The 144,179-nt window shown below is 35.6% G+C and overlaps 2 protein-coding genes across 14 annotated transcripts; one reads left to right on the top strand and one right to left on the bottom strand.

The window, feature by feature from the left end:
* Positions 1–5,359: 5,359 nt before the first annotated feature.
* ZNF711 (zinc finger protein 711) lies at positions 5,360–30,621 on the top strand. 10 transcript variants are annotated; one of them, XM_072817938.1, is made up of 12 exons: positions 5,360–5,574; positions 7,296–7,423; positions 8,315–8,571; positions 8,935–9,039; positions 15,403–15,960; positions 21,676–21,831; positions 22,530–22,667; positions 24,725–24,862; positions 25,618–25,695; positions 25,781–25,828; positions 27,288–27,431; positions 27,931–30,621. In XM_072817938.1, the coding sequence occupies exons 4-12, from the start codon at positions 8,961–8,963 to the stop codon at positions 29,106–29,108; spliced, it is 2,517 nt and encodes an 838-aa protein (XP_072674039.1). In that variant the 5' UTR covers positions 5,360–5,574; positions 7,296–7,423; positions 8,315–8,571; positions 8,935–8,960; the 3' UTR covers positions 29,109–30,621. The 10 variants fall into 10 exon arrangements, with proteins under 10 accessions (XP_072674039.1, XP_072674040.1, XP_072674043.1 ...); XM_072817939.1 differs by having other exon boundaries at positions 8,315–8,576; XM_072817942.1 differs by lacking the exon at positions 7,296–7,423.
* A 4,239-nt stretch (positions 30,622–34,860) lies between these two features.
* On the bottom strand, positions 34,861–143,758 carry POF1B (POF1B actin binding protein). Of its 4 annotated transcripts, XM_072817950.1 has the most exons (17): positions 143,687–143,758; positions 143,209–143,532; positions 128,308–128,382; positions 125,109–125,189; positions 108,016–108,117; positions 101,886–102,068; positions 71,580–71,710; positions 61,244–61,271; positions 58,549–58,623; positions 54,424–54,516; positions 53,480–53,593; positions 52,534–52,686; positions 51,915–52,034; positions 50,246–50,374; positions 49,365–49,447; positions 39,517–39,631; positions 34,861–36,643 (listed from the first exon to the last, which is right to left on the bottom strand). In XM_072817950.1, exons 2-17 carry the CDS (start codon positions 143,488–143,490, stop codon positions 36,638–36,640), a joined length of 1,770 nt encoding a protein of 589 aa, XP_072674051.1. In that variant the 5' UTR covers positions 143,491–143,532; positions 143,687–143,758; the 3' UTR covers positions 34,861–36,637. The 4 variants fall into 4 exon arrangements, with proteins under 4 accessions (XP_072674051.1, XP_072674053.1, XP_072674052.1 ...); XM_072817952.1 differs by lacking the exon at positions 51,915–52,034; XM_072817951.1 differs by lacking the exon at positions 108,016–108,117.
* Positions 143,759–144,179: the final 421 nt, after the last annotated feature.

Here is a 144,179-nt window from a genome sequence, read left to right as displayed (position 1 = left end):
AACAAGTGGTTACCAGAGGGAAGGTGGGGAATGGGTGAAATAAGTGATGGGGATTAAGGAGTGCACTTGTGGTGAACACTTGGTGATGTCTGGGATTGTTAAATCACTATGTTGTACACCTAAAACTAATATAAAAATGTATGTTAACTATATTGGGAATTAAAATAAAAAATTAGCAATCATGGACACTATTGAATCAAATATTAAAATAAAGTATGAGCAAAGAAACAGAATATATAAAGCAGAACCAAATGGAAATTTTAGAATCTAAAAATACGATAACCAAATAATCTAAAACCCATAAGATCTCACTTTTTGAATTCAACAAGAAAATAGAGATGGTAGAAGAAGTTGGTGAAATTTATGTTAGACCAGTAGAAATCATCCAATCTGAATAGCAAAAAGAAAGAAGATTGAAAAAATGAACAAAGACTCAGGAGACTAGGGCACAACAAAATGTCTCAACTTTATATAATCAAAGTCTCAGAAGGACTGGAAAAAGATTATGATGCTGAAAGAGTATTCAAAGAAATAATGGTTGAAAATGTCCTAGATTTGGCAAATTATCTGATATAAATATACAAATAAAAAAGAAACTCCAAAATGAATCCAAAGAAACCCAAGCCCAGATACATTAATAATCAAACTGCTTAATACTAAGGACAACAATGATAAACCAAAATTAAACAAAAATATATTTCAGTATTTTCAAGAAATGAAATACTTAGGTATGAATATAACAAAACCTGTACAGAATCTGAATGCTAAGAACTATAAAATGCTCATGAAATTACCCACGAAGACCCAAATAAATGGACATACTGTGTTATAGATCAGTGGGTTCCGACAATGTCAATCAAAATGCCAGCAGAATTTTGTATAGATATAGACAAGGTGATACTAAAAGGAACAAGAATAGCTAGTACAATTTTGAAAAAAAAAAAACTAGAAGAAGTACACTACCCAATTTTAGGACCTATTAAAAAGCTAAAGTTATCAAGTCAGTGTGCTATATAGGTCAAGGGATAGGTACAGATAGATCTATGGAACAGATCTAGACCTATAAATAGGACATATATAGACCTACACAAATATGGCCATTTGATTTTTTTTTACAAAGGTTCAAACTCTCATTGAAGAAAGGATAGTCTTTTTAACCAATGTTGTTAGAACCCCTAGTCATTGATATGCATAAAATTAAACCATAACCTAATCTCATACTTTATACAAAGCCTGACTCAAAATTGATAATAAATGTAAATGTAAAGCCTAAGAACAATAAAACTTTTAGCAAAAAATAGAACGTTTGTGAGCTGAAAGTAGGCAAAGAATTTTCAAAATCTATACCAAATCACAATCTATTTAAGAAAAAAATAAATAAATTAGACTTTATCAGAATTAAAAGCTTTTGCTCTGCTGTATATATAGTATACTATATAGTATATATACTATAAAGAAAAAGAAAATACCAGGTGACAACGTGTAGAAAATACCTACAAATAACATGCCTGATAAATAACTTACTCCACAACACATATTTTTAAAGCTCTGAAACTCAACAATAAGGAAACAACCAAATTAAAAGATGGGCAAAGAACCTGGACACTTTACCAAATAGATTGTAGCAAATAAGCATGCAAAAGGATGTTCAATATCATTAGCTATCAGACAAATGCAAATTAACACCACACTGTGATATCAGTACACATTTATTAGATCAGCTGAAGTAGAAAATAATTATAATACTAAGTGTTGGTGAGGAGACAGTGAAACTGATTAGAGGGTTCGGATGATGACAGCTCAAATTCCTTTACATTTTTTCTAAGAGTCTTTCATTTTATGTTTCACCCACCTATGATCATTGTCTGGATCTGTTACTTCATTAGAGGTCATAAAATGGTGATTTTCTACATTTATTCTACAGTTATTAGTTATATTTCTTATGAAAAGAAGAACTTTCTTTCTTCAAGCTAGGCTATTTGGTTGTCCTGAAATAGTTTGTACAAGAAAAGCAGAATTAAAATACTGAGTTCTTTTTCCTTTAATTGTTCATTGTCAGAGTAAGAAGTTGATATTTACTTCATATGGTATCCAGGGAGGTTTTCTTTGGGAGTGAGAGGGATCTCTCTATTTCTCTTTCTGCATTCCTAATAATTCCATGTGTTTCAATTACTTCTAGTTAGTATTTTTAATGCTTTTTTGTACTTTTAACATGCTTCCATTAGTCTCTGCTGGTTTTTGCTCACTGACACAATTTAACACAATTTATCTTATTTCCTATCTTAAAAATGGAGTTAGCTATTCTCCCTTCTCCCCAAAGAAGTCCTGATACTTTTTATGTAGAATAGCATTTAGAGACCTTTTGTGCATCACTTTGTATTTTTTTTATTATGGAAGAAAATTTGTACTTTCAATATTGATTTACATTAGTTTTAATATAATGTTACTTAACAATAGTGGAACAATGTATAAATAATGCCTTGGGCTTATGGTATTTATATAATGATAAAACCTAAACAATAAACAATAAAACTAATAAATTAACAGCATTAAAATCAACCATTATATTGTTTTGCTGAAACTAAATTGCAGTTCACAACATGAATATGACTCCACAATGGCATATTGAGTGCGGCTTGTCTGGTATGCTATGGGATGACTCACTTCTCATCACTTTATTCTAACTACAAAAAAATTGTATTATGTACAGCATACCTGGTATAAAAGCATATAATTTACAAAGCCTGGCTCCTTCATTTCAAATCAACCCATCAACCCCAAACAAATAAAGTGGTACTATCTGGTATCAATGTGCTTATAAATACAAATACAAATGGGAGCACTGATGTTGTATGACAGGGTTCAGTTATAAGGTGGTCTTCTAGATGACCCAGAATATGTTCATGTTAATTTATTTTAGGTTATTTCCTTGGGAGATAGTCAAGTTACAGTTAGAGAAAGAAGGCTGAGTTTTCATAGAAGACATTGAAATTAAAGGGAATATAGCGGATAAGAAATTGTTATTCCAGAGATATATGAGCAAGAAGAGACAGTAATATGTGGTATCTAAGTGTACCACAGTAAAACACTATTAAGTTGGCCAAGACTACTGTGTCAAGTAGAAGGAATGAAATGAGCAAGCTACAAATCAAAAAGAGTTTATAGCACCTAATTAATATTATTGGTCTTGGTGCTAATATGAAACTAAAAATACTGAAGCATGGATATAAAAACACTATTTAAAATGATAGCACAGACATCCTTAACATAGAAGTTTACTCCTCTAAATAAATACTGACCAAATATCTAAAAGACATATGCTGGATGGTCTTTCACATTGTTGCCCAGCTAGGATTCCTTTTCTGTTCTTGTTTGGGTGCCATCCTTGACTTCTAGTGGGAGTTGACAGCAATGTTTAAACAAGAGAGTAGAAATAATCAATTTTATTTGTTTTGTTATACAAGTGACTGTGTGGTGGTGTACACTATACTGTAAAAGTTATCAAGTGGAGTAAAGAGATACTTGCAGCAGAGCAATGAGTCAGGAGGCTGTTGTACAGTCCTATTTGTTGGGAACCTCAACTAAAGTGAAAATGGAGTGTGGAGGCTTGATTTGAGATATTTTTCACATTTGGTGATTTCTGAATTCATGATTTGATGAGAAAATGTATACACAGTAGCTAGTTAGGTAGGTATTGCAGTAATCCAGGTAAGAAGGGATGTGAACCTGAGCAAGGTAATGATATTAAGAATGAAAAAAAAAGAATGAATTCCATAGATATTAAGAAAGTAGAAGACTTAAGACGTTTTGGTGGTTCAGATGATTCAAGAAAGAGAGGAGCAAGAACGATCCTCAGGTTTTAAAAATTACCACAATTTTTCACAACGGTGATTGACATTAAAAACCCTATATCTTTCTTAGCTTTTTTTCCATAAGCATCCCATTGGAGTTGTCACTGGGTGAAGACATTTCAAGTAGTATTTGCCAGAGTAGACAACATAGAAACACATCACATATGGGGCTACACTCATAAAAATACTTTCTTCATTTAGGAGGGAAAATAATAGTATAACCCCCACAGGGGTTGGCAAACTATGTATGGCCCATAGGCCAAATCTGGAGCACTGCCTATATTTTTAATGGCCTATAACTAAGAATGGTGTTGGCATTTTTAATAGTGAAAAATAATTTAAAGAAAAATAATTTGAATGATACATTAAAATGATATAAAATTCAAATATCAATGACTACAAATAAAAGTTCTACTGGAACACATCCATGCTCATTTGTGTACATACAGTGTATACAGACATTTTATGGCTGCTTTGAGGCTATGAGTTCAGACTTGAATATTTGTATCAGAGGCCTTATAGCCCTCAGAGCCTAAAATATCTACTACCTGTCCTGTGTAGAGAAAGTCGCTGACTCCTGGTCTACTATGAGCCAGGTACTGTGTTAGGGCTTTCACAGCATGTCTCCTTTAATTTTGTCAAATCATTTAGTGGTGTATTAGGTTATAAAGAACTGTAGAAATTAGCTAATTGAGAACAATAACAGGTTTTATTTGTAAAATATTCCAATTTTTAGGCAAAGGTGATGTATCACCTTCATTTATTCTTTAGGATCGTATCCTTTCCCTGCTTAAACACTGCTATTCAATTCACATGCTTACAGTACTAAAGATAATTTTCAGAATATAAAACCCTTTGCAAATATAACCTTTTAGTCACATCTCTTTCCCCCACCCATCACCACTGAATTTCTCACTGTTCTCCCATTTTGTGCAGACACAAGCTGAAAGTGACACACTCAAGAGATATTTCATGTTCATTTAGGTCTCTAGCCTACCTTTCCCTTCTATGCCTTTCTTCATTCTTCTTTACTTTCTTCATCGGATTGTCTACCATTATGAAATATAAAAGGAATTTAAGGGAAGGAGGAAGGGAAACTGCAAAACATAACCAGGTTTTTTTTTGGTGGGGAGACATGCCTCTTACCACTGTGGACGGCCTAGTTGGTCAAATCCTAGAGAGTAGGGCCGAATTTGTTTGTTTGGTCGTTCAACATGTCTTAGAGGTTCAGTGAATTGCCTTTAAGTTATTGATTTTTCCCCTTCCCCCTCTTCCTCTCCCTTGCGACCTGGAAAACAGAAAATCTTCCCACGGAAACTCCTCAAAGGCGCCCCAAGATCCAAGCTTCCTTACACGGACTCGCCCGCGCTGCATCCCTCCCCGCCACCCACCATCCACTGCAAGTCCGTGGCGTCTCCAAGCACAAACCCAGCGCGGGCTTCTTGATCTCCGGAGCGCGCGCCCGCGCGCGCGCTCTCTCCATTTGGCCCCCTACCCTGCAGCAAGGGCAGCGTGACGTAATGCAACCTCAGCATGTCGGCCGCGATATAAAGGACAAGGCGGCGCGCCTCCCAGACGCAGAGTAGCTTGTGATTGGCTCGGGCTGCGGAACCTCGGAAACCCGAATGTGAGGACCTTACAGATCCACAGCTGCCGACCCCCGCAGAAATCTGGAGCGCGGTCAGAATCCAACTGGCGGCGGCAGTGGCAGCAGTGGCTGCAGGTAAGGAGACTCCTGGAGAGAAAGTGGAGGGATTTGGGTGCGCTGCGCTTAGTGTCGCCCGTGTGAGGAGAGGCTCACACCCAGCCTGTAGTATAGGGCGTAGGGAACAATGGAAGTGGCGTCTAGTCCCTAAGCTTTGCCTCCTCCTTGGTCTGACAGTTTTTCTCCCTAGCCGCAGCTGGTGACTGGAGGAATTGAGGGAAGTGGAGTGTTTTCCCCCTCAGGCAACCTCTCCTTCCCCTAGGCCAGAACCCCTAGGGGCAAGAGCCGTCGTTGAGACCGTCGGTGGTTTAGGGTGACGGGAAAATGGCGGAAAACAAAACGGTGAATTGAAGAATGCGGCGTCCCCCTGGCATTTTCTCTCCGCGACACCCCCCTAATATTCCTTTCATTCGCCCCTACTTCTCTATCCCCCGCCTGCTGCTTATGGTAACCTTGGAATGCGTGAGGGATGGCGGCGTTTGGGAGGAGGTGGCATCTAATCGGCGTTTTAGGGGGTAGGGAGCAGTCAGAGGCCGGGGGGGGGGGGCGGGTGTGTGCGGCAGTTGTCGCCTCCACTAAAACACCACCATTTTGGTTCCCAGCTGTCTCCCATGTAGCGGGGCTGGGAGAGCGGGAGGAGGATGAGGGGTTGGGCAGCACAGCGTGGGTAGCAGCGGTGGCGACCGCTGCACCAAGTGAGAGGAGAGGAGGGAGGAGGGGAAAGGGTATTCTTGTTGCTTCGCTTTCTGCCTTTCCACGGAGAAGGTTCTCTTGTTTGGTTTAAGATCCAGTCATATGGGTAATATATGAAGGCACGTGTGTGCGTTCTGCTCGAGATGATTGAAACTTGGCATGGTCGTGGGAAAGGGAGACTTATGCGGGAAGCGGGCTGCGTCCAAAGCTGCAATACTGCTACTTGTCAGGGCTCCTTTGTCTCCTATCTCTGCAAATACTACTTTCGCATTCTCTTGCTCCGTTGCCTTAAGATTTCTCGTCTACCTCCCACCCTATTTACATCATGAAGAAGCTAGGTCCTGAATGAGCTGTTTGGAGAAGACAGATGAAAGTAAAATGTTTTTTGTTGTTGTTTGCTTTGTGATTTCTGTACCCCGTACGTTGATAGAAAGATGTTTACTTGAAGCGTACTTAGTGGTTATCTCCATTCAGTAAGGATGTGAGATATACTCTTGAGAATACTGAGAAGCCCAGCTATCTATTGGCTATTCAATACTTAACACACTGCTGTTCTCATACCTCATTTATTATTGATCTTATTTAAACTTCATATAAGGGGAAAGGTGCGCCAATATATTTATTTATTTATTCATACAGTGTGATACTCCCTTATAGTAGTTGCACTATGTGTTAAAATTTTTACACTTCATTGAGCGCTAGTGCAGATTTTTCTCTATTGATTTGGCAAGGATAAAGCTTGCCCTTGGTTGGTTCTCTTTCACTTTCCAAAATGAGATTTAGCTAGTGATTTTTAAATGTGCTTTAGAGAAGATTTGGTTTAATGGAGTGGTGGAATTCTAAGTGTAATAATGTCGCTTATATCGTAGTAGGTAGTTGTTTCTGTTGGAATCCCTTCGGATGCTTTTTAGATGAATGGATTTGAGCACTTAAGCTCTTCTCAACCTCATCCTGCACGTTAAAGTGTAAAGAAAATCCTTAGGTGTGTAAGAGATTTTGTTTAAAATGTTTTAAAATGTCTAATTTTGAATGTATTTTTACAATAGGTAAAGAGAACTTTTTTCCAAAGAAAATAACATAGGTCAGAAGGAAAAATAACAAAAACAAATTGCTGCAGATTTTACTTTACAATATGTAAGAAAATCTACAATTTCTTCAAGACAGTCATATTAAGGTGATTAACAAATTAATGTTTTATTTAATAATTAAACAGAATTAAGTGTTTAAAACATTTTAAGGCATTTGTAATTTGATTACTTATGTAAAGCAAGCAATTATTCTAATTAAAGTTGAAATAGTACACTGTTTTAAATGTTGAAAATAAGTCCTTATGGCATTTTGATTTATCTCTGTGAACATAGGGGTAGTCTATTTTGAACTCTCTTGACCTCTGATGGTTTCATTTTGGAGGCAGGGAACAATGTGGTATTTGAAAAAAAAAATACAGCCCATAATTTCTAAAAAAATTGTAATTTTGCTCATACATAAAGTAATTTTATTGAATCATTGTATACACAGAAATGACACCTATTGCTGTAGGATTTTTATATACATGATTCAAATGTTATACTCTCCTGCCTCTTGTACACCTGTAGAACTTTAAGGCAAGGAAAAAAATCCTAGTGATCTCCTTACTTAAGGATAAATTAAGGTGTTTTACATGGCAGCTTTCTAAAACTTTAACGATATAACCTCATCTTTTGTGCAATATAACCCAATTTATTAAACACTCCGAAATAAAAATGAGACAAATTTTTTATAGAATTGATACTTTTTGGTGATACTTAGAATTTTATGTTTGAAAGGGAAATACACATATGTAATTATAAGAAATATGCTTAGGGATAGTATTTGACATTAGGTTCCAAGTCTGGTTATCTTAAATATAGGATACATCACTTGAAATGAAATGGAATCCTTGCTTTCAGAACTAGCTTAAAGCTAGCATGACTTTATTAATCTTTAAGGAAGAAAATCAGTTGTACATTTATAAGTAAATGATATTCTGAAAGGAACAATTTGCTAAATGTTTGTATGTGATTGATCTTATCTCTACCATATTTAGGAAGCAGTCATGTTTCTTGAGTCCTCAAAACTATGAGACAAGAGACTGTAGTAGAGTGAGGCCAGAAGTCCTTACTGGCTCAAAGAACTCCAGGGAAACTGGGATAAAACATTTTACATTATAAGTAGAACCCCGGGAGCCAGAGGTGAAACACAAGTTTATCTGCAGAGCTCCGCTGCAGGGCTGAGCTGGGTCTGGAAGAAATGGATGAGAGCCACTGGATGAAATTCACTAATACTAGACACCTGAGTCTTCTAGTAATGTATAAATATCCCAACTATTGTCTGTTGTCATCTTGTTCTTTTTTTTTATTTTTCTTCTTTTATAACCTACATTTTAATTGGAACGTTAGTGCTACAGTTTTGTTCTTTTGCTCGCTTCTATCACTTCCCCTGTGGCTTGTCACCCTTACTGTGTCTTATTCTCCATTATCTTTGCTTTATTTCCTTTCACGTAGCCCTTCCTTTACTTATTCTTGTCTAATAAAGGTTTTTATTTTCCTTTGTGATGAGATTTGCACACCTGGTTCTAAGGCCTATTTTCCATTGCATTTTTTTTCTCACAACAACTGACTTTTGCTTAAACATATTTAAACTCTTTTAAAACCATTTTTTTTACAGATATCTGTGAATGAACTTTGCTAAGTATGGAATCAGGTGGTGGAAGTCTTGGATTGCACACATCAGACTGTAGAATGGCCCATACCATGATTATGCAGGATTTTGGTAAAGCATTTTCTTTGTTGTATTTTTTTCTTTCTTTTTTAAAAGTCAGAACATACTAAATATCAAAACTATATTGAAGAAGGGGAGAATTTATGAAATTTGTTCTTTTGCTAGGAAATTATTTGTAGAGCTCATTTTCTTAAAGATTAAAGCTATGTGACAGTAGTCTACTTAAAATCATTCTTAAAATTTTGTGCAGGGCACCTGGGTAGCTCAGCCAGTGTCTACCTTCAGCTCAAATCATGATCCCAGAACTTTGGAATCTATCCCTGCATCAGGCTCCCTGTTCAGAGGGGAGCCTGCTTCTCCCTCTCCCTCTGCCATTTCCCCTGCTTGTGTACTCTTGCTCTTTCTGTCAAATAAATAAATCAAATCTTTAAAAAAATTTGTGGGAATGTTGAAGAAAGGAAACTTGGAATATAGTGGTAATGTGGCATTGAAAATGAAAAAACTCAGCTTAGATAAATAACAACATCAATTCTTGAATGTAAGAAATATTAAATTGTCTTTCTCAAATACATTTTAAATTGTATGTTTGATAAAACTGGAAAAGGACCTACTTCAGTCATTACAAAGAAGTTAGATGCTTATGTAGTGAGATATTGGAAAACCATGCATTAGGTGATTAATTATATTCTGATGAAATATCTTTAGAAAGTTGTTTCTAATAACATTACATCTTTCTTTTTTTTTTTTAAAGAAAAGATTCCCTACTTTTGTGGCCAAGTTTTTCAGTAGCCTCTTAACAGTAGTTGTTTTGCTGAAGATGTTAAGACTCTATCACAGCCATCAAAGAAACTGAATTTGGTCAGGGTCAATCTGAATTATAGAAGAGATTGAGGTATCTGAAGTATAAGAGGCAGGAATAAGGTGGTAAGAATTGAAGAAAAGTGGAGTAAGAGTAGAAAAAAACAAATAGTAAATTGGAATAAAAAGTAAACAGAAAATAAGGTATTATGGAATTGTCAAAGATGATATTAGGAATGGATGATCAAAGCTAATAATTAAGAAAATTATTAGAATTAAGAAAATGGTATTACTGTTTTCATATTAATGTTAATATATTATTTTGTCCCTTGTAAAGGCTACAGTATTGAGAGTCAGAAGAACTGGATTCTAGTCTTGGCAGTCCTGTTAAACTTGGGCAAATTACTTTATTCACTTCTGTGAGGGGATTGGACTAGATAACCCTAGATACCCTAGATAACTGTCCTCTCCAGTTCTATGGTTCCTTGACACTTCTATCTGATGAATAAAGATGTGGTGCATAAATCAAGATTAAATGTGGTGGAGGTTGAGATGACTATGTAGTTAATTGATTAAACTGAAAGGAATCATTGATTCATTCTGTTAAATGAGTCAGAAGTCAATTGTGTTGATTATGGATAACTTAGAAGTGATTTTGAGTGAAAAAAGTACATGAATAAATTCTAGAAGAAGGACAAAGAACTGAAGAGTAAAGATTTCACAAAGAATTTTGTGAATTCTTTGCTAGAGATAGTTTTTAAAATACTGGAACACTTGAACTTCCATATAGTAAAATAAGTTTTGGTTGAAATGTCACCTTTAAATTTTTGCTTTTTAAAAAGGTTTTAAAAATGGAAGAAATACAGCATTTTCTCCATATGATACAAAATTTAATCTACCCTGTAGCATTTGGTGAAGTGACAGACTTCCTTCACTCCTGAAGAAGTTGCCTATTAGCAAGTAAAACCTGATTCCTTTCTAAGATTAAAAAAAATGTCCCTTTAGTGCTGGTGAATGTTTACTTGGTATTCCTCTTACCTTCCTTTTCATTGTTCCTCCTTGATGTCTTAAGATTTAATCAATCCCTTATTACATCTAATGCTTTACTTCCTTTTAGTTCCTAGGGAAGTAGAACATGCATATTGAAATATATTATGCACATTCTTTTTTCTAATTTTTTATTGAGATAATAATTTTTTAAAATTCTTTTATTACTCTTTTTTAACAAACAGCCCCAGGGATAGAGGACCAGGGGAGGGGGGTAGAGGGGAAGTGAGGCCCCAGAGATAATAATTCATATCATACAATTTACCCATTTTAAAGAATACAATTCAGTAGTTTTAGTATACTCACAGAGTTGTGCAAACATCACTGCTACCTAATTTTAGAACATCTTGTCATTGGAAAAATAAAACCTAATACTCATTAGCAGTCACCCCCACCCCTACTCCAGACCTAGGCAACCTCTAATATTTCTATCTATGGATATACCTATCCCAGACATTTCATATAAATAGAACTATACCATATGTGACCTTTTGTGTCTAGCTTCTTTCACTTAGCATCGTTTTCAAGTTTCATCAATATTGTAGCCTGTATCAGTTTCTCTTTAAATTTCTGCCAACATCAAAAGTTAGATATTTGCAATCCCATAAACTAATGATATTTGTGAAACAGAGTCTGGCATACACAGGTAGAGCTAGCCAAGTAAGTATACTATGCATTACAGGAACTCTAAATTCTATAATGTTCTTGGTGGAGATAGGATGGCTACTATGTTAAGAATTTGAAATGTTAATTTAAAAACTCATTAGACCAGTTTCTTTTGAAAGATAATTGAGATTTTAAAAAAATTAAAGATTTTATTCATTTGAGTGATAGTGCAAGAGAGTGAGCATGAGCAGGGGGAGAGGGAGAAGCAGATTCCCCCTGCTGAGCAGGGAGCCAGGCCACCTGACTGGATCTCAGGGTTGAGCAGAAGGCAGACACTTAAGTGACTGAGCCACTCAAGCACCCCTGAGATTTAAAAATTTACATGATTTATGTACTAACTTTGCTTGTGTCTCAGTAAAATGGTTATCCTTGGAATTTGTGCTATTGAATTTAATAGTTAAGACTTAATTGATGCAAAAAGTCTATGTTGCTCTGTGACTTAAATAGCAAAACAGCCTTAGATAGTGGCCCAAAATAGACCCAACAAATACCAAATTTTATCCTATACCTCCTGTGAAATTCCAGGTATTTACATTTAAATGAAATAACTCTAGTAAAATGAGAAATGCTTGAAATGATGACTTATTTCTTACTGTTATTTGGTTATGTAATTGCTTTCACACTTTTTAAAGATGATTTCTCACCATTTATAATTTGTTACCTAGTCAGATAAATTGTTAATGCCATTTAATGCTGCTTATTAAATGCTTTAAAATTTAATTGAGTGATTATGTGATAGATCTTCTTACTCATTTTTTTTTAAGAGAGAGAGAAAGTACACACAAGTTAGGGTAGGGAGAGGGAGAAGGAGAGAGAATCTTAAGGAGGCTCCATGCCCAGTGTGGAACCCAATGTGGGGCTCCCTCTCAAAACCCTGAGATCATGACCTGAGCCAAAATCAAGTCAGTTGCTTAGCCAACTGAGCCTCCCAGACACTCCAGATTTTTTACCCTTTGTTTCTCAAACTGTTCCTTTAATGGTGATTCACTTGGTTAACCTTATAAATTTCTTTAAAAAATAGTCTCTATTGTAAGTAAATTCTATTCTCCTCCTTTATACTGGTAGAAAAAAAGCCAGCCTAGAGTTAAGCAGTAAGTTCAGCCCTCAGCTTGAACCTTGGGCAAGCTTATTTAACTTCCTTAAACCACAGTTCCTACATATTTTTTATAGTTCCTTCATATTTATAAAAGGAGATAATAACACATTATACAGCTGTTCTGAGGCTTAAATGAGATGATATATGTAAAAATATTAGTAGGTTGCTTGGTGCATAGATAGTGCTCAATAAATAGAGCTAGTGTGACGGGCACTGGGGGTTATTCTGTATGTTAGTAAATTGAACACCAATAAAAAATAAATTAAAAAAAATAGAGCTAGTGTGTTGTTAAATAAGTGACTGGAAATTCAATGGATCTAGTAGATGAGCTGATAAGAGGAAAAAGCAAAATTTAATGAGATGTCTTAGATCTTGGTCTTAGTGAACTGCCAGCACCCTATGGAGAACCTGTCAATCCTTGGTCTAGGATACTTGATATTATTATTTAATTCAGCATAAACAAGCATATTTGGATTTATTTTAGTTTAGATTTGTTTTATTTTGACCTGTAAGTTTCTACTAGAGTAGAGGCAGAATCCTCCTAGCCAGGTTAATCTGAATTTAGGCCAGCACCAAGTGTTATTCTATCCTTCCATCATTCCCTAATGTCTATTCTCAAGAACTACACTAACCTCCAGAATTTTCCATATTTTAAGTCTGACTTGTAGAAGGATTTTATAAAATATTAATTTTATTGTTTATATACATAGAATTCCAATACTGTGAGTTTTATAGATTTAATCTTTAATTTGTCCTTGCTAAAATTTGCATTTCTTGTCTGGCTGAATGCTTAATTTGAATCTTCACCAACTCCCCATCTCCAAAATGGTCAGTGGAGAAACAAGTGAATAGGAAGGACTTATTCTATATATATTCCCTTTATCTACCAGATTTTCAAGATTGAGGCTATGTCTTTTTGGGGTAATATGATGGGTTAGGTAAGAGTTTGAGAATACTGAGAACAATACGAAAGGATTGAAAAGAAGATAATTCTGAAAGGTAGCTTTCCCTTCTTGCCTTATCTTTTAATGGATAAGAATATTAATAGTGTCAAAAAAAATAAAATAAAAAAAAAAAGAATATTAATAGTGTCCACTGGTCTCCACTCTAACTTGTTAACTAACTTCTGTAATGAATTGGTTAATAACAATGAACACTGTGTAACAAATGGCACTCTTTCGGGTATGATTTTATAGAAAGTGATCCTTATGTGGAGAAGGCTTTGTATTAGATTATTTAATATAGATAATAGATAATTTTGTTATAATCTGTTCCATAAACTCTATCACTTGTTTCTTGTACACTTCAGTGAGGCAGAATTTGAATTCTTCATGAAAGGATTTTTGCACTTTTACATTTATAAAGGGAATAGGAGTTAGTGTTTACCATGCTACTCAAAAAAAAAGAAAAAAAAAACCAAAACATTGTTTAAAGCTTTGTTCCTGCAGATTTACTAGTTTAGAATTTAGTGCAATTTAGAGATATGAATTTTATCAAACCAAATCTTTGTCTAAAATTAGGTGTTTTTTTTTTCCCCCAAAAAATCAGGTGTTAAAAGATACCTTCCACTTTTATAAGAATATAATAATTCTTATAAGCTAAAGAAGTTTAGGGACTTTCATGTTTATAAATGCATATTTTATAATGTGTCCACCTGTCATATTTTACTAACTTAATTAAACATATTAGTACCCATTTATATTTGTGTGTTTTTTTAATTTTAATTTTTTGAAATACAAGACTCATAGGAAGTAGAAAAAAATAGTACATAGTCCCATGTTGCCTGTACTGCTCTTCTTCCAATGGTGACATCTTCTATAACTGTAGTACAATATAAAAACTAGGAAGTTAACATTGTTATATTACTGTTAACTAGACTAAAGACCTCCTTAAGTTTTCACCATTGTTTTTACATATATTCTGTGAGTATATATAGTTCTGTGCAGTTTTATCCTGATACAGATTTTTGTAAACACCCATCACAATAAAAATCTAGAATTATTCTATTACCCTATGTATGCTATGCCAACATCTTTACACACACACACAGACACCTACATTTTTTGTGTGTAAACATGTTTTAATATCTCTGGGAAAATATCTCAGAGTGTTATGGTTGGGTTGTATGGTAAATACATGTTTAGTTTTGTAAGAAAGTGCCATATATTTTCCCTTGGCACTGGGGTGGCTGATACCATTTTACATTCCTGCTAGCAATGTATGAGAGATTGTCTTTGTATCTTCACCAACCTATGGTGTTCTTTTTTTTTATTTTAGTTCTTCTGATATAGTGATATCTCATTGTGGCATTTATGTTTTACTTGAAAATAAAGTGCATTATTTTTAAGGTATTAATTTAGATTTTACTAACACTGTTTTCACCCACCTCCACCCCAGTGCCCGGTTGGTGCTATTTTGTTTGTTTATTTTATTTTTTTTTAATTTTTATTTTTTTATTTATTTATGATAGTCACAGAGAGAGAGAGAGAGAGAGAGAGAGAGAGGCAGAGACACAGGCAGAGGGAGAAGCAGGCTCCATGCAGGGAGCCCGATGTGGGGCTGGATCCCAGAATGCCTGGATCACACCCTGAACCTAAGGCAGATACTCAATGACCACTGAGACACCCAGGCGTCCCCCTGGTGGTGGTTTGTATTGCAGTAAGTTGTCAGTGGTTTTTTAAAAATGATAGTGTGGCAAGAACTATTTCATATTTTTAAAATATTTTATGTCATCTGGTACATTAAATATATTACTGTTAATTTAATAAAATAACTTTACTTTTTTTGGATAATTGTTTGTATTATAGTGGCTGGAATGGCTGGTACTGCACATATCGATGGAGACCATATTGTTGTTTCAGTTCCTGAGGCTGTATTAGTTTCCGATGTTGTCACAGATGATGGGATAACCCTTGATCATGGCCTTGCAGCTGAAGTTGTTCATGGGCCCGATATCATCACTGAGACTGATGTAGTAACAGAAGGTGTAATTGTTCCTGAAGCTGTACTTGAAGCTGATGTTGCTATTGAAGAAGATTTAGAGGAAGATGATAGTGATCATATATTGACTTCCGAGCTAATTACAGAAACTGTTAGAGTACCGGAGCAGGTGTTTGTGGCTGACCTTGTTACTGGTCCTGATGGACACTTAGAACATGTGGTCCAAGATTGTGTTTCAGGAGTTGACTCTCCCACAATGGTATCAGAGGAGGTTCTTGTAACTAATTCAGATACAGAAACTGTGATTCAAGCAGCTGGTGGTGTTCCTGGTTCTTCAGTTACTATTAAAACCGAAGATGATGATGATGATGATGATGATGATGATGATGTCAAGAGCACTTCTGAAGACTACTTAATGATATCTTGTAAGTGAAACAAAAGTACAAAATTACTTGGGAGATTGATTTATATGTAACCTTAAAAGGTTTTCTGGGATAGGGGAACAATTCAATAAAAATCATGGGGATAATCTTTTGAAAAATAATTTTTTTCAAAGCTGTGTTGTTGAGATGCTTTTTTGACATTGCTCATATTTTTAATTTACTCAATGAAAATTCATACCCAAAATTAAACAAAATAATGTAATGTAATTAATACCTTAGAGCAGAAAGGAAGGTTCAACAAGAACATTAACTGATAATATTTTTAATGATAAATATATATATTTCAGAGTGGGAAGTTTATGTAGCCACTGCTTTCTTTTTAATATAGCAGGTACTGGAGTTGTCAGTTCAGTTTTGCTTAGGAATTTAAGCATAATATATTAAGAAATGTGTAATTAATTTTTTTATTAAATACTTGAAAAGGAAATCTTAAACTCAGATTGTGCTCTGCAGTTCTCCCTGTGTTTATTTTGTTTGTCTAAACAGCGTGTGTATATTCTGAGCAAAAACACTTTAATGTGTTTATTTCAGATTGCTTTATGATGTCTATAAGACATTCTATCTGAAGGAGGAAGATAGAAGTATCTTGTTCTCATTTTAAGTGGTGGGTTTGCCTGAACAGCAACGATAATAAAATTCTCATGATGAGTTATTGATGGAGCTTGAGGAAGAAGTGGGTCTATTCTTTATAAAATTTGAAGGGATCATGCTGGAAGTAATAAAGATCAGATAAAAACTCCACTTTTTCATGGTGCATTTTTGTTCTTTTCTTTTTAAAATAAAAAAGGATTGATTGGGAAGTACATCAACAGGTAGAGTATACGTATATGTATATAAAGTGATTGTTATATATGTTATCAGTGAATTTAAAACTAAAAAATAAGATTAATTTGTAAATATGATTCTGAAGTCTAGCATGTTAACTTTTTTCCCTCTGTAACCACTTTTGAATATTTACATTTTTTCTAAGGGAATGAGTTAAGCCACTAAAATACTGGCTGTAAATGTTATTACCTTTTTTTTAAAATTGATGTCCATTACTAAAGCAATTCCATATTTAGATCTTAACCTGATGTTAAAAAAACTGTGGTTATTATTATATAAAATAATATGACAATAGTTGGTAGCCTTTCTGTGTATCAAAATAACATTGTGCCTTTAAAAAAGTACCTGTTGAATCAAACTGTTTGATATTAGTTTAAAATTTGACATTATGTGTTTTGAGAATTGTCAAACCTTAACATATCTTCTATGATTTGATTCTGCAAAAGATTAAAAAAAAAGAATTTCTAGAATATTTTAATTTACGATATTTATATTGCCATATGTGTCAAATGCAAAGACTTCTGTCCTACTGTAATAGGAGTAAACTGAAGATTATAAAGAACATGTATTGCTTGAATAATACTGGGACTGCTGTGGGATCATTTTAGGATAAATTTAGACTGGGAATTAACTCCTTAATCATTAGTAAAGAAACAGCAATATATTTTTTTAAACATCTATTTAAAACTTAAGCAGTTTTTTATTGTGGAAAATGGAATATACAAAAACTAAATATTTTTTTATATCACCCATTTTCCCACCACCCATATCCTTCCTTGATCATTTTTGTAATATTTATTATACCCAAATTGGAATTACTCTTTTTTTAAAAAAAGTTATTTATTCATTCATGAGAGATACAGAGAGAGAGGCAGAGACATAGGCAGAGGGAGAAGCAGGCTCTCTGCGGTGAGCCCTATACTGGACTCGATCCCCAGACCCTGGGATCATGCCCTGAGCCAAAGGCAGATGTTCAACCATTGGGCCACCCAGGCATCCCTGAATTAGTTACTTTTTACCAGTGCAATTAGTTACTTTTTACCATTTTCATTTATTTTATTTTATTCTCTTTTGATTTAGTTTTCCCCTTTTTTTCCTTCATAATTTGCACTTCATTTTCTTTACCTCTTGGTTTATCTTGGCCATTGAATCTTACAGGAGTTAAGAGAATAAATTGCCTTCAAGGCCTCAATGTTAATTTAAAAAAGCCTCTTTTCTGTTTATTTTTCTCAGGATAGAGATTTTCAGAGTATCTAAGAAATAAAGTTGAGAACTTAAAACAGGCCATTGTCTTGTTCCTGAGTCCCTAAGTATTCCTATAAGGAAATCTTATCGGTAGCTGAGTTTTAGAAGTAGGGAGTTTTGTCTTCTCTCATATCTAAGGGGTGTCTGAGGTTTCTCTCCTTTCAGTCTAAATGTCACAAATTATTTATCTTAGCAGTTGGTTAAACTTTCCCACTTGTGCTTAAGTAACTTGGAAATTAATATAGAATAACTGTATCTGTCTAAAATTATCGTAGGTGTGCTCTTCTTTAAAAATATCTAACATCTCTAAGACATTTATGGGTGATGATTTCCTTTATAAAAGCTGCACTGGAAGAGGGAAGTTCCATTAAATAATGAACCAATATAATGCATTCAAATTGTTTTTTACCTATAAAATCAGTTTAGATTTCTTTTGGGAACATAATCTTATAGAAAACAAAATGTCTTGGTAGGGTCATTATGGGAGATCTCATCAAACCTTACCAATTTCAAGGGTAAAAAAAGAAAAGTTAATATCTTTGTATTTTTTTAATATAATGGCTTTATTGAAGTATGATTCACATGCCATCAAATACACTGTTTAAAGCATGCAGTGATTTTTAATATATTCACAGCATTGTATAACGATCACCACAATCCATTTTAGAATGTTTTCTTCACTCCAAAAAGAAACCCCATGCCCTTTAGCAGTCACTTCCCCACATACCACTTCCCCTTCCTGACAACCACTGTCTGTCTCTATAGATTTGCCTATTCTTAACATTTCATATAAATGGAATCGTGTAATTCGTGGCCCTTTGTGTTTGGCTTGTTTCACTTAGCATAATGCTTTCAAGGATTATCCATATTGTAGCATGTGTCATGTGTCAGTACTTCATTCCTTTTCATTACTAATATTTCATTATAAGGATATACATTTTATTTATCCATTCATCAGTTGATGGGCATTTGGGTTGTTTCTACTTTTTGGCTATTATGAATAATGCTATGAAGGCTCATGTACAAGATTTTGTGCAAATATTTTCAGATCTCTTGGGTATACACCTGGGAGTAGAGCATCTTTGCAATCTAAATATTACTAACTTCTGTTTGTTTCAGTGCTGTGAAATACAGATCCTTTACATATTGCCTGACCCCATCTCTGTGATTCATCAATATACTCTATACTGATAATAACATACCTACCATATAATTTTGGTAGATGTAACATAAAAGTGGTACAGTAAAAAGCCTACTCAGCTTTTAAAAGGAATATTGAATTTGTAATCAGATTGTGCTATTGAGCTATATAAAAGAATATTGAACATTGGCAAACTTGCCAACAATATATCTTACTGTTTTATGTTACATTTAGCACCAGTAAACTCTGTGATGTGTATACCATTGCCGGCTATTACTGTCTGGAATGTCATGTGAGTTTAGAAACCACACTGTGGGACTTGGATATTGCAAACCTTACAACAAGCTAAAAAGTTAAGCCTTAATTTAGAGTATTTTGAGTATTATATGCATTAAGAAGATCTTTGAGGATCTATTTCTAAAATTACTTAGTTGCCTATTAAGTCTTTGTTAACTTTATACTTTCTATAACAAGGAATATAGAAAAAAATCTTGGTTAAGTTGATGATTTATCTCTTAAAACTGCACACTAACATCCTTAATAACATTATCATCTTCCATGAATTAAAATGCAAAACCAGTTTGGTTACTTTTAATACATTTCAAAAATGTTCATCTGAAGAATCTAAGTAGAAAATAATGGATACCTTAAACTATGGGCGTTAAGGCATGGTATAAATGGAATCGGGATAGCAACAGTTATTTCAGTACTTAAAGTAAAAGCTATGATACCAAATTATTGAGAAGTGACCAAAAATGTGTATTTCATTTCATGAGCTTTAATTTTATGAATTATAGCTTTAATTCAGTTTGCTACAGAAGGAACTATGGTCACTTTAAACCTTTCAATTATAATAAAGCAGTATTTATCCAATGGGAGTATTTTCAGTATTTTATTAATTTACTGTAAGTTATTCCAACTTAAATTCGTGTTTTGGACACTTTTTGAGGTTTTTGTATATCCTATGTCTTTATTTTCAAGAATGGGAAAACACTTTCTGAAAGCCTAGCTTTCATCTTTTAATGTTTTTTGTGATGTCATTAATTCAACATATTTTAAAAGAGAAGCTATTAAATCAACACTATCCGATACTTCATCTTTTTTTCTTTCATTTTAATCTGTCCCATTGTCGAAAAGAATTTTACCAAAAATCATAGTAATAGAATTAGGGGCTATGATGGAATTAAAGTATTTAATCTATTTATTTTGATCATTTAGGTTCTTTCATAGTCTATTTGAACTATTAAATAGTATAGAATCACTTATATTTTATCAAAAAGTTAAAGTAGCTTTGCATTGTAAAAAGAATTGCTGAAACTTTCTTTCACCATTTTGAAAGGCTAAAAGAATGTTTTTGAATTTGTATATATCAGATTTGAAACTGAGGTAAGGAAGAAAAACAAAAAAAAAAAGAAACTGAGGTAAGGGAAATCTAGACTTTGACTTATTTAGATCTCATTTTCTAAGAGTACTGAATTAATACCTTTTTAATGTCACTTTATTCATTTTTCAGAGGATCTAGAATTGTTTAGATATAGTCAGAAGCTTTAAGATTTTATGTTTCATGTATGATACCATGATATACATAATAGGAAGGAGCAGATTTTCAATTAGATTACATTTCAGTTTTCATATGTACAAGCATTGAAATAAAAAATGGTAGGCATATAATATTTGGGGGAATATATTGTTTAACATTTATGGTCAAAGAACAAAGTTTATTAATATATATTTATTCCATAGATTGTGCATTGTATTCATGTGAAGATAAATGTTATTCTTAAAGACTGTAGAGCAGAGAATAAAAATTTTAAGTATATACTTAAAATGTAAGCAATATTTTCAAATATTGTTGCTTTACCTTTATGATTTTGGAGTCTAGCATATGTAAGTAAATATAGAAGTATGCAAAATTACTGGTTTCAAGTTGTCTTCCATTGACTCAACAGAAATTAAAAGCATTATGATTTTATCTTTATAATTTCTGAAAAGCCTTTTTTATAAAATAATTCAGCTGTTTTCTGTTTCCTCTTTTCCAATTCTAGATTTCATATGCTAATTGGTTTTAGAAATACTGATATTTGGGAATTATTGTTTATATGAACTTATTTTATGAGTACTATGTGTTTTATGTTCTGATTTTTCTGATATTAATTTTGATGTTAGAATTTAACTTAAAATGTTTAATGTAATGGAAGATAATTTAATCATTTCCCAAACCATTTTAATAAAGCTCTATGATTATTAAGTATTTCATATATAAATTAAAATCTCTGAATAAGTTTTTATATAGTTATGATCATGTAATATATCTGATCTCATATAGTGTTTTCGTGAAATGTTCCACTTTTGGTGGTTGCATAATAAGTCATTAAGTCAATATGGTGGATAGGTGATTAACACATTCATGTTGCACTTATGCTTAACATCCATTAAATGTCAAATGTACTTTTTGACTAAAATATTTTCTTCTTTATATTTTACAGTGGATGATGTTGGGGAAAAATTAGAACATATGGGGAACACACCATTAAAAATCGGCAGTGATGGTTCACAGGAAGATGTTAAAGAAGATGCATTCGGTTCAGAAGTAATAAAAGTGTATATATTTAAAGCTGAGGCTGAAGATGATGTTGAAATAGGTACAAAGACTAATCTTAATTTATTGCTATAATAGGAATTAAAACTACTTCTTATCTTTTCTGGCAACTATTCTGAAATTGTCTTTAAAATGCAGATTTTTTTATAGGTTTCTTTGGAGATGGAATATTAAAAAATTGTATCTGAATAAAAAGCAGGAATGCAGCATGTGTCATTCTTAGATTCTTCCAACATAAGTAGAATATTACATTTGGAACTATCAAAACAAATGAGGGGAGAGAATTTGATTTAGAATAGGAAGTTATATTGAGTATTTAAGGGCAAGCTAAAGGCTAGAACCAGGCTGCTTAGATTTTAATCCTAGTTCTGCCATTTAACTGAGCGGCTATTGGTGAGTTACTTAACCGCCTCTGTCTCAGTTTCCTTATCCGTGAAATGGCCATAATGATAGTAAGTACCTCATAGGGCTATTGTGAGGATTAAACAGGCAAAATACATGTTAAAGACCTATATAGTGCTTGGCAAGTGTGTAATGTAAATGTTAACATTTGCTGTTAGTTCTCAGTGGTTATTGCAAATTTCTAGTGTAATTTATAAGAAAATTGTCTTGACACTTAGAAATTTATATTGGAATATTTTGAGGACATTTTTCTAAAGGAAAATATTTCTTATATCCTTCTTAATTCAGGGAATTATTCCATGATACTTTTCTATTTTGATATGTGATTTAATTTTTAAGGTGGAACAGAAATTGTCACAGAGAGTGAGTACACCAATGGACATTCTGTAGCTGGAGTGCTTGACCAGAGCCGAATGCAGCGGGAGAAGATGGTTTACATGGCAGTTAAAGATTCTTCTCAAGAAGAAGATGATATTAGTAAGATATCAGTACAAGGGCACTGTGGTGACTTGTCAGTAGCCATCATGCATTCTTTAAAAAAATTAAGCAGTCTCAAAGCTACAAACACTATATAGGAACAAAGTTCAATAAAATTAAGTCTGAATTTTGCTGTCATTAATTTAAAAGGAAAGTGTCCTTTTGACCATTCATGCATACGTGTATTGTTCAAATCAGCAAACATGAAATGCTATGTGTCTCAGATACTAAGGATATAGAGATAAACAACAAATGGCTCCTGACTTTATTAGAGCCCACAAATATATATGGAATTAGTGGGAATCTATTTTGTATGTTATTGGATATGTTGTATATACCTCCTCTCTGAGGTAGGTGGTATTATCTTTGTTTTATGAAAGGAAAAAATGCTCAGGGATGTTAAAAAATTGCCCAAGATCATTTTAATATTAAGTGAGGAATGTGCGGTTTCAAATTATATCTGTCTAACTCTACTGCCAGTGTTCTTTCCACATGGCAGTGAACACTGTTGGCCTCTCTCTGGATTTAGCAGTGAATGGGCCAACTGGTTGTTTTCCTTCTGTCACCTAAGGATTAGATAAGTAAGTATTCTTCCTAATAAGTTAAGCTGCCAGGATCTTTACTTATTATGCCTTTGATGGTCTTCAAGTAGTTGCTGCTTAAGGTTTCTTGGGGGCTGAGTACCATAGGGTAAAAATAACCACTCAGATTTCCTATCCGGCCATGCTGCCCTTTTCCTTATGAAGACATGTTCCTTTCTGCCTACTTTCTTCTCATCTCAGTGTAACAATGCAACCCTTCCCTAAGGCTTCTTCTATCTTTGTGACATGCTGAGATAAAAACTATCTATTTTGTTTTGCTCTAGAAGGGCAAGAACCTCCACTTCAGTACATTGCATTGATGATACTCAGCTTTTCCTATACTGCACTCTGATCTCCACTCCTCAGATTTCCTTCCCTAGAAGCCATGGGAAGCTGAATTCCAATCCCAAACATGAATAATACACCACAGTTGAAAACATAAAAACAAGTAAATCTAGAGGATTTCATTGAAGAGGAAAATAATTTCTAGTTGGTCTCTAAATTATTATTATTTTTTACTCATTGATCAGTAGAGGGGCACAATAGAAGGTGGGAGACTGAAGCTTAGGTTAGATGATGCCAGAATTCCTTGGGGATGTGGAAAACTTAGATCAGTGACTCTTTCTTGTCAGTTGAAAGAAGGGAAACTTGGGAGAAGAGGGACACTTTCTCCCCACATTTTTTCCACATTTCTTCTGTGGTGGCTAGACGATCCCGGTATGTGAATCAAAGGAAAAGCATAAATTCAAGCCAATTTTTTACTTAACAGCTTAAATCTAAATGGGTTCAATCATATAAAATATGTTAAATGACCCTCTAGGTTTAAATTTTTTACACCAATATTATATATATATTTTTTAAATAAGCCTCATTTAATGCTTTTTTTTTTCTGAAAATCCTGCCTCTTAAAGGGTGTCCACCTATTTGTGAGCACCAGCTTATGTGTGATTTTAATTAATTCAATCTAATTATTTTATTTAATATTTTCTTCAATTACTAGTGTTTTTGACTACTTTCTTTGCATGTACAGTACTGAATTTACATTACAGTATGTGGGATAGCAAGGACCACTTTCTAGTATTGATTCTGTGGGAAACGCTTTCTGAGTTCCAAAGAACAATCAGGCAGAATTATGGACTGAAACCTATTTTACAAATTTGTAATGCCCAATGGACTGTAAAATCAGTCAGTATATTTCAGGCGCACATGTTTATATATTATATATATATTATGTTATTACATATATATTATTATATATAATCTAAAAGTCATTTTCATAGGATAGGTTCTAAGAGGAGAATAAGAGTTTTGATAAATGATTGTCTCCTAGTGGCACTAGTCTCCAAAGTGCCTAACATAATTTTTAAATTAACCAAATTGAAATCTTGACATTTGAAAGATATAAACTGTTTGGAATTTTTTACCCATTTATTAAATATTTGGGGTTATAAACAAGCAATTATTTCTAAAATTTAGGTTGCGCTGAAATAGCAGATGAAGTTTACATGGAAGTCATTGTAGGGGAAGAGGAAGGAACTTCTCTCCCTGAGACTCAGCTTGAGGACTCTGATGTTAATAAAACAATTGTCCCTGTTGTCTGGGCTGCGGCATATGGTAGGACACTGGCATTTTTTCACCTGATAAGTACATATCTATTTGATCAGCCTTTAGATCATTAAATATGCTGTGCTAGTGCCCCCCATGAGTTGACTAATATAAAGTGTTTTGCTGTGGACTGATTAATCTCTAGGTACTTACATGATTTTCCTACCATATATCTTATGTTACTTAAAATGAGCCTTGCTTAATGCATTGTTGTTTTTCAGTAGGATTTATTTAAAATCCTACCTGTATAAATGAGTACCAAAAAGTTTTATTTTTCTAAAATAGGAATATCCTTTGAAAATTGATCCTTCCCTTTTTTCAAAAACTTATTTCATGTATTAACACCACAAAAAACATTTTGGGGGTTTGAAAAGAAACAGAAATCCAGGTATGCTCTTCTACAAAATACCTAATGGAAGGTAAATTTATCAAGTTTTTTTTTTCTTTCACATTTTACCTCATTCCTACTTAATTTACAAGATGGTCCAGGTATATTCTTTACTTTGAAAATTTTTGGTGTTCAGATGCATTATCTTATCTTGGTTTATGGTCCAGGTATACTCTTTACTTTGAAAAATTTTCGTGTTCAAATGCATTATCTTATCTTGGTTTCTCCAAAGGTTCATTCATTCAACAGTCATTTATTGAGCATCTTCAGTTTTGAGTGTATTCTGCAGAAATATCTATTCGGTTTTTATTTAAAATGTAAGATTGTTCTGGATGTTAACAATTCCAAGGATGCTAACAGTAGCCCTTATTTTCAGTGCGTGAAATAATATCTAATCTATGGGAGTGGAAGAACTCAACAAAAAAAAATAATAATCCAAGGAACAGTGGTCAAAGTAAGATTTTTGTAGATTAAGATGTGATCCACTAGTAATCATTATACTTAACAATTCAGTTTTTAATTAGTCTTTTTTTTTCTAGGAGATGAAAGAAGAGTTTCCCGGAGGTATGAAGATTGTCAAGCATCAGGTGAGAGAGCATTATATGTGAGATGTAAGTTAAATAGCCAGTTTCATATACTGCATGGAAAAGAAACAGTTATTTGTGTGTACAGACACATATGTTAGACTTCTACCTGGTCATATCTTATCTAGTTACATAGGAGTTTGCCTCTTTTGGAATCAATTAATTTATATACAGATATAACGTGTATTATTCTGCGAATGTAATTCATTTTAGATTTATCTCAAGATAAAAATGTTGGGCAACTTACAACATGAATCTTAAAGGATGCTGTGGAGAAAATTATAAAATAGAAGTTGTTTAGACAAAAAAGTAAAAATTTACAACTACTTGTAATGTATTCATTGGGCAGAACTGTTTTCTTAATTTCTGTGGCAACCAATAGACATATATAACTTAAATAAAACCCATGTGTCAGCTTCATTTTTCTTTTGAGCTATAATACATACTCCATATAGCGTTATTCCATGGTTGATAGTTTTTTTTTATTTTCTTAATAAAGAGACTTTGTCTCATGGTAAAATGTCTGACTCTTCTGTTCCTACCTTTAGGAGATACTTGACTCTAAATTTAAACGTAGATATCAGAGGAATTGATTAGAGGCATACATCAGCACAGCATATAGGCTAAATGGCTTCACTGGTATTTATTTATTTATTTATTTATTTATTTATTTATTTATTTGGAGAGAGGGAGAGAGTGCAGAGGGAGGAGGTACAGAGGGAGAGGGACAAGCTGACTCTGCACTGGATGTGGAGCCCAACATGAGGCTTGGTGCAGGGCTCAATCTCACAACCCTGAGATCATGACCTGGGCTGAAATCAAGAGTCAGATGCTTAACAGACTGTGTTGCCCAGGACAGGTCTACATTTTTAAGCTAAATTGCATAACAAAACAGATTTGTGAGAACTGAAATGTTATTAAGTACTTTATTCTGTATATGCTAATGCCACTGAATGTGGTAAATTGCCTGCCACATCTATCTTAGTCTTTACAATCATTCTTAACTTTTTACATTAATTGAATTATTCTAAAGCATCTATATAAGAGACATATTGTTTGTTCCATATTACACATAGTCACCATAACCATATTGGTTCACTGACACATGTATATTTCTTTGCTGAGTTTCTTTAACTTCATCAGCTTTCATTGGTGAGAAATTTAATGATGCCAGTATTTTGTTTGGGCCATAAAAGTCTCTCATGTCACATTCACCTTATTAATTTATTGCTTTAGGGTAAATAAATTGAGATATTTTAAAGCTAATTTCACATGATATCCTAATTAAAGTGTTTACAATTATGTGTGTGTGTATAAGGGCATAAAAGAGAGAATACGATATACTTTGTGAAATTTAGCACCATGATGGCAACTTAATGCCATGTCATCTCTAGTAATTCATCTAACCAAAACCAAAAAGTATAAATGTTATGTAATTTAATAGTGTATCAATTTTTTCCAGGAAATACCTTGGACTCAACATTAGAAAGCAGAAGTAGTACAGCAGCACAGTACCTTCAAATTTGTGATACCATTAATACAAATAAAGTACTTAAACAAAAAGCTAAGAAGAGGAGAAGGGGAGAAACCAGGCAGTGGCAAACAGGTAAAATACTAATACTTTGCTTTATGATTATGATCATGATTTGAAATGTGGAAGTCATTTTTTTTTGTAAGCAAAGGAAAAAATCAGTTGTTAGAGTGTATTCCCACTTCCATATACTTGTCTGTGTTTGATTTAAATAGTTGAGTTTTTAAAAAGTATTTTACTGGTCCTTAATAAAACTATGCTTGTTTTCTCTTTCCCCAAATGATGTTTACAAAGAGAATTTTCAGGTTGGTTTCACAATAAAAGGTGCCTGTTTCTGGTTTACAAAATGTATATAGCATTTTAGCAGGTGAGTATTCTATAGCACAGTGATGCTTATTACTTTTTAATGAGCTATTTTATAATAAGTTACTTTTAATGTGCATTTTATCCTACAGGATTTTATTCTACTAGTATAGTTCTCACACTGTGAATGTCAGCTAATTTTGGTACCTTTGTTGTAAAAACCTTTAAAACATCTGGCCAAATGTCACAACTTCCTTTTTTTTTTATCTAGCTGTTATAATAGGCCCTGATGGACAGCCCCTGACAGTATACCCTTGCCATATTTGCACAAAAAAGTTTAAATCCAGGGGATTCTTGAAAAGACACATGAAGAATCATCCTGATCATTTGATGAGAAAAAAATACCAGTGTACAGATTGTGACTTTACAACTAACAAGAAAGTGAGTTTCCATAACCACTTGGAAAGCCATAAGCTTATAAACAAAGTTGACAAAACCCATGAATTTACAGAATACACACGAAGATACAGAGAGGCTAGTCCACTGAGTTCAAATAAACTTATATTAAGAGACAAGGAGCCGAAGATGCACAAGTGCAAATACTGTGACTATGAAACAGCAGAACAAGGACTGTTAAACAGACATTTACTGGCTGTTCACAGCAAGAATTTTCCTCATGTTTGTGTTGAGTGTGGGAAGGGCTTTCGACATCCTTCTGAACTCAAGAAACATATGAGAACCCATACTGGTGAGAAGCCATATCAGTGTCAGTATTGTGTCTTCAGGTGTGCAGATCAGTCAAATCTGAAAACTCACATTAAGTCTAAGCATGGTAACAATTTACCATATAAATGTGAGCATTGTCCTCAAGCATTTGGTGATGAGAGGGAGCTTCAACGCCATCTGGATTTGTTTCAAGGACATAAGACACACCAGTGTCCTCATTGTGACCATAAGAGTACCAACTCAAGTGACCTTAAGCGGCACATCATATCTGTCCATACTAAGGATTTTCCTCACAAATGTGAGGTGTGTGAAAAAGGTTTCCATCGTCCTTCTGAGCTCAAAAAGCATAGTGATATACATAAGGGTAGGAAGATTCATCAGTGTAGGCACTGTGACTTTAAAACATCAGATCCATTTATCCTTAGTGGTCATATTCTTTCAGTTCATACTAAGGATCAGTCATTGAAGTGTAAAAGGTGCAAGAGAGGGTTCAGACAACAAAATGAGCTCAAAAAACATATGAAGACCCACACTGGAAGAAAGATCTACCAATGCGAGTATTGTGAATATAGCACTACAGATGCATCTGGCTTTAAACGACATGTGATATCAATACATACAAAAGACTACCCACACAGGTGTGAATTCTGCAAGAAGGGATTCCGAAGACCATCAGAAAAAAATCAGCATATTATGAGGCACCACAAGGAGGCTCTTATGTAATAAGATCAATATAAAGCTATTTCAAAAATAGGATATGCTACATGGGAGGAAAATTTCATGAACTGTTTCATCTAGTTCCAAAGCTTGATAGTAAATCATAACTTTACATTCTTTGTGTTAGAGATCTTGAAATATTTGAATTGACAGGGGATTTCATTGCCCTTTGAAAATTACTTAAAGAATTTAAGAAGCACCATAGAATGGTTGCAGAAAAACTCTTAAGTGTCTATTTAATAGTATTATATGCATAATTAAACTACAGAAGGGCAAAGCAAAGACAATAACTTTATTTGGCTGATCATACTAGAGATAAATGTTTCTGAAAAGATCATATTTAGTTGAGTTTAGCAATGTTTTGCTGTGGCAAGCAAGTCTCACTTTTATGTGATTTTAGAAATAAGGTGGGGCAAGAAAATACAGTCATCCATCAGTCACTTAGTCATTGAGCCTTTTTTATGGCACCTGAAAATTGATTTCCAGAAATGCAAAAGTTTTATGTATTCATTAAAAGAAATTTCGCTGGAAAACAGATTATACTAATTCAATACTATTAAAGAGATTTTCTGAGCTGCTAAGATTTTATTACAGGATGGGATGTTTAAAATACAGCATTCTTTGGAAGTCTAAAATGGAATCTAAGATTAAAGTTCCCTTTTTTCTGATGTTCAAGTTGATTTTTCAGTATGGCATATATGACAAAAGTATATTTGAGTCAGATGTGGCTTTCTAAAACAGATGCAACAGTAGTGTTGCAAATAAAGTTAGCACTATATTTCTTTACGATCTAAAGATTAAATTGAGAGAACACAGTTTTCTTAAATATGTTGTTTAGAAGTTTATTTTTAGGGCAGTCTCAGCAAGTATGATTGTTCTAGTCTTACTTGCTTTAATGGTTATAGGTGCAATTTTATGCCATTATTGAAAATTTTTATTTTTAAAATCTATATGCCATATTATTAACATGCATTTTCAATGTGAGGCAGCATAAATGCAGTATTTAACAAAACTCTGTGTTGCCAATAGAGTTTGGAGGTGGATATTCAGTTTACAGTGTATAAATTTAAAGTATGCATCCTTTTAACAAAGCTTTGTGTTAGCATGCTGCAAATCAAAATGGCGCTTAATATAAAAAGCTGGTTTAGGGAAATTTAATTAAAATCCTGTTCATAAATGTAATGCATATGATGTGTACTTTTAAGTTATAGTTGCTTCATGTTTACAATCAGCTGTTCAACATAATTAAAATGTAATTTTACTTTATACTATATTGTGGTTTTGTGTTTGAAGTAATGTTCACCTTTCTGTTTTTGCACCAGATAAGAATCTGTTCCTTGAGAATAAATTTTTTATCTTTCTTAACTTCAGAATATTAAATTTGGAAAATTTTAAATAGTGTGTTATGTGGCTGTAAATGATGTACACGCTGTAAAATAAGATTGTCATTGTTATGTGGGATTATTATTTCTAAATGTTACTCATTGAAATGAGCATATAATAAAAAGCATTTATTGCACTTCAAGGTTTTATGAATTTATTTAAAGTTTGTTGTAATGTTCACTCTTTGTTAAAAGACTTTTTACTTAAAATTGCTTGTGAGTAATTTGGTCCACAATTTAATGTCTTGTAGATTTTGTGCATTAACAACAACATGAGCTAGGAACTTAAACAATTATGATGACTATGGCATGATTATTCCTCAAAAATGTATATTTCTGCTAAAACCATGATGAAATACTGTAAAGGTGCTCATCTTAAGATTTGGGATTTAGTATTATAGAGAAAACTAAAAAATCCTAACCTAAGTAACACAGTCCCGAGAAAAGGAATCTAATTATGTTCCAAATAGACCAATATACATTCAAAAGGAGAAGCATTAAATCAAGTATTTGGGAAAGATTTCTGTAAGTGAGTGTAAAAAATAACCTGCTATATTCATACCAGTCAACATTCAATAGAATTAATGTACCTAGATATATAGCCTTGTTGCTTAAAATTGTCAATTGGGTTAATTATTCTTTAATGATCACTAACAGTAAAAGAAGAAGTCTTTTAGCCATTGTATGTTAGACCAGTGCTTTTTAAGCTTTAAGGTCTGTGGAGTTCACCTAGGGATCTTGTTAAAATACATTTTCTGATTTAGTATGTGTGAGATGGGGCCTACAATTCTGCATTTCTAGTAAGCTCCCACGTGTTACTACCATAGGATTAACGTGTTAGACAAAAATATCCCAGTGTAATTCTGGTATGCTTTGGCAACTTCGCTTAAACAGATAGTTATACCTAAGTGGATGGGGCAATCTGTACTGAAGACATGGGTGACATTAGTGACAAGAAGGAACCAGTCATATGTGGAAGAGCAGAAAAGCATGCAAATACAAATACAAATAACCTCAGATGGAACAAGCTTTGGCAGGACCATGGTGAAAGAGACTGACTGATAAGAGATGAGAATTTGAAATGGGAAATCAGAGGAGTTTAAGGAAGGGAATAATATGATACGATTTACATTTTGAAGATCATTCTGGAGGTTACATAAGGAATGCATTGTAGAGAAGCTGAGAGAAGCAGAGAGCCATGTGAAGAGATTATTCCAGTTATTCATAGTTATAGTGCACCTGGAGAAAAACAGATGGATTTTCTTTTATTTATATATTGGATCTAGAGGGGCACGTGGATTGCTCAGTCAGCTGAGCATCTGATTCTTAGGTTTTGGCTCAGGTCATGATCTCATGGGTTTTGAGATTAGCCTGCCCATAGGGCTCTGTGCTCAGTGCAGAGTCTGCTTAAAGATTCTCCCCTCTGCCCCTCCCCCAACTTGGACATGCACATGGTATTTCTTTCTCTCTCTCTCTCTCTCAAATAAATCTTTAAAAAAATAAATTGGGTCTAGAAAACCTCAGCTAAGATAAAACAGGTAAGAATTCAGCCCATGTTACAAACAATAGATTGTCTTAAAAAATACAGATTTTACCAGCAGGTCAAAGTGCCTTCACAAGAAGGAGAAACAATTTGGGAATTGCTAAAAAATCATTTTTCCTAAACAGTTCACAATCATTATGTGGAGATGTATTTGTCTGATTGTCACTTCTAAATGGCCTATGCCATGATATAGAGGAAAGTACTGGAATTGTTACTCAGATAAGGCTCTCCAATTCATGTTTCATAGAGGACAACTACCAGTTTGAACCTTGAATTGCCCTTAAAGATATGTATGGCATATATATGATATGATAGGTAACTTTTATTGCAGAAAAATTTCAACCATATACAAAAATAAAATATAGTGAAGCCCTATATAGCTATCACCCAGCTTCAATAACCAAGGCAAATTTTGACTCATTTATATTCTTCCTCACTCTTCCCTTCACCCACCTACCTCTGATTGGATTAATCCGAAGATTCCCCTTCTCCCAGTGGTTTAATTTGAAGTAAATCCCTGAAACTTTTTTAAAAAGTTTTTAAGGAAGATACAGCACAATTCTTAAATATGCCTACTTCCAGGGAAAAAATTACCTTCCATGAAGGTAGAGGAACACAAGAATCCTCTTATTCAGATCTTCCTATTTCCCCTTGTGAAAATCAAGAAAAAACTGACTAGACTTGGAATTACATTCAATAAGTTTCTTAGGACTAATACAGCTTTGCTTAGAGAAAATGCAGAACTAAACTAGAACCCTAGGATATTATTGGATTAGAGAATCTTCCCAACTTTGTTCGGCTCCATCCTGTCCTTCCAAAAGAATTAGCTTTGTAAATTTGATACTGTTTAAGAAAGGCCTCTTAAATCCTTGGATCTAGAATAAGAAGTGGGTATTGTTAATTCAAACTTGGATGCCTCACAAAAGAAATTATATAATTACTAGGGTCAAGGCTCTAGTACTAGATATCCCAAATTAAACATGTTTTCGTATGTCTTGCTCCAGTTGCTATGCCTTTCTCTTGAGCATTGTCCAAGTAACTATTCCAAAGGAAACTCTGCTCCATTTTAAAATCTGGACCAATTGGCAATATTGAAACTATCCCACTTAGCTCATAATGTTATGTCCCAGTAACCTCCCATCTGAGCTGCAAACCCTGTCATCCTAGATCTCAGTACCATCTACCCATCATAACATGACTGGCTCACGAAAACACTTTAGGGAACCATCTCCAAAAGCTTATATATTCTTCCATTTTAAGAAATTGATCTCTTTTGTTATATCTCGGCACACGTGAGCTAGGTAGGAGTGTTTAAAACTGATTGTGTTAGCATACCAGTTACTGAATCAAAGCATATTGCAAAGTATCTTTAACATAAAGGATGTATGGAACATAAACTTTAATAATGAAATTATTTTAATGTAATAAGATGGGAAACCAAATATAAAAACCCTGGACTTAACAAAATCTCATCTACAGGAGACCAATTAAAGAAGATTATCAAGACTGCCTGTTTATCACATAATTATGTTATATAACAATTCTTTGTCGACTCAAAGGAAGTATGTGTTATTTTGCCACTAAATGTTAAAGGTTTTATTAAGACATGTAATTATTTATTGCATTCTTTATTTAAAAAAATAGTATTGGGGCACCTGGGTGGCTCAGTGGTTGAGCGCCTGCCTTTGGTTCATATGATCACAGGGTCCTGGGATTGAGTCCCACATCAGGCTCCCCCAGGGAGTCTGCTTCTCCCTCTGCCTATATCTCTACCTCTCATGAATAAATAAAATATTTAAGAATAAAAAGATTAGTATTTACTATCCTAGGATGAGCATGAAATACTTTATTATATTTTTTATTGAACAAAAGGTACTATGGGAATTCAATAAATTTAATAATGGTGTGTGGTGGGGTAGAGGTAACTTGTTGAGAAGTCTTTTCACAGCTTATTTACTTTCAAAAGAATTATGTCTACAGGTCATCTCTGTAGATTACAGTAATGGAAGAAGCGAAAATGGCTTTTTGTTAGGGTGATCTAAATTAAGTTGTGAGATGAATGCTTATTTTTTTCCTTTTGTACTGTTTGTGTTAAGAAACCATATTACAGTTAAAGCATCATTCATTATAAGGATGGGAAGAATGATTTACGGAATCCTATTTGAAACAATGAGTTACAGAACTTGGAAGATTAGGTTTGTAAGCAAAGAAATTCTCATTTAAAGCAGACCTGGGGTGCCTGGGTGGCTCAGTGGGTTAAGCATCTGCTTTCAGCTCAGATCATGATCCCAGGGCTTTGGGATCGAGCCCCACATCGAGCTCCCTGCATAGCAGGTAGCCTGCTTCTCCCTCTCCTGCCTACCGTTCCCCCTGTTTGTGTTTGCTCTGTCAAATATATTAATGAATGAATGAATGAATTAATTAATTAATTAATTAATTTTGTGAAAATAAATAAATAAAGCAGAAACCTGCATCAGCCAGATGTCCATCTATGTTACATACAGTGTTAGCTCTAGTAGTCCTCATCAGGCATTTTTAAAAAATATTGGAGTGGTGCTTCTTAGTTCTAACATAAACATTAACATGATAATAACTTCCTGATGAAAATATACAGCAAAGCTAAAAATATGTTTCTTACTAGGACTTCCATAAAGACCATACAGATACTTCATATATTTTATTTAGAAACTTAAACAAATTACCTTGCATGTAATTGCACAGTCTCCATTTCATTTGATATCTAAAGCAAAACATACTGGAATAGAAATTAGATAAACAGATATTTCTCACTTGACAATATCTTTGCAATTTTCAAAGATAAGCTGTGTGAAACTTGTGAGAGGAAAAAACCACCGCTATTTTTATTGAGCTTAACCACAAATTGGAAAAGGAATACATACATTTAAGTTTGTTAAGTATAATGAGCACCTTGTTACAATACCCATTCAATTATGCATGGATCAAGTGAATCACTGAGCTGTTAATTTCTTAATTGCCCCAAATTTTAGACATTGTTATTTTTATTTAAGAACATTTTGGAAAATCACACTTGTTTTAATTTTCAAACAGTTATGACAACAGTTTTCTATCAGGCTACTAAAAACTTCCATTTATATCATATGTAATGAGTAGATAATTTGGCATAATTTTGTTACAGTTACATGCATGTGTAGTTAGCAGAAGAGAAACTGCCATGTTGTTCCTACACCAAAGGGGAAAATGTAAGGACTATATAGCTCAGGAAGAATACTAACATTTTCTATCACAAAATATTAATAAAATTGGAATTGTTTTAATCCAATTATGGAGCTTAACATTTTAGTCAAAATGTTAAGATAATAAAGCTCTTAGCTTCATATCAAGACCTATTTGAATATTTGTATAAAAGTATTAAAAGCATGTATCTCCTCATTTATAGCTTGATTTAGTGTAATGCCTCATCCATTCCTATCTTAATAGTTTCTTAGTATAATGAATAATTATTAAAATATAATTGTAAGGCATGACAATACTATATAGATATCTAGAGATATTTCATGCAAAGCCTCAATCACATGTAAACCAAATATATTTATTGCTTTAATCTGTACTTTGTCAAATGGAAACATTTTAATTTTCACCAATTCTTAACTTTAACCATAGGATTTGAAATTAAGAAATTTCATTCTTATCTACTCATGTATTTGGAAAATAGTTTTGTTCACTTTGCAAAGTCATTAGAACCCAGTTAATCAACCAACTTCTAAGTGCATTGCATACTATAAAATCTTTTTCTCCCAAACAGGATACAAGTGTCAAGTATTTGTTCTTGTTCTTATTCTCTAAACCTTATGCAAAAATTCAATGTAACATGTTGTATACTTCTATAAAAAAGTCCACCTTCCTTCAATCCATTCCTACAATATAGTATTACATATTTTTAAGGAAGTGAGTGGGCTCATTTGAAGATGATCTACTTCAAAAGAACAGATTTGCCAAGCCAAGCCACTGATATGTTCTTAGAACCATAATAGTATAATATGTAATTTAGCGGACTTAGTTATTTTAAAAGATATTATCCTACTTCCCCGATAAATGAAATTAACCATCACCTGTGATTTAGTTATATCTCTGAAAGGTTTAAATAGCATGTAATAGAGCATCTCTTTTAGTCATGAAGTTTAATGTAAGAAAAGCAAATATATGCTATATATACAATGTAGTGAACTTTTTAAAAACTCAATTCTTGCCTCTTTTTGGGGGGTTAAAAAACAGTATTTAAGTTTGTAGCTGAATTGCACATCTAATATCAGAGAAAATCTTCTAATGGAATAAATTGTAAAATCTCTACTCCAACAAATTAGTTCAGTGTCTAGGAAGCACCCTATTGAAAAACAGTGGATTATGTTCTACAGTGTCTGGAATTGGAGTTTAAACAATGTGTTGCTATATTGAATACAAAAATGTGATAGAAAGGCCTGGTAGTGGCTGGAGAAACTGTCATCTGCAGAACTAATTCATTTCATTAGATTCACTGAGTAGTAGCATGGTTCAAATTATTGATTGGCCCTTAGTAATGGAAAATAAAGTACTAATGTAGACACAAAAGCTCCTTTGATTTGGAAGTCCATTCATGGCTAGAAAAGAAAAAGAAAGTTAGTTTACAACTGGCTCATAATTCATTTAAGATATTCTTATTGTATGTATACAATTATAGAAAATGATTTAAATATATATGTATATAAAACCAAAGGAAATGTACTGTATTTTGTGGTAACTTTTACATGTATATTCAGTGAAACAATGGTTTATCTGACTTTAGTCAAAGTATATGTTTCAATTACTGAAGGGAAGATTGGGTAGACCTCTTACTTGGTGTCTTATTTTGAGGCTAAATATGTCCAAACATATCTGTTAACAAATATAGATTTATCATCTGTGAACTTACTAAAATATATTTTGAACTTCCTTTCAGTATCTAGTCCCCTTCAGATATCAAGTTTGATGTTTATTGCTGCACATTTTTAACAGAGAGAGAAATAATGACTACTATTCTGTAGACCCTTCATTTGGCAAGTTCTCACATTGATGCACATGTGGTTAGTAGCAGTAGTTGCTTCCCAGTCTTAAATTTCAGTATCAAATCTCTGAGTGACAAATTTTAAATCCTATGCTGACTTTCCCTTGCTGTCATCTGCCTCTTAGGCCATCAAGTACCCTTTATCATTTGATTGACATAATTATCTGTTAATGTCCTAAGAAACGCAACATATGTCAAAGCTCAAATTATTTGGGGGGGAAGTTTCCAAATGTTGGTTGCTTTCATTGAAAACAGGTAACCATATAATCAAGATTGATGGCTTGATTGTAATTAGAGAAGGTCTTCAGAGATAAAAACTTTTTAAATTTTTTGTTTATGCAAATATTTCAGCTTATTCAACTAAAATATCATTTTTATTTATTTTTTTCAATTTTTATTTTTTTTATTTTTTTAATTTACTTTTTATTGGTGTTCAATTTACCAACATACAGAATAACCCCCAGTGCCCGTCACCCATTCACTCCCACCCCCCGCCCTCCTCCCCTTCTACCACCCCTAGTTCGTTTCCCAGAGTTAGCAGTCTTTACGTTCTGTCTCCCTTTCTGATATTTCCCACACATTTCTTCTCCCTTCCCTTATATTCCCTTTCACTATTATTTATATTCCCCAAATGAATGAGAACATATAATGTTTGTCCTTCTCCGACTGACTTCATTTTTAGAGTGAGTTATTTAACAGACTTAATTTTATTAACTATACATCTGCAGTAATTTATTAACAATGTCTGCAGTGTTTTATTAACTATAAATCTGCAATTTTAAAATTTCTTCAAAAGCTTTTGCAGAGGGCAGGCCGGGTGGTTCAGCGGTTTAGCGCCACCTTCAGCCCAGGGCCTGATCCTGGAGACCCGGGATGGAGTCCCACGTCAGGCTCCCTGCATGGAGCCTGCTTCTCCCTCTGCCTGTATCTCTGCCTCTCTCTCTCTCTCTCTCTCTCTCTCCTCTCTGTGTCTCTCATGAATAAATAAATTTTTTTTAAAAAAAAGGTTTTGCAGAATAATTGACATCTGCATATTTATCTATTGCTCCTCAGAGTATAGACATCTTAAAACTTATTCACACGTAATAAACCTATAGAAAAAGTATACATGTAAGTATACAACAATATGAATTTTTCCAAACTGAACATATATATGCAACCATTACCCAGATCAAGTAACAACACATTAGCACCTTAGTAGCCCTCCTAGCACTTCCTTCCAATCAGTACCTGCCCTCAAAGATAACCACCTTTTGATTTTAATAACCATAAATTAATTAGTTTTACCTGCTTTTAGTATTTAAGCAGTTTTTAACATAATGAAGTCTGTCATTTTCAATGTTAAAGTCAGATTCTGTGTTGTTTTAGACCTGTGATTCTCAAAGTTTTTTATGTCCATTACACTTGAGGGATATCATATATTCCCATCATTATCAATGGTTTACTGTTAAAAATCCTTTGGCAGTAGTGTAGGAGTATACAATTAAGAAGAAAAGACCCCAAGGTGATTCTGTCATGTTAAGATTTCCCAACCCTCAGCAGTATTAATATTTTGGCCTAGATAATTCTTTGTTGTGAGAGACTGTCCTATTTGTTGTATGATCTTTAGCAGCATCCCTGGTTTTTATCCACCAGATGCCAATAGTACCCATTCCCCAGTTGTGAAAACCAAAAATAGCTCCAAACATTGCTAAATGTCCCCTCGGGGGCAAATTTGCCCCAATAGAGAGCCACTGCACTAAGATGAATATATCCTATTTGATGATTAAAGGTTAGCAGGACCATAATTAGACAATAAGTAGAAGTTTTAGTAGCATTGATTCCTTTTTAGGAAGAGGGTTTTAATAACCAGCATCACTTAGCAATGTATTGGCCTACTTAAAAAGATGCTAAGGTCCATGTCACTTGGTCATTTTGGAGGATGTTATAGAAGGGAGATATTAGAGTACATGACAAAGTATTCTTCACCAGCCTCACTATAACTGTGGGATTTAAAGCTGGAGGATCTTACAGTCAATTGAGAAAGACACACTTCCTTGTTTTCAAAATACTGAAAATTTTCTAACTATAGTAATAAGTACCACATTCAAGACTGAAAGACAAATTCTATTAAAACATGCCTATTCTCCATACACTATCCTTCATAATTGTCTATAATATTTTCTACCTGCTTTAGAAAAAAATGAAGGTTTTTTTAATTGAGTAGAATCAGTTTAAAAAATATTATATTACCTGTGTATGAATCATTCTAAAGTTTCTTAATTCATACTAATATCAGTAAGGAAAACCTGGGGAAATCTTTAAGAGAAAAAATGAACTGGAAGATTTGAGTTTACTTTGATAGTTTACTACATCTTTGAAGGTTGTTATATATAGAATATATGCAAATTTCTATTCTTAATAGAACTAGAAATACACAAAAGAACTTACACAAATCCATTTGTCTTCTGTTTTCTCAATCACAATAGTCTGTGTGTCTCTACCTGGTGGTATATATTCATAGTCATCATAAAGGAGGCCTAGGATTGGATATTGTGTCCTATACCTATACAGAAAAAAAGTTAGTTTACCAGCTGCACAAAAAAATGACTCTCATTCCTTTTTAGTGACTCCTAGTTTGATTCTCCATATTAAGTTAAATTGGCTTTGAATGACTTTTAGCTCTAAAAAGAAAATACCTCTTAATGTATGAAGCTTTACTACTATTATTTTCAAAAGCATGAGCAAAAAGTATGTCTGCTTTTGCAATTATGGACCACTGGGAGCATAAGACAATGATCCTAGAGAAGAGAACCAAATGACATGAGCCCTACTAGTGCCTAGCTCAATACTTAGGAATTTTTTTGGTCACAGGATAGGGAAAGAGCCAAATAAATCCCTTCAGTCTCACAAAGTTGAAGTGACCGGATTTCAAGTAAAGGTATGCCAAAACAGCCAGTGTGGGGCAGAACACCAGACAGGAGAAAGCTACACAGATAACAGAAAAGAGACTTGTAGAGTGTTCTCCACAAGTCTTTAGATGAGTACTGATTAGTGTAGGCATGTGGGAAAGCTACTAAAGCTGGGGAAAGAACCATTGGAAAGAGCAGCCTGGAAATCCCTGGAGTTCACATAGTGAAGGTAATAGGTTGTGTTCCACTAACCAGAATGGAAAGATCTCCTAATGCAGGGAGCGTCAGGAAGAAACTACAAAAGAATATTGTGTTAGTATTGGAATGACATTAGTCCTAGACTGCAGGTTTTAACAGTTTAAGTGCAAGATCTGAAAGTATTAAACTGTATCCAAGTAATTTCACCTCAGAATAAAACCACAGAATATTTGCAGTGAAGCAAAAATATTCAGAACTCAAGTTGTAAAATTATAATATATGGCATTCAATAAAAAAATTGGTAGAAAAGCAATGAAGCAGGAAGATATGGTTAATAATGAGGAGAAAAAATTAGTAGAAACAGAACAAGGAATGACAGATACAAGAAATAAGTAGTCATGGTTGCATCTATTAAAAATATTTTTAATGTATATTCAAGAAGTTAGAGGAAAGCATGAATGTGATGAGGAGAACAATGGAGGATATAAAGATCTACATTGGACTTCAAGTAAACAAAATCAGGAAAGAAAGAAGTAACAACTGACACCACACAATTAGAAAGCATTATATAGAATACTGTAAAAAATCTAGGCCAAAGTATTGGATAACCTGGAAGAAAAGGATAAATAAATACCAAGAAACATACAATATTCCAAAACTGAATGAAGAAGAAATAGAAAATCTGAACAGATTGATTACTAGTAACAAAATTGAATTAATTGTCAAAAAAATGTCTAGGGGGTGCCTGGTGGCTCAGTTAAGCATCTGACTTTTGATTTCATCTCAGGGTTGTGAGATCAAGACCCACATTGGGTTCTACATTGGGTATGGAGCCTGCTTAAAGATTCTCTCTCCCTCTGCTACTCCCTGCCTCACTCTCCCTCTCTCTATCCCTAACTCTCTGTCTCCTTCTCTAAAAAAAAAAAATCAAAGAAAATAAATAAAAAATTAAAAGGTGAATTCTTCCAGTTAAAGAATTATGGAAAGGAGTTACAATGGCAGAGGAGTAGTAGGACTCTAAGTTTGCCTCATCCCTTGAATACAACTAGATAGGTATCAAATAATTCTAAATATAGGAGAAATCAATTGGAGGCCCAAGAAAACAAATATTGCAAGTCTATAAGTAGAAAAGCAACCACTATTTGGAAGGTAGGAGGTGCAGAGACTTGAATCCTGTGGATATAGCTGAGGATAAGGCAGAAGGGAGGAAGGTTGATTAAGGAGGCTACCACAAATTATTATAAGCAATGGACTACAGAATTGGAACTTTCAGAAGTCTGATACAGTGGGGTACATGCCTGGCTTAATGGTGGGGAAGCAGAGTAGAATCCCAGATGTGACATCATGGTTTGAAGATCTGGGTCACGAGAAGAATTGGTGGCACCTAAGTGTGGCACTTTTGCCAGGCAAAGGAGCATGGAACCTGGCTGAGAACAGCAAATCTAGGTGCCTGCTTTCTGCTCTGTGTTGCCATAAACTTTGAACCATATAGTTGTGCCACAACTTTCCTGGGAGAGCTCCAATAAAAGGCAGAAATATGGCCAGACACTCCCTGGGAAGAGTAGTTCTGGTCTGCACCATGGTAGTCCCTAAAATTTGGAGTTTTGTAACAGGTAGGATGAACACAGAGCTCTGATGGAGACTGGGGAGACAAACAAGAGTGATTGCTCTTCTGTGAGGGCTCACTGAAGAGTAGGGGGCGAGAATTTTCAGCTAATGCTGGAAAGCAAGGTGCATCAATATTCATCCTGTTGATCATAGCATAGACCGCTGTGCTATGAAACTTGAGGTCAACCACAAGAAAAATTTTGGAAGGACCATGAAGGTTAAAGAACATCCTACTGAATACATGAAGGTTAAAGAACAAATACATGACAATTAAAGAACAAAAGAACATCCTACTAAAGAATGAATAGGACATCCAGGAAATGAAAGTAGAATTAAACCCTTCTTCTGGTTTCTCCTTGATGCTAGAGGGAAGATGCAATTTCATAGCAATTTGTTCAAGACTCAACGACTGTTTGGAGAGCTGTGGCAAGCTCTGGAGTCCTATCAAGTAGTGAGCCTGCTGTAGCAAACACAGAATGAACTCTCCTTTTACTTGGGCTTAGTAATAGTTCTACTCTTAGGTTTTTGGTAAGTTGTCTACTAACTCTGTACCTCAGTACCTTGCTCTGAGAGATGGGTAGATTAAACATCACAGACAGAATATTTGTACAAAGAATAATTTTTAATTAGATTGTAAAAGCAACCAACTATGAAAAAAGCAAACTATTAAAAGCGTTCACCTCATGCCTTAAAGGAGATTTATATTATGAAGAGAATTGGTTTCATTCATGTTATTCCCCTCTGCCTTTTGACAATTAAAAAAACCTCTTAAACGTTTGAAAAAAAAAACATATGGAAGCAAATGAAAATGAAAACATGACAGTTCAAAGCATTTGGGATGCAACAAAAAGCAGTTCTAAGAGAGAAGTATATAGCAGTACAGGCCTGCCTCAAGAAGCCAGAAAAGTCTCAAATACACAACCTAACATTTCACTTAAAGGAGCTTGGAAAAGAACAGCAAATAATGTGAAAATTCAGCAGGAGAAGAGAAATAATAAAGATTAGAGCAGAAATCAGTGACATAGACATCAAAAAACCAGTAGAATAGATCAACGAAACTAGGAGGTGATTCTTTGAAAGAATCAACAAGGTCAATAAACCTCTAGCCAGTCTTATCAAAAAGAAAAGACCCAAATAAATAAAATCATGAAAGAAAGAGGAAAGACCACAAACAACACAGAAGAAATTCAATTATAAGAGAATATTATGAAAAATTATATGCCAAAAATTTAGGCAGTCTGGAAGAAATGGATAAATTCCTAGAAACATATAAACTGCCCAAACTGTAAGAAATGGAAAACCTGAACAGACTCATAACCAGCAAAGAAATTGAAGCAGTAATCAGAAATCTCCCAACAAGCAAGAGTCCAGGGCCAGATGGCTTCCCAGAGGAATTCTACCAAACATTGAAAGAACAATTAATACCCATTCTTCTGAAGCTGTTCCAAAAAAGAAAGTGGAAGGAAAACTTCCAAACTCATTCTGTGAGAGTAGCATTAATTTCATCCCCATACCAAAGTCCCCACTGAAAAGGACAATTATAGACCAATATCCCTGATGAACATGGATGCAAAATTCTCACCAAGATACTAGCTAATAGGTACCAACAGTACATTAAAAGGATTATTTACCATGAACAAGCAGGATTTATTCCTGGGCTGCAGGGGTGATTGCACATCTGCAAATCAATCAGTGTGATAAACCACATTAATAAAAGAAAAGGCAAGAACCATATGACCATTTCAATAGATGTACAAAAAGTATATGACAAAATACTGCATCCATTCTTAATAATGAACCTTCTCAAATGTAGTGATAAAGGGAACATACCAGAACATCATAAAGAGTATAAATAAATGACCCACGGTGAATATCATTCTCAATAGGAAAAAACAGAGCTTTCCCCCGAAGGTCAAGAACATGGCAGGGATGTCCACTCTCACCACTGTTGTTTAACATAATACTGGAAATCCTAGCCTCAGCAATCAGACAAAAAAAAAAAGAAGAAGAAAGAAAAGAAAAGCCATCCAAATCAGTAAAGAAGAAGTCAAACTCAATTTTTGCAGATGACATGATACTCTATGTAGAAAACCCAAAAGATTCCACCATAAAATTGCTAGAACTGATACAGGAATTCAGCAAAGTCACAGGATATAAAATTAAGACACAGAAGTCTGTTGCATTTCTATATACTAACAATGAAGCAGAAGAAAGAGAAATCAAGGAATTTATCCCATTTACAATTGCACCAAAAACAATGATACCTAGGAATAACCTAACCAAAGAGGTAAAAGATCTGTACTCTGAAAACTATAGAGCACTTATGAAAGAAATTGAAGAAGACACAAAGAAATGGAAAAACATTCCATGTTCATTGATTGGAAGAACAAATATTGTTAAAATGTCTATGGTACTCAAACCCATCTAAACATTCAAAGCAATCCATATCAAAATACCACCAGAATTTTTTGCAGAGTTGTAACAAACAATTTTAAAATTGTGTGAAACCAGGAAAAAACCGAATAGCTTAAGAAATGTAGAAAAAGAAAATCAAAGCTGGAAGCATCACAATCCAGACCTTAAGCTGTATCACAAAGCTGTAATCATGAAAACAGTATGGTACTGGCACAAAAACAGACATATCAATAGAACAGAATAAAGATCACAAAAATGGACCCTTAACTGTATGGTCAACTAATCTTCAAAAAAGAAGAAAAGAATATCCAATGGACAAAGAGTCTCTTCAATAATTATGTTGGGAAAATTGAATAGCCACATGCAGAAGAATAAAACTCAACCACTTTCTTACACTATACACAAAAATAAACTCAAAATGGTTGAGAGACATAAATGTGAGACAGGAATCTTTCAAAATCCTAAAGAAGAATACAAGCAGCAACCTTTTTGACCTCAGCAACAGCCACTTCTTGCTAAACACATCTCCAGAATCAAGCAAAAGAAAAGCAAAAATGAGTTATTGAGACTTCGTCAGGATAAAAATCTTTTGCAGAGTAAAGAAAACAATCAACAAAACTAAAAGGCAACCTACTGAATGGGAGAAGATATTCACAAATAACATATCAGATAAAGAGCTAGTACCAAAAAATCTGAGAGAACATTTCAAACTCAACACCCAAAAATGAAATAATCCAGTCAAGAAATGGGCAGAAGACATGAACATTCATTTATCCAATGAAGACATGCAAATGACTAACAAATACATGAAAAAATGCTCAACATCACTCAGTATCAGAGAAACACAAATCAAAATCACGGTGAGATACCATATCACACCAGTCAGAATGGCTAAAATTAACAAATCAGGAAACAATAGATGTTGGCAAGGATGTAGAGAACAGGGAACACTCTCATACTGTTGGTGGGAATGATAAGTGGTGCAGCCACTTTGGAAAACAGTTTGGAGGTTCCTCAAAAAGTTAAAATAGAGCTATCCTATGACTCAGAAATTGTAGTACTAGGTATTTACCCAAAGGATACAAACATAGTGATTTGAAGTGGCACATGCACCCCAATGTTTATTTATAACAGCAATATCCACAATAGCCAAAATATGGAATGAGCCCATACATCCATTGACAGATGAATGGACCAAAAGATGTTATATACACAGATATAGGTATAAGTATAGGTATAGATATAGATAATGGAATATTACTCAGCCATCAAAAAGAATGAAATCTTGCCATTTGCAACCATGTGGATAGAACCATAGTGTATTATGTAAATTGAAAAAAGGCAGAAAAAGACAAATACCATGATTTCACTTATTGTGGAATTTAAGACACAAACAGGTGAACACAGGGGAAAGGAAGGAAAAATAAGATGAAAACAGAGACGGAAAAAAAACAGACCGAGGGAACACATAAGAGACTTTTAACTATAGGGTACAAACTGAGGGTTGCTGAAGGAGAGGAGGGTGGTGGGATGTGGTAATTGGGTGATGATCATTAAGGAGGGCACTTGATGTAATAAGTCCTGAGTGTTATATGCAACTGATGAATCAGTAAATTCTACTGTTAAAACTAATAATGCACATTGTTAACTAAATTGAATTTTAATTATAAAAAATTATTAATACCTATTCACCTCTAATTATTCTCAGAAAAGAGGAATAAAAGCTTCCAAATACATTTTATGGGGCAAGTATCACCCTGACACCAAAACCAGATATGGCACCACAGGAAAAGAAAACTACAGGTTAATGTCTGTGATGAACATAAATACAAATGTTGTCAACAAAATGTTAGGAAGCTCAATAATATATCAATAATATATTTAAAGGATCGTTTACTATGTATGATCAGTTGGGATTTATTCTGGGGATGGAAGGATGGTTCAATATTCCCAAATCAATCAACATGATACACCACATCAACAAAGGAAGGATAAAAATTATATAATCATCTCAATAGATGCATAAAATGCATTTGACAAAATTCAACATCTGTTCATGATTTTAAAAAAACTCAACAAAATGAGTTTCAGAAGAATCAAATCTTAACATAATAAAGGCCACATAAGAAAAACTTGCAGCCAACATCATACTCAATGGTGAAAAACAGAGCTTTTCCTTTAAAATCAGGAATTAGACAGGGATGTCCACTGTTACCATTTTTATTTAACCTAGTACTGAAAGTCTTAGCCACAGCTGACAAGAAAAAGAAATAAAAAACATCCATATTGGTAAGAAAAAGTAAAGCTTTCCGTATTTGTAGATTACATGATACTATACATAGAAAACTCTATAGACTCCATAAAAAACAATTGGAAGTAATAAATGAATTCAATAAAGCCGCAGGATACAAAATCAAAGTACAGAAATCTGCTGGATTCCTATAAACTAGTAATGAAGTAGCAGAAAGTGAAATTAAGAAAACAATTCCATTTTCATTGTGCCAAAAAGAACAAAATTCCTACAAATAAACTTAAGCAAGGAGGTAAAAGACTGTACTCTGAAAGCTGTAAAGCATTGAAGAAAGAAATTGAAGACAACACAAATGGAAGCATATACCATGCTTATGGATTGAGAGCCTTAATATTTTTAAAATACTTATACTACCCAAAGCAATCTACAGATATAATGCAATCCCTTTTAAAAACACAACAGCATTTTTCACAGAACTAGAACAAATAATCCTAAAATATTTATGGAACCATAGAAGACCCTCAAATAGCCGAAGCAATCTTGAGAAAGAAAAACAAAGTTGCAGATGTCATAATTCCAAATTTCAAGATATATTAGAAAGTACATAATCAATACATGATGGTACTAGCACAAAACAGATACATATGCCAAGGAAGAAAATAGAAAGGCCAGAAAGATACCCACACTTATATGGTCAATTAGTCTATGACAAAGGAAGCAAAAGGGGAAAAGACAGTCTTCCACAAATAGTATTGGGAAAACTGGACAGCAACACACAGAATGTAACCACATTCTTACACCATACACAATAATAAACTCAAGATGCATCAAAGACCTAAATGTGAGACCTAAAACCATAGAAATCCTAGAAGAAAATACAAGCATAAGGAAGATGTGGTATATGCATACAATGGAATATTACTCAGCCATTAGAAACGACGAATATCCACCATTTGCTTCAACGTGGATGGACCTGGAGGGTATTATGCTGAGTGAAGTAAGTCAATTGGAGAAGGACAATCATATGGTTTCATTCTTCCAGGAAAATAAAAAATAGTAAAAGAGATTAAAGGGCGAAGGAGAGAAAATGAGTGGGAAATATCAGTTATGGTGACAGAACATGAGAGACTCCTAACTCTGGGAAATGAACAAGGTGTAGTGGTATGGAGGTGGGCGGGGTGTCGGGGTGCCTGGGTGACGGGCATTGAGGAGGGCACTTGACGGGATGAGCACTGGGTGTTATACTATATGTTGGCAAATCCAACTCCCATAAAAAATATACAAAAAATATTGCCATTTCTAGGTATTTTTACCATTACATACAGATATGAATCTCTTTAAAAAAAGAGAAAGAAAACACAGCACTAATTTCTCTGACATTGGTCATAGCAAACTTTCTCTAGATATGTATCCTAAAGCAAGGGAAAGAAAAGAAAAAATAAGCTATAAAAAGATGTTGCACAGGAAAGGAAACCATCAACAAAAACAAAAAGGCAACCTACTGAATGGGAAAATATATTTGCAAATGATATATCTGATAAGGTGTTAATATCCAGGGGCACCTGTGTGGCTCAGTGGTTGAGCGCCTGCCTTTGGATCAGGTCATGATCCCAGGGTCCTGGGAATGAGTCCCACATCAGGCTCCCCACAGGGAGTCTGCTTCTCCCTCTGCCTATGTCTCTGCCTCTCTCTGTGTGTCTTTCATGAATAAATAAAATCTTTTTTAAAAGGGGTTAATATCCAAAATATATAAAGAACTTATACAAATCTATACCCAAAAACCAACAATTTGTTTAAAACACGGTCAGAGGAACTTCTTTTTCCAAAGAAGAAAGATAGATGACCAACAGGCACATGAAAAATGCTCAACATAAATGATCATCAGATAAATGCAAATCAAAGCCACAGTAAGATATCACTTTACACCTATCAGAATGGCTAAAATAAAAAAGTCAAGATATAACAAGTGTTGGCAAGGATGTGGAGAAAAAGGAACCCTCATGCAGTGTTGATGAGGATATAAACTAGTACAGCCACCACGGAAATCAGCTTAGTTTCCATAAAAAATTAAAAATAGAAATACCATATGATCCAATAATTCCACTACTGAGTACTTACCCAACAAAACAAAAATACTAATTTGAAATGATATATGCACCCCTATGCTTATTGCAGCATTATTTAAGCAAGATATGGAAGCAATATGTGTCCATTGATAAGGGAACTAGATAAGGAAGCAGTGATATATAATAGAATATTACTCAGCCACAAAAAAGGATTAGATCTTGCCATTTGCAACAACTGGATGGAACTAAAGGGTATTATGTAAAGTGGAATAAGTCAGATAAAGAAAGAAAAATATCATTTCATTCATATATGGAAGCTAAAAACAGCAACTAAACAAAATGCAGAATCAAACCTATAAATACAGAGAACAAACTGATGATTGCCAGAAAGCAGGTGGCTGGGGCATGGGCAAAATGGGTGAAGGGGTATGAGAGATACAGGCCTCTAGTTATGGAATGAATAAGTCACAGGAATAAAAGGCACAGCATAGTGATTATAGTCAATGATATTGTAATGTTTCATGGTGACTGATGGTAGCTATACTTGTGGTGAGCAAAGCATAACATAGACAGAAATCGAATCACTGCCTTGTACACCTGAAATTAATGTACCTTTGTGTGTCAACTGTACTTAAATAAAAGCACTGGGAGTTATATGTAAGTGATGAATCACTAAATTCTACCTCTGAAACTAATATTATACTATTGTTAACTAACTAGAAATATATATATATATAATATATATAAATATATATATAAATATATATAATATATATAAATTAAACATGCTATAACTGGGATTAAATAATAGCCAAAGTCATATTCAAATTTCATTTAAAAATACATTACTTTTTAGTGGTGATAGTAGTCCTTCCACCACTGGAGATTTGGTTATGAGATGAATAAATTTCTTGTCTCAACTTTGAAAGTTCCTTACAAATAAAAGAAAATATAATTATTTCAAAACTGTAGAAACATGAGGTAAGGCGTATGTTTCATCATTTTACAAGGTTACTAAGAATAATTGCTTTTTTCCTTCCCTTTTAGCTTGGACATAGAATGTTCCAATTCCACCTGTTGAATACCATATATTATTGCTTCATGGTACCTAATAAGTTACATAATATGCCTGTGCAGGAATTCACTAACTGGCATAGAATTTCTATATTTAAGGGATAACATGATATTGAATGGGCATGGTTCTCAAGACAAAGGTGAGAACATTTTTTTCATAAGAATCTTGAAAATGTATGTTTTACAAGTACTGAAACTTCAGTGTGGAAGTAGGTATTGTTTCCTAGCAGAAGGTCTATCACTGATCATTACTGCAAGCAACATTAGTTCAATAACAGCAATGTAACATTAGCCACCATTTTATAACAGATCCTGGGCCACATGCTACAGATACAAAGAATATAAAACAGTCCTTTGCTAAAGCAGCTAATAAAGAGTAAAGAGCTCACAGTCATACTGGGAGTTTCATTGCTAATAAGATATAATATTAAAAATATTAAATGCACAATAACACTCTTTTTTGGTTTCATTTCTTGCTTTCATTTGAATTATATCTCCTAAAATATGAATCTTCTATTTCTTCACAGTCAGTTACATTCTACTTCATGAATAAAGTGTGTTTTGGAAATGTGCCCTTCTCTAGTTCATGGGAAATATTTATCATACTTAACTGAGTTCCTCTGTACCTCTGTATGGTACCTCTGACTGATGCTTACCTCTGACTGATGCTTTATAAGGGAATCCTTCTCTTCCAGCAAGCTTGTCAGTTCATGAAGCTTGAATTGAAATTCACTGTAACTTCCTTCTCTTCTTGAAACATCTTTTTGGTACTGATTTAACTGAGTCTAGTGATTTGAAATAAAGAAGAATTCTAAATCTGATTTGTGAAATAGGTAATTGAGTTCTAAGAGGTTCAGTTACAAAGTCATACAGAAAGTTATGAAATGAAGATCAAAGTACCAATAGTTGTAAACATTTGTAGAGCTTGAGGAATGGAAAATACAAATTAAAATGCTAATTAGGAATTTCTCAATTTTTTAAAGATGGCTTTTACTATTTAGGGCTAAGCAGTACTTAAGTAACAGTCTTAAGCAACAAGAATTAAAATAAAGCTAAGAAAATAGGTACTTTAGATTCCTTCAAATACAAATTAAGGAAAACTCACTAATAATAACCAATTTTATATTGTGTTTTGCAGTTCACAAAATATTCCTCTTGCATGATTTATCTCAATTCTTACAGAAGCCCTGTGAAATAAGTATTATTAAAATCCTTATTTACAAAACAGGTAAATGAGATTAAGGGAGAGGTTACATGACATACAGTCCCACAACTAGTAAGCAACATAGCTGCAACTCCAAGATAGTTATTCTGACTCCAAATCCTGTCCATTTTCCTCTTTGCTACATTATGGGTGCATAAATGGCTGTTCAGTTAAAGTGTTATTAGTAATGTTGGGATGAAAAAGAAACAAGTGAAGGAAATCTGCTAGAAAAATTGGCAGTCTTGCACAAATTATATTTTGTTTTATTTTGTTTTTTGGAAGAAATTCTACCATGATATTTGGAGAGAAAAAACTATGATTGTTTTTTCCCATTTAATACTTAAGTATATTTAACTGTATGTAGGAATCAGTAAATTAAGAGTTAGTCAATTTGATCTAGAATTACAAGATAAGGCAATGTATACTTATTCTCACAAATATCACACTAATTTTGATGTGAATTACACTTACATAATTCAACATTGTTCTTATCCTTGTGCATGACAAAGTTCTTACTATTTATATCATCCTTCAAGATCAAGTGAGGATTTTTTTTTAATTTTTTTTAAATTTTTATTTATTTATGATAGTCACACAGAGAGAGAGAGAGGCATAGACACAGGCAGAGGGAGAAGCAGGCTCCATGCACCGGGAGCCCGACGTGGGATTCGATCCCGGGTCTCCAGGATCGCGCCCTGGGCCAAAGGCAGGCGCCAAACCGCTGCGCCACCCAGGGTTCCCTCAAGTGAGGATTTTTAATAAATCAAACAGTAGCTTTGTTAGATAATCTCAAATGTTGCTCTTGACTGCACAAGCACACTTTAAGTAAAATCATGAAGGGTTCCTCTCAACCACTAATAAATAATTAAATAAATAAAAATAAATAAACCAAAACACCGAACTTTATGTCTTTTGCTTTTTTAGAAAAGATTAACCTAAATTAGAAAACAACTTGCAATATTCTACACAAAGTAATATGTATTTAAACAAAAGGTTCTATGTCATATTCCTGACTCTACCTTCAGTTGCTTTTTCCTTGTAGCTTTACACTTGAAACCATCATTATTTTATTAGAAAGTTTGTGCTGACCTGTGTATTTATGCATTATAGGATCAACATACCCTTAGCTTGCAGATCTCTCTATCTTTCTCCATTCTTAAGTTTTTTACCATCTCCATGTAATGGTTGCCAATCTCATCCATTTTCATCTGCAGCATTGAGCCTGTGCAAGTCTCAGAAACCTACACAAGGCAAAATAATGTTCTGTAATTAGATAGTTATGAAGAAAATACATATTATAAGACTTATTATTAGATAAAAATTACATGATTAAGTAAGGGCATTGAAATAATAAGAGCTATTTTTAGGAATTGTGCTATACAGCTCAAATGGTAGAGAGATGAGACATAACTACATGAAATCATCAGAAAGCAGTCCATGTATTTTCTCAAGAGAAATAGGATATATAAAGGTGCCTGGGTGGCTCAGTTGTTTAAGCGTCTGCCTTTGGCTCAGGTCATGATCCTAAGATGCTGGGATCAAGCCCCCTGTTGGGGTCCCTGCTCAGTGGAGAGCCTGCTTCTCTCTCTGCTTCTCCCCCTGCTTCTTCCCCTCCGTTCATGCTCTGTCTCTGGCTTTCTCTCTCTCAAATAAAGTCTTTTTTTTAAAAAAGGAAAAGGATATATACTATACAATGGTATAAATAAGGCAATAACATATATTTAAAATAAAATTTAATACCTGTATTCTAAGATTTTTATTCTCTTGTTCTAAATTACACTTAGAGTATTCCAGTTCTTTTAGTCTATATTCCATGTCTGATAGTGTATGTCGAAGAGAGAGATTGTTTTCTTCCAAAGCTTGACATTTTGAGGTTGAGTCTTGAAATCCTTGCTATAAAGAAGACAAAGTAAATAAGACAAAAGGATTCCACATTTTTTTGCAGGAGAGTGCTCTCTTAATTGGTTAATTCAATGGAATAAAGCAAATATTTTTCTATGCCCAGTTCTCTTAGTTATCCTCAAATGGTAAGTTAAATCAGTCATGAAAAAAGATTCTTGCCCCTAGTCTGATACGCTTATTTTGAGAAGGAATCAAGACTGGATGAATTTTCAGTGTTTCAATTTTGTAATCTGACTCTTGATGCTCTTTGACAATACTTTATTTTGCCTTTTAGTAGGTGCCAAAATGACTGATTATTTGTGTAGAAACAGAAAAAAAAATTGGGATTGTCATGAACATGAAGATTAGGAAAGGATAAGCCTTAGAGACTCATTACAATTTCTTAGAAATTATCTCTGCTCAGACATCTGGAAAGTATTTCTAGAGTTAATTCACTTATTCGCTGCACAAATGTGTGTTAAGACCTACAAAATCTTTTTTTTATCAACACATTAGTAGATTAAATGAGTGGACTTAGCTTTTAAATATTTATACAATTCTTGTTACCCAACAGCACAGATAATTGTGGATTGTACATACTTTATATCTAAAGTATACAAGGTTATCTGTTTTTATGAGAAGGCTTTCAGTCATTGGAAATAAAGCCACTCAATTCTCATATGAATAAATTTTTCCATAATACTTTAATTCCTTTTGGATTGTATGTCATAACTATAAGGTGTCAGTTATTCTGGATATGAAAAGCTATCAATTTAGTTTATCATCAATGAAGATATCAACTTACCTGTTGTTGGCGATTATTTGCTCTCACCGATGCCAAGAGTTCTTCATACTCTTTTATTTGAGTTTCTTTGAATGCCAAGTCTTTCTCAAGTCTTACCTTGTCATTTTCCAGTGACTAAAAGCAAAATTACTTCTTAAGATACAGAATTACAGAAACTTGTCAACACATAATACAAAGACTCGTTTACATTGGAAGGCTTAAATAAGCACTTGTTTCATTTGCAGTTGCCTGATAAAACAGAATTCTAAACAGTCAGGCAAAATATAGGATACAAATGGATGAAACTTAAAAAACCTGCATTCTAAGAGACCTTTTGATGAACTAATTCTAAGTTCAATGAAGCAGAATCTTCAAATTATTTTAATGTTTTGTCTCAATCTACAAAGATTCCTTGTTAACCCTAGCAGGTGGTTAATTTTTTGGAGTCTAAATATGTTCATCAGAACCCAGAAATGAAATAACACACTGCAGTTTTCAGGGAGTTATTCATTATATGGAAGGTATTCTGAATGTATATAGCTGATGGCACCAAGAACACCAACTAAAATGGAAAATAGAAAAGGTTAACTTCCTTGAGAAAGAAGTTTTCAAGTATTCAGAGAAATTCAGAGTATGCTTTATTATTACAGAAAAAAAGGGGGAATTCCCATTCAATGAGTTATATTATTCTAATTTTTCAAGATACTTCCTGGCTATAGGTATTAAATTACCTTAGTGGTAAACTAAATAATAAGTGCATACCCAACTTTCATGTTGACATTGGAGAGCTCTTATCTCCTCTTTGAACCTCAATTAATCTTTTCAAGACAATAACTATGTCTGGGTGAGCATAATATTGCTGCATTGTATTAAATTTTGAAAGGTTAGACTAAATGACTTCATTTCTATGTTAGGAAATTAGGAACTAGGAAGGCTTTGTAAAGAAAAATCAAAATAAGTGTTACTGTCAAGTCATTTTGAAGATGTCCAAGCTCCTCCCGTAAGTTGCTGAATGTGGACAGCACTAGCCGGAGTGATTTATCAGACATACCCCTCATCTGGAGGAAGAAAAGGATTGATGGTTTGTATTTACTAGCAGTTACAGACAATATAAGTGATAGTAGTCTTATTTTTCTTTTCCCATAGGCAAACTTATTAACAGATTTATTTTTTATATAACAATATCAGAATAGTGATACAAGGCATTTTAACATGCACAAATATGTTATTACAAGTATGTTACAATCAGTATTCCTGAAGATATCATAGCTATGATAAATAATAAAATGCATATCCTAAGTATGCTGCCAAATGCCGGGATTTTTCCTGAGGTGAGAAGATAATACTAATTAAGTTTAACCTTGAAGTATAGAAACATCTCAAATTTAAAGAGGTGGAAGAAAATCCCTTTCAATAGATTAAACTCACTTCTTTTAAAAATGGGTTTAAAAACAAGCAACTTCATTTCTGGCAAGATGGAGTAGAAATATTTTCCTTATTCCTTCTAAGTATAACTAAAAGCCCTGGACATTACTATGTATAAAACAAACATAAAAAGACACAGTAAGGTGGAAAGAAGGAAGTCTGGTTAGGAACATTGTGACCCCCAAAATAACACAGAAGTGAGTTCCTGGGCTTTCTTTTTAATTCATGTATCACAGAAGCCAGTATTGGAGAAGTCAGTAACTCAGAAACCCCACTGGATACAGACAGCAGAAGTCTTTAGAAAAGTTTGCTTTCTCTAGCCAAGGGACCAATGAAAGAGCAACCTAGCAAGGCAGAGAACTTTTAGATAATAACCACTCTATTCCAGCCAAACACCACATAGAATAACCTTCAACTTTATTTCGACCCAAACCATCAAAGGCCAAGAAGGACTTTCTCCCTCACCAGGCTCTAAAAAGGTCCACCAACACTACTTGCCAGGTTGGTGTTAGAGAAGGCAGGGTGGAGATAGGGAACCTTCACCCCACTGGGGAAAAAATGAGAACCCCAAGCACTGTTGTTCAGTTGAGAGTATGAAAGGAGCCTAGATTTTCATGCTATCCAGTAGTAATATTATATGGCTTCATCTTCCTGCTGGGGTGATGTCAGAGGTTTCTCAATGATGAATCCAGACTTTCATCACTGCTCAACAGAAATGAGGCCACCAACCTTGCAGTGTCAGTGGAGGCCAACTTGAAAACAGTAATGAGGCACCTTTCTACATCCAAACCATGGTGAAATCAGTGGGGCCCTCATAGGAAATCAAAATTTCTATCCTTGCCCAAGAGAAACAAGAAGGTCCGCCCTTGATCAATGTCAACAAAGGCTAAGTGGGGTGGACTTCCACACCCAGCTGGCAGTAACAAACAGTGCCCCCATATCCTCTGTTATTTCAGTACCAAAAGAGGCCTACTAAAACAGAAGATTTGAATATATTCAGAACTATAACACTCAAAATGTCCAGGTTTCATTTAAAAAATCGCTAATCAGGACGCCTGAGTGGCTCAGTGGTTGAGCATCTGCCTTCAGCTCAGGGCGTGATCCTGGAGTCCCACATCGCACTCCCTGCATGGAGCCTGCTTCTCCTTCTGCCTATGTCTCTGCCTCTCTCTGTGTCTCTTATGAATAAATAAATAAAATCTTTAAAAAATCACTAGTCATTCTAAGAACCAGGAAAATCTTACCTTGATAAGAAAAAGAATTAACAAATGCCAACATCAAGGTAACAAATATTAGAATTGTCTGATAAGGATTTTAAAGCACCCGTCATAAACATAATCCAATAAAAAATTACAAACAGATTTAAAAATAGAAAGTCTAAGCCACAAAACAGAAAATCTCAGAAAAGAAATAGAAGATGTAAAGAATAACTAAATAGAAATTCTAGAATTGTAAAACTCACTAGCTAAAAAACCAAAAACCTCAACGGATGGACTAGAAAGTACTTTATCAGAACATCAGAGAGAAAATCGACTGGAAAATAATTGAACAGAGCCTCATAGACCTGTAAGAGTATAAGACATAGCTAACATACATGTCACACAAATCCTAGAAAAAAATAAGCAAGAGGGTGGAGCTGAAAAAGTATTTTAGGAAATGATGGCTGTAAATTCCCCAAGCTAGCAAAAAGCATAAGTATAGATTCAAGAAGTTGAGCAAATCTGGAACAGAATAAACCCAAAGAAATCAACCCCCAGACAAATCAGTCAAACTTCTTAAAACTAAAGATAATTTTAAAATTTTAAACCTTGAAAACAGCAAGAGAAATCTTAACTATTGGTAATAACAATTTAAATGACAGCATAATTTTCATCAGAAATCTTAATGGCCAGAGGGACATAGCAAACCATTTTTAAGTGCTGAAAGAAAAGAACTGTCAGCTACAAATTCTGTATCTAATGAAAATAACATTTAGGAATGAAGGGGAAATCACAACATTATCAGATGGTGAAAACTGAAAAAAACATTGTCACTAACAGACCCACCCTAAAAAAAAAGAGTGAAGGGAGGTTTCTGAAGAGAAATAAAATGATAAAGAAAGGAATTTAGAACATCAAAAAGAAATAGCATCAGAAGTAATAATATCAGTAAACAAAGTTGGCTTTCCTTCTCTTGCATTTTCTAAATTATATTTGATGGTTGAAGCATAAATTCTAACAGTGGAACTCAATTCACAAAGAGGAAATATTTAAGATAATTATGTTATAAATGTGGAGAGTAAAGAGTGATAAAGGAAGCAAAATTCTCTACAGTTACTGAAACTGACAACATGTTGACACCAATACACTGGGATAAATTATGGATATATAATGTAATTCTTAGAGCAACCAATTAAAAGGTTATAGCAGCAATGTCCACAATAGCCAAACTGTAGAAGGAGCCTCGGTGTGCATCGAAAGATGAATGGATAAAGAAGATGTGGTTTATGTATACAATGGAATATTACTCAGCCATTAGAAACGACAAATACCCACCATTTGCTTCAACGTGGATGGAACTGGAGGGTATTATGCTGAGTGAAATAAGTCAATCGGAGAAGGACAAACATTATATGTTCTCATTCATTTGGAGAATATAAATAATAGTGAAAGGGAATAGAAGGGAAGGGAGAAGAAATGGGTAGGAAATATCATAAAGGAAGACAGAATATAAAGACTCCTAACTCTGGGAAACGCACTAGGGGTGGTGGAAGGGGAGGAAGGCGGAGGGTGGGGGTGAATGGGTGATGGGCACTGAGTGGGGCACTTGACAGGATGAGCACTGGGTGTTATTCTGTATGTTGGCAAATTGAACACCAAGAAAAAATAAATTTATTATTTAAAAAAAGGCTATAGTGAGATCACTCAAAAGTACCAGAGATAAATAAAAATGGAACTCTAAAACATTTTCAATTAATCCGTAAGAAAGCAAGACAAGAAAACAGGAAATAAACAAAAAACACAACCAAAAAACACAACCCCCCCCAAAAAAACCCCCAAAACAAAGAAACCTCAAACAGAAAACAAAAAATAAAAATAGCAGAGCTAGTCTTAACATCAATAATTACAACTTGGTCTAAATATACCAATTAAAAACAGAGATCTACAGAGTGAGAAAAAAACTTGATCCATTTATCTTTGCAATCTTTTCTTGCAAAAAGATGTACTCTTGAGCCATATTCCTTTAGCACCTATATTCTGTTTCTTCCTTTATTGTAGGGAAATTCACTGCTCCAGTAGTCTCTGTCATTCCACAAATCAGAAAAAGCAAGGCACTGGTCTTTCCCAACTCTCACCAACAAGGGCTGGGATGGGGAGGGGTATAATGGAAAATGGAGAAGATAAGGGCAAAGCTATAAATTAGAGTCAAGTTGTGCTATAGCAGTGAGGAGAGAATAGGGCCATTCCATGGCAGAGAACAGTACTTCTAGAAAGCTTAACTAAATGCTAAGGTATTTGATATGAGTAACAGTCTGAACAAACTATAATGCAACACTTGTTTAATCAAAGTATAATCAACTCTTGTGAAACAGGATTTTTATTTAGAACTTTCTGTTCTTAATTAATGGAAGCATCCTTGGCTAGTTGTCATTGTTGATCTCATACCCACTCTTGACCCCATCTCACCTGCAAAATATAGCGAATTTGCTGTTTTGTAAACTCTGACAATCCTTTAGGAATCAAGGATTCAATGTCTTCTGACTGTAAGAAAAGAGAAGCTTATCCATTTAACAGATGCATATTAGTGTTTTAATCTTAGAGTCAGTAGTTCACAGACTTCTGTGCAGCAGAGCATATTCTTGGGAACATCAAAAAATTATTCACTTTCTTGGCAATAGTTGCTACCAACTTAATTTCTAGCTTTATCAGTTCTTACTTTTAAAAAATTGATTATACCATATACACTATGGAAAGAACCTTGATTCTAGGAATTTGAGGGAAAAGCTTTTAGCTGCCAACTGGATGTTCCATTTCTAAAAAAAAGTAATTTAAAAAACAAGAAGATGGTTATCATATCCCATTAAACACTTTATTTCAGTGTATCTTTCAACAACTGAAAGCTTGTTGGGTGGTAGATATGACATTCTAAATGCTGATTTTTTTTCAAATAACAAAAATTTGGGGAAATAAAATAAAATTAGGGCTTGTGGAGAATTTACATTGAGTTATGATAACTTCTGAAAAAGTAAGATATTGCCACACCAACATTGAGAAGTTAATTAAGGTTTTTGTTTGTTTGTTTTTGTTTTTTGTTTTTTTTTTGGCTTGAAGAAACACAAATTTATTAACTCCTAGTTCTAGAGGTTGGAAGTTAGTGAGCTAAAATTGACGTGTCAGCAAGACTGTATTCTTTTGGTGGGCTCTAGGAGAGAACCTATTTTATTGCCTTTTTGTTTTTACCAGCTTCCTGAATTCCTTGGCTGGTGGCCTCATCACTCCAAACTCTGCTTCTATTGGCAGATATGACTCTGATCTCCTCCTTCCCTCTTTTACGGGCCCTTAGTGATTGCATTGGGTCCACCCACATAATCCAGGGTAATCTCCTTACTTTAAGATCCTTAACTTAGTTACATCTGCAAAGTCTGTTTTGCCATGCTAAGGTAACATATTCAAAGGTTTCAGGGATTAGGATATGGACATCTTTGGGGGTGCCATTATTCTGTCTTCCACATTATCTTATTGTCCCCATTCTGAATCTCATATCCATACAGTTCCCTTTTAAAGGTCTAGATCCAAGAGAGGGCGATTCTAATAGAGGTAGAGTCTCCCCCTCCACATGCCCAAGACCCTCCTCCTTGGATGACTGACCAAGAATCCACTTCCTCAGAGCATATCTTGTCCTCTTCCTCAAGGGGTGACCTATCTCTATGGCTGCTACAAGATAAGTTATTAGAATACAATCCAGTACTCCTGACTTCAGTACCCCTCCTCCAAACCCATAGAAGAATGATGTCCTTACAAAAACACAGAAAGCTGAGTGCCTGGGTGGCTCTGTCAGTTTGATGTCTGACTCTTGATTTTGGCTTAAGTCATGATCTCAGGGTCCTGGGTTCAAGCTCCACCTTGGTCTTGGTGCCAAGTGTGGAGCCTGCTTAAGATTCTCTCTCTCCCTCTCCCTCTGCCTCTACCCAAGCTCACACACATTCTCTCTCTCTCTCTCTCAAATAAATTAATACATCTTTAAAAAAACACAGAGAGCCAAGGACTGAAGCTAAGGTATCACAGGCAGACACTTATCTCCCCAAATCCCATGCCCAGCTCACCAAGCATCATTGTTTTCTTTTTTCTAATTCAAGTATAATTAACATGTGGTGTTATATTAGTTTCAAGTGTACAATATAATTATTCGACAACTGTATACATTTCTCAGTGCTTACCAAATTAAGTGTATTCTTAAGCCATTTATATCTGTTTTATACATCCCTCCATTGACCTCCCCTCTGGTAAGAAGCTTCAACTAATTTTAAGTGAGAAGCTGAATTGAAGTCAGTACTTAATGCAATCTAGGGCTTACTGAATTACTGTAATGAATGCAGTATATGAATACATTGGAAATAAAGAAAAAACACAAAAGAAGCCAGTGTGCTTTTTTAGTACATTGAAATCAGTTCATTTGATGACTCATTCGATTAAAAGTAATTATTAACAAAATATGCATATATAATAGAATTAATACTTGGAAAAAATTTACTTTAGGTTGCTATCTATTTGGCATAAGTCACATAAGGTTTCAAAATACATTAAAACTAAATTTGCTATTTATTTAATTAATGTAGATTTCAATTTTCTAAAGCAGGGAATATGTGGTCAATGAAATTTTATATGTTTTGATAAGCAAAGATAAATTAAATCATAAATGACAGCTGATAAAATATACTTTTTGACAGCTGATAAAATATTTTTGCATGAATAATTACTTTTATTATTATTACTTTAAAGATTTTATCTATTTATTTTAAAGAGAGAGAGAAAGACAGTGGGGGAAGGGACAGAGGGAGAGGGAGTGGGAGAGAAAGAAGCTTAAGTAGATGCCACACTGAGCACAGAGCCCAATGTGGCACTCAACTACACAACCCTAAGGTTATGATCCGAGCTGAAATCAAGAGTTTGAAGCTCAACCAACTGAGCCATTTTGGCACCCCAATTATTGTTACTTTTTATAGCCATTACAAATATATAAATAGTTCTATCATTTTAAAGGCACACTAATCTGTGTTTCCAGTCTAATAAAGGTACCAAACTAAAACAATATCATGAGCAAAAATATCATAATCTGCTTTGTTATCAACTATATTTAATTTTCAACTATTTTTGCACTTACCTCATATGAAGACTCAAAATCCTCTTTGCTGTAAGAATGAAAAAAATATAGAAAACCTTAAGAAAATGTATATAATAAATCATATATAAATGCTAGTGTTCAAATTATTTTATCTTACTTTTTGATATATCATAATAGCAACATTTCAATTTATAATTCAAATAAGAAATTATAAACTAACTAAAATGACACTCGAGAAAAATAATTTTCCTGGAACTAGATAATCTCTTAAAAATGAACAATATCAAAATAACAAACCAAAAGAATATATAGAATCAGTTACTGCCATCCATTAGCACTTGTCCATATGTGACTAGATGCACAAGTCCTTGGCACTGACAATAAATGCTACCTGAGTGAATGAACAATAATAATTGTTCTCTATTTCTACCTCCCCTTTCTCCTGTATTGTTCACTTTCAGTGTTGAGCCCAGCTTCTCTCTATAGAGTCTTAAAGTTATTCATAGCCTTTTAATCAAATCAAAACTTGCAAGACAAGCCCACTCATTCAATCTACACTATAGTATATATGGCAATGACAAAACTTAAAAAATATTTGAATGTTGTAATGTTGTAGGGACAGAGCCTTAAGCAATGTGACCAAAATTCTAGTGGGATAATAGAACTTCCAGCATCAAAATGAATGTTTAGGTCCCAGGATTGGAAGACTCTTTGTGAAGTCATGTTAGGTAGGTAAATGCTGCAAAAGAATTGTTAGTGATTATACCAGTCTGGTACTTGCTCCTTTGGGGAATAATGAGTGGAAAAGGATACAGTTCTGGTGTCAGTGGCAAGATACAGGCCTTTATTTCTGCCTACTTGCTCCATCTGTGCTTAATTAAAGAACTAGGAGCAAAATATATGGTGAACATACTTCTCAAACAAAAACACAGTACATGTGTTCTGACAGCAAGGGAGAATATTTTAAAGATGGTTGTATAAAATCAAAGGTATATGAGTGCCATATCTTCAGTATAAGAGGAAAGTATATTAAGAGATATGTTAGGACCTCACCTCCTATCTTCACCTTCTAAGTAAGTGCTTATGAGCAATATATTGCTTACAGAGATAAGAGGGTCACTCACTGTACAAAGCACCTTGCATAAATTTTTTTATAAAGACAAACTAATGTGGAGGAAGATAACTGAAGATTCAATTTCCTGATATATGACTACACATTTATAGTCATTTGTATGTATGTCTGTGCTAGGTATTTCCTGTGTTGACCAAAACAGAAATTGTGGGGAGGCCCTAGAAAAATAAATAAATAAAAAATATCATGTACTTTTTGAATGCTTTACTACAATAACAGCATGCATAAATTGGGAGTTACAACAAGTTAAAAATATGAATCAATACAATTTTAGTCATCTTCCATTACTAAAACTGGAATTATCATGGTATTAAGAGATCTTTATGTTAAAAATTTCACTTCAGAATCCAACCTAATACCCATGTTCCTAGTCATTTCTTTCTACATATAAGAAAACCAAACAAAGAAATAAAATAAGTAACAATCAACATCACTTAATACTGCAATGCTTTAAAGTATCAGAATGGTTTCTTGAGACAATCTTCCTTAATTTTGACCCTGCACCCACTCATTGCTAAATTGTATCATGGAAAAAGATGAGAAGTGGAAATGAAAGGAGAGAGGAATAGAGTGAGTGAACACAATGATAACAGAGCAAAGAGGGGGAGAGGTCAATGCGGATTACATCTCCATCCTCACCAGGGGATGGTGGATAGAAATACAATGGGCAGAAATAAAAAACAGTGGCAGTAGAGAAGAGGAATATGGCAGCAGAGTGGGAGGACTCCAGGTTCCTCTATTCTAGTGAACACAACTAGATTACTATCAAATCATCCTTCATATCCCAGAAATCAACCTGAAGACTGAAAGAACAAATTCCACAACTAAAGGGAGACAAGTGGCCACATTAAAGGCAGGAAATGTGGAGATGTGATTTAGGGGAGAAACAGATTATGGGTGCTATGGAGGGGAGAGCCATGGTCACTGAGAAGGGTTAGAGAGAGAGGAGCACACAGGGAAACCCACATGGAGAATATTTTCCCAAAGCCATTGGCTTGGAAAATGAGAAGGACTGAATTTAGTCAGACCTTGCAACCAACAGGGCTTAAAGCTTAGTTTTATTTTTTTAAAGATTTTTATTTATTTATTCTTGAGAGAAAAAGAGAGAGAGTCAGAGACACAGGCAGAGGGAGAAGCAGGCTCTATCCTGGGAGCCTGACATGGGACTCGATCCCGGGGTTCCAGGATCACACCCCAGGCTGAAGGTAGGTGCTAAACTACTGAGCCACCCGGGCTGCCCTAAAGCTTAATTTTATAGGACATCTGGTTTGGCCAAGATAGAGCCCTGAGAGCACTGCTCCACTTCTAGAGAGAAGGCAGGCAAAGAACCTGGGGACAGAAGGCATGGCAACAAAGATCTGAAGTATGCCCAGGGGCACACAGTGGGGAGTTTATACATTCTTCTCAGAGCACATCCCTGAGAGGCAGCTTTTACAGAAAGGCTTCTGGGAAGAAGGGACCTGGCTGGCACAATTTCCTACCCCTACCACTCAACATAAACAGAGAGCCACCTGTAGTAAGCAGCTCAGCAGGGACATTGAGTGCCTAACTTACTTATACCAAGCCTACCTGCTTGCACTTTGATGGGGTTGTCCTTCTAAGACAAGCTTACCTCAGTACCAGCAAATTGGGCCCTTCCTCCAGAAGAACAGCATAAATCCCTACTCACACCACATCTCCTGATGAGAGTTCTGTAGGGCCTCGGTCCTGATGGAGTTGGTGTCAGATCTCATTTCACAAGCAGACCAGAGCACAGTGAGTAAAAACTCACCACATTCATGCCGGGTACCAAACACTGCCCAGAGCAGACAAGGAGAACCTATGCAGATGATTGGCCTGAAGTATCTGCAGCCAAAATATTACAGCAGAGTGTACAAAGCACATACCAGAAACACTCCCTGAAGTGCCAGGCCCTGCACTATATGACCTCTTCTTCATAAGACCATTACTTTCAGAGCAGGAGACATAACTGGCCATTCCAACACAAAGAAGAAGACAGACACTAAGACAAAATGTCAAGACAGGGGAATTTATCCCAAATGAAAGAACAAGATAAGGCCACAGCCATAGATCTAAGAGAAACATAAATAACATGCCTGATGGAGAATTTAAAGGAATAATCATAAGAATACTCACTAGGCCTCAGAAAATAATACAGGACATTAGTGAGACTCTTACCACAGAGATAAAAGAGTTTAAAAGAGTCAGTCAGAGATGAATAATACAATAAATGAGATTGGAAACAAGCTTGATGCAATCAACAGCAGGCTTGAAGAAGCAGAGGAATGATTTAGTGACCCAGAAGATAAAATAATGGAAAATAATGAAGCTGGTAAAAAAGAGAGAAAGAAGAATTAATGGAATATAAGAATAGATTTAGGAAACTCAATGACTGCATCATTTCGTCATTTTCAAACAAAAAAGAGAGAAAAGGGGGCAGAAAATTTAGTTGAAGAAATAATAGCTGAAAACTTTCTTAATCTGGGAAAGGAGACAGATGTCCAGATCCAGGAGGCAGAGAACTCTTATCGAAATCATGAAAAGCAGGCCAACAAAAATACATATTATAATTAAATTTGCAAAGTATAGTGAAAAAGAAAAAATCTTAAAAGTAGCAAAACAGAAGTCCTTAATTTATAAGGGAAGACTAGTAAGTCCAACTGCAGATTTCTCAACAGAACCTCGGCAGGCCAGAAAGGAGTGGCATGATATATTCAAAGTGCTGAATGAGAAAAATCTATAGTCAAGAATACTCTATCCAGCAAGACTAACATGCAGAATAGGAGAGATACTTTCTCAAACAAAAACTAAAGGAGTTCATAACCACTAAACCAGGTCTGCAGGAAATATTCAAGGAGACTCTTTGAATGCAAAAGAGAGACCAGCAGTGACAAAGACAAGAAAGAATCAGAGAAAATCTGAGAAACAATGACCAAAAAAGTAATAAATGCACACAAACCAATAATTATTCTGAATGTAAATGGACTAAATGTGTCAACCAGAAGATATAGGGTGTCAGAAGAGATTAAAAAATAAGACCTATCTATATGCTGCTTGCAAAAGATGCATTTTAGACCTAAAGACACCTGCAGATTGAAAGTGAAGAGATGGAAAAACATTTATCAGGCAAAGGGATGTCTAAAGAAACCCCGAGGAGCAATACTTCTATCACACAAACCAGAATTTAAAACAAAGACTGTAACAAGAGACAAAGAAGGGCATTATATAATCATAATGGGAAAAATCCAACAAGTAGATATAATAACTTAAATATTTATGCACCCAACATGGGAGCACCTAAGTATGTAAAACAGATATGACAAACATAAAGGAGCTAATGGATAATAATACAATAATAGTAGGGAACTTTAACAACCCACTTACATCAATGGACAGATAATCTAAACAAAAAATCAACAAAGAAACAATGGCTTTGAATGACACACTGGACCCAGCGGACTTAACAGATATATTTAGAACATTCCATCCTAAAACAGGAGAATACATATTCTTTTCAAGTGCACATAGGACATTCTCCAGAATAGATCACATATTAGGTCACAGGACAGGCCTCAGCAAACACATAAAGACTGAAATTATACCATGCAACTTTTCTGACCACAACACTATGAAAAAGATATCAACCACAAGAAAAAAACTTGGAAAAACCACAAATACATGGAGCTTAAGCAACATTCTACTAAACAATGAATCATACAAACAAGAAATCAAAGAAGAAATAAAAAAATACATAAAAACAAATGAAAATGAAAACAAAATTATCCAAAACCTTTGGGATGTAGCAAAAGTGAACTTAAGAGGGAAATATATATCAACACAGGCCTACTTCAAGAAGCAAGAACAATCTCAAATAAGAAACCTAACCTTACACCTAAAGGAGCTATATAAAAAGGAAGGAGATAATAAAGATTAGAGCAGAAATAAATAATATAGAAACAAAAAATAGAAAAGATCAATGAAACCAGGAGATGGTTCTTCAAAAAAATTAATAAAATTGATAAATTTCTAGTCAGAATTATCAAAAAGAAAAAAGAAAGCATCCTAATAAATAAAATCTTAAGTAAGATAGGAGAAATAAAAACTGACAACACAGTAACACAAGCAATTATAAGAGAATATTAAAAGCTATATGCCAACAAATTGGACAACCTGGAAGAAATGAATAAATTCCTAGAAAGATAAATTCCCAAAACTGAAACAGGAAGCAATAGAAATATAAATAGAAAACTTGAGTATACCAATAACCAGCAAAGAAATTTAATCAAAAAGCAAAAAACTCCCAAAAAACAAAAGTACAGGGCCAGATGGCTTCACAGGAAAATTCTACCAACCATTTAAAGAAGAGCTATTACTTATTCCTCTCAAAATATTACATGAAATATAAAAGAAAATAAAATGTGTAAATTCACTCTGTGAGGCCAGCAGTACCCTGATATCAAAACCAGACAAAGACTCCACAAAAAAGAGAAACACAGGCCAGTATCACTGATAAGCATGGATACAAGAATTCTCAATAAAATACTAGGAAACCAAATCCAACAATACATTTAAAAACTCATTCACCATAATCAAGTGTGATTTATTCCTGGATTGCAAGGGTAGTTCAATATTCACAAATCAATCAACATGATAGGCTATGTTAATAAAAGAAAGGATAAGAATCATATGATTATTCCAATATATGCAAAGAAAGCATCTGACAAAGTAAAACATGCATTCATGATAAAAACCTTCAACAAAGTTTAGAGGGAACATAACCTCCAATGTAATAAAGGTCATATATGAAAAATCCACACAGCTAAAATCCTCAATGGGGAAAAACAGCATTTTCCCTAAGGTCAGGAACAAGAAAGCGATGTCCACTCTCACTGCTCTTATTTAACATAGTACTGGACATCCTAGCCTCCACAATCACACGAGAAAAAATAAATAAAACCTTCCAAATCAGCATGGAAGAAGTCAAACTTACTATTTGCAGATGACATAATACAATATGTAGAAAACCCAAAAGATCGCACCAAAATCTCCTAGAACTGATACAGGAATTCAGTAAACTTGCAGGACACAAAGTCATCATTCAGAAATCTGTTGCATTTCTATACACCAATAACAAAGCAACCCAAAGACAAATCAAGCAAATCGAACTCCAATAAAAAATATACAAAATAAATAAATAGTAAAAATTGAAAAAAAAGGACAAATGAAGGAATCAATCCCACGTATAATTGCACTGAAAACAGTAAGTATCTAACCAAGGATGGATGTTAAAGACCTAGATTCTGAAAACTGTAAAACACTGATGAAAGAAATTGAAGACGGCACAAAGAAATGGAAAGACATTCCATTGTCATGGATTGGAAGACTGAATATTATTAAGCTGTCTAAGCAATCTACATATTCAATGCAATACCTATCAAAACTCCATCAACACTTTTTACAGAGCTGGAACAAACAATACCAAAATTTGTATGGAAACAGAAAGATCCTGAATAGCCAAAGCCATCTTCAAAAAGAAAAGAAAAGCTGGAGACATCACTGTTCTGGACTTCAGGTTATATTACAAAGCTGTGGTGATGAAAACAGTATGGTACTGGCCCAAAAATATACAAATAGATCAATATAACTGAATAGAGAATCCAGATATGAACCCATAACTATATGGTTAACTAATCTTTGACAAGGCAGGAAAGAATATCCAATGATAAAAAATGACTGTCTCTTCAAAAAATTGTGTTGGGCAAACTGGACAGCAACATACAAAAGAATGAAATTGGACTACTTTCTTACAACAAACACAAAAAGAAATCCAAAATGGATTAAAGCTGGAATATATTATACTAAGGGAAATAAGTCAGATAAAGAAAAATACCATATGATTTCACTCATCTGTGGAATTTAGGATACAATACAGATGAAAATATGGGAGAGGGGCAAAAAGAGAGAGGGAAACAAACCACAAAAGGCTCCTAAAGATGTAACTAACTGAGGGTTGATTGAGGGAGGTGGGTTTGGGATGGGCTAGATAAGGTGAAGGGTATTAAGGAGGGCGCTTTTAGTGATGAGTACTGTGTGTTGTATGTAAGTGATGAATCACTGAATTCTACTCCTGAAACCAATATTGCATTGTTTGTTAACTAAGATTTAATAAAATGAAAAAAGAAATAAAAATGGGTGGAAGACATGACTAGACATTTTCCCAAAACAGAGACAGCCAACAACACATGAAAAGATGCTTAGCATCACTGGTCATTGGGGAAATACAAATCAAAACAACAATGAGATATTACCTCACTCCTGTCAGAATGGCTAAAATCAACAACACAAGAAACAACACTTGTTGATAAGAGTGTGGAGAAAGGGGAACACTCTTTTAGTATTGTTGGGAATGCAAACTGGTGCAGCCACTCTGGAAAGCAGTACTGATGTTCCTTAAAAAGTTAAAAATTGAGCTCCTCTAGGATCCAGCAATTGCATAACTAGGTATTTACCCAAAGAATACAAACATACTGATTCAAAGGCATACATGCACCCTTTGTTTGCAGAAGCATTATTTACAATAGCCAAACTATGGAAACAGCCCAAGTGTCCATCAAGTGATGAATGGATAAAGAAGCATGGGTATATATATATATATATATATATATATATATATATATATATATATATAATGGAATATTACTCAGACCCAAAGAGAATGAAGTCTTGCCCTTTGCAATTGCATTGGTGGAGCTAGAGGTTATTATGCTAAGAGAATAAGTCAGTCAGAGAAAGACAAATACCATATGATTTCATTCATACATGGAATTTAAGAAACAACAAATGAGCATAGAGGAAAAAAGAGAGAGAGAGAGAGAGAAAGAAACCAAGAAACAGACTCTTAATTATAGAGAACAAACTGATGGTTACCAGAGGGGAGGTTGTGGGGCAATGGGTTAAATAGGTGATAGGGATTAATGAGTCTAATTGTTATGATGAACACCAGTGTTGTATGGAAGTGTATGGAAGTGTTGAATCATTATATTGTACACCTGAAACTAATATTACTTTGTATGTAAAATAAAATAAAATAAAACAAAATAAAAACTTTAAAATATTATTTAAAACACTGGGATGTCATCTCAACCCCTAGGAAGAAAGGAATATAATAAGGAAAAACAAAAACAAAATAAAGAATGAAAAGTAGAAAAGAGGGAAGAAATAAAGAGAAGGAAATTGATGACCTTCTAACAGAAAGTCTTAATCGCCAAAATTTTATAAGACCCTTTCCACTGTGGAGTGTTTACTAATGTGGAGATACAACTTTTCTATTTCTTTTGTGTATGTGGTATTTTAGGTACTCTAGGAATTAAATTCAAGGCTTTGTATTGCTTAAACACACATTTAAATCATTCATGTAAATTTATCAAAACCCTTCAATGAAAAAGTTGTTCCAAAACCACTGATTACACCTTTCCTAGGATAATCATCATGAAATAACATAACTTCCTTTGCTCAGTTACTTTGTCTACATCTAATTAGTATGAAACTAATACATTTGGAATATATTTAGCTCTCATTCTATAACCCTTTTTTGAGTAGCAACTTTGTCAAATCCATGTGTTCTGAACCATTTGGGGGCAATACAAAACACAAATACCATCTTGCTTCATATAAACAATAATTGTTCCAAGACAAAATTTGAACAATGTCAAACCAGTCTAAATACTGTGAACTTTTCAAATTTGATGATTTAAAAAATTGATGATTTCTTCAATTTGCCTGCAATATCTTAAATAATTTGGAGATATATGTCTAATACTAAAAGGTCAAGTGATCTGCCTAAGGAGAAAAGGTTTTCAGAACTTGGGTACTAATCCCAGATTTTTTGACTTTGTGGCCTAGGTAAGTTATTCTCAAACTTGAGCATATACCAGAATCCTCTGGAGGGTTTGTTGCTGGCCCCTACTCCCTGAGTTTCTGATTCTGTGGTGCTATTTCTAAATTCTCACATGATGTTGATGCTGTTTGTAAATGTATGTCTTAAATCATTTTGGCTTATAACAAACCTAAGAGATAAGTATTGTTATTATAATTCCTATTTAACAGATGAAGAAACTTAGGTACAGAGAAATCAAACAAATTGCCTGATATTAAACATCAAGTATGTTACAAAAGCCAAAACATAAGCCCAGGATATGAACTCTGGATCTGAATCAGAGTACTTAATCCTAAGTCTCTATATGTTCTTGATTTTACAATGTGATACTTTGATAGAAATATTCACAGGCCATGATGAATGCACAGAAGAGGAATACTTGACCAAACTAAATATCTAAGGGAGGCTTTGTCAAAAAGCTGAGTCACAGTTTATAGGTAAAAGTGTACTCAAAAATGTTTAATCCATTTCTAGTACTTAGTAGCTGTTATGACCATAACTTTTGGGATGTAGCTTATGGAATTCATTTCATGACATAATATGCTCTCATCTATGCATGAATAGTTGATAAATTATTTCTGTATATATATTTAAATACATATTATTTAGTACATAATTATAAAATATACATATTTGCATTTGCACTAATTTACAGATGCTTATATAATTTATGTTTAATATGTTATATGTAATATATATTAAAATAATATGTAACATTTATTATAACACTAAATGTATATTAAATTCTGGCCTTTGTACATTGAGCACAAATCAATAGAAGATGAATAGCAGTGTATTGACAGTGGAATTGTATCTTGTATTATCACTATAATATTTTACAACAAGTCATAGTATACCATGCATTTTTTGAACTCCTTATCCAAGAGGTTGCATTTGCCATCAAAGTATGTTAGAAAAGAAGGTTCACAGAATTCTTTACTAATCTTAATTCTTTACTAATCTTAAAGAGATCACTTGTGTGATCTCTTTTGATGATTTTCATGAAGTATATTAACTCTTAAAATGAAACATTTGCTCATATAGTTACCCTGTTTATCCACTAAAAGTGCTAGAGTTTTGGAGTACCTGGCAGGCTCAATTTGATGGAGCATGCAACTCTTGATCTTGGGTTATGAGTCTGAGCCCCCTTTTGGGTGTAAAAACTACTTAAAACCCTAAAAAAAAGTACTAGAGTTTTGCTGTGAACCTAAAACTGCTCTAAAAAATAAACTATATTTAAAAAATACCAAAGTATCATCAAATGTTTGGTAGCTACAACATTGAGGTAAAAATGATATTTACAGTACCTTCCTCCAATTCTCTGCAAATGTTCTAATAAGCAGTAATATAGATCTGTATTTTTACGGCTTAGATCAGCAAGCAACTCTCCAAAATATTTGGGGTCCAACTTTTCAGGGCCATCATCTTGAATTATCACCTGAAGAAAGCATCAAGCACAATTATAAACAACATTAAGTATTTCTAAGTTAATAAATATTTTGAGAAAGTTATGTAACTTATTAATACAATTAACTCATTACAAAGTCATCACATGAATCAGCCCACTAAATTTTCTTTACATCTGAGGTACACATTTTACAATATGAGATGAATTTAAAGGAAAATCAACATTGCAATGACATTTTCAATTTTATTTCACTAATCTAAGTGACCCAATGAATGCAAAACTTGAATGATTTATATAAAAATTCTTGACATACATGCTTAAATAAAACAGTAAAACAAATCTCTAAATTGCCTATTATCACCACATGGCTTACTCTTCTGTTCCCTGTTGGAAAAGAACATGTGAATTATTTGAATTATAAAATAATTAATTTAAAAAATTAATTTTATTTGGACTTGCATCTTCTCGGTGAAAGGTAGCTTAATTTATTGGCATATCTTAAAGTTAGATTAAATTTGCTTTCTCAATTCAATACGTTTTTATGTATTTCTTCTTATATTCCCTCCAGTTATTATTCGGACTGAATATCTAGTCAATCTGACATGGAAAAGAGTAGCTAAGGGCGAAATGTAGAAAATTCATAGACTTCAAAGACATTTGAAATCCTAAACACAAATTACTATGAACAGTGTCCTAAATAAGACCTATTCTATTGCCTTCATATAATTTGGTACCTGTCATTTCAAAAATGTTGACACCTTGCCTTCCATCTCCAAAACAACACTACCTAGAGGCTAATAACTTAGATTGCATTCCATGCTACCTTTGTTATTGCATGTGGGACCAAAGGTGTCCTATAAATGCATTTATTATGATAAATGGACTTCAAATTTGAGCACTCATACTTCCTTTTCAACCTGTCCTCTGAATGCAGATGCTAAAAAATCATGGATGCTGAGGCAAATGGAAGATTTACAAAGATTGCAAAGTAAGCAAAGATGAGATTTCATAACCATGTCTGTGCTAAGTCATTTATAAAACAGATATACTGGGGTGCTTGTGTGTCACAGTATGTTAAACACCCAAATCTTAGTTTCAGCTCACGTCATGATCTCAGGGTCATTAGACTGAACCCCACATTGGGCTCTACACTCAGCACAGAATCTGCTTGAGATTCTCTCTCCTCCCTCTGCCCCTCCCACTTGTGCTCTCTCTTTCCCTAAAATAAATAAATCTTAAAAAAATAAAATACAGATAAATATAAAAGGCCATATTCAAAGTGCAGTATAGTATTATCATGTTTTCATTAAGATATATATTTTTTTCACATTTTTGAAAGTCTTGATGAATCTACCACAATGTTATCTTGTTCATATACCCTCTGAAGTTGGTTTCTTAGAGAAGTAATGATTGCCTCCTAAAAAGAGTAAAGTCTCCTGTGTAAAGGCATGAGCAGATAAACTGGCAAAGTCAATATCATCATACAATATGTTAAAATGTCATAGAATTATTAAGTTGTGTATATTCAATATAAAACCTTCAAATGCTAGCATCAATATAATACCAGTTTTTATTTCCCAACATTTTCTCTGTTCAATCATAGTAGATTTCACTGCCCTGGGCACACATCATGTTATTCCTGTATCTAGTCTTTACTCATATTTTTCACTGCTTGGAATACTGTCTGCTTCTTGCTATGTATCCAAATCTTACCCAAACTTTGAACACCATCTCAAGATTGAATATCACCATGAAAATTGAAAGTACACCAGCCAACAAGCTAATTCAACTTACCTCTCTGTGCTCAATTTTCTTAAATTGTTTTCATATTATTTTACATATGTAAATCTTGTCCTCTCAGGACTCCCTATCCTGAAGAAATAAACTTAAGAGTAAAGAATGAGGGGAATTTGGGTGGCTCAGACAATTAAGGATCAACTCTTAGTTTTGGCTCAGGTCATGATCTCAGAGTCATGAGATTGAGTTCCATATTAGGCTGTATGCTCAGGGCAGAGTCTGCTTGAGATTCTCTCCCTCTCCCTCTGCTCCTCCTCCCATTCTCACTCTCTAAAATAAATAATTAATTTAAAAAAATCTTTTAAAAAAATGAGTCATACTATTTTTTGTCTCCAAAACATTTATTTAGTGAATTAAAATGCATGATATAAAATAACTATTAGGAATAATATTTAATTCCATTTAAGCCATGATATTTTTAAGAAAAAGTTATTTGGAAATTTGTCACATCACTTGAAGATGAATTAATAGCAGAATGTCAATTTTGCTAAACCAAAATTTTAAGGGAAGGAAAAACTTCAAAATATACGACATTCATAATAAACATATTCAGCCTAAACGTAATGAGGTATATAAAGGATATGAAGAAAATGAAGGGTTAGAGTGACTGCCCAAACTTCAAAACAACATTTTACAATAATTCTTTAGGAAGACAATCCCTCATAGACTTGTGTTAATGACACCAAAAATTTAGACAAAAATGTGGTTGAAATAATTGTTAGATTACGTTTTAATAGTTGAACTCAAAAGGTATATTAAATTTGCAAAAACTGTGAATCCCAAGCAAAAATTCTTTTCAGAAAGTATGTTTCTAAAAAACTTTTTCATGAATTATAATCTGCAGGGCATGAAAGAGTAAGTGATATTATTAACTATGTTACTTCTGCATCCTGTACATCAGAGATTTATTTAGACAGAAATTTTTTTAAGTATGACAGCAGAGTAAACTGATTATTTTAACTTTTTCTGCTTTACTCGCCTACTTGTCTCGGTCTCACAGAAAACAATAAAGTGTATCTGATTGGAAAAATACTTCTAGAACAAAAAATCCATCTTTAACAACTGCTATGCAACTCTTATTGACAAAGGAAGAAACATAATGAAGGCGATAAGTAATTTAGAAATTTCAGGTATGTTCTATTAGTTCTATGCATAGAAAGTAAACATAGCTAAACATAATTCAGAGAATAACTGTCTTTAAGTGGGAATATAATAGTCTGGTCATCCTTCAGCCAAAGACAGATTTTATGACATGTAAGAGATTTCGGAACTACTTTATCAAGATATTCCAACAAAATATGATAGCACTCATACATACACTCATACATGCTAAAACAGGCTGGGGATGCTTGGGTAGCTCAGCGATTGAGCCTCTGCCTTCTGCTCAGGGTATGATCCCAGGGTCGGGGATTGAGTACCACATTCGGCTCCCTGTGAGGAGCATGCTTCTCCCTCTATATGTCTGCCTCTCTCTGTGCCTTCATGAATAAATAAATAAAATCTTTAAAAATGGCTGACTGAATGCATGAAAATTGTTTATTTGCAGAAAACTGCTAAACAAATCACCAACTATGTATGCCAAAAGTGCAAGTATTATTTAGTTGATGCCTGATGCAAAGATCCTATTGTTCTACTCAGGAAAAGATGCTAAATTATTGTGCATGTGATATAGCTTAGATGCAGTTGAAATTCAGAGGTAATTTTGTTATCTGGAAAACCAAACACATTGTTCCACTGTTACATTTTATTTTATTACTTTTTAAAAATAAATTTATTTTTATTGGTGATCAATTTGCCAACATACAGAATAACACCCAGTGCTCATCCTGTCAAGTGCCCCCCTGAGTGCCCATCACCCATTCACCCCCACCACCGCCCTCCTCCCCTTTCACCACCCCTAGTGTGTTTCCCAGAGTTAAGAGTCTTCGTGTTCTGTCTCCCTTTCTGATATTTCCCACACATTTCTTCTCGCTTCCCTTATATTCCCTTTCACTATTATTTATATCCCCCAAATGAATGAGAACATATAATGTTTGTCCTTCTCCGATTGACTTATTTCACTCAGCATAATACCCTCCAGTTCCATCCATCTTGAAGCAAATGGTGGGTATTTGTCATTTCTAATGGCTGAGTAATATACCATTGTATACATAAACCACATCTTCTTTATCCATTCATCTTTCGATGGACACCGAGGCTCCTTCCACAGTTAGGCTATTGTGGACATTGCTGCTATAAACATTGGGGTGCAGGTGTCCCGGTGTTTCATTGCATCTGAATCTTTGGGGTAAATCCCCAGCAGAGCAATTGCTGGGTCATAGGGCAGGTCTATTTTTAACTCTTTGAGGAACCTCCACACAGTTTCCAGAGTGACTGCACAGGTGCACATTCCCACCAACAGTGTAAGAAGGTTCCCTTTTCTCCGCATCCACTCCAACATTTGTGGTTTCCTGCCTTGTTAATTTTCCCCATTCTCACTGGTGTCAGGTGGTATCTCATTGTGGTTTTGATTTGTATTTCCCTGATGGCAAGTGATGCGGAGCATTTTCTCATGTGCATGTTGGCCATGTCTATGTCTTCCTCTGTGAGATTTCTGTTCATGTCTTTTGCCCATTTCATGATTGGATTGTTTGTTTCTTTGCTGTTGAGTTTAAGAAGTTCTTTATAGATCTTGGAAACTAGCCCTTTATCTGATACTTCATTTGCAAATATCTTCTCCCATTCTGTAGGTTGTCTTTTAGTTTTGTTGACTGTATCCTTTGCTGTGCAAAAGCTTCTTATCTTGATGAAGTCCCAATAGTTCATTTTTACTTTTGTTTCTTTTGCCTTCGTGGATGTATCTTGCAAGAAGTTACTGTGGCCGAGTTCAAAAAGGGTGTTGCCTGTGTTCTCCTCTAGGATTTTGATGGAATCTTGTCTCACATTTAGATCTTTCATCCATTTTGAGTTTATTTTTGTGTATGGTGAAAGACAGTGATCTAGTTTCATTCTTCTGCATGTGGATGTCCAATTTTCCTAGCACCATTTATTGAAGAGACTGTCTATCTTCCAGTGGATAGTCTTTGCTCCTTTATCGAATATTAGTTGACTATAAAGTTGAGGGTCCAATTCTGGATTCTCTATTGTGTTCCATTGATCTATGTGTCTGTTTTTGTGCCAGTACCACACTGTCTTGATGACCACAGCTTTGTAGTAGAACCTGAAATCTGGCATTGTGATGCCCCGAGTGTGTTTTTCTTTTTTAAAATTCCCCTGGCTATTCGGGGTCTTTTCTGATTCCACACAAATCTTAAAATAATTTGTTCTAACTCTCCGAAGAAAGTCCATGGTATTTTGATAGGGATTGCATTAAACGTATAAATTTCCCTGGGTAACATTGACATTTTCACAATATTAATTCTTCTAAACCATGAGCATGGTATATTTTTCCATCTCTTTGTGTCTTCCTCAGTTTCTTTCAGAAGTGTTCTATAGATTTTAGGGTATAGATCATTTACCTCTTTGGTTAGGTTTATTCCTAGGTATCTTATGCTTTTGGGTACAATCATCAATTGGATTGACTCCTTAATTTCTCTTGTCTCATTGTTAGTGTATAGAAATGCCACTGACTTCTGGGCATTGATTTTGTATCCTGCCATGCTGCCAAATTGCTGTATGAGTTCTAGCAATCTTGGGGTAAAGGCTTTTGGGTTTTCTAGGTAGAGTATCATGTCATTGGCGAAGGGGGAGAGTTTGACTTCTTCTTTGCCAATTTGAATGCGTTTAATGTCTTTGTCTGATTGCTGAGGCTAGGACTTCCAGTACTATGTTGAATACCAGTGGTGAGAGTGGACATCCCTGTCTTGTTCCTGATCTTAGGGGAAAGGCTCCCAGTGCTTCCCCATTGAGAATAATATTTGCTGTGGGCTTTTCGTAGATGGCTTTTAAGATGTCGAGGAATGTTCCCTCTATCCCTACACTCTGAAGAGTTTTGATCAGGAATGGATGCTGTATTTTGTCAAATGCTTTCTCTGCATCTAATGAGAGCATCCTATGGTTCTTGGTTTTTCTCTTGCTGATATGATAAATCACATTGATTGTTTTACGAGTGTTGAACCAGCCTTGTGTCCCGGGAATAAATCCTACTTGGTCATGGAGAATATTTTTCTTAATGTACTCTTGGGTCCTATTGGCTAGTATCTTGTTGAGAATTTTTGCATCCATGTTCATCAGGGATATTGGTCTATAATTCTTCTTGGTGGGGTCTTTGTCTGGTTTTATAATTAAGGTGATGCTGGCCTCATAGGACAAGTTTGGTTGGACTCCATCTCTTTCTATATTTCCAAACAGCTTTAGTAGAATAGGTATGGTATCTTCTTTAAACGTTTGATAGAATTCCCCTGGGAAGCCATCTGGCCCTGGACTCTTGTCTCTTGGGAGGTTTTTGATGACTGCTTCAATTTCCTCCCTGGTTATTGGCCTGTTCAGGTTTTCTATTTCTTCCTGTTCCAGGTTTGGTAGTTTGTGGCTTTCCAGAAATACGTCCATTTCTTCTAGATTGCCTAATTGATTGGCATATAGCTGTTCATAATATGTTTTTCATTTGTATTTCCTTGGTGTTGGTAGAGATCTCTCCTTTCTCATTCATGATTTTATTAATTTGAGTCTTCTCTCTCTTTTTTTTAATACGGCTGCCTAATGGGGATCCCTGGGTGGCACAGCGGTTTGGCGCCTGCCTTTGGCCCAGGGGGCGATCCTGGAGACCCGGGATCAAATCCCACGTCGGGCTCCCGGTGCCTGGAGCCTGCTTCTCCCTCTGCCTATGTCTCTTCCTCTCTCTCTCTTTCTCTCTGTGACTATCATAAATAAATAAAAATTTTTAAAAAGGCTGCCTAATGGTTTATCTATCTTATTAATTCTTTCAAAGAACCAACTCCTGGTTTGTTGATCTGTTCCACAGTTCTTCTGGTCTCGATTGCGTTGAGTTCTGCTCAAATCTTTACTAACTCACTTCTTCTCCTAGGTGTAGGATCTATTTGCTGTTTTTCTCTAGCTCCTTTAGGTGTAAGGTTAGCTTTTGTATTTGAGTTCTTTCCAGTTTTTGGATGGATGCCTGTGTTGCGATGTATTTCCCCCTCAGGACTGCTTTTGCTGCATCCCAAAGATTTTGAACAGTTATATGTTCATTCTCATTAGTTTCCATGAATCTTTTTAATTCTTCCTTAATTTCCTGGTTGACCCTTTCATCTTTTAGCAGGATGGTCCTTAACCTCCTCGTGTTTGAAGTCCTTCCAAACTTTTTGTTGTGATTTAGTTCTAATTTCAAGGCATTATGGTCTGAGAATATGCAGGGGACGATCCCAATCTTTTGGTATCGGTTCAGACCCGATTTGTAACCCAGTGTGTGGTCTATTCTGGAGAAAGTTCCATGTGCACTTGAGAAGAATGTGTATTCAGTTGAGTTTGGATGTAAAGTTCTGTAGATATCTGTGAAATCCATCTGGTCCAGTGTATCATTTAAAGCTCTCGTTTCATTGGAGATGTTGTGCTTAGAAGATCTATCGAGTGTAGAAAGCGCTAGATTCAAGTCAGCAAGTATAAGTGTATTATTATCTAAGTATCTCTTAACTTTGGTTATTAATTGGTATATTTGGCAGCTCCCACATTCGGGGCATATACATTGAGGATTGTTAAGTCCTCTTGTTGGATAGATCCTTGAAGTATGATATAGTGTCCCTCTTCATCTCTCACTACAGTCTTCAGGGTAAATTTTAGTTTATCTGATATAAGGATGGCTACCCCTGCTTTCTTTTGAGGACCATTTGAATGGTAAATGGTTCTCCAACCTCCTACTTTCAGGCTGTAGGTGTCCTTCTGTCTAAAATGAGTCTCTTGTAGACAGCAAATAGATGGGTCCTGCTTTTTTTATCCAGTCTGACACCCTGCGCCTTTTGATGGGGTCATTAAGCCCGTTCACGTTCAGTGTTACTATTGAAAGATATGAGTTTATTGTCATCATGTTATCTATTCAGTCCTTGATTTTGTGGATTGTTCCACTGTACTCTCTATTTCCTGGTCTGAATGCCTGTTTCCCTTCCCAGATTAGGAAAGTTTTCAGCTATGATTTGTTCAAATACATATTCTGGACCTCTGGCCCTTTCGGCGCCCTCAGGAACCCCAATTAAACGTAGGTTTTTCTTCCTCAGGCTGTCGTTTATTTCCCTTAATCTATCTTCATGGTCTTTTAATTGTTTGTTTCTTTTTTCCTCAGTTTCCCTCTTTGCCATCAACTTGTCTTCTATGTCACTCACTCGTTCTTCCACCTCGTTAACCGTCGTCTTTAGAACTTCTAGTTTGGATTGCATCTCATTCAATTGATTTTTAATTTCTGCCTGATTAGATCTAAATTCTGCAGTCATGAAATCTCTTGAGTCCTTTATGCTTTTTTCTAGAGCCACCAGTAGCTTCATAACAGGGCTTCTGAATTGGCTTTCTGTCATTGAAGTGTAATCCAAATTTTGTAACTCTCTGGAAGAGAGGACTGTTTCTGATTCTTTCTTTTGAGGTTCGGTTTTCCTTCTAGTCATTTTGCTCAGTGCAGAGTGGCCAAAAACAAGTTGTATTGGGAAAAGGAGAAAAAGAGAGGAGAGAAAGAAGGAAAGAAAAGAGAAAAAGAAAAAAGAAAAAAGGAAGAAAAAAGAAAAAAAAGTGAAGAAAAAGATAAAGAAGAAAGGGTGGGGGAAGCAAACAAATCAAAAAGCAAAAAAAAAAAAAAAAAAAAAAAAAACATGGGGAAGTAAGTATCTTCTGTTTCTGTATACTTTAAGTCCCTTGACTTCCCCTGGAACTTGTCCGTCTAGCTGGTCTTCTGGGGGAGGGGCCTGTTGTGCTGATTTTCACGTGTTAGCACTTGGAGGAGCTGCTCTGCCCCTTGCCTGGTGCAGGGCTCAGTGGGGGTTGTTTACCCCATGAGCCCCAGGAGGAACAACCACAGTGACCTCGGCCAGCTCTGGAGCCCTGTATTCAGCTCCCACAGTAACTATGGAGCTCTCAGCCTGCAGGGCCTGGAGGCTCCGGGGCGGGCCGCTGATCTGCTCAGCTCTGGGCAGGAGCGTCCTTGCTGTCCTGGGCCCTCCCAGCCTCTGCCTGTCCCGGGGGGAGGACGGATTCTGGGCTGTGTCCCCAGCACCCTGTGCTCCCGGGCCTGCGCTGTTGGATTCGCGCTCCCAGCCGGGCAGCCCCCTCTCCTCAGAGCCACCGCCCGAGCCCCTCCGAGCTGCTCCCGGGTCCAGCCGTGCACGCGTTGCAGCCCTTTAGAGAGCTCAGCGCACTCTCCTGGGCACGCAGGTGTCTGTTAGTGTCCCAGGTAGCCCGAGGGCATCCCTGCCCTCCTGGGGTCCTGCTCTAACTCCCTGCCAGCCCCTTTCCGCCGGGAAGATTGGTGAAGCTCCTGCTTCTCCAGGACGGGGCTTTTCTGTCCTGGGGACACTTGCCCCGGCCTCAGCCCGGCTCCTCGCGGGGCCCCTCCCCCTTGGATGCCTTTTGTTTCTTTATTTCTTTTTCCCCGTCTTCCTACCTTGATAGAAGCGCGAACTCTTCTCACTGTAGCATTCCAGCTGTTCTATCTTTAAATCTCAGGCCGATTTCGTAGATTTTCAGGATGATTTGAAGGTTATCTAGGTAATTTTGTGGGGACACGTGACTTGGGCACCCTACTCTTCAGCTATCTTGCCCCTCCCTCCACTGTTACATTTTAAATGCAATGTTTAAGTGACAGGTTTTTTAAGCGATGGCATAAAGTAGCAAACAAAATATCAGAATGTTTTAGTTTGTGGGACTATTTTTATAAAACTACATTATAAATACTGATCCAATCTTCAATTCAAAAACTGGAGAGAGGTCTTTCAATCACAATTAAAGAGAAAAGTTTAATAACTTACCATAAAACCATCAGTGGTACCCTATACTACAGCTAGATAAAAACATGTTTTTCTTCATCAATCTTACTTGAGAGAGAACATCTATTTAGTACTGTAAAATGTAGTGTGGTAACCACAAAAACAAGCTAGCCACAGACTGAAGTTATTGTTTCTATGTTATAATAATATTGAAATTGTAATAATAATTTTTTATTTTAAACAAATCAAGATTTATTATTTCTTGGAAGTCAATTCTATATTGAGAATACTCATCTTAGGTCTTGACTAAAGAGTGATTTTAACAACTGCCATAAGCAGCTAGCCATAATGTGTATTTGCTGCATTCTAAACTCCACAGGAAAGCTATATTAAGAAATTTTGTTTTCCTAGTAGCCAAATACACCCAACATGAAAAGAAATTAAAATCCAATTACAAAGAAATAGCAACTTTAATAACACGGATTGTCATTTATCACTCTTGACACTGAAAATAATTTCTAAATCAAAATAATCCATACAAGGGAATGGATAGGGGTATAAGATGGCCATTCTCATATGTTGCTGATACTTTTTAAAGGCAACTTAATGATCCATGTCAAGTATCTGTATCAAATACCATATAGTTTGGAACCAGTAATTTCTATTCTAGGAGTCTAAACATACCTCAGATTTGTAGACAAAAAAATGTACAAGATTATTATGTTTGCATTATTTACAGAGGCAAAAAGAAATGAACATAAGAACAATTGTTAAATCTATGATTACATATTAAGTGCTTATAAAAGTTATGTTTTGAAAAGTGGTGTATATGTTTATATATAAAGGCTATAATTAATTTATTAATGGATTAATCATATTACTTTTTGGTGAAAGAACTGTAGTTGTTTTTCCTATAAGTTTATGCATATGTGTATAGTTCCAAATTTTTCACAAAGAACATGTGCAGGTATAATTCACTTCAATGAACAGAGAAATAAAGTGAGGATTGGGAAGAACAATAAGTCAATCATCTGCTTTGTGTCCATCTCTCTATTCACAAAAGTGCAAAGATGATGATAGGTATAACTACTGGTTTTCACATTAGAAGTTCTCTATGTCAAAAAGAGTTGGAGGTGGTGGTGTTAGACTTGTAATTTTGGCAGATCTCTTTTTTTTTTACAAGAAGCTTGTCCTTTCAAGCTGTTATATGCCATTTTTTTCACTATTTTTTTTATTTTTCTGTAATTTCAGAGCCTCTCTATGCTTCATTTCTGCTTTTCTTCTTTCTGCCAGAGCATTAAAATCAGGTTCATATTCTTTCACCTGTTAGTGTCTTTCCCCCATACTTCTTAAACTTGCAAAATATTTTTTCCAAATCTTTATTTTCTGAATTTGTGATTCTTTCCATTCTGTCCCTTAGTTTCTCTGCTGAATGAGTTAATTGTTGATTTCTCCTGCTTTATATTTTCTTTTATCTGTAAAGCAATATTCCTTTCCTGTTCTCGAACTGCAGTAATCTTAGTTTTTGTCAACTTTCATAATCTTCCTTTAAAATGCAAGCTTCCTCATTAGGATGCAGTCTCAGCTTGCCAGCATTCACTGTCTTTCTTTTCATTTCTGGGTATTTCAAATATAAAGGTTCTGAGAACTAGGAACCTGGAGTCAGGAACCACAGCTCAGACAGAGAAGGACTCAGCACCTGTGCCCCACCAGCTTCACAACAGTCTTTTGTGTACCTGCAAGGCAGCAATCCCCAAGTTCCCATCACTCTGAGTCATACTTCTTGATATATCCTATAGTAACTAGCACAATTCTGGTTGAACACCGTGTGGTTAGTTGCTCAGTAAATACTTACTGAATTGAAAGAAATCACCTATATACCTGGTCAGAAGTGATCCCAAATGCTAGTTGACTCTGGAAATAGTTTTTTTTTTTACAGGTTTCTCTCTTAAAAAGCTGTCCAAGAATGGTTAAAGCCAAAAAAGAGTATAGATAGCACTTCCTCAAGAATGTCATGATGATCCTTTACATTCTCTTCATAAGTTTAGGTTAAGTCTAATTACAGCAACTAAACTGAATTCCTTGCAAAGTAAGAGATGACATTTGAGTTTTACCTAGATATCTATATCTTGGCAGTAAGCTCCTTAGTGGTAGGCCCCTATCAGGAAATGAAGATCAAAACTGGGCAAGTCTTTATTCAAAATAATCAAATGAGCACTTTTGATTTCAAGTTTTACACATGCATTTCTCCCGAATGAAGCATCTATATATTTAACAAACTGAGAGTGGCTTAAAAACATAGTTTCCAATATGATTTTAAAATTAAAGATTAATTGGATATGGGGAAAATATAGCTGCCATATCAGTGTCATTCTATGATCTTCAGATTATTTCATTGCTGTAGCTGGCCAGATAGATAACCCCTCTCTGCTTCACCTCTCTATGTGTGCCCCTTCCAAACTGTACCTTTCTGAAGTAGAAGAGGATATTTCTTTAGGCAAAAAATATTCAAGTGCTGAGCTTCCATTAGAATTTCCAAAGAACTGAAGATGGCGGAAGAGTAGGGTCCCCAAGTCACCTGTCCCCACCAACTTACCTAGATAACTTTCAAATCATCCTGAAAACCTACGAATTTGGTCTGAGATCTAAAGAGGGAACAGCTGGAATGCTACAGTGAGAAGAGATTGTGCTTCTGTCATGGTAGGATGACAGAAAAAAAAAGAAATAAAAAAGCATCCAAGGCGGAGGGGCCCCCATGAGGAGCCAAGCCAAGGACAGTCGGCGAGTACCCCCAGGACAAGAAAGCCCAGGCCCAGAGAAGCAGGAGCTTCACCAATTTTCCAGGACAGAAAAGCGCTGGCAGGGAGCTCGGGCAGGATCCCAGGAGGGGTGGGGGGGGGGATGCCCTCAGGCTCCCAGGGGCACTGAGGACCTGCAACCTGGGGGAGAGCGTGCCACACTCCCTGGCTAAGATCCTTAAAGGGCTGCAGGGCCCGCCTGTTGGGGGCCCCGGGAGCAGCTCCAGGGACAACTCAGGCAGTGGCTCTGCGTGGAGGGGAACACGTGCCCCACGAGTGAGATTCCAGCGGGGCAGGCCACGAAGCCTAGGGCACTGGGGGACACAGCCCAAGATCTGACCCTCCCCCCAGGACAGGCAGAGGCGGGGAGGACATAGGACAGTGAGGACGCTCCTGCCACCCAGGTGACCCCAATTTGTGCAGATCGGGACCCCCGCCTGGGAGCATCCAGACCCCTGCGGACTGGGAACTATAGTAGTTACTGTGGGAGCTGACTCTAGAGCTGGGGAGCTGGCCACCGCCACTGTTGTTGTTCCTCCTGGTGTCACCTTGTATCTGGGACAGAGCAGGGGCCTCACAAGATAAACAGCACCCACTGAGCCCTGCACCTGGCAGGGGGCTGGGCAACACCCCCAGGTGCACACACCTAAGAGTCAGCACAGCAGGCCCCTGTCCCAGATGATCAGCTAGAAGGACAGGGGAAAAGCATGATATTGACCAAGCAGCACTGGAAAGTGCCAGGGGAAGTCGAGGGATTTACAGTATATAGAATCAGAGGATACTCCCTCTTGTTTTTTGTTTTCTGTTTGATTCCCCCCCCTTTTTCTCTCTTTTTCTCCCTTTTCCAGTACAACTTATTTTTGACCACACTGCACTGAGAAAAATGACTAGAAGGAAAAACTCACCACAAAAGGAAGCGAAACAGTCCTCTCTCCCACAGAGTTACAAAATTTGGATTACAACTGAACGTCAGAAAGCCAATTCAGAAGCACAATTATAAAGCTACTGGTGGCTCTAGAAAAAAAGCATAAAGGACTCAAGAGACTTCATGAATGCAGAATTTAGATCTAATCAGGCAGAAATTAAAAATCAATTGAATGAGATGCAATCCAAACAGGAGGTCTTAACGATGAGGGTTAATGAGGTAGAAGAACGGGTGAGTGACATAGAAGACAAGTTGATGCCAAGGAAGGAAACTGAGGAAAAAAAAGAGACAAACTATTAAAACATCATGAAGATAGATTAAGGGAAATAAATGACAGGCTCAGAAGGAAAAACCTACATTTAATTGGAGTTCCCAAGGGCGCAGAAAGGGACAGACGTCCAGAAAGTGTATTTGAACAAATATATCTGAGAACTTCCCTAACATGGGGAGGGAAACAGGCTTTCAGATCCAGGAAATAGAGAGATCCCCCCCTAAAATCAATAAAAACTGTTCAACACCTTGACATTTAATAGTGAAACTTGCAAATTCCAAAGATAAAGAGAAGATCCTTAAAGCAGCGAGAAACAAGAAATCCCTAAACTTCATGGGGAGAAGTACTAGGGTAACAGCAGAAGTCTCCACAGAGACCGGGAAGGCCAGAAAGGGCTGGCAGGATATATTCAGGGTCCTAAATGAGAGGAACCTGCAACCAAGAATACTTTATCCAGCAAGGCTCTCATACAGAATAGAAGGAGAGGTAAAGAGCTTCCAAGAGAGGCAGAAACTGAAAGAATATGTGACACCAACCAGCTCTGCACGAAATATTAAGGGGGACTCTGTAAAAAAAGAGGAAGTCCAAGGAAATAAATCCACAAAAACAGAGACTGAATAAGTATCATGATGACACTAAATTCATATCTTTCGACAGTAACTCTGAACGTGAATGGGCTAATGACTCCATCAAAAGGCACAGGGTTTCAGACTGGATAAAAAGCAAGACCCATCTATTTGCTGTCTACAAGAGACTCATTTTAGACATAAGGACACCTACAGCCTAAAAAAAAAAAAGGTTGGAGAACCATGTACCATTCAAATGGTCCCCAAAAGAAAGCAGGGGTAGCCATCATATATAAATTAAAGTATATCCTAACGACTGTAGTAAGAGAAGAAGAGGGACACTATATCATACTTCAAGGCTCTATCCAACAAGAGGACCTAACAATCATGAATATCTATGCCCCAAATGTGGGAGCTGCCAAGTATATCAATCAATTAATAACCGAAGTTAAGACATACTTAGATAATAATACACTTATACTTGGTGACTTGAACACATCGTTTTCTATAATCGACAGATATTCTAAGCACAACATCTGCAAAGAAACAAGAACTTTAAATGATACACTGGACCTGATGGATTTCACAGATATTTATAGAACTTCATATCCCAATGCAACTGAATATACATTCTTCTCAAGTGCACATGGCACTTTCTCCAGAATAGAACAAATACTGGATCACAAAGCAGGTCTTAACTGATACCAAAAGATTGAGATAAGCCCCTGCATATTTTCAGACCATAATGCTTTGAAATTAGAACTAAATCACAAGAAGAAGTTTGGAAGGAATTCAAACACGTGGAGGTTAAGGACCATCTTACTAAAGATGAAAGGGTCAACCATGAAATTAAGGAAGAATTAAAAAGATTCATGGAAACTAATGAGAATGAAGATACAACCATTCAAAATCTTTGGGATGCAGCAAAAGCAGTCCTGAGGGGGAAATACATCGCAATACAAGCATCCATCCAAAAACTGGAAAGAACTCAAATACAAAAGCTAACCTTACACCTAAAGGAGCTAGAGGAAAAACAGCAAATAGATCCTACACCCAGCAGAAGAAGAGAGTTAATAAAGATTCAAGCAGCTCTCAACGAAATCAAGACCAGAAGAACTGTGGAACAGATCAACAAAACCAGGAGTTGGTTCTTTGAAAGAATTAATAAGATAGATAAACCATTAGCCAGCCTTATTCAAAAGAAGAGAGAGAAGACTCAAATTAATAAAATTATGAATGAGAAAGGAGAGATCACTACCAACACCAAGGAAATACAAACGATTGTAAAAACATATTATGAACAGGTATACGCCAATAAATTAGGCACTCTAGAAGAAATGGACGCATTCTTGGAAATCCACAAACTACCGAAACTGGAACAGGAAGAAATAGAAAACCTGAACAGGCCAATAACCAGGGAGGAAATTGAAGCAGTCATCAAAAACCTCCCAAGACACAAGACTACAGGGCCAGATGGCTTCCCAGGGGAATTCTATCAAACGTTAAAGAACAAACCATACCTATTGTACTAAAGCTGTTTGGAAAGATAGAAAGAGATAGAGTATTTCCAAACTCGTTCTATGAGGCCAGCATCACCTTAATTCCAAAACCAGATAAAGACCCCACCAAAAAGAAGAATTATAGACCAAAATCCCTGATAAGCATGGATGCAAACATTCTCAACAAAATACTAGCCAATAGGATCCAACAATACATTAAGAAGATTATTCACCATGACCAAGTGGGATTTATCCCCGGGATGCAAGGCTGGTTCAACACTCGTAAAACAATCAATGTGATTCATCATATCAGCAAGAGAAAAAACAAGAACCATATGATCCTCTCCATAGATGCAGAGAAAGCATTTGACAAAATACAGCATCCATTCCTGATCAAAACTCTTCAGAGTGTAGGGGTCGAGGAACATTGATCTGCATCTTAAAAGCCATCTACAAAAAGCCCACAGCAAATATCATTCTCAATGGGGAAGCACTAGGAGCCTTTCCCCTAAGATCAGGAACAAGACAGGGATGTCCACTCTCACCATTGCTGTTCAACATAGTACTAGAAGTCCTACCCTCAGGAATCAGGCAACAAATAGAAATAAAAGGCATTGAAATTGGCAAAGAAGAAGTCAAACTCTCGCTTTTCACAGATGACATGATATTGTACGTAGAAAACCCAAAGGACTCCACCCCAAGATTGATAGAACTCATTCAGCAATTCAGCAGTGTGGCAGGATACGAAATCAATACCCAGAAATCAGTGGCATTTCTATACACTAACAATGAGACTAAAGAAAGGGAAATTAAGGAGTCAATCCCATTTATAATTCCTCCGAAAAGCATAAGATTCCTAGGAATAAACCTAAACAAAGAGGTAAAGGATCTATACCCTAAAAACTACAGAACACTTCTGAAAGAACTTGAGGAAGACAGAAAGAGATGGAAAAATATTCCATGCTCATGGATTGGAAGAATTAATATTGTGAAAATGTCAATGTTACCCAGGGCAATTTACACGTTTAATGCAATCCCTATCAAAATACCATGGACTTTCTTCAGGGAGTTGGAACAAATAATCTTAAGATTTGTGTGCAATCAGAAAAGACCCCGAATAGCCAGGGGAATATTGAAAAAGAAAACCATAGGTGGGGGCATCACAATGCCAGATTTTAGGTTGTACTGCAAAGCTGTGGTCATCAGGACAGTGTGGTACTGGCACTAAAACAGACACATAGGTCAATGGAACAGAATAGAGAATCCAGAAGTGGACCCTCAACTTTATGGTCAACTAATATTCGATAAAGGAGGAAAGACTATCCATTGGAAGAAAGACAGTCTCTTCAATAAATGGTGCTGGGAAAGTTGGACATCCACATGCAGAAGAATGAAACTAGACCACTCTCTTTCACCATACACAAAGATAAACTCAAAATGGGTAAAAGATCTAAATGTGAGACAAGATTCCATCAAAATCCTAGAGGAGAACACAGGCAACACCCTTCTTGAACTTGCCCACAGCAACTTCTTGCAAGATACATCCATGAAGGCAACAGAAACAATCAACAAAACTAAAAGACAGCCTACAGAGTGGGAGAAGATATTTGCAAATGACCTATCAGATAAAGGTCTAGTATCCAAGATCTATAAAGAACTTATGGAACTCAAGAGCAAAAATACTATCCAATCATGAAATAGGCAAAAGACATGAACAGAAATGTCACCAAATATATAGACATAGGCATCAAGCACATGAGAAAATGCTCCGCATCCCTTGCCATTAGGGAAATACAAATCAAAACCACAATGAGACACCACTTCACACCAGTGAGAATGGTGAAATTTAACAAGACAGAAAACAACAAATGTTGGCAGGGTGAATGTTGCAGTGAAACTCCGGGACACCTACACCCTGATGTTTCTAGCATCAGTGTCCACAATAGCCAAATTGTGGAAGGAGCTTCGGTGTCCATTAAAAGATGAATGGATAAAGAAGATGTGGTTTATGTATACAATGGAGTATTACTCAACCATTAGAAACGACAAATACCCACTATTTGCTTCGACGTGGAGGGACCTGGAGGGTATTATGATGAGTGAAATAAGTCAATCAGAAAAGGACAAATATTATATGGTCTCATTCATTTGGGGAGTATAAAAATTACTGAAAGGGATTAAAGGTAAAGGAAAGAAATGGGTGAAAATATCAGTGAGTTTGAGAAAGCATGAGAGACACCTAACTCTAGGAAACAAACAAGGGGTAGTGAAAAGGGAGGTGGGCGGGGGGTTGGGTGCCTGGGTGATGGGCACTGAGGGGGACACTTGGCGGGATGCACACTGCGTGTTATGCTATATGTTGGCAAATTGAACTCCAATAAAAAAAGTTAAAAAAAATACCATCTACCATAGTACCTGAATATAGTAAATGCTAAGTAAACATTTGTTGCAAGGTAAGTAGTAAGTTGTTTGTTATAAAGGATGAAATTGATGCTAAATGTTAAGTATGATAGATGGAAAAGCACTAGCTGGTAGAGGTGTTTTAATAAAGCATACTGAACATGGACTTCAGTGAAACTCTGATCAAGGTTTTGTTTGCTACTTTTTGGGGTGTACGTGTGTGTGTGTGTATGTGTGTGTGTGTGTGTACACTTTTACATGCTATAAAATGAGATGATTTTTTCACTCCCAACCACGTGAAAAAACGTAGGTGGTTTGGATTGCCATTTTACAATGAATACAGGTGATTGAATCTGTAAAATTTTGTGAAAGCTTACATTATTCTTTCTGACTAGAAAATAAAATGTATGATATTTTCCTATAGTACAAGTAACTGTCAAGACTTCACGAAGCTTTTTCTCATGGGCAATGGAAACTTTGTCACTAATCAGGTTTTCCCTTTTTTCTTTTCTATGGTTTTGAGAAAGCTCAGAGTGATGATTTTAGCCTGGTTTTCCTAATGACGTGGAACGGTATGGTCTGCATGTCTGTGTACTCTTTTCCTTCTGGTGTTATTACTCCATTATATTAACACAGTCCCTGACAGCTTTTTCTATCTTATTACCTCTTATTTGTTCTCTTAAGCTACTCAAAATTCTTTTTTTTCTCCTTTTTTGTATTGAAGTGGGATATATATCAAAGAAATCAATATTAAATGAATATGCATTTTTTAAAAAATAATTTCTTGGTAACGCCTTTGTTGCTAGCTTTTTCTCCTTTCCACTTCTCTGTCACTTCTATATCCTGCCATTCTTTAGTATATAATTTATTCAAGAAATGGAACCACATCTTTATGTAAGGTAAGCCATTGGAGGAGGAACTTACTATGTATATGCAGTAGCTCTTTTAATGTAATTTATCTTCTATTCTAATTTTTCTTTCTTAAACCAAAGGCTCTAATCTATGCCCACAAACCACATGCAGGTTTTAAAAGATCTCAGTGGCATGATTCTTTTCATTCATTCAGCATACATTTATTGAGAACTTACTAAGCATTATCCTAAAGTACACTTCTAAGTGCTACTGAAAAATATACATAAAATACTATCTTCTCTCTTAAGGGTTTATGGTAAAAGACCATAAACATATGTATCTAAATAACTTTAATGTAAGAGATTGACCAATTAGTAAGGGCTATAAAGAGAGTCACAGATCACATACTAAGGGAGTTATAAGAAGGAAACCTAACTTTCAGTTATATGAAGGAGGTTATACATAGGAAGAATCTTCAGACTATGACCACTGATTAGGTTTAGAGTGACAATAAGGAAAGTAAAAGTAACGTTAAATTCCAACTCTTTTGATTAGGGCAGTGGAAATATTAATGAAAATAGGGGACATAGAATGAAAACCTTAGGGAGTCAGTTGGAGGTGACTGTGGAACAGCCAAGTAGAAATGTCAACTAGTCCATTAAAAATGATGAATTAGAGCTGAGAAAGAAAGTTTTGGGAGATGTTCATGTAAAGATAATCATATGAAGGTGTCCATATAAATGTTGCATAATTCGAGATTTTATATCTTATAGTCAATAGAGGGAGTAGAGAAAGGAGAAGGAAATCATGGATATGCCCTTTGGGGAAGACCACCTGATGAAAGAACAAAGAGAAGCCTGAGAAAAAGACTTAGAAGCAGCAGGACAGTATAATGGGAAGAAAAAATATCAAGAACAGAATGGATCAACAATGTTGCAACAATATTTGCTGCAGAACTGGAACAAGAGAAGAACAAAGAAAAGGAAATGGAATTTGTGACTTGGAGGTCAATAAAGACAAGTTTAGGAGCAAGTCAAAACTAGAATCTGCTTTTTAAAGTGTTAAGGAATGTGTGGGTACTGAGAAAATGGCCACAGTAAGCATGCTTTCCTCCTTTAGGAATTTTTCAGGTTGAAGGGAATGAAAACATAAGCCAACAGAATGAATGGTAGAGTTGCTAAGGGAGTCACTTTAAAGACAAGGTTAAATTCTTAATTCTTGAAAATCAAAAGAATCAGAAGTTTGCAGCAAATAGGGAGAAAATTTTCAGTGAAGTGGGGCATTGAAGGAGTTTTCATAATGAACTCAAATTGTGGTCTTGAACCAGTAGTATTAAGACAATCAGGGTACTCTGAGATATAAATTATCCAGTCCTCGTATTTAAACAAGCCCTCAACTGATTCTGATACATTATAAAATTTGAGTTTCACTGGCCATTCTCAGGAAAAGGTAAAACCACCTGCACAGAGGGAGAGAACTGCAGTAGAATCCAGAGAATGAAGATGGCAATTAAGATAAGTATTAGATATTGAAGACTGTGGTAGCAAGTCAATTAGAATTAATTAAAAGGAATGTCTAGCAACAGAGAGAGTTCAGCAAGATAGAGACAATCTGTTCTAGACTAAATTGGCCTAGTTTGTGGACTTTCTTTAGCTCACAGAGAAATCAAAATCTAGAGGCAGAGAAAGTAGATGGTAGCTACCCAAAGTAAGGGGTCAGCAAAATGACAATAGCAATCAGAGAAGGCAATACAAATTTTAAGGGTTTCTAGTAAAAAACATTGTTAAATTGGATGACAGTGGAGTTTAGCCTGGCTTAGAACTGAGGGCTGGAGAGCTTGGTGAGGGTGAAGTTCAGTAGGAATGAGGAAGGAGATGAAGTAAGGAAGTGATGATAACAGAAACAGACATTAAACAGTTTCAAGTGATGAAGTTCAAGGAGCAGCCAAAGTCTGTGAGGGCTGTAGTGGAAATTAAGAAATTGAAGGTGATAAAGAGCCATGAGGACAGAGTGTGGGGGAATATCACTGATACGAATGATGAAGTTCCCTTAGTTGATTCCAGGGCAAGAATCAGCAGGAAGTGGAGGGAAGATTGTAACCTACCAATGAAACTGTCAAAATATGGGGAGAGTAACTAGGTTAGTAGATAGTGACAATTCAAGCTGAAAATTATGCTGTGTATTTTTTGCAGGGTTTTATAGAGAGGAGACAGTTGATCAAAAAACCCAGACCGAGTGTGTAAAATTGTTTTGAGAAAATAATTAGCAATAGATATACAAAAAACAAAACAAATAAAAATTAGGGAATTATTAACACCAGCAAAGAAAACCAAAAACAAGACAGTTGTATTAATAAAAGAAGCAAAATAGTATACAAATTGGTTCAGCAGTAAATAATATTTTCATAGCATTAATAATATAAACACTGAATACTGGTTTAGCAAAAAAATGGGGATTTAACTATATAGGGATGATGGAAGGGATGGAAAGGGATGGAGCATTAATAGAACTAAATCCTTATGTACCTGAAATTATCAACAGATAATATACAACATTGATACATCAAGAAGTAGCATAAGAAATTGCATATTATATAGCTGTATGGAGGTAAATACCAGAAGAAAAAGCTAAGAGTTGAAAATTGTTGTCTCTGGGGAATGAGTGTGCATGAAAAAAGTTGGATGAGGATGCTAAAATATACCTTTTAGTACCATTTTAATTTTTAAGCTATATACATGCATTACTTTGATTTAAAAGAATAAAAACTGTTCTTTTTTAAGTAACAATTCTTGTTTGCCACAAAACAGTTTAAAAGGGCACCAGTGTAGGAAGTGGCAGGAGACAGATAAAGGTAGAGTTTGAAAAAGATGGACCCAAAACAGATATGGATTAAATTTTTGGAAAGGATAAGCATGGGATAGAGGTTTGGGCAAAATAACCCATTTGCAAAAATGGGGATGGAAAAGGCGAAAAATATGAAAAGGGATTTAACCACACACATTTTAATGAGAGAGGAAACAGGCAGGTCTGCTCAGTTTATTGAGTGAACCAGCCCAGAGAGTCCATCATTAGTGAATGACTTATCTTAAATAAACATTGTAACAAGATTCCTGTATACTTGCCAGAAAAAAACACCTGACATTAAGATCTGTGCTGTTTTGATGTTGAGAAAAATTGAATCTTCAAATGATGGGAGAAAAGCACCACAAAAAAAAAAAAAAAAAAAAAAAAAAAAAAAAAAAAAAAAAAAAAAAAAAAAAAAAAAAAAAAAAGATTCCCCACAAGTTGGAGTATTTTCATTGGCAATAGCCCTATACAAGTGGGCAGAACTATTCCTTTTACATCTGCCCATGACTCCAAAAGTTTTCTCAGCATCAAGCCATGTGGAAAAGAGTTGCACATATAATATATGTAGTTTAGTTTTTCTTATAAATTCCACCTGTATGATAACTTGTAAAATGTGTTTAGCTGATCTTTTCCTTGTCGTTAACATATGTAAAATTATCTATTTCTTGCTAATGTCAGGAAATGACCACAGCACATTATTCTTAAGGTCTCAAGGAAGGAAATGTGATTGCAAAAAAAAATGTAATTGCCAATGTTTTGAATTTGAAACCAAAATGATGATGTTTCATGGAAAACAACAGAAATTAGTTTTATAAAAAATATTTTGAAGCCAGGTTTTTGGACACTTGATTTTTAAAAATATTTTAATGACTTTTGCTTCGTGGAAAGAATTTTAAAGGTGATTTAGTTTCATTTAAAAATATTATTACATGAGCACTGAGTATTATATATAAGTGATGAATCACTTAATTCTACTCCTGAAACTAATATAATATTACATTATATGTTAACTATTTGGAATTTAAATAAAAACTTGAAAATAACAAAAATCATCTTAAAAATGTAAAAAAAAATAAAAAATAAAATTATCATTATAGTGGGAACCAATTTCTTTTATTGATGTTTTGAAGGATTTGGATCCTGGGGTTGGAAAACAAAGAAGGCCAGAATCGAGCATTTATTTGAGCATCTACTATGTATTTGGCTCTAAGCTGAATACTTCACATATTTTTTTATATTTAATAGAATAGATGGGGAAACTGAGGTTCAGTTAAGTCAATTAACTCAGTCTAGTTAGATCAATTACCTAAGATCTTGCAATTTGGCAGAATAATCTTTTATAAACCCAAATAATTGAATGGAAAGTCTATGTTCTTTTCACCTTACTTTTTTAAAAGATTTATTTATTTATTTTAGAGACAGAAAGAGAGAGTGCAGCAGGGTGGGGCAGAGGGAGACGGAGAGAGAAACTCAAGCCGACTCCATGCATGGGGTTGATCCCACAACACTGAGATCATGATCTGAGCTGAAACCAAAGGTCAGGTGCTTAACTGATTGCACCACCCAGGTGTCCCCCACCTTATATATATATATATTTACATATTCATCTCCATGTTTATTGCACTATTACTCCTTTTTTTGCATATTCACCTACATGTTTATTGCAGATAAGCTAAGTGTCCACTTATGGATGAATCAATAAGATGTGGTACATACACACAATGACACATTATTTAGCCATAAAAAGAATGATATCTTGGCATTTGTGACAACATAGATTGACCTTAAGAGCAAGATGCCAGTTGAAGTAAGTCAGAAAGAGAAAGGCAAATACCATATGATCCCATTCATGTGTGGAATATGAAATAACAACAAAACCCAAAAAGCTACTTTCAGAGAGTGAAGAAATTGGTGGAGGTGTAGGGGCAAGGTTGGGTGAAATGGATAAAGGGGTCAAAATGTACAGACTTTCAATTATAAAATAAATAAATCACAGGGATGGAATATAAAGCATGGTGAACTACAATTAACAATACTATATTACATATGTGAAAGTTGCTAAGAGAATAGATGTTAAAAATTCTCATCATTAGAAAAATGTAAGTGAATGATGGAAAGTGACAGATGTTAATGAGACTGATTATAATGATAATTTCACAACATATGTGAACATAAATCTATTATGTTACACACCTGAAAAACAATATCATATGTCAATTATACCTTAATTTAAAAAACTATAATGGCCACTGTGCTCTTTTTCCTTTAATTAATTTTAATTATTTACTTAATCACATTTATGTTTTTATTCTAGCTACTTAACATATAGTGTAGTATTGGTTTCAGGGGTAGAACTTAGTATATAACTTAGTATATATAAAACTTACATATAATACCCAGTGTTCATCACAACATGTGCTCTAATAACCATCACTCACTTAGCCTATTCCCCACACATATCCCCTCCAGCAACCCTCAGTTTGTTCTCTATAGTTAAAAGTCTCTTATGGTTTGCCTCCCTCTCTCTTTTTTCCCTTCCCTTATGTTCATCTGTTTTGTTTCTTAAATTCCACATATGAGTGAAGTCATATATTTGCCTTTCTCTGACTGACTTACCTTGCTTAACATAATACAGTCTGGTTCTATCCATGTCACCACAAATGGTAAGATCTCATTCTATTTGATTTGATCCTCCTATCCACCCATCAGACAATGGATGTTTGGGTTCTTTCCATAATTTGGCTATTGTTGATAACGCTGCCATAAACATCAGGGGGCATATGCCCCTTCAAATCAACATTTTTCTATCCTTTGGGTAAATACTTAGTAATGCAATTGCTGGGTTATAGGATAGTTCTATTTTTAACTTTTTGAGGAATCTCCATATTGTTTTCCAGAGTGGCTGTACCACTTTGCATTCCCACCAACAATGTAAGAGTCTTCTCCTTTTCTCTGCATCTCATTAACATCTGTTATTTCCTGAGTTGTTTGTTTTAGCCATTCTGATACGAGTGAGGTGGTATCCCATTGTGGTTTTGATTTGTATTTCCCTGATGATGAGTGATGTTGAATATCTTTTCACGTGTCTCTTAATCAACTGTATGTCTTCTTTGGAAAAGTGTCTATTCATGGCTTCTGCCAATTTTTTAAAATTGGATTATTTGTTTTTTGGGTGTGGAGTTTGATAGGTTCTTTATAGATTTTGGATACTAACCTTTATCAGATATGTCACTTGCAAATATTTTCTCCCATTCTGTAAGTTGCCTTTTTGTTTGTTGATTGTTTCCTTTGTTGTGCAGAATATTTTTATCTTGATGAAGCCCCAATAGTTAATTTTTGCTTTTGGTTCCCTTACCTCAGAAGATGTATCTACTAAGGAGTTGCTTTGCTCCATGTCAAAAAGGTTGCTGTTTATGTTCTCTTCCAGGATTTTGATGGTCTCTTGACTCATATTTAGGTCTTTCATCCATTTTGAATTTATTCCTGTGTAAGGAAGTGGTGTAAGAAAGTGGTCCAGTTTCATTTCTCTGCATATTGCTGTCCAGGTTTCCCAACACCATTTGTTTGTTTTTTTTTTATTATTATTATTATTTTTTTATTGGTGTTCAATTTACTAACATACAGAATAACACCCAGTGCCCGTCACCCATTCACTCCCACCCCCCGCCCTCCTCCCCTTCTACCACCCCTAGTTCGTTTCCCAGAGTTAGCAGTCTTTACGTTCTGTCTCCCTTTCTGATATTTCCCACACATTTCTTCTCCCTTCCCTTATTTTCCCTTTCACTATTATTTATATTCCCCAAATGAATGAGAACATATAATGTTTGTCCTTCTCCGACTGACTTACTTCACTCAGCATAATACCCTCCAGTTCCATCCACGTTGAAGCAAATGGTGGGTATTTGTCATTTCTAATAGCTGAGTAATATTCCATTGTATACATAAACCACATCTTCTTTATCCATTCATCTTTCGTTGGACACCGAGGCTCCTTCCACAGTTTGGCTATAGTGGCCATTGCTGCTATAAACATCGGGGTGCAGGTGTCCCGGCGTTTCATTGCATTTGTATCTTTGGGGTAAATCCCCAACAGTGCAATTGCTGGGTCTTAGGGCAGGTATATTTTTAACTGTTTGAGGAACCTCCACACAGTTTTCCAGAGTGGCTGCACCAGTTCACATTCCCACCAACAGTGTAGGAGGGTTCCCTTTTCTCCGCATCCTCTCCAACATTTGTTGTTTCCTGCCTTGTTAATTTTCCCCATTCTCACTGGTGTGAGGTGGTATCTCATTGTGGTTTTGATTTGTATTTCCCTGATGGCAAGTGATGCAGAGCATTTTCTCATATGCATGTTGGCCATGTCTATGTCTTCCTCTGTGAGATTTCTGTTCATGTCTTTTGCCCATTTCATGATTGGATTGTTTGTTTCTTTGGTGTTGAGTTTAATAAGTTCTTTATAGATCTTGGAAACTAGCCCTTTATCTGATATGTCATTTGCAAATATCTTCTCCCATTCTGTAGGTTGTCTTTGAGTTTTGTTGACTGTATCCTTTGCTGTGCAAAAGCTTCTTATCTTGATGAAGTCCCAATAGTTCATTTTTGCTTTTGTTTCTTTTGCCTTTGTGGATGTATCTTGCAAGAAGTTACTATGGCCGAGTTCAAAAAGGGTGTTGCCTGTGTTCTTCTCTAGGATTTTGATGGAATCTTGTCTCACATTTAGATCTTTCATCCATTTTGAGTTTATCTTTGTGTATGGTGAAAGAGAGTGGTCTAGTTTCATTGTTCTGCATGTGGATGTCCAATTTTCCCAGCACCATTTATTGAAGAGACTGTCTTTCTTCCAATGGATAGTCTTTCCTCCTTTATCGAATATTAGTTGCCCATAAAGTTCAGGGTCCAACACCATTTGTTGAAGAGACTTTTTTCCATTGGATAGTCTTTCCAGCTTTGTCAAAGATTAGTTGACCATATAGCTGTGCGTCCATTTCTAGGTTTTCTATTCTGTTCCATTGATCTATGTGTCTGTTTTTGTGCCAGTACCATACTGTCTTGATGACTACAGTTTGTAATATAGCTTGAGGTTCAGAATTGTGATGCTTCTAGCATCGCTTTTCTTTTTCAAGATGGCTTTGGCTATTCAGAGTCTTTTGTGGTTCCACTCAAAATTTAGGATTGGTTGTTCTAGCTGTGTGAAAAATGCTGTTGGTCTTTTTTTTGCTATTGGTATTTTGATAGGGAATGTATTAAATGTGTACATTGCTTTGGGCGAAGTATAGACATTTTAACAATATTTGTTCTTCCAATCCATGAGCATGGAATGTTTTTCAATTTCTTTGTATCATCTTCAGTTTCTGTCATAAGTGCTCTATAGTTTTCAGAGTACAGATCTTATATCTCTTTTGTTAGGCTTATTTGTTTTCACCTCATTATGCTATGTTAGTTAAAATTTAACTCTAAACACAAGCTAAAAATGGGCCAACCTGTAGTTTTAAAAGAGCATGATTTATTATCTGCTCTATAACTCTTTAAAGAGACTCTCCACTCATGTGGAAGAGACATTTAAATATCAAGGAGCCTAGTTGAGAGAACTCATTTTCTTCCTTCCCTTATCTATGGATCTACACAACCAGATTACCCTATCCTCTGACCGGGAATGAATCCTATGTAATCCATGTAAGTGGAATTACTAGCTTTACACTTCCCAGGTAACTATCTTGTTTTCAGCAGGAAAACCAGAAGTATTTAATCTATACGAAAAAAACTCCAATATTTAACAAAGCTACATCAGAATCTCAAACTGAGGCATAAATAATAAAATAAAAAGTAATACATTAGTTATTCAACTCTTCCCATTTTCTAAATAGACAATATCTAGTCTGCTCAAATATACTATTAGTGTAGTAAGCTAGTGAAAGGATATCATAGCATCATTATTGCCACTACACAAGATTCTTAATCCTGTGATATTGTTTCCATCTCTGGTAATTGTTCCTCAGTTCATTCCTACTGTTATTCTAATTTAAGTTGTACAATTGAGAAAGCTTCTAATAATCTCTACAAATCTTTCTCTGTGGAATTTTTATGTTGTAGACTTTATAGTTTATAAAGCACTTTCAACATGGGTTTATATTTAGACATTACATCAACCCTGTGAGGTAGATATTACTACCTAAATTTTTTGGGGGGAAGTAGTAGAAGATTTCCTTTTTTTTAGTTAAGAATGAGAACAGTTTAATATTTCTTAATATTAAGGTAGTCCTTTATCAATAGTGTAAACATAAATAGAGCACTGGGCTAAGAGCCTGTCAATAGAGAGGTATTGGTGACATAGCAGAAAGTAGACTAGCTTCAGAGAAGGAAGAACATAAGAAAGTTTTTGAGAGATAAAAAATTTTAACCAAGTTTCAAATAAATTTCAATCTCCATACTAATAATAAAAAGTTTAGAACAAGATATTGCTACAACCATATGTTGCTGTCTAAGATATGGTCATCTTCTCACTAAAGAATCAGTTTGAGTGGCATAGTGTACTTTACATTATGAATTAAAATTAACAAATGTCTTCAAAACATATGTATATACCCAAATGTAAATACTTAGAATTTTTTATTTAAATTCAAACAATTAACATATAATGTATTATTGCTTTCAGAAGTAGAGGTCAGTGATTCCTCAGTCTTTATAATACCCAGTGCCATTACATCACATGCCCTCCTTAATGTCCATCATCCAGTTGCCCCATCTCTCCACCTCCCTCCCCTCCAGTGATCCTCAGTTTGTTTCTTAGGATTAAGAGTCTCTTGTGGTCTGTCTCTCTCATTACTATCTAACTTCTGAGAGAGCCAGTATTTATTAAAAAGACACACTTGAAAGGCACAGAGCCTGGGACTGGAACCCAGTTCTTCCTTCTCTGAAGCTGGTCTACTTTCTGCTATGTCACCATACGTCTCCATTGACAGGCTCTTAGTCCAGTGCTTTATTTATGTTTACACTATTGATAAAGGACTCCTCACATCTCTCTTTATGAATCCTGGCTCCACTATATGCTAGCTGAGCAAATATTTGCAAGAACTTATGAGCGATAAGTATTTTGTGATAAGGAAACTGAAACAAAGCAAATAATTAGACTAAACTGTATAAAATTGTTGCCATTTGACAAACATTAACCTACTAAAAATGACCATTTTAAATTATTTAACTTAATAAATGTTTCTAATCATTATTATCAATCCATTTATTTTTTTCTTAGTGTAATGTTAGTGTTTATTTTTTTGTATATTTTTTATTGGAGTTCGATTTGCCAACATATAGTATAACATCCAGTGCTCATCCCGTCAAGTGCCCTTCTCAGTGCCCGTCACCCAGTCACCCCTTCCCTCCACCCATAATCAATCCATTTAATGTAAGAAGTTCAACACCATCTGAACTATATTTTAGAGTATCTTAGTTAACAATATTTCCATTCAAGATATTCAAAGAAAATATAATTTTAGGTTCTTTAGGGTGTAAAAATATGGACTTTAAATATTTTATGTATTTTTAGTGATATGGCCAAAGTACATATTTCAAAATTTCAGTCCTTAGAAATAATCTCATATATAATTAATATAAAACAATCAAATTCTTATGTGGGCTGTCTCCTTCCTATTTTTTATTCTTTTCCTTCTATCTTTTAATAAGATCTGCCTATGAAAGAGATCAATTTAAGCAAGTTATTCCTTACTGGGAAAAAAGTCCTGAAAAAATACAAATGATGACTGATTTCTCACTGTTTAGTTATTGTTGTTAGTTTTACTGAGATACAAGAAAATATTTTTTCCTTTTGCACTTGTGTAATAGATGTTTCCAAAATTCCAAAGTCTTCAGAATATAAATTAGTCACTGATGATTGTATCCCAAGAGATTTCTCCTTAGCAACCAAGTTTTAGTTTCTATTTTGTTGATGTAATACACAATAAAATGTATGCATTTGCTGACTTAATACAGCATATTTCATAGAATGCACATAGGAATTAATTGACAGCTTGTGAAATGTAATCCTTAGCTAATATAATTTCCAATTCATTGTCCATTTAAATACCATGCCTCATGAAAATATTTAATGTGGCACAACCAGCGAATCCATTTTAAAACTGAGGATCAGCTAGAAATTAAGTATTCATTAATCTGTTTATAACTTTTCTCATAGATTTAATGCATTAATAGACCTGAATTATTTTGTTTTCTGAGAGGAAATAGAAAATTTTGTTTTAAAAATGCCATAAATAGCTCAATATTTTGAAGAAAATTCAATGTGGGTGCCTATATAGTGGTATGAGAAGAATTTAAGAGTGTTATTTCAGTTTTATAAAAAAATCAGCTGATTGATATTACCTGATCATGTAAATAGCTTGATCCACTATGGCACAGTTCATTTCCAGTGTTTGTAGAAATTGAGTCACTTCCTGTGACGGTTTGGATTTGTTGGCTAGAATGAGATTGCTGACAGTGCGCAGAGTGGACGATCTGGGGCTGTCGGACAATGTGATGATGGCATTGGACCCGTGGATAGCATTCCTAAAACACACATACATGCCAAAATAGCCACTGAGAATAAAAATTACTAATCAAGAAAAACCAACTGAATCCATTTTTTAAAAAATTTAATGTGTTCTTTCACAAGACAATTCAAGCTCTAAGATTTATAGTTTTAATACGTGAGATGTTATTTTTTCAAATTATTTCATTGGGGAAATTGTATTGCATTCTATTTTCGTTTGATCAGGTGGCTGTTACCATCCAAATATTTACCTGAATCGTCTAGAGAATTGCATGTTCTTATTAAATTAACATTCCAGTTATACTTAACACTAAAACTATAATTAATATTAATGCTAATTACTCTGATGATCCAACAGGCACTTCAGCATCTAATTTTATAATACTATCATACTGAAGATGCAAATAGACATAAAATTAGAAAATAACATAATGCAGTGATTTTCGATATCAGGAAGCATATTAGAATCACAGTGGGGACAGACAAAACTCATGCTTGTGAAAATCAAGCGAAAATATTGGAAAACTGTAACTGAAGCTTCAGATACAGAAAGCAAGGATTCTAACTGATTCTACCCCTTACTCTGTGATCTTGGGAAATTACTTTATCTTTATGAGTCTCAGTTTCTTCATTTGCAAAAGTGGAGATAATATGTGTCTCATTGGGTTGCTGTGAGGAATAAATGAACTAATGTTTATAAAGTGCCTAGTATAAAGTGGGTAATAAAGACTTATTATCATATTATTTCATTATTATTGTCATCATCAACTTAATCATCATCCACCCCACTAATTTTGCAAGTGGAAAAAAACCCCTGAAGTCCAGAGAAGTAAGATGCTTTACTCATAATGACATGACTAATTCTTGGAAAAATTTGGATTGGAATTCCTGATTTCTAGGTCAGAGTTCTTTCAGAACATAACAATGAATTTTTACTGTCCTCAAAATAGTCTGGAACTTGTTGTTCTTAAACTAAGTCTTTACTATCTGCTTATTTATTTGTCATGGCTTTTTTATGATAAAGTATAGAGGACAGAATAAGAAAAGCTATCAGGTTGTTTCAGTTTTGAGAATTTCAGGTATACTTGAATTTCCTATATTAGTTTGTTATTATTCTAGTTTGATAGCAGGCATCTAAAAGCCAGTTTTCAAAGAAAAACATACTCTATTTTGAATCAGAATGCTACATTCAAGCACGTGCATTTAGCTTTGGAAGTATAAATTCAATGCTCTACTTCCTTTGGGTAGTGGAAAGCTGACCTGCATTAATAAAGCACATCAAATTTTATATTTTTTATGTAGAACAATTTTCAACTATATTAAGTGAATAAAGCAAGATGCATAAGTATGAATATACTATGCTCCCTTTTGTATAACATTTAAAAATATATAAATATGTATATATTTACAAATATACACAGCTGTTTTTAAATGCATAGAGAAAAAATATCTTAAGAGTGACAGACCCTAAGAAGAGGAACTGAGAGATATGGGGGTTATTCTGTATGTTAGTAAATTGAACACCAATAAAAAATAAATTAAAAAAAATAACAATAAAAAAAAAGAAGAGGAACTGAGAGATAAGGGGGCTAGGATAGAGAGGCTTTTTTAAAACCACTGTATATATTTTATTTTCTTTTTGTATTCTTTTTGTACTTTCTATGCTTTGAAATTTTTAACATGTATACAAATTATCTTTTTATGTCTACAAAAATTATTTTGAAAGAAAGAAAAACATAAAAGAAACATTTTGCAAATAGAAATTGCCTTGGTAGTCACTGATGATAAAGGTCATAGAATCTGTTCATAGACTCATTTTTTCCAGATTCTTTTCAAATATGACTCACTTTAGAAATATGATAGCAATCCAATCATGAAATGGGCAAAAGACATGAACAGAAATCTCACAGAGGAAGACATAGACATGGCCAACATGCACATGAGAAAATGCTCTGCATCACTTGCCATCAGGGAAATACAAATCAAAACCACAATGAGATACCACCTCACACCAGTGAGAATGGGGAAAATTAACAAGGCAGGAAACCACAAATGTTGCAGAAGATGCGGAGAAAAGGGAACCTTCTTACACTGTTGGTGGGAATGTGAACTGGTGCAGCCCTTCTGGAAAACTGTGTGGAGGTTCCTCAAAGAGTTAAAAATAGACCTGCCCTAAGACCCAGCAATTGCACTGTTGGGGATTTACCCCAAAGATTCAGATGCAATGAAACGCCGGGACACCTGCACCCCGATGTTTATAGCAGCAATGTCCACAATAGCCAAACTGTGGAAGGAGCCTCAGTGTCCATCGAAAGATGAATGGATAAAGAAGATGTGGTTTATGTATACAATGGAATATTACTCAGCCATTAGAAACGACAAATACCCATTTGCTTCAACGTGGATGGAACTGGAAGGTATTATGCTGAGTGAAGTAAGTCAATCGGAGAAGGACAAACATTGTATGTTCTCATTCATTTGGGGAATATAAATAATAGTGAAAGGGAATATAAGGGAAGGGAGAAAAAATGAGTGGGAAATTTCAGAAAGGGAGACAGAATATAAAGACTCCTAACTCTGGGAAACGAACTAGGGGTGATGGAAGGGGAGGAGGGCGGGGGGTGGGGGTGAATGGTTGACGGGCACTGAGGGGGGCACTTGATGGGATGAGCACTGAGTGTTATTCTGTATGTTGGTAAATTGAACACCAATAAAAAATAAATTTATTATTAAAAAAAGAAATATGATAGCACTAAGGTCACTACAGTTTAGAAGTCAGGCTGTGTACTATCAGCAACTTTTGTACAAATTGTAGAGCTGAATGTATTATCTGTTTTTTAATGTTACAGAATACCTCCATACACTGGATTAGAATAAAAAGTCAGTGACAGGCTGAGAAAACTTTCACCCAGTGGGGAACTTTTAAACTACTGAAATAGAAGTCCTCTTGAATGCTCTTTAAAAAGCAAGTTATGAAACACTCTGAAGTACATACCAATATAGGACAATAAACAAAACAAAGCTCATTTCTCAATCATCTTCCTTTATTAATATATCAGTTGACGCTTGAATAGAATTGTTGACAGTCTCTTTATCTGGGATATCTTGTGGTTCTGGCCTCTAACCTCTCAGTATCACTGAAGTCTTAATAGATTTTCAGTTTCAATTCTCACACCTAATAACTACTAAAATTACTGTTCTAAATCATGATATTCATATATTACTCATACTTTTGAAGTGTACCACAAGCTGAATTTCTAATGTACAAAAGATAAAAAAATTCTGATTTATCAAATATTTTGTCTTCTTTGATAGAGAGTACAGTTCATATGAACTGCATAATTATCTTGCAAATGGCATCCATTTACCACCTTTCCATGACAAAGACTTCTTTTGGGGGGCAGGTCTTATATCCTAAGAGCTAGTCTTATTTGAATTAATCTCATGTAACATTAAGTGTTTCATCCAGATTCTAGCTTTATCCAGCTTATCCTATTGCATTTCTATCACTGAGGAAACTCAACTAGGTCAAGGCAGTTGTAGTTTGTTTAATGTGCATCGTTCCTTTTACCTTGGGCAGTCTCCCATGGTAGTCTTAAAATTCCCAAATCATTTAAGTCACTAATAAAAAAAAAGTGGATGTAAAAAGATAAATATTCAAATTAATAGTAAGTAACTGTAGTGTTCTTTTAAAAGAGTTTTTCTGTAATTATTCCATATGTGTAGTAATTGTAATGTACAGGATATTCAATCTTTTCCTCTAGGAACCAAGATTTAGAAAAGTATTTCTCCCTTTGAAACATTAAATTAGAAGGAGAATAAAATGAGGTGTATCAAACATTTCTTAATATTTAAAAGGTGTCAAACTTACTGTTTTGTCAGTTCAGTTGAATAAAGGGCAGTTGTTATAATTTGATAGCTTGAGGAAAGTCCCCCTTAAAGAACTGACATATTTTATAAAACGTTTCTATTTGGTGCCATAATGTCCAGAAATATTTTGCTGTTATTCTGAAAGATATATGTTCAATACATACCATACCAAACCCTCAAACATATCCAACTTTCTAAGCAGACCAGAGACTTAAAGGTTTGAATGTTTGTGATTCTAAGAGTTTACACTATTTTAGTTTTAGTGAGCATCAAATAAGTAATAATGTATTAATTCCTATGAATCTGGTAACAACTGCCCATAAATGCACGTAAAAATGTGTTCTCATGACAAGAAAAAAGAATTTAGTATATTTTAATGTTTCATTTTATATGAGAAAAAAAGATTTTTGTGATAAAAATTCATTTTGTTAAAGATTTATTTATTTATTCATGATAGACATGGAGAGAGAGAGAGAGAGAGGCAGAGACACAGGCAGCTCGAGAAGCAGGGTCCATGCAGGGAGCCCGACGTGGGACTCGATCCCGTGTCTCCAGGGTCATGCCCTGGGCCGAAAGCGGGCGCTAAACCATTGAGCCACCCAGGAATCCACTAATTCATTTGACATTATTTAACTACCTGTTATAGGTTAAACTGTGCTCCCCCAACAAAAATCATATGTTAAAGTCCTAATTATTAGTACCTCAAAATGTGACCTTGTTTTTTTTTTTTAATTTTTTTTGAAACAAGGTCTTTATAGAAGTAAGAAGTTAAAATAAAGCCATTAAGATGGGTCTTAATCAAATGTCTGGTGTCCTCATATAAAAGGAAACTTTGGACATAGAGACAGACATACTCAGAGGGAAGATGATAGAAAGACATACAAAAAAGATGCCATGTAAAGAGAGAGGATTAAATATGGATCTAAAAAACCAAGGAATTAAAAAAAATAAAAACCAAGGAATAACTGAGACCACAAGAAACTAAGAGATGGGCATTGAAGAGCTCTTTCCCTAAAGGCTTCAAAGGGAGCAGGGCCTGACAACATGAAGATTTCATACTTCTGGCCTCCAGAACTGTGAGACCATAAACTTGTGTTGTTTAAGCCACCCAGATTGTGGTACTTTACAGTCCTAAGAAACTAATACACTGTCCTACTTCAAGAATGTCCAAAAGACAAGTTTCAGGCTTTGTCTGGGCTGGACATACTTGTATCCACTGAGCAGATCAATATGAATCTACAGTTGTCTACAGTAATAACTCGGTTTGAAGTTCTGGTAGCTCTACATGCCTTGGAATTACCATTACCCTACTACAGTTTTGAATGTTGTACTTGGTCTCTCAGCTGAATTTAATGAAATTTTTAAAATGTGACTTGAACTATAGTTTTCTAGACTTTTGCATTGTATAGTATTTTACGTATCTGCTCATATATACTGTTCATTTGAAAATTCATTTTATATTTTTAATATTTTTCAACTTTTTATTCAATTTCTAGTTTATATTCTATAATATAATATTGGTTTCAGGAGTAGAATTTAGTAGTTAATCACTTACATATAACATCCAATGCTCATCACAAGTGCCTCTTTAATATCCATCACCCATTTAGCCCATCTCCAGCCACCTCCTCTCCATTAACCTTCAGTTTGTTCTCTATAGTTAAGAGTCTCTTATGGTTCGCCCCCCTCTCTTTTTTTCCTCCTTCCCCTATATTCATCTATTTTATTTCCTCAAATTCCACAATTAGGACAAAGTTATAATGTTTTTAAATTATAATTTTTGTGAGACCAGTTTAAAAGAAACATGCAAAGCATCTGGATTAAATTCAGGTTCTACCATTAATTTCCTATGTGACTCGACATATCTTTACTTCAGTTTCCCTTCCAGTAAAACAGGAACAATAATATTTCACATGAGAGAATGAATATGAAAGTGTTAAGGATGATTTGAAGGGCTGTACACATAATGAGGTATTATTATGACTCATAGTGGCCTTGCTTGGCATTTAACAATTGAAAGTCATTTTAACTCTATTAAAATACTAATAATTAAAAAGTATACACTTCATAAGCTTTAAAACAAAATTTACATACCTCATCCGAATTTAGCTTCTCTACTTTTCTTATTGTTTTCTCATAAATAACATTATTTCCTGGGAAGAAATGGCCTCCTCGTAGGAATGGAGAAAGTGGTTCCTATAAAGACAATAATGACTATGTTTTGTTTTGAAAAATACTTTTTCAGAGGAACTTTAACTTAAGCAAATATCTAGTCTCTAATCAACTCTGAGATAGTAGCATACTAGGAGAATGGTATGCTATCCCAATAAGGTTTGGAGAGATATAAGGAAATAGTAATAAAGATGGTCTGTTTTCTCAAACAGAGCAATCTGAATCGCCCCTACTACATTCTACTAGGTCTAACAAAATGTTTTAGGGGAATTGGAAGGGAGTGAGAAAGAAAACTTTTTCCCTTTAAAGGCATGGTATTGTGAGTTTCCGCTGAAATAGACAGGCATGAGGTCAACTTCATTTAAATTGAGTTCACTGGCAGGTTTCTTTCTATGCAAAAGTATTATTGGAGAAATGCAAAATTAACAATTCATTACTGAGCTGTAAAGTAGATAAAAAGATTTTACCCCCCCTGGAACTCAGCTTTGGTGCCATTGAAGCATACAATTCTTACTTGTGATTATAATCAAAGCTAAATCTCTCTGTACAATGTATGTTTTGAATACTAAAAGCATAATAAAGTCTTTAAGTGCCACTGTATCCCCATATAATTAACTAAGTTGATATAAGATTATCCAAGTGCTTTAAAGATATCAGCCAATGAAATAAAGGCTGGTGACATGTCCAAGATTAGAAAAAAAAAAACAGGGAAGGACTAATAAGAATCATATCAAGTATAAAATATATACTATATTACTATATTTCTTTCCCTTACTTTGGTTTTCATATGACTCTACTTGTATGGAGGGGGTTGAGGTTGTTTTGTTACAAAGAAAAATTGCATTCATTTTTTTTGTAATATAGAGGAACAGTATAGAAGGGGATTTACCAAGCCTGCTACCAGTTAATATGTATAAGACCATTTCAAAATTTAAAAAATGAAAAAAAAAACAAAAACAAAATAAAAAAATGTCAGCATTTTCTCATCTACTACTGTAAAAATTCTTAAAACAACTGAATAAAACATGGGTTGTTGAGAATGCAAGAGACCCTTGAATCCAAAGCTATATATGTCTTATATTCAATTTTGAATAAAGGGTGTTCCTGGAATACTTTGGTGAAACAAACGTGCAAGTGATTAAATTTGGCTAGTTGACTATTAAATCTAAAGGTAGATATATTTAGAAAGATTCCCCTAGAAGCCCTTTTGTGTTTGCTTGTCTTTGTAAAAAAGCTTTTTTGGTAGTTATTTGCAATCATGAAACATATGTTTAAGAGCTTGCTATGGACAGTACACTTTGCTAAATTTTATAATGCATGAATCAAACTTAGATTATTACCAGGAACACTGAATATTGATCAGTATTCATGAAACAATATCCAACAGCTTACGTTTATAATGTCCTCAAGCTAAGAATGATATTTAGATTTTTTTAAAGATTTTATTTACTTATTCATGAGAGACACAGAGAGAAAGATAGAGAGGCAGAGACACAGGCAGAGGGAGAAGCAGGCTCCATGCAGGGAGTTGGATGCAGAACTCGATCCCAGGACCCCAGGATCACGCCCTGGGCTGAAGGCAGGCACTAAACCACTGAGCCACCCAGGAATCCCCGATATTTAGACTTTTAAAGGACTATAAATACAAAGAAGGCCAAAATCCTATGGGGACAGCAAAGCCTAAAATATTTACTATAATGACCTTTAGAGGAAAAGTTTGCTGATCTTTAGTATAGACGATATATGAAGATAAACATCTATAATACTGATTTTCAATAGGAAAAAACTGAAAGCCTTTCCCCTAAGATTAGGAACATGACAGGGATATACACTCTCACCACTGTTATTCAATATAGTACTAGAAGTCCTAGCCTCAGCAATCAGACAACAAAAAGAAAAAAAAAGGCATTCAAATTGGCAAAGAAGAAGTGAAACTCTCCCTCTTCTCAGATGATATGATATTGTATATAGAAAACTGAAAAGACTCCACCCCAAGGTTGTTAGAACTCATACAGCAATTCAGCAATGTGGCAGGATACAAAATGAATGCCCAGAAATAAGTGGCATTTCTATACACTAAGAATGAGACTGAAGAAAGAGAAATTAAGGAATCAACACCATTTACAATTGCACCCAAAACCATAAGATACTTAGGAATAAACCTAACCAAAGAGGTAAAGGATCTATACCCTAAAAACTATAGAACACTTATGAAAGAAATCAAATATGTAAAGAGCTGGAAAAACATTCCATACTCATGGATTATAAAAATAAATATTGTGAAAATGTCTATGCTACCCAGGGCAATTTACACATTCAATGCGAATCCCTATCAAAATATGGATATTTTTGCAATCAGAAGAGACCTATAATAGCCAGAGGAATATTGAAAAAGAAAACCAATGCTGGGGGCATCACAATGCCAGATTTCAAGCTGTATAACAAAGCTGTGATAATCAAGACAGTATAGTCTGGCACAAAAACAGACACATAGATCAATGGAACAGAATAGAGAATCCAGAAATGGGCACTCAACTCTATGGTCAACTAATATTCAACAAAGCAGGAAAGACTATCCACTGGAAAAAGGATGGTATCTTCAACAAGTGGTGTTGGGAAAATTGGACAGCCACATACAGAAGAATGAAACTAGACCATTCTCTTACACCATACACAAAAATAAACTCAAAACTGATGAAAGATCTAAATGTGAGACAAGATTCCATCAAAATCCTAAAGGAGAACATAGCCAACAACCATTATGAACTTTGCCACAGCAACTTCATGCAAGATACATCTATGAAGGCAAGGGAAACAAAAGCAAAAATGAACTACTGGGACTTCATCAAGATAAGAAGCTTTTGCACAGCAAAAGAAACAGTCAACAAAACTAAAAGACAACCTACAGAATGGGAGAAGATATTTGCAAATGACTTATCAGTTAAAGGGCTACTATCCAAGATCTATAGATCTTCTTTATAAAGAAGTTATGAAACTCAACACCCAAGAAACAGAAAATCCAGTCATGAAATGGGCAGAAGACATGAACAGAAATTTCCCCAAAGAAGACATACACATTGGCCAACAAGCACATGAAAAAACGCTCCAATCACTTTTCATCAGGGAAATAGAAATCAAAACCACAATGAGATACCATCTCACACCAGTGAGAATGGGGAAAATTAACAAGACAGGAAACAGAAATGTTGGAGAGGATGTGGAGAAAGGGGAACCCTCTTGCACTGTTGGTGGGAATGCAAACTGTTACAGCCACTCTGGAAAAGTATAGAGGTTCCTCAAGAAGTTAAAAATAGAGCTACCCTACTACCCAGCAATTGCACTTCTGCATATTGACCCCAAAGATACTGATGTAGTGAAATGCTGGGACATTTAAACCCCAATGTTTATAGCAGCAGTGTCCACAATAGCCAAACTGTGAAAGGATCCATGATGTCCCTTGAAAGAATGGATAAAGAAGATGTGGTGTGTGTATATACACACACACACAATGGAATATTACTTAGCCATCAGAAGAGATGAATACTCACCATTTGCTTTGATATGGATGGAACTGGAGAGTATTATTGCTGAGTGAAATAAGTCGATCAGAGAAGGACAATTATCATATGGTTTCACTCATATGTGGAATACAAGAATAGTGAAAGGGCTTATAAAGGAAAGGAGGGGGATTGAGTAGGAAAAATTAGAGAGGGAGACAAACCATTAAAGACTCCTAACTCTGGGAAACAAACAAAGAGTTGCAGAAGGGGAGGTGGGTGGGGAATGGGGTAACTGGGTGATGGGCACTGAGGAGGGCACTTGATGGAATGAGCACTGGGTGTTATAATATATGTTGGCAAATTGAATTTAAATATAAATATAATAAAAATATTTTTATATACCCCAAATTAATGAGACCATATAATGTTTGTCTTTCTCTGACTGACTTATTTCACTCAGCATAATACCCTCCAGTTCCATCCACGTCAAAGCAAATGGTGGGTATTTGTCACTGGGTGTTATTCTATATGCTGGCAAATTGAACACCAATAAAACAATAAATTAAAAAATATAAAAAATAATAAAAAATAAAAAAGCTAAAGTTCTAAAAAAAAAAGCCTATAATACCAGGTAGAAAACAGCAAGTTCCTAGAAGAGGTACAGAGAATAACTTATTGGATGGAATTAAGAAGAGAAAAAATTAAAATTCATGTGGCAGTACTCAAGTATGTTACTTGGATCAGGTGGCATTTGAGAGAAGGTTAAGATAGGCTTTGCATATGAGGACATGAAAGAAAATGGTATTCCAAATGTAGTAAACAAAATGAGGCATGAAACCAAGGCTGTGAAAGTGTAAATTACATATAAGGGAACAGATGGCAGGTGAAGATTGGTATTGAAAGCAATGAGAAGTTCTTGAATGCTTTAAACAGGGATGGGAGGTGAACATGCATCTACTTCAGCAAGATTCATTGGAGAAAAGAAAGAGTACAGGTGAGGAGATCAGTTAAGAGATTACCCAAAATTATCAAGAACAGTACTTTCCAAAGATGACTGTAAGATCTTATATCTGAGAAATCTATTATATAACCAATGGTGCCAAAAACAAAAGCGAGAAAAGTTGAGACACATTGAATTTTATGTGCTCCTGGTAAAAACCGAGGTCTGATTCATGGTTTTACTCCTCATAACATTTAGTAAATATATAGTGCATAGTAATCCCTTAAATATGTACTAAATTATTACAAAAAATTATCAGAGATTTTTACCAAAACGTGTAAGAAGGCATTCAGGTTATAAATGTCCAACACACAGGTGAGGGGGGATTTCATGGCTATATTTCTAGAATCATATGCTTAGATGATCTTATTAAATTCTTGTAATTGGTGAAAAGGCAAGTGAATATCAAAGACATAACTACATAAGTCTTAAGAGATATGAAAATCAGAAGAGAAAAATGAAAAAGTCAAGTGAAGAAAAATTTTCATAAATCAGTGGAAAGGAGAATGACAGTATATATGCTTCAGAGAGGTCAACAGCTGAGAATTCCAAAGCAGATTGGATTTGGACTACTACAGATCCATTGGATCGGGCTATTAAAATTAGTGGAAGAAGAAATAATGGGAAAAAGTTCTAGAGTCATAAAACCTGTATTTAGTACTGCCTCTATCATCTACTTGCTGTGGAAAGTCATTTACCTTCTTTGAGGCTGTTTTCTTATCATAGTGATAGTAATGCGGAATAATTTATATCAAGCAAAATAACGTATTTTAAAGTAACTTTAACTGTGATTTTAATGTATAAATGATATTGGCTTTTAATAATATAGTAATATAACATTTTAAGTCCATACTGCATTTAAAAGTTTATGAGAACCTTGTTAGAACTATTCTAAGATATCAAGGTAAAGTATATATAAAAAATAGGCTTATTGAGGGCAGGGACTATATCCATCTTGAAAATCCCGTAGTGATAACTGGATGAAAAGAGATGATATGAATGTTTATCTTAAGGATATAAGCACCTTCTAGAAGGATAAACAAAGTTAGCAAAAGAAAATTTCTCTTTGTTTACTATAAATGCTGAACTGCTATTGTTTTTAAGAAGAAAAATGGGTTAGGTCCTAACAGTGTTGATTCTCTCGCTTTTTTAAATGACTTACTGAAAAAAAAAGACTTCCAAGTTTAGGGGACTATTATTTTCCCAAAATATGTAAGAAAGTAAAATAAAATTTTATTATATTTGAATAAATCATTCTGAGTAAAACAGATCAGCAAAATAAGTTTAATTAGAAGTCAGATTTTTCACAAATGAGCTGGTAGACAGATTTACTATTTTGGCAGCTTATATTTTATCTGTACATTTGAATTGGTGCCAGATCCACCCTAAAAATTAATAGGTGTCTTCAAAGATGGCTGATCTTATCATCTTAATTGTTACTTTTAGAACCTCTGGCAGTAGTTCTCACATCTAACCAAGTACATAATCCCCAGCATCTACTTTGCTGTTCCCAGGCCATGAAAATTTGCTGAAGAAAGTTACAAAATATTTGCTGATTTGGCTCTGTACAAATTCAAGTTTTTTAACTTTAAGAGCCCTTCTAACCTTCATGGTCATAGTCATATTTCTCAAATTTTCTACAACTCTGCTTACAATTTTTTCCCAAATTCTTCAATCCCCTGTGCTCACATTCTCTCATTCTCTTTCTTCTTCTTGAGAGAACCAAGATCTATCCAATGAGATTCCTTCATTTTCCACCCTACCTCAAAAATCTCTTCAACTTCTGCTACTTCCATCTCATTACCAAGAAAGACATACTCCTCCTTTTATCCTGAAGTCACTTCTGTAGAAAATCCTATCCCCTCTTGTCTATTCCAGAATTGTGTCCCATTTGTCCCCTTTCTATGTGGCATCTTTAGTCTTATTACTGGTTCTCCCTCTGCCCCTCCCTCTATTCTCTCTCTCTCTCTCTCATAAATAAATAAACAAATAAATCTTTTAAAAATGATCTGGAGAGAGGTGACTGGTTGGCTTAGTTGGCTGAATGTCTGACTTTTGATCTCAGCTCAGGTCTTAATCTCAGGGTCATGGGTTCAGCTCCACAATGGGCTCCACTCTGGGTGTGGTGCCTACTTAATAAAAAAATGACCTGGAGAAAAGTCACATTTGAGATAGAGTCTTGGGAGTTATTCCTCTGAAAATTGTCATTGTAGCTATGAGAATGACTGAGAAAACTGATGGGTAATGGAGAGGTACAGAACCTTGTGAAATGCCTAATTTAAGAAAACAGAAATAAATCTCTCAGATCTCCAAGATTCTGTTTTATCCTCTTGCTACAATCCCATCTTTACTTCTTTTGCCAATATCCTTCTTAGAAGAGTAATCCTCATTTATTTCCTCCACTTCTTGATCTATTCACTCATTAACTTTTCAATGTTAACTGTAATAATACCTTATATACCACAATAAATCCTTCTCTGATTCCCCAAAAAGTGTTATCTCCAATCAAGGAACATCAATAAGACTTCATCTGTAGGGGAGGGGCAAAATGGCGGAAGAGTAGGGTCCCCAAATCACCTGTCCCCACCAAATTACCTAAATAACCGTCAAATCATCCTGAGAATCTACGAATTTGGCCTGAGATTTAAAGAGAGAACACCTGGAATGCTACAGTGACAAGAGTTCACGCTTCTATCAAGGTAGGAAGACGGGGAAAAAGAAATAAAAAAACAAAAGGCATCCCAGGGGGAGGGGCCCCACGAGGAGCCGGGCTAAGGCCGGGGTGAGTGTCCCCAGGAAAGGAGAGCCCCGTCCCGGAGAAGCAGGAGCTGCACCAATCTTCCCGGGTGGAAAGGCGCCCGCAGGGAGTTAGAGCAGGACCCAGGAGGGCGGGGATGCCCTCAGGCTCCCGGGGACACTAACAGACACCTGCGCCCCTGAGAGAGTGTGCGGAGCTCCCTAAAGGGCTGCAGCGCGCACACGCATTGACCCGGGAGCAGCTCAGAGGGGCTCTGGCGGCGGATCAGCGGAGGGGGCTGCGGGGCCCCGGGAGCAGCTCAGAAGCGGCTCCAGCAGAGGAAGAGGCTCCCTGCAGAGGGGGCTGCGCGGCTGGGGGAGCAGCTCGGAGGGGCTCGGGTGGCGGCTCCGCGGAGGGTGCTGCGTCAGCGGGAGAGTGAATCCAACAGCGCAGGCCCGAGAGCACTGGGCGCCGGGGACACAGCCCAGGATCCTGCCTCCCCCCAGGACAGGCAGAGGCCGGGAGGGCCCAGGACAGCAAGGACGCTCCTGCCAGAGCTGAGCAGATCAGCGGCCCCGCCCCGGAGCCTCCAGGCCCTGCAGACTGAGAGCTTCCTAGTTACTGTGGGAGCTGAATCCAGGTTTCCAGAGCTGGCCCCGCCACTAGGGCTGTTGCTCCTGGGGCCTCACGGGGTAAACAACCCCCACTGAGCCCTGCACCAGGCAGGGGGCAGAGCAACTCCCCCAAGTGCTAACACCTGAAAATCAGCACAACAGGCCCCTCCCCCAGAAGACCAGCTAGACGGACAAGTTCCAGGGGAAGTCAAGGGACTTAAAGTATACAGAATCAGAAGATACTCTCCCGTGGTTTTTTTTATTTTCTTTTTGATTTCTGTTTGCTTCCCCCACCCCTTTTTTTCCTTTCTTTCTTTTTCTTTCTCTTTTTCTTCTTTTTTCTTTTTTTTCTTTTTTCTTTTTCTTTTTTATTTCCTTCTTTCTCTCCTCTCTTTTGTCATTTTCCTCTCCTTTCCCCAATACAACTTGTTTTTGGCCACTCTGCACTGAGCAAAATGACTAAAAGGAAAACCTCACCTCAAAAGAAAGAACCAAGGATCCCTGGGTGGCGCAGCGGTTTGGCGCCTGCCTTTGGCCCAGGGCGCGATCCTGGAGACCCGGGATCCAATCCCATATCAGGCTCCCGGTGCATGGAGCCTGCTTCTCCCTCTGCCCGTGTCTCTGCCTCTCTCTCTCTCTGTGACTATCATAAGTAAATAAATAAAAATTAAAAAAAAAAGAAAGAATCAGAAACAATCCTCTCTCCCACAAGTTACAAAATCTGGATTACAATTCAATGTCAGAAAGCCAATTCAGAAGCACTATTATACAGCTACTGGTGGCTCTAGAAAAAAGCATAAAGGACTCAAGAGACTTCATGACTGCAGAATTTATATCCAATCAGGCAGAAATTAAAAATCAATTGAATGAGATGCAATCCAAACTATAAATCCTGACGATGAGGGATAACGAGGTAGAAGAACGAGTGAGTCACATAGAAGACAAGTTGATGGAAAAGAAGGAAACTGAGGAAAAAAGACAAACAATTAAAAGATCATGAAGATAGATTAAGGGAAATAAACGACAGCCTGAGGAAGAAAAACCTACGTTTAATTGCGGTTTCCGAGGGCACCAAAAGGGCCAGAGGGCCAGAATATGTATTTGAACAAATCATAGCTGAAAACATTCCTAATCTGGGAAGGGAAACATGCATTCAGATCCAGGAAATAGAAGATCCCCCCCTAAAATCAATAAAAACCGTTCAACACCTCGACATTTAATAGTGAAGCTTGCAAATTCCAAAGATAAAGAGAAGATCCTTAAAGCAGCAAGAGACAAGATATCCCTGACTTTTATGGGGAGGAGGTAAAAGTAGACCACTCCACAGAGACCTGGCAGGCCAGAAAGGGCTGGCAGGATATATTCAGGGTCCTAAATGAGAAAAATATAGAAACAAAAATACTTTATCCAGCAAGGCTCTCATTCAGAATGGTAGGAGAGATAAAGAGCTTCCAAGACAGGCCAGAACTGAAAGAATATGTGACCTCCAAACCAGCTCTGCAAGAAATTTTAAGGGGGACTCTTCAAATTCACCTTTAAGAAGAAATTCAGTGGAACAATCCAGAAAAACCGGGACTGAATAGATATCATGATGACACTAAACTCAAATCTTTCAATAGTAACTCTGAACGTGAACGGGCTTAATGACCCCATCAAAAGGCGCAGGGTGTCAGACTGGATAAAAAAGCAGGACCCATCTATTTGCTGTCTACAAGAGACTCATTTTAGACAGAAGGACACCTACAACCTGAAAATAAGGTTGGAGAACCTTTTGCCACTCAAATGGTCCTCAAAAGAAAGCAGAGGTAGCCATCCTTATATTTGATACACTAAAATATACCCTGAAGACTGTAGTGAGAGATGAAGAGGGACACTATATCATACTTCAAGGATCTATCCAACAAGAGGACTTAACAATCCTCAATGTATATGCCCCCAATGTGGGAGCTGCCAAATATATCAATCAATTAATAACCAAAGTGAAGACATACTTAGATAATAATACACTTATACTTGGTGACTTCATCTAGCTCTTTCGATACTCTATAGGTCTTCTAAGCACAACATCTCCAGAGGAACGAGAGCTTTAAATGATACACTGGACCAGATGGATTTCACAGATATCTACAGAACTTTACATCCAAACTCAACTGAAAACACATTCTTCTCAAGTACACATGGAAATTTCTCCAGAATAGACCACATATTGGATCACAAATCGGGTCTGAACCAATACCAAAAGATTGGGATCGTCCCCTGCATATTCACAGACCATAATGCCTTGAAATTAGAACTAAATCACAACAAGAAGTTTGGAAGGACCTCAAACCCGTGGTGGTTAAAGACCATCCTGCTAAAAGATGAAAGGGTCAACCATGAAATTAAGGAAGAATTAAAAAGATTCATGGAAACTAATGAAAATGAAGATACAACCATTCAAAATCTTTGGGATGCAGCAAAAGCAGTCCTGAGGGGGAAATACATCGCAATACAAGCATCCATCCAAAAACTGGAAAGAACTCAAATACAAAACCTAACCTTACACCTAAGGGAGCTAGAGAAAAAACAGCAAACAGATCCTACACCCAGCAGAAAAAAAGAGTTAATAATGATTCAAACAGAAATCAACGAAATCGAGACCAGAAGAACTGTGGAACAGATCAACAAAACCAGGAGTTGGTTCTTTGAAAGAATTAATAAGATAGATAAGCCATTAGCCAGCCTTATTAAAAATAATAGAGAGAAGACTCATTAATAAAATTATGAAGGAGAAAGGAGAGATCACTACCAACACCAAGAAAATACAAACGATTGAAAAAACATATTATGAACAGGTATACGCCAATAAATTAGGCACTCTAGAAGAAATGGACGCATTCTTGGAAATCCACAAACTACCGAAACTGGAACAGGAAGAAATAGAACACCTGAACAGGCCAATAACCAGGGAGGAAATTGAAGCAGTCATCAAAAACCTCCCAAGACACAAGACTACAGGGCCAGATGGCTTCCCAGGGGAATTCTATCAAACGTTAAAGAACAAACCATACCTATTGTACTAAAGCTGTTTGGAAAGATAGAAAGAGATAGAGTATTTCCAAACTCGTTCTATGGGGCCAGCATCACCTTAATTCCAAAACCAGAAAAAGACCCCACCAAAAAGGAGAATTACAGACCAATATCCCTGATGAACATGGATGCAAAAATTCTCAGCAAGATACTAGCCAATAGGATCCAACAATACATTAAGAAAATTTATTGACCATGACCAACTAGGATTTATCCCCGGAACACAAGGCTGGTTCAACACCCATAAAACAATCAATGTGATTCATCATATCAGCAAGAGAAAAACCAAGAACCATATGATCCTCTCATTAGATGCAGAGAAAGCATTTGACAAAATACAGCATCCATTTCTGATCAAAACTCTTCAGAGTGTAGGGATAGAGGGAACATTCCTCAACATCTTAAAAGCCATCTACGAAAAGCCCACAGCAAATATCATTCTCAATGGGGAAGCACTCGGAGCCTTTCCCCTAAGATCAGGAACAAGACAAGGATGTCCACTCTCACCACTGCTATTCAACATAGTACTGGATGTACCAGCCTCAGCAATCAGACAACAAAAAGACATTAAAGGCATTCAAATTGGCAAAGAAGAAGTCAAACTCTCCCTCTTCGCCGATGACATGATACTCTACATAGAAAACCCAAAAGCCTCCACCCCAAGATTGCTAGAACTCATACAGCAATTCGGTAGCGTGGCAGGACACAAAATCAATGCCCAGAAATCAGTGGCATTTTTATACACTAACAATGAGACTGAAGAAAGAGAAATTAAGGAGTCAATCCCATTTACAATTGCACCCAAAAGCATAAGATATCTAGGAATAAACCTAACCAAAGAGTAAAGGATCTATACCCTCAAAACTATAGAACGCTTCTGAAAGAACTTGAGGAAGACAAAAAGAGATGGAAAAATATTCCATGCTCATGGATTGGCAAAATTAATATTGTGAAATTGTCAATGTTACCCAGGGCAATATACACGTTTAATGCAATCCCTATCAAAATACCATGGACTTTCTTCAGAGAGTTAGAACAAATTGTTTTAAGATTTGTGTGGAATCAGAAGAGACCCCGAATAGCCAGGGGAATTTTAAAAAAGAAAACCATATCTGGGGGCATCACAACGCCAGATTTCAGGTTGTACTACAAAGCTGTGGTCATCATGACAGTGTGGTACTGGAACAAAAACAGACACATAGATCAATGGAACAGAATAGAGAACCCAGAAGTGGACCCTGAACTTTATGGCCAACTAATATTCGACAAAGGAGGAAATACTATCCATTGGAATAAAGTCTCTTCAATAAATGGTGCTGGGAAAATTGGACATCCACATTCAGAAGAATGAAACTAGACCACTCTCTTTCACCATACACAAAGATCAACTCAAAATGGATGAAAGATCTAAATGTGAGACAAGATTCCATCAAAATCCTAGAGGAGAACACAGGCAACATCCTTTTTGAACTCGGCCACAGTAACTTCTTGCAAGATACATCCACGAAGGCAAAAGAAACAAAAGTAAAAATGAACTATTGGGACTTCATTAAGATAAGAAGCTTTTGCACAGCAAAGGATACAGTCAACAAAACCCAAAGACAACCTACAGAATGGGAGCAGGTATTTGCAAATGACGTATCAGATAAAGGGCTAGTATCCAAGATCTATAAAGAACTTCTTAAACTCAACACCAAAGAAAGAAACAATCCAATCATGAAATGGGCAAAAGACATGAACAGAAATCTCTCAGAGGAAGACATAGACATGGCCAACATGCACATGAGAAAATGCTCTGCATCACTTGCCATCAGGGAAATACAAATCAAAACCACAATGAGATCCCACCTCACACCAGTGAGAATGGGGAACATTAACAAGGCAGGAAACCACAAATGTTGCAGAGGATGCGGAGAAAAGGGAACCTTCTTACACTGTTGGTGGGAGTGTGAACTGGTGCAGCCACTCTGGAAAACTGTGTGGAGGTTCCTCAAAGAGTTAAAAATAGACCTGCCCTAGGACCCAGCAATTGCACTGTTGGAGATTTACCCCAAAGATACAGATGCAATGAAACTCCGGGACACCTGCACCCTGATGTTTATAGCAGCAATGTCCACAATAGCCAAACTGTGGAAGGAGCCTAGGTGTCCATCGAAAGATGAATCGATAAAGAAGATGTGGTTTATGTTTAGAATGGAATATTACTCAGCCATTAGAAATGACAAATACCCACCATTTGCTTCAACGTGGATTGAACTGGAGGGTATTGTGCTGAGTGAAGTAAGTCAATCGGAGGACAAACATTATATGTTCTCATTCATTTGAGGAATATAAACTATAGTGAAAGGGAATATAAGGGATTGGAGAAGAAATGTGTGGGAAATATCAGAAAGGGAGACATAACATGAAAGACTCCTAACTCTGGGAAACGAACTAGGGGTGGTGGAAGGGGAGGAGTGGGGGTGAATGGGTGTCGGGTACTGAGGGGGGCACTTGATGGGATGAGCACTGGGTGTTATTCTGTATGTTGGTAAATTGAACACCAATAAAAATAAATTTATTATAAAAAAAGACTTTATCTGTAATTTTTTCCTGGAAGCTATCATACACCCCACCATATATTTTATATTGCTATTTGTGGACATACCCTATTTCCCTTGCAAGAGGAACTATAAGCTCTTTTGCTATGGCAACCATGTCTTGTTTCCTATCCTCCTATTTGAAGGCTATACAGTGCCCTCCCCATAGCAGGAGCTCTACAACTAGAAAATTAATAAAACTGATTAATATCAATTGGATCCTATCTACTGATAGAACAAAAACATTTTCTTCATTTCTAGGTCAAGTTATATACCAGAATACGTGAATGCTTTGGCTAAAATGACAATAAATGCAGAATGAAGATCATGAACAACCAAAAATAAAAAAGAAGGTTGAACAGAGGTAGAAGGAAATCATCATAAGAGAAGTAGATTGAGATCAATTTAATTACAAGGAGTAGAAGTGAAGATTAGACAAGCTGGGAGGTGAAAGAGGATAAATTTGCCATTTAGGAGGCTCAGCTTATTATAAATATTGTAATTAAGTCAGAATCTTCTCCTAGGGGGATTTAAAAGAGCAAACAAAAAGGCATATTCATAGATAAATAAAATGGGAGATATATCAAAATAAGATTTTCAAGCTGCTCTGCAAAACCAGTTAGATTATTTCTGTTTACAAAGCATAGGGGTTGAAATTTGTTTTATTTCTCAATAGAGAGTTACAAGCTTTAAAATAATCATTACCATCTTTTGGAGGTTTTCCTTGAGAAACAATTTGCTTTTTGGTAGTTGTACACAGTCAATATAATAAGCCTTTACATGGGCAGGCTCAGTGGTACAAATATGTTATGTATTTCCATACATACCTCTAATTTCTCTGCCTTGAAAGGGAAACAGGACATAAAGACTCCTAACTCTGGGAAACGAACTAGGGGTGGTGGAAGGGGAGGAGGGCATGGGGTGGGGGTGAATGGGTGACGGGCACTGAGGGGGATGCTTGGCGGGATGAGCACTGGGTGTTATTCTGTATGTTGGCAAATTGAACACCAATAAAAAATAAATTTATTATTAAAAAAATTATTTCTCTCCCTTTTATTACACTGGGATGATGGGAGGGAAGTTGGTATGTAGATGAGTATCTGGATCCTAATTCACCTACATCTTAATTTGCAAATGTATTTTTTCCAGATCATCATTATTCAATTTCTGTTCCCATTCTTGTATTTGTAACTGAATGGTTTGGGTCTAGTTAAGAGCTCAAGTTTCAAGAAGATTGGGACTTTGTTTTTGTTCGCTGCTCTATACCCAATTCTTGGAGCAATTTTTAGTACATAGCAGACAATTTATAAATATTCAATGAGTAAATAACTGAACTTCTTTGTGCTTCTTTTTCTCACCTTTTAAGGATTAAATAGGATAAAATCTGTAGATCTTCTACCACGGAGCATATGTCCAATAAACATGAATTCTTCCCTTTCTTCATTAACTTAAGAATAAGTATTTACCTAAAGTCATATAAGAAACACTGGCAAAGTAGGTTGGAATCTAAATTATTTGATATTTAAAACTTACTCTGTGAATATATCCTAGGTAAACACAGCAATTCTCACATTATGAAAAAATAGTGCTATCTAGAACTAATTTTTTGAAAGCCAAGAATATCAAGTGTAATATGCATCCAAATATATATATTCCCCAGTTTCTGTATGAAGGAAAGGAAAAGGAGAAAGAGGGAGGAAGAAGGGGAAAGTGATCATGTTCTAGAAAAATGCACATTTTCATCTGCCAAGCTTTCTTTATGTCTCCCTTCCCCAACACACTTTTCAGATCTCTTGTTTAAACATTTAATTCTGAAAGAAGGCACAAGCACCTCATTTAATATAATCACATTCTCCTTTGATACTTATAAAGATATGTGAAAACTGAAGCAAATGTTCAAAATAATCATCCCCCCACCACAAGAGCTTGCATGCTCATATGTTCACACATGCACACACTTTCACATCTGAAGTAAATAATTATTTTATTTTGTGAGTAAGGGGAGTATTCTTTCCTGCAATAGTGGAGAAATAGAGATCAAAGCAAAGAATTGCCATATTATTATCTGTGGTACAGTTTCTATCTGTGATACTTTGTCCCTATAACCCCAAAGAACCTCCTGTTGCAGCTAAAGAAGGGCTATATATGGTTTTGTGTGTGTTGAGGAAGGATTTTTACTGTGGGAAATTTTTTTCTTAATTTTCCCCTCAAAATGAAATAGAGAATAATATCCTAGTTTGTAAAATATAAACTTTATATCTTAGAAAACATCAATATAATTTTCAAAAAAGCTCATTGCTAGGCACCAAAGTTCATAGCATAGGCAAAAAAAGGCATGGAGGCAGTTTTGAACTTTTGATTTTTCATTTTTTTCTTCCTAGCCCATATCTCAATGGAAAATCTAAATAAATTAAGGATTCCAGTCCCTGATGTAACAGCTGATAGCTGCTATGTGAAGTCAGTGAAAGAACCTTGTCCTTTTTGGGATGCCTGGGAGATTCAGCAGTTGAGCGTCTGCCTTCAGCTCAGGGTGTGATCCAGGAGTCCCAGAGTCGAGTCCTACATCAGGCGCCCTGCAGGGAGCCTGCTTCTCCCTCTGCCTATGTCTCTGCCTCTCTCTATCTCTGTGTCTCTCATGAATAAATGAATAAAATCTTTTTTTAAAAAAAAGAACTTTGTCCTTTTTCCCCTTGGCTCGAAGGGTACAAAATCCTTTGTAGTACAAAGGTGGGGCTATAGATGTAGAAAGATTTTATAATTCGAGAATTTCCATGCTGCTTGGAACTGTTGCCTCACTAAATCAGAAAATATGGACACATAGTTGTCTGAAATTAAAAATGACTTTTTAAAATAGTGATTTGAAGGGGCACAAGCACTCCAAAGTTTATAGCAGCAATGTTCACAATAGCCAAACCATGGAAAGAACCCAAATGTCCATCAACAGATGAATAGATAAAGAAGATGTGGTACATATATACAATGAAATATTAGTCATCAAAAAGAATGATGTGAGTAGAGCTAGAGTGTATTATGCTAAGCAAAATAAGTCAGTCAGAGAAAGATAAATACCATATGACTTTATTCATATGTGGAATTTAAAAAAACAAAATGGATGAATATGGGGGAAGGGAAGGAAAAATAAAATAAGATTAAAACAGAGAGAGGCAAACCATAAGAGATTCTTAACTATAGGAAACAAACTGAGGATTGCTGGAGGGGAAGTGGATGGGAGGAAGGGATAATTGGATGATGGGAATTAAGGAAGGCAATTGATATAATGAGCACTGGGTGTTATATGCAACTGATGAATAAAAAAATAAAATAAAAGACTAAATCTTTAAAAAATATTTTAAAAATGACTTTTTAATACTAATGATTATAAATTAACTTTATAACTGGAGGAAACTCCCAATAGTCTGATTTTAGTGATTGGATAATTGACTCACCCTTCTCATTTAAGCTATCAACTTCTAAGGAATTATAGGTTGGGACAAGAGTTTGGGTGATATAGCTTACCTGTTCAGGATTTTGTACTATGTATCTCTTAATATTAGTCTGTGGACATGCAGTGACTTTCACTGTTGGAGAATGGAGTTCCTGTAAAGAAAGATAAAAGCTGCATATAATTATAGTTGCTTAGTGACCTTGAAGTCATTAAAAATAATAGGGAGCAATTTTCAGAGTGAAATTTTAAGTCATTTGCATAAATGATGACATGTGAATTTGTGGTTTTAGTTAATTTCAGCCTTAGAAACATATATTTATGCATGTGTTTATGTGTTTAGCACTGTTAACTATCTCTATTATACTCATTTCATGTTAATTTATTACACATTCCAAGCATTTTGATGAGAGTTTCAAAATCTTCATTACATTGTAAATGCTCCACAGTATTAGAAGAAAATATAGCTTAATATTTATTAGTTATCTCCTATTTTATTTTTTTAATTTTTTTATTTATTTATGATAGTCACACACACAGAGAGAGAGGCAGAGACATAGGCAGAGGGAGAAGCAGGCTCCATGCACCAGGAGCCCGTCGTGGGATTCGATCCGGGGTCTCCAGGATCGCGCCCTGGGCCAAAGGCAGGCGCCAAACCACTGCGCCACCCAGGGATCCCTAGTTATCTCCTATTTTAAAAAGTGGAAGGAGGGACACCTGGGTGGGTCAGCGGCTGAGTGTCCACTTTTTGGCTCAGGGAGTGATCCTGGGGTCCAAGGATCAAGTCTTGCATTTGGGTCCCAGTAGGGAGCCTGCTTCTCCCTCTGCCTATGTCTCTGCCTCTCTCTCTGTCTTTCATTAATAAATAAATAAAATCCTCAAGAAAAAAATTCTTTGGGACACCTGGGTGGCTCAGTGGTTGAGCACCTGTCTTTGGCTCAGGCATGATCCCAGGGCCCTGCAGGGAGCCCGCTTCTCCCTCTGCCTAAGTCTCTGCCTCTGTGTGTGTGTGTGTGTGTGTGTGTGTGTGTGTGTGTGTCATGAATAAATAAATACACGAAATCTTAAAAAAAAGAAATAAAAATTATTTAAACAGAAGGAGACACAAAGAGAAAAATGTGTGTTTGTATGTGTGTGTGTGTTTGTGTACTTAAACATTTAAATCTTCAGGGTGTTGGTGGGAGAAGGCCATAAATAACATTAAAAGGGAGACAAAACACTAAAACAAAGTCATTTGTAAACTTTTGATGGAAAAAGAATCAATATCATTAATATAGAGTTTTTATACCTCAATAAGAAAAAAATTCCTACTAGTAGAAAAATCAGCAAATAACATGAACATTAAAAAAAATAACATGAACATTTATAATAGAAGAAAAACAAATGGTTAATAGCAAGAAGTATTCAACCAAGCTAAGAATCAAATAAACATAACAACAGAACACTGTATTTTAATTAGAAAAAAAAATAATACCGCTGAAGGTATAGCTGGGAGAAGAACTTTCCTCTGGAGAGGGGGAAGATTAATCATCCATAGGCTGAAATAGGTAGCTATTAAAATAAGGATTTTGAGTAAATACAAATTTACATGAAAAAGCTCATAATATCATATAAGAGTAAGTGATAAATGAAGATATGAATAAGCATATATGGTATGATCTAAATTATTTAGTTGAATGAAGGAAAACAAAATGCTAATAATACTATCTGTGGGTAAGAGAAGAGATCATGCGTGATTTTTATTTCTTTTACTCTACAATTTTTTATGGTTCCAAAATTCTCTACAATAAACATATTTGCATTATCAGAAATAAAACACAGTAAACCCAATTTTAAAGCCTTCATTATGAAAAGTAGCAGCTAATGCAATTTATTGCCTGTATCTGAATACAGTGAATAGCTCTGTGATTTAAGTGGACTTACTTTTCTGAGGTAATCCTGTCTTGGTGGTCCTGTAGGGCTCTATATCTATCTCTGTTGCAGCCTTTATCCCACTGTTCTATGTTTTGTTGTATATGTGACCCATGCTAGTTTGTGAGCTTTTGAGAAGAGTAATTGGGTCTATTACATCTTTGTACAATATTTGATACATAGTGAGCACTTAACAAATGTTTGCTAAATAAATGCATGACTCTAGGGGCACCTGGGTAGCTCAGTTGCTCAAGTGACTCTCTCTTGATTTTGGCTCAGGTCATGATCTCAGGGTTCTGGGAGCCCAGCACAGGGCTCCTTGCTCAGCAAGGAGTCTGCTTCTTTATCTCTCCCTCCTCACCCTCTGCCCCCTTCTCACTCCTCCTCTCTGTCTCTCTAAAATAATAAAGAAATATTTATAAATAAATAAATAAATACATGCATGACTCTAACCAACTTAGCTCTAGGCTAGGCCAAATTGGGAAGTGGTAGACAAACTTTTGAGAATTTTATTTGTTTTGCATGAGCTCACCTTTTTCTTACTGTACTAATGTTTGGAGATCAACTTTTGTCTCTTTGTTCCCTTATTGTCCAAGCTCATACCCTGGCACCTCATCTGGGCAGGCCTGCTTTCCTAGAACACCATCTTTCTCCCTCTTAGCCCCCAAATCCCATATCCTTTATACTCCCCTCCTATGTAGTAACAAACTTATAACGTTTAATTTTAGTTTTCTTATGATTCACTTTTTAATGTATGGTGACTAGCTCATTAAACACATATTTGTCAATATGGTATTTAATTATTATTATAGGTACCTTTTGAAGATATAATGCCTAGACTCCAGGGTAATCTTAAAAATGAGATTATTAAATTGTGAAGGCTAAGGGAACTAGATCCTTGCATGTCTTTCAGATCATGTACCTTTGAGAAGGGCTAGTTCTGACCCTATAAGATGTTCTTTCTGAATGTAAACTTACAATGCTATCACAAAGTCAGGTACTTAATCATTCCAAGATCTAGGTACTTTATTTGTGCTAAAATCAAGGACTCATAAAATATATATAATTATTAGGAGATCCTTGAATCACTTAATAAATAAACTACACTCAAACTGAAACCAATCAGATTGAGTAGACAATGAAACTGAAAAATCTCAATTCACAGCATTTGTTTCAGCACTTGTTTCACATTCTTTTAATGGGCTGAGCTGATTATCATATGTGAGAATCTCCTTTCTGGTTTTGTATTCCTGACATTTTGTAAATGTCTAGAGCCTTAGGAGGACTTAAAGATTACTTAAACATATGAGCAAGGCTTACATAAAAAGAAAAGAATCTAGTCTAATCCATAACTTCTTTTACCTGTTCAGTATTTGGGGTTATATGTAGACTGCTTGGGGAACAAGTAGATATTTTCAGAGTTGGAGAATGGAGTTCCTGTTGAGAAAAAAAAGGGGGTGTCAGAAATGGTTACTAAACAGTGTCATTTGAATGGACTACATTCTTTAGGTATTATTTCCCTTAATTTAATAATAAACTACTTTTTCAGGAGTAATAACTTTAGTGTTTTATTAGATGATATCCAAAGAGCACATTACTGTATTCCTTTCTTAGCTTTGCTAGTAAAACTAATGATAAAATAATTTCTAGAATATTTTGATAACTCCATATTTATTCTTGTACTAATTGTTTATATCCTTCTTTTCTTTTGGAAATATCTGCTAATACACACTCCAATGTTAATATATGTCTGTAATTTAGCAAAATGCAAAATTTCTCAACACAAAAACATACAATGCAAAGATTTTCTAACCATCGTAGGAAACTACCTTTGAAAACTTAGTTAAGAGGGCGAGGCAAGATGGCTGAAGAGTAGGGGCCCCAAGTCACCTGTCCCCACCAAATTACCTAGATAACCTTCATATCATCCTGAAAATCCACGAATTCGGCCTGAGATTTAAAGAGAGAAGAGCTGGAATGCTACAGTGAGAAGAGTTCACGCTTCTATCAAGGTAGAAAGACGGGGAAAAAAGAAATAAAGAAACAAAAGGCATCCAAGAAGTAGGGGCCGCACGAGGAGCCGGGCTAAGGTTGGGGCGAGTGCCCCCAGGACAGGAAAGCCCCCACCTGGAGAAGCAGGATCTTCTTCAGTCTTCCCGGGCAGAAAGGCCAGCAGAGGGAGTTAGAGCAGGGCCCCAGGAGGGGCGGGGATACCCTCAGGCTCCCAGGGACACTAACAGGGACCTGCACCCTGGGGAGAGCACGCCACACCCCGCCACGGAGCTCCCTAAAGGGCTGCAGTGAGCACCCGGCTCGACCCAGGAGCAGGTCTGCAGCAGCTCCAACAGAGGCTCCACGCAGATGGGGCTGCACGGTGGGGAGCGCGAATCCAGCAGCGCAGGCCTGGGAGCACAGGGCACTGGGGACACAGCCCAGGATCCGGCCTCCCCCGGGACACGCAGAAGCCAGGAGTGCACAGGACAGCAAGGACACTCCTGCCCCAAGCTGAGCAGATCAGCGCCCCGCCCCCTTGAGCATCCAGGACCCTGCAGGCTGAGAGCTCTGTAGTTACTGCAGGAGCTGAATCCAGGGCTCCAGAGCTGGCCCCAGCCACTGTTGTTGTTCCTCCTGGGGCCTCACAGGACAAACAACCCCCACTGAGCCTCACAGTGGCCTCACCAGATAAACAGCTTAAACATCACTCACTGAGCCCTGTACCAGGCAGGGGGCTGAGCAGCTCCCCTAAGTGCTAACACCTGAGAATCCACACAACAGGCCCCTACCACAGAAGACCAGCTAGACGGACAGGGGAAAAATAAATTATTGACCAAGCAGCACCGGAAAGTTCCAGGGGAAGTCGAGGGATTTACAGTATACAGAATCAGAGGATACTCCCCCTTATTTTTTTTTTGATGTCTGTTTGCTTTGCCCCCCTTTCTTTTCTTTTCTTTTCTTCTTTTCTTCTCTCTTTTTTGCATTTTTTCTCTTTCTTTTCTTCTGTTTTTCTTTTTCTTTTCTTCTTTTTCTTTCCTTCTTTGTATTCTCTCTTTTTCCCCTCTTCCCAATACAACTTGTTTTTGGCCACTCTGCATTGAGCAAAATGACTAGAAGGAAAAGCTCACCTCAAAAGAAAGAATCAGAAACAGTCCTCTCTCCCACAGAGTTACAAAATTTGGATTACAATTCAATGTCAGAGGGCCAATTCAGAAGCACTATTATAAAGCTACTGGTGGCTCTAGAAAAAAGCATAAAGGACTCAAGAGACTTCATGACTGCAGGATTTAGATCTAATCAGGCAGAAATTAAAAATCAATTGAATGAGATGCAATCCAAACTAGAGGTCCTAACGATGAGGGTTAACGAGGTGGAAGAATGAGTGAGTGACATAGAAGACAAGTTGATGGGAAAGACGGAAACTGAGGAAAAAAGAAACAAACAATTAAAAGATCATGAGGATAGATTAAGAGTAATAAGTGACAGCCTGAGGAAGAAAAACCTACGTTTAATTGCGGTTTCCGAGGGCACCAAAAGGGCCAGAGGGCCAGAATATGTATTTGAACAAATCATAGCTGAAAACTTTCCTAATCTGGGAAGGGAAACAGGCATTCAGATCCAGGAAATAGAAGACCCCCCCCCTAAAATCAATAAAAACCATTCAACACCTCGACATTTAATAGTGAAACTTGCGAATTCCAAAGATAAAGAGAATATCCTTAAAGCAGCAAGAGACAAGAAATCCCTAAATTATGAGGAGGAATATCAGATTAACAGCAGACCTGTCCACAGAGACCTGGCAGGCTAGAAAGGGCTGGCAGGATATATTCAGAGTCCTAAATGAGAAAAACATACAGCCAAGAATACTTTATCCAGCAAGGCTCTCATTCAGAATGGAAGGAGAGATAAAGAGCTTCTAAGACAGGCAAGAACTGAAAGAATATGTGAACTCCAAACCAGCTCTGCAAGAAATTTTAAGGGGGACTCTTAAAAGTCCCTCTTAAGAAGTCCAATGGAACAATCCACAAAAACAGGGACTGGATAGGTATCATGATGACACTAAACTCATATCTTTCAATAGTAACTCTGAACGTGAATGGGCTTAATGATGCCATCTAAAGGCACTGGATTTCAGACTGGATAAAAAAGCAGGACCCATCTATTTGCTGTCTACAAGAGAATCATTTTAAACATAAGGAAACCTCCAGCCTCAAAATAAAAGGTAGAAGAACCATTTACCATTCAAATGGTCCTCAAAAGAAAGCAGGGGTAGCCATCCTTATATCAGATAAACTAAAATGTACCCTGAAGATGGCAGTGAGAGATGAAGAGGGACACTATATCATACTTAAAGGATCTGTCCAACGAGAGGGCTTAACAATCCTCAATATATATGCCCCGAATGAGGGAGCTGCCAAATATATCAATCAATTAATAACCAAAATTAAGACATACTTAGATAATAAAACACTTATACTTGGTGACTTCAATCTAGTGCTTTCTACACTTGATAGGTCTTCTAATCACAACATCTCCAAAGAAACAAGATCTTTAATTGATACACTGGACCAGATGGATTTCACAGATATTTACAGAACTTTATTTTTTTTTAAACTTCTTCTTTTTTTTTAACTTTTTTTTTTATTATTTATGATAGTCACAGAGAGAGAGAGAGAGAGAGAGAGGCAAAGACACAGGCAGAGGGAGAAGCAGGCTCCATGCACCGGAAGCTCGATGTGGGACTCGATCCCGGGTCTCCAGGATCTTGCCCTGGGCCAAAGGCAGGCGCTAAACCACTGCGCCACCCAGGGATCCCCTATTTACAGAACTTTACATCCAAATGCAACGGAATACACATTGTTCTCAAGTGCACATGGAACTTTCTCCAGAATAGACCACATACTGGGTCACAAATTGGGTCTTAACTGACACCAAAAGACTGGGATCGTCCCCTGCATATTCTCAGACCACAATGCCTTGAAGTTAGAACTAAATCACAATAAGAAGTTTGGAAGGACTTCAAACACGTGGAGGTTAAGGACCACCCTGCTAAAAGATTAAAGGGTCAACCAGGAAATTAGAGAAGAATTAAAAAAGATTCATGGAAACTAATGAGAATGAAGATACAACCAATCAAAATCTTTGGGATACAGCAAAAGCAGTCCTGAGGGGCAAACACATCACAATACAAGCATCCATCCAAAAACTGGAAAGAACTCAAATACAAAAGCTAACCTTACACCTAAGGGAGCTAGAGAAAAAACAGCAAACAGATCCTACACCCAGCAGAAAGAAAGAGTTAATAATGATTCGAGCAGAACTCAACGAAATCGAGACCAGAAGAACTGTGGAACAGATCAACAAAACCAGGAGTTGGTTCTTTGAAAGAATTAATAAGATAGATAAACCATTAGCCAGCCTTATTAAAAAGAAGAGAGAGAAGACTCAAATTAATAAAATCTGAATGAGAAAGCAGAGATCTCCACCAACACCAAGGAAATACACACGATCTTAAAGACTTATTATGAACAGGTATACGCCAATAAATTAGGCAATTGAGAAGAAATGGACGCATTTCTGGAAAACCACAAACTGCGAAAACTGGAACAGGAAGAAATAGAAAACCTGAACAGGCCAATAACCAGGGAGGAAATTGAAGCAGTCATCAAAAACCTCCCAAGACACAAAAGTCCAGGGCCAGATGGCTTCCCTGGGGAATTCTATCAAACGTTTAAAAAAGAAACCAGGGATCCCTGGGTGGCGCAGCAGTTTGGCGCCTGCCTTTGGCCCAGGGCGCGATCCTGGAGACCCGGGATCAAATCCCACGTCGGATTCCGGGTGCATGGAGCCTGCCTCTCCCTCTGCCTGTGTCTCTGCCTCTCTCTCTCTCTCTCTCTGTGTGACTATCATAAAAAAAAAAGAAACCATACCTATTCTACTAAAGCTGTTTCGAAAGACAGAAAGTGATGGAGTACTTCCAAATTCGTTCTATGAGGCCAGCATCACCTTAATTCCAAAACCAGACAAAGACCCCACCAAAAAGAAGAATTATAGACCAATATCCCTGAAGAGCATGGATGCAAAAATTCTCAACAAGATATACTAGCCAATAGGATCCACAGTACATTAAGAAGATTATTCACCATAACCTAGCAGGATTTATCCCCGGGATGCAAGGCTGATTCAACACTCATAAAAAAATCAATGTGATTCATCATATCAGCAAGAGAAAAAACAAGAACCGTGTGATCCTCTCAATAGATGCAGAGAAAGAATTTGACAAAATATAGCATCCATTCCTGGTCAAAACTCTTCAGAGTGTAGGGATACAGGGAACATTCCTCAACATCTTAAAAGCCATCTACGAAAAGCCCACAGCAAATATCATTCTCTATGGGGAAGCACTGGGAGCCGTTCCCCTAAGATCAGGAACAAGACAGGGATGTCCACTCTCACCACTGCTATTCAACATAGTACTAGAAGTCCTAGCCTCACCAATCAGACAACAAAAAGAAATAAAAGGCATTCAAATTGGCAAAGAAGTCAAACTCTCCCTCTTCGCAGATGACATGATACTCTACATAGAATACCCAAAAGACTCCACCCCAGATTGCTAGAACTCATACAGCAATTTGGCAGTGTGGCAGGATACAAAATCAATGCCCAGAAGCCCAGGCATTTCTATACACTAACAATGAGACTTAAGAAAGAGAAATTAAGGAGTCAATCCCATTGACAGTTGCACCCAAAAGCATAAGATACCTAGGAATAAACCCAACCAAAGAGGTAAAGGATCTATACTCTAAAAACTACAGAACACTTCTGAAAGAACTTGAGGAAGACACAAAGAATTGGAAAAATATTCCATGCTCGTGGATTGGAAGAATTAATATTGTGAAAATGTCAATGTTACCCAGGGTAATTTACATGTTTAATGCAATCCCTATCAAAATATCATGGACTTTCTTCAGAGAGTAGGAAGAAATTATTTCAATTATTTCAAGATTTGTGTGGAAGCAGAAAAGACCCCAAATACCGAGGGGAATATTAAAAAAGAAAACCATAGCTGGGGGCATCACAATGCCAGATTTCAAGTTTTACTACAAAGCTGTGGTCATCAAGACAGTGTGGTACTGGTACAAAAACAGGCACATAGATCAATGGAACAGAATAGAGAATCTAGAGGTGGACCCTCAACTCTATGGCCAACTAATATTCGACAAAGGAGAAAAGACTATCCACTATAAGAAAGACAGTCTCTTCAATAAATGGTGCTGGGAAATTTGGCAATCCACATGCAGAAGAATGAAACTAGACCAGTCTCTTGCATCATACACAAAGATAAACTCAAAATGAATGAAAGATCTAACTGTGAGACAAGATTCCATCAAAATCCTAGAGGAGAACACAGGCAACACCCTTTTTGAACTTGGCCACAGTAACTTGCAAGATACAACCACGAAGTCAAAAGAAACAAAAGCAAAAATGAACTCTTGGGACTTCATCAAGATAAGAAGCTTTTGCACAGCAAAGGATACAGTCAACAAAACTAAAAGACAACCTACAGAATGGGAGAAGATATTTGCAAATGACGTATCAGATAAAGGGCTAGTATCCAAGATCTATAAAGAACTTCTTAAACTCAACACCAAAGAAACAAACAATCCAATCATGAAATGGGCAAAAGACATGAACAGAAATCTCACAGAGGAAGACATAGACATGGCCAACACGCACATGAGAAATGCTCTGCATCACTTGCCATCAGGGAAATACAAATCAAAACCACAATGAGATACCACCTCACACCAGTGAGAATGGGGAAAATTAACAAACCAGGAAACCACAAATGTTGGAGAGGATGCGGAGAAAAGGGAACCCTCTTACACTGTTGGCGGGAATGTGAACTGGTGCAGCCACTCTGGAAAACTGTGTGGAGGTTCCTCAAAGAGTTAAAAATAGATCTGCCCTACGACCCAGCAATTGCACTGATGGGGATTTACCCCAAAGATACAGATGCAGTGAAACGCCGGGACACCTGCACCCCGATGTTTATAGCAGCAATGGCCACGATAGCCAAACTGTGGAAGGAGCCTCGGTGTCCAATGAAAGATGAGTGGATAAAGAAGATGTGGTTTATGTATACAATGGAATATTACTCAGCCATTAGAAACGACAAATACCCACCATTTGCTTCAACGTGGATGGAACTGGAGGGTATTATGCTGAGTGACATAAGTCAATCAGAGAAGGACAAACATTATATGGTCTCATTCACTTGGGGAATATAAAAAGTAGTGAAAGGGAATAAAAGGGAAAGTAGAAAAATTAAGTGGGAAATATCAGAAAGGGAGACAGAACCTGAATGACTCCTAACTCTGGGAAAAGAAGCAAGGGTGGTGTAAGGGGAGGTGGGGGGGTGGCTGGGTGGCGGGCAATGAGTTGGGCACTTGACGGGATGAGCACTGGGTGTTATTCCTCATGTTGACAAATTTAACACCAATAAAAAATAAATTTATTAAAGAAATAAAACTTATTTAAGTCTACTGTCCTGAAAATGCAAATCAAAACTACAATGAAATATTTCCTCACACCTGTCAGAATGGCTAAAAAAACCACACACACCCACAAAAACGACGTTTTGGCAACAATATGGAGAAAGAGAAACCCTCTTGCGCTTATTGGTGGTAATGTAAACTGGTACTCCTTTACTACTCTGGAAAACAGTATGGAGCTTCCTCAAATAGTTAAAAATAGAAACTGCCCAATAATTCAACAATCAATTGCACTATTGAATATTTATCCAAAGAATACAAAAATATAATGCTAAGTGAAATAAGTCAGAGAAAGGCAAATACCATGTGATTTCACTCATATGTGGATTTTAAGAAACAAAACAAATGAGCGAAGAGGAATAAAGAGAGAAAGAGAGGCAAACCAAGAAACAGGCTCTTAACTATAGAGAACAAACTGTTGGTTACCAGAGGGGATGGGTTAAATAGGTGATGGGGAATAAGGCGGGTAATTGTGATGAGTACTGGGTGATGTATGGAATTGTTGAATCGCTAAATTGTGCACCTGAAACTAATATTACACTGCATATTAACTAACCGGAATTAAAGTTTTTTAAGTTTATTCATGAGAGACACACAGAGAGAGGCAGAGACATAGGTAGAGGGAGAAGCAGGCTCCCTGCCAGGAGCTTGATGTGGAACTTCATCCCAGGACCCCAGGATCATGACCTGAGCCAAATGCAGACACTCAACCATTGAGCCATCCAAGTGCCCACACCAGAATTATAATAAAAACTTAAAAAAAGAGACTACTGCCTTGATATTCCTTCTGACTTTTAATTATGGTTTGTCTGATCTGCTTCTAGTTAAATTCCAGAATAGGCTCTCATTTTAAAAGAAAATGGTCTATAAAAGTAAGAGTATGATTTTTAATAATTATTAGATAAGTCACTTTCCTGATTATGCTGACCTTCTTTTCATTTTTTCCCAAATCAGAAAATTGTGTAGTTTTATTAGTGTGCAAAGAGTTGATAGTGTTACTCAATCTCTTCATATATTACAATAATTTACAACCAATTGACAGAACTCCAGGATATATTCCCACGACAATAAAAATATTTCTTTTTTTTGGAACAAGGCTATTGAAAATCAGAATCACAGACTTACAAGGGAAACACTGGCAAATACATATGGAAGTATATCTATACTGTAGGTGTAATGTGTTGTTCTTAAAACAAATTGCCAAATATTTTGCATGCTGTGGTTTTTCTTTTGTTTTTCTTTTGGTTCAGCTTGTAACATTTTCATCCTCCCTTTCAGTAGTACGTTAGGACTACCACTGCAAGCCTAATATATTAAGGCAGCATATGAGTATGTTCTGCCCGTTTATTATTTATAGCCCTCTATGAGTCATTCCACATAGATTCATTTGTATGGGCGTTTTCTCCACACAATGTTTCCTGCAACTCATCTTTATACTCTGAAAAATATGAACCTCTTTAGCCAACACCTACTAGCTATCATTTCTTATTGATAACTCTTATCAAAGAGTTCAAGACTTTGGTGCAATAAATACAGGAGAGATGGCAAGATTGCTGGGAATAAGAATAGAGATTACACACACAGTATAAGCCTTTGTTCTTTAAATATTTGGAAGCTTGTTGAAATGAACATGGAATGCTCATACTGTGTAATTTGAACTTTAAAACTTTGAAAAACTAATAAATTATACAATGTTCCAAGAAGGGGTCTTAAAATGACATTTATGCTGAATGAAATAAGTCAATCAAAGAAGGACAAACATTATATGGTCTCATTCATTTGGGGAATATAAAAAATAGTGAAAGGGAATAAAGGGGAAAGGAGAAAAAATGAGTGGGAACTATCAGAAAGGGAGACAGAACATGAAAGACTTCTAACTCTGGGAAATGAACTAGGGGTGGTGGAAGGGGAGGGGAAGGGGAGATGGGCGGGGGATGGGGGTGACTGGGTGACGGGCACTGAGGTGGACACTTGATGGGATGAGCACTGGGTGCTATTCTATATGTTGGCAAATTGAACACCAATAAAAAATAAATTTAAATAAAAAAATGACTATGAGAATCACTGAAAGTAATAGTAGTGACTTATGAACAGTTCAGGACCACAGTTTCAAAAGAGGCAATATCTTTAAATACGATCTGATATTTATGCTGACAGAATTTGGCAAGGCAAACTGCCATTTGAATACATTCCCTGAATAGTTTAAAAGATGCTTCTGTGAAAACCTTTCAAAGCCAATAACATGGTTAAACACCTGCCTCAGGTTATTGTTCAATGTTGTTCTGAACTTTGTACAGGAAGAAACATATAAATTACAATATTTTTTTAGATCAAACAAACACTTCCTTGATTTAGGATAAAACCTGTAATTCTGTTCTCATGTTAAGAAAGCAATAGACTGTGCTAGAAATAAAACTTCTTCCCCTCATCCTTTTCCTCCAAAGGAAATCCCTCATTTAAGAGACTCATTTTTTCTCTCCTTTTCCTGAAGGAAATTAGGAGAAAAAATAAAGTATACAGTCTCTTTGAAGTACATGCTTTTTGTCTTTAAAAACTAGACATATATATGCTCCATTAGAAATCAAAAAAAGGATGCTAACACCATAGCTGCTGATGTAAAAAAAAAAAAGTAAGCTCAAATATACTTGTTTATAAAGGTTTTCACTTTTAAATGGGGTTTAATAAACAAAAAGCAGAATCAGACTATAAATACAAAGAACAAACTGATGATTGCCAGAAGGAAGGGGTGTGAGGGTATGGAGAAAATGGGTGAAGGAGAGTGGGAAATATAGGCTTCCAGTTATGGAATGAATACATCACTGGAATAAAAAGCATAGGTCAGAGCTACAGTTATATTAATGTTGAATGGGGGCAGATTGTAGCTACACTTGTGGTGAGCATAGCATAATATATACAGAAGTTGAATTACTATGTAGTACACCTGAAACTATGTAACATTGTTTTTCAGCTACAGTCAAATAAAAAAATTTAAATAAAAATAAATGGTATTTAAGAGCATGGCAAATATCCCAGTTGTTTTACCATGAATTGCCATTGCCGCGAAAAGAAATTTGGATCACAGCAGTTTGAGGACCAGTTCACCTTTCCCCTTGCCTTGCCTCGCTTCCCTTCCCCACCTTGCCACAAACACACACAAGGACAGCTTGTGGTTTCATGGCCGGAAAACAGGCCCAGCAATTTATCAAATCTCCCTTAAACAAGAAACAATTGGCATGGGCATTTTTACCCAGCAATTAGTTGGACTTACAATTTCTACATCTTTATGTAACTGCAAGTATAAAAGGGCTGATCAAAGCTGAAAACATGGGCCTCTTTATCTTATGACCTCATTCCTTTCTCTACAACCTACTTCCCTGAACAATCATTCACTTTAGTGAACACACCCTTGAACAACAATTTATCAAAGCAACACACCCCTCCCCACAGAACAGGAAATTTTTCTGATACTGTATAGAAATCCTGGCACAGCAAGGGACCTACCCACAATTTTCATCACCAAAGAAAAGGGGGAAAAATCATGTGAACAAAGATAAACCCAAACTGAGTAATTATTGATAGCAGAGGCTATCAATAACACACATAAAAACACATTTTCCCTGACCAATTTCTAGAGTTAAATTTGGTTGCAAGTTTTAGCTTGAAAATAATGGTAACCCATATTAAGAGGACACACATTAAGAGGTCCTTTCTTTGACTAAAACTTGTTTTATTCAATAAAATATTGATGGCCAAAGCACAAAATAATATTTAAAAATGAAATAGAGATATATGGAACACTTACAGACCAAATCCTGTATATCTATCTTCAAGGTGGACTCTCCCTGAGATAAGCAAACAGTAGTCATCCAAATAATCACAGTGATTCCCCCATAATAGGCAATTAATAAATATTCAATTCAATGAATCACTGTTATTAAAAATATTTTATTTTAATTCAATTCTCTCTCACACAACAGATTTCCTTTTGCATACATGGAAAATATCTTGAACATGAAAAGCTAGATTAGTGGATGGGAAATATATATGTTGAGTAATTTTGCATCAATGGCATTCATTAAGGCAGTATTTCATTTTGAGTTAATGATGGTAAGTTAATACTTAAGCTTTTTAAAAGATTGAGCTGTAAGTTGTTTTATTTTGTTTTGTGTAGTTTCTAGAACTTCATGTATTCACAAGACTGCATTCAGTTTTAAATGCATCTGTGCCCTTGATTACCCCGTGTTTGATTTTACCTGTCCATATGGATCAACCTGGTAATTTTAATTCTAGAATGAATTTAGACAATTTCTACATTGTCTGTTTTCTGCATTCAATTTTCACTGCTCTATCAACCAGATAAAAAATAACTGAGAGAATAATAAAATATATTAATAATTATAGACAGGAAACAAAGCAACAGTATATCTAGAGAAATTTAAAATATGTTTATACTTATAAACACCATTTTATTGCACCAGAAGGTGATAGAGGAAAAACACGTACTAAAAAGCCAAATAGAAAATACTAAAGTGTCGTAAAGAGCATTAGTTAAATCTAAAATATCTACTACATAAGCTAAAATTAAGATCTGGAGGGAAACAAAGAAGAGTGACATCAATTTCAGTTTTTCAGTGGGAACATATTTTATTATATAAATATAATTATTGTATATAATTATATATAATTATTTTATATATAATTATTTTATTTTATTTTATTTTATTTTATTTTATTTTATTTATTTTAATGTAGGCTCCACATCTATCATGGGGCTTGAACTAACAATCTTGAGAAGCAGAGTCACATGCTTTACTGAGTGACCCAGCTCGGCACACCAATTATATATATTTTTTAAATCTTATAAATTATCTTAATTATCTAAAAACACCAAAATGCTAAAAGATAAAGTAAAAATTTAACTGAATTTGTGATGACCAGCAGTTGATTATAATACACATTCTCCTACCTGCCAGAATCACAAACTCTAGCATCAGAATAGTTGCTACATACCAACTCAAAATGTCTCTAAAACATGACATATTAAATAAAATAAAATAAAATATGACATATTAAAGAGAGACTTTATTAAAACAGGAAACAAACAAAAAAGGATTTTGAGTAATATGTATTGTTTGCTTTTGTTTGGCATTGTATGTTATAAAGCTGCTGCCACGTCTTACCCATTACATTAGTATTAATTAATTTCAGATTAATTTCAAAATCTAGGTTCTACTTTACACAATGTCATCCTGCCAAAAAACAGGGAGAAAGAAAAATAAAATAGAGTTTCTTCATCACATTATTTGTGACAGCTATCAAAAAGCTTTCTTGCCAAATTATCTTTTAGTAGACTCGTAAATACCCTTTGATATCTAACTCAGTTTGAAATTTTATAGTCAAATTTTCTTCTTATTTCACTAAGGGAATGTCCTTAAACATTTAAAAACATTAATCTCTTTTGTCAATTTGCTATTAAAGAGAAATAAAAATTTAACAGCAGGAATTTAACAAATTATAAATATTTACTATAGAACAAGTTTTAGGATTACTTTATTGTATACTCCTTAATTCAACTTTCCTTTTTAATAAATTAAATTTGTATAAATTTTTAATAAATTAAATTAAAATTTTATTTTATTTTGTAAAGATCTTATTTATTTATTCATGAGAGACAGAGAGAGAGAGAGAGAGAGAGAGAGAGAGGCAGTGACATAGGCAAAGGGAGAAGCAGGCTCCTTGCAGGAAGTCTGATGAAGGACCCAATTCTGGGACTCTGGGATCACAACCTTAGCCAAAGGCAGACGCTCAACCACTGAGCCACCCAGCGTCCCTAAATTAAAATTGTAAATTAAATGCTTTAAATTGTCCTTTACTACATATCCAGAATTTCAACTACCTCATCCTCACACACCCCTTAGTTTTCTTTCGTTTCAATTATAAATAACTTCAGACTTCAGAACACCCCATTCCAATCTCTTATCCCAGTTTTTGCGGCAATATTTTGTGTCCCTAGGTTTCTTTATAAACTCCTCTACAGGGAAATATGTTTCAGGAAGGAGATAGTCTTATAAGAATCTCTTTAGTAATTATCAGGTAAAGAGACGATAAGTCCTATAAAAAAGCTCAAACAGCTTGGTCCTGAGATTATTAAAAATGAAAGTTGAACTAAGGAATATACAATAAAGTGATCCTAAAAGTTAATATGTAGTCAGTATTTATAATTTGCTAAATTTTTGCTGTTAAGTTTTTATCTATCTTTACTAGTAAGTTGACAAGAAAAGAAATTATTGTTTTTAAATAACTATGCCAGATAGGGTGATTTTAGCATTTCTATAATAAATGGTAACTTGTTTTTGCATTGTTTAGGGGCTAACAAGGAACATAGATGACACCTACTTTGTTGTTCATTAACATCCTAATGCTAAATATTGGCATGTTCATTCACATTATTATCAGTTATACAAAGTAGTATTTTTTACCTTCATATTTTTTCTTCCTTTTGACTTCAAATCAGGTGGAGTTTTTTTCAACTAGGAAACTACTGACAGTAAATCCTAGATTTTTTTCTTCATATTTTTCCCTCAAATTAAGCTAAGCATTAAATACCAGTAAAATTGTGGCCTTTGTAGTTGTTGTGTTATCTATATCTTTAAAAAATATTTTAAAGAGTTTTAACATATACTTTAGAAATATTGCTTCATATCCTACCATAAATTGTGGCTTTGGGGAAAATAACTTGTATTATTCTAGATCAGTAAAATAATATAACATCAGATATTATTCCAATGATTGCTTTTTGAATTTTTACAGTATAAATTTTTATCTTGAAAACATAATTTTAGTTTGGACAGATGTTTCCAGAAAGCTTAAAGTCATGCAAATTTAGTGTGAGGGTATTCAAAGAATGAAAACACAACAGAGCTTTTAATTTTATATAGCCTTGCAATGTTCCTTTACATTCATTGGCAAGATTATTAGCACATATACTGATGCTAAAATAACCCCTTTAAAGGCAAATTTATTTTATTAAAAAATTATTTTATTTTAAAAGGTGTCTTAGAGTTCTGCTTTTTAAAGTTTTTGTATAACAATTACTTATATCTGCCCTTCCTGAATCCTATATCCACTTTTTCAATCCTCTTACCAATATTTCATATATTATTCACTTTGGCTGACACCAGTGTGTCATTTTCAGAAGATGAAACACATATGACAATCTGTACAGATATTTGTTCATGTCACTTATCCAGGAGCAGCATACTATTTGCTGAACACAAATAACTGCTTTTCACTCCATATAAGCCATTGTCTCTGAACTGCCATATTTAATATAAAAAATCTGTTTACTTCTGAAATAAAGTGAATCAATGTGAACTTATTCTACAAAAAATATTGTATTTAAGTTGAGGATTGCTTTACAGTAGGGGCAAAAGAATACCCCGGTTCTGAAACTTCAATCAAATCCAACAAAAAAATGAGTCATCCTATGCTCTAGTTAGATTATGAAACTCATTGGAGCTGTTAAACAACCACAGGCACTAGTAAATGAAAAAAAAAAACAACAAGAGAAGGAATTTGGATGACCGTATATTGCTTATATAGCTGCAGTCCACCAAAAGATAACATCCTATAGAATAGGCAGAGAAGTAGAAAAAGCAGAAAGAAAGGAAATGAGGTTCTCTCTACAAATCTGGCATAGTTATCTTTATGGTACCTGAGAATGGTTGCTCCAAACCAAATTTTGGTGGGAAGAGACAGTTTTAATAGGAGAGAGCACTTCCTGTGAGGTGATGGGGTTCAAGGCCTGAACCACCTTGTTCATTGGCCCACTGTAGGTCCTCACTCTCTCATACACTACATTTTTTTCTGGAGGGTTCTGGGTTTGGCTTGACTGATGGTAGCAGTGGTAATGCTGAGGCTGGCACTGCAGCACCTCTGGGGGCTGTGGAGTCCCACAGCTGCTGCTGCTCATCTCACTCCAATAGCTTGAGCTCATGATGTTCTTAATGGTCAGCAAGGTACTTCCCAGACGCTCTCCCTATGGAACAAATAGAGAGAGAGAGAGAGAGAGAGAGAGAGAGAGAGAGAGCATGCTCGTGAATAAGGGTAAGAAGGAAGGCAAGCAGGCACACGTAGAAGTCATTTATCAACCCCCTCTGCCTATAGTGGTGCCCAGGAGAGGTTAGAGTTACCTGAGCAGCAGCAGGAACTGGTCTGGCAGCTGCAGAGGAGGGAGCAAAGTTATTTGAGCATTTGAGCGCAAATAAAAAGCAGAACCACCCTGTAAGATTGCTCCAGGAAATGGTACTGACACGCCCCTCAGGATTACCTGCCAGGAGAGGCCCTGCTTTGCCACAAAGATACAAGGCTGCATTCAAGTAGATAAGAGAGTCTGGAAAGAACAGAAATGAAGAATTTTAGGGATGAAACCAGATCTTCCGAGTCCACAGGCTTGGAAATTCATTTAACTGTAAATAGGCAGACAAAGACAGGCTCATGCCTAAACTTCCTAGAGAAAAAAAGTCGCAAACATCACATGAAAGTGACCTTCCCATGGTTCTTAAACTTAGCAAAGAGAATTATAGGCATGGGTATTATCATTCCAGAGTCCCAGAACAAAAGACAAGGTATTAGCCTAGGGAAACACTAATTTTCAAAGATAAATTTGCATTCTTTGCACAACCC

The sequence above is a fragment of the Canis lupus genome, chromosome X (genome assembly GCF_048164855.1).
Source record: "Canis lupus baileyi chromosome X, mCanLup2.hap1, whole genome shotgun sequence".
NCBI lineage: Eukaryota > Metazoa > Chordata > Mammalia > Carnivora > Canidae > Canis > Canis lupus.
The sequence above is the reverse complement of the archived record's forward strand: the minus strand, read 5'-3'. Positions and strand labels throughout refer to the sequence as shown.

Excerpts from the sequence above, each read along its gene's own strand:
- ZNF711 (XM_072817940.1), top strand. The coding sequence starts at position 8,961 with ATGGAATCAGGTGGTGGAAGTCTTGGATTGCACACATCAGACTGTAGA. Across the intron at positions 9,040-15,402 it reads CATGATTATGCAGGATTTTG|TGGCTGGAATGGCTGGTACT; the intron begins GTAAAGCATTTT and ends TTTGTATTATAG. Across the intron at positions 15,961-21,675 it reads AGACTACTTAATGATATCTT|TGGATGATGTTGGGGAAAAA; the intron begins GTAAGTGAAACA and ends TATATTTTACAG.
- POF1B (XM_072817949.1), bottom strand. The coding sequence starts at position 143,490 with ATGAGCTCAAGCTATTGGAGTGAGATGAGCAGCAGCAGCTGTGGGACT. Across the intron at positions 53,594-54,423 it reads ATCTTCAAAATGACTTGACA|TCACTGGAAAATGACAAGGT; the intron begins GTAACACTTATT and ends TTTTGCTTTTAG. Across the intron at positions 49,448-50,245 it reads TTATAAAGCATCAGTCAGAG|GAACTTTCAAAGTTGAGACA; the intron begins GTAAGCATCAGT and ends TTTATTTGTAAG.